This window comes from Eucyclogobius newberryi, unplaced genomic scaffold (assembly GCF_026437365.1).
Source record: "Eucyclogobius newberryi isolate DKJ021-1_F unplaced genomic scaffold, fEucNew1.0.hap1 SCAF_20, whole genome shotgun sequence".
NCBI classification, from domain to species: Eukaryota; Metazoa; Chordata; class Actinopteri; order Gobiiformes; family Gobiidae; genus Eucyclogobius; species Eucyclogobius newberryi.
In genome coordinates, this window is record NW_027315835.1 from 9,483,490 (window position 1) to 9,627,668 (window position 144,179).

Here is a 144,179-nt window from a genome sequence, read left to right on the forward strand (position 1 = left end):
CACACTCGCTTCTCCTTCTTTAAACTTCGGATTGAAACCGGTATTACTCAATTACATAAATTTCGGCCGATACCGATACGGGGCCGATGTATCAGTGAAACCCACGTTGACAAAACTCAGCCATCTTTGACTATTGACCCCACAAACATTTACTATTTTATGTGCAATAACTCAAAATTCCGTCTCCAATCCCCAATCTCCTTGGTTCCATTGCTCTTCTACGATAGATTGATTTCGCTGGTGTAAAACCTAATCCTGGTAATGACCTTCTCCAAAAACTAATAGGTTAATCCATTAGAGCAAAATAGCAAGAGCAGAGCTGGCTTCCTGTCACGCACACAGTTAACTCTCTTGTCTTGTTTAATCAGGTGAACTGTCTGGGTTGATCAATAAGTCCAGCGTTGGTAAAGAACGACTCCACCTCCTTCCACACTGCTACTCGTGGTGTTGTACTCACTGCTATTGTTTCATTTGGACCGTCCGTGAACTCTTATAATACTCATCACTACAAAACGACCTTATTACCTGCGCGTTTCAGATAATTTCTCCCCTTTTAAATGAAATAGTAACTAGTGATGAGATTTTTTAAAAACCATACAAATGATGGAAGAATATCTTTGCTCGCCCTTCTTCCCAACATTGTGTGGCGCATAACAAATGTTTTAGAAAGTGATAAACGTTAGAATACCGTTAAATTTTTCGTACAATTCACTGTTTTCACAATTTTGCCATATTTTGATGCCGGATTGACCTCTTTTTTACACAACAAGAAGCTATGTGCTCATTCAATACACACTGGAAAACTCTTGAATAATATTGACTTCCTGTTTACGAGGTCACCTTCTTTGTGCACTCAAAAAACACATCTTAAAATCCAGACCGGTTTTTAAGTCCATAAACCAGCACGGGACTAGTTCTGTGCTCAAATTGTATTCACAAAAACACATGTCTCTGTCAGCGTAGCGTCCACGTTGCCTAAGGGCTTCATTTATTTGTCTTTTCATTGTTCATTTTCTCCAACGCTTCATACTTAATTAAAAACGGAGGTGTGTTTTTTTAAATATAGAGATCATTTCAAGTTTAAACATGTGAATCCCAAGGTGACCAAAAGCAAATAAACGTAATTTTCCTCTTTCTAAGCCTTTTCTATCAACGCGGGCCACACATTCCAAGGCAAAACTGTACAGAGCCATAATTGTTTTGCATAGTGAGTGATGACCTCATTGCGTGCATTCAAACAGCGTATGCATATAACACATGTATAAATCTGACGGCGTGACTATGAGAAATTACTGCTGTTGTGAGCTTTCATCTTTCCCGTGCGTTTTGGGCTCTTCCTGTAGAAACCGGGCCGAGGGAATCAATTCCACTGACCCCAATCTGAAAGCATGACTTGAATTAATATGTTGTACGGGGATTGTGTGCGTGGCTGTGAAGCAGATGAATTGACAGTGACACAATTGAAATGACTTGAGGTGTTTTTTTAAATTTCAGTTTTACGATGTGTTCATGATAAATAGGTTTGAGCATCAGATTTCACTGACTTCTACTTTGATTAAACCTGATCTTGGTGCTGTTTTTAGTCCTGGTCATGGACAAGTTTATTTCGGGGTCACAAGTGTGAATTAGATTAAAGGTGCCATATCGTGCAAAATCGACTTTTCAGAGCTTTTAACCTTCTTATAGTGCTATTTGTGCCTCATATATGTGCCCAAAGTGTTTTTTTGATTGATTCCCAGAGTTTTTAGCTAGAGAACACTATATCCTTTCCTCGGATCTGCAAATGGACGGGGGCTACCCACAAGGGCGCGTCATAATCACGGACCAGGAAAAATAGCATGATATGGGACCTTTAAGTCTAAATAGGGATGTTTCGGTATAAAACTTTAGTGTTTAGTGTCACGATTTAACTATTATGTCACTGTTCTTGACTAAACTTTCTGAAGGCAAAATACAGTTGAAGCTAAATTTGACAAAACAGCCAGATAAAAAATAAGTTATTTTCATTTAGGTCTATTTTTTGGATGATAGATTGAACAAAAAAGACTTCTAAAATATGACTATTGTATAATTTTTGGGTTCTTACGATTATATTGTGACCTTTCTTAACGTAATAACCTTGACATTGCTAGTCCCAAATCGAGCCCATTGTAGACGTAATGGTCCGGTTCTAGTCCTTATTTTGCCCTGATCTGTTCTAGGTTTGGATATGAGTTTAGTCCCATTTTTGGTGCGGTACTGTACAAGTGTGAACGCACCCTAATATTACAATTCAAACCAAACCAGGATTAAACAGGAACTTTGGAATAAACCAAACATTCTGACACAATATGAAGTTTTAAGTGTCAAATGGAAAGCACGACAAGATACATATTAAAGCACAGGGCATGTTTGGCATAATATTCTGTTAAGGATTTTGTTTTTTACATACTGCCTCTTGCTAAGTGCATGTGCAGTATATAACTGACTGAGGGTGTGCTCCCAATTAAATTTGGATGTAGAGGGAATGTCCATGGTGTTTGTGCAAGTGTGAATGCACCACTAAGTAAATCTGACTTAGTCTTAACTTATTTGGTGTATTTGAACCACCATCTGAAAAGGACCAAACAATAGTTGCTTTATATAGGCCGCATGAAGGGAAGTAATGCTCCTACTGTCACGCAGCAGTCAGTTCAGCACCGCATCTAGTGGACAGCTCCTTTCATGTTGAAGCTCTCCCTCTCCTTCTATTTATTCGGATGTTTCTTGCTAGATTTGATGTTTTCCACTTAGTCCTTAGACACTTGGAAAAGAAGAGCCAGACCAAGACTGCTTCCTTGAACTTGTACAACCAAAATATTTACTCCCAAAATAACAGCTGCACTGTTATTCTAGACATCAAGGACATATATGTGTAAGTTGTTTTAAAGACGACTGTGAAACAAAATAAAAACAAACAATACAGTATCAAGAATCAAGTTGGTTATTTACTTGTTGCATTAAAATGGAACTGACAAAAATGCTGTGCTGCTCTTATAAAATAAACTTTAAAGAGTTCCAAATTACTATTGCTATTACCAGATGTACAATGATGTTCATTTCTAAATCAGTCTACTACTACTACTGCTACTACTGCTACTACTGCTACTACTACTACTACTACTACTACTACTGCTACTGCTACTGCCTTCTACTTTCTGCAACTACTTGGACTGTTACTACTATTTGGACTACTACTGCTTTCTGCTACTACTTGGACTGCTACTACCTGGACTATTGCTACTACTATTTGGGCTACTAGTACTACTACTTCTACTACTATTACTATTACTGTATATGTTAGAAGTTACCAATACAACTTGATACAACTTGATAATATACTACTACTTCTTACTATCTTGTTACTTAGTGATAGCACTGTATCCAGGCTATAGCTTTTATGTGTCTGAACGTCTTTCAATATGTGTCTTCTGTTTATAAGGGGCATTTTATTTACTCATTACTGTTCTCTCCCACGTCACGGCGCCTCTCTCGTGTGTGTCATGTGGATAATTGGGTGCGGGCCTTCTCTTCCTCCCCACTGTTGAAGCAAATGTCAGTCAGAATTAACATAGTCATTTATAGAGCTCTGCAGCCGTGTGCAGCGCTGCCTGCCTGACCCGGCTCTCCTGCACCCAGCCACCCCTTTCAAAGAGGGTTATCTGCACCGTTATGAAAAATGACTTCCCAAAAAACCTGACGTGACACATTATCTCAATATTAAGGAGGTTTGAGCTTATAATAGCTGGGGTTTATTAATCAAGCATTGAAAGGCTCAGAGGCTGTCAAGTGACATTAAATGCCACTGTCAATCTCCAAAGTCACTCGCTGACTTCAAAGGACGGATCACCTGAGATAGAGCGACTGTATGGAAATGCTCTTCTCCCATTGGGACTAATAAACATTTATAGAAGTTGTATAAGGAAACTATAGAAGATATGCAGATGACGTAGCAGTATTCGGAGTAGCAGTAAGTCTGCCTGATATTTAGTTGTAATATGAGTAAACATATTTCAATATATTTGAAATTTGTTCCTTTGTTGTCATGAAACGTACATGAACCAGCAGAGGGCGCAGTGATGGGAGAAACGATAGAGGAAGTGCAGTTGAGAGAATTTCAGCACCAAGACATGAAGAGGAGATGTCCAGTGATGGTAGGAACTTTAAACTTTAGCTTTAAAAACATGGAGCAGCTGAATGGATTACACCACGCTGATGATTCCAGTGAGGAGCGTGAGTTTGAGCTCTGGAGAAAGAGACAGAATGAAAGTTAAAGCAACTGGCTCACTATTCCAAACTACAAACATACATGATATTGGAAGCTGTTTTTTAAAGGAGCTGTAGCCTGCGCTCTTACAACTTTCATCATAACTGAACCTAGGTGGCCAGATTCTTAACCTGCAGATAAAGGACACAAGTGTTTTTCCCTCTCAGTTTATGGACAGCCCTCATATTCAGCTCCTTCTCCTCCAGGATTGCAGTCTCACTGAGCTGCAGAGGCTGCACCAGCTCTGATTCATGATTGAGGCTTTAGGTAGTGAACGTTTGGATCAGAAAGATGACACAGGTTTAATCACACTGGATTTCATCTTTGAAACTGGCAACACAAATTAAGATTAAGCCACATAGTGAAGCTTAATCTGCTTTGTAATTGCCCATCATGCCATATATTTATCAGTCTTGCAATTAAGAATATATCAATATTGAAATTGTTATCAGCAATATTTGATTAGAATATGTTTCACCGTCTGGAGAAACTCTCTCTACTCCAGATGAACAGTTCTTCATCTGCCAAACAGTTCTTCATCTGCCGAAACAATTCTTCATCTGCCGAACAGTTCTTCATCTGCCGAACAGTTCTTCATCTGCCGAACAGTTCTTCATCTGCCGAACAGTTCTTCATCTGCCGAACAGTTCTTCATCTGCCGAACAGTTCTTCATCTGCCGAACAGTTCTTCATCTGCCGAACAGTTCTTCATCTGCCGAACAGTTCTTCATCTGCCGAACAGTTCTTCATCTGCCGAACAGTTCTTCATCTGCCTCGAGGAACTGTTTCTCCTCCTGGAAGTAGGATCTCTCTTTCACTGTGAGACTCCTCAAGGTTTCCACAGGAGACATTGGCACATTTGCAAATTTCCTACGAACATTGTTTGATCTGCTTTTCACTGTCCTTCGAGGCTTTTGTGATTTTTGAGAATTACAAAAATAAATTGAATTGAACTGAAGGTTTCAAAGAACCCAGTGCAAAGTTGCTATAATCAGGTTAATCCACGCTTATGTTCTGGTTCCTGCTGAATTTTGGACGTGTAAGCGAGTGATTGCAAAGTGGGTGATGGAATAAATATAGTGCATTACAGTCATCTAAACGAGATGAGATAAAAGCGTGCCCAACTTCAAATCATTCACATCAAGAAGAAGAAAAAAGGTTTCATGCAAATGATAAAAGCCAGATGTAATGACCACGTTCACATGTAAAATTGAATAGTGACACCAACGTTGGTGAAAGAAATTAATAAGCTTGTCCCCATCCGGTTTTCATCAATATGTTGTAATCTGTGAAGCTCCTCTGTGTTTTTAAAGTCCTTATACCCTCATACTGCTTACCCATTAGTGATAGCTACAGTTTTGAGCTTCATACAAACTACTTACTTTTTTATTTTGATTTTTTATTGAAAGAATAAACACAGATCAATCAATACTTGTGTGTAAATAAAGATACAGTCCAGTAACATTGTCAAAAATGAAAAAAAAGAGAAAGGAGGAAAAAAAAGAGAGAAAAAAACAAATAAATAAAAAAAAGACAAGAAAGTGCGGAGTGGGCGGAGCCAGAGAAAATACAAAGTGTGTATTGTTTGAGATGACCGTTTTTAGAATAATGCATCCAAATGAAAGTAAAATACAAGGTTAGAGCACCTGATCCACAATGTGAGTCCCATTTCGTCCAGTTAATGTTGAATTTGTCCATTTCCAATCAAACTACTTACTTTTTCAACGTCAGCCATAGCACCCTCTTCTGGCGTTTCATTAAAAAAAATGTACAATTTATATTACAATGGTTATAAGCTTCATTCCAAACGCTTATATTTTCAGATAATAAATAAATAATACATCACTTTATTCCACCTTTTTCATGTTTAACTGCTGATGCTTGTATGAACGGAACAAGGTCATTTCCCACTGTCCATTGTAAAATTCACTAAATGCCAACGGAGCGCTACATTGAGTTATACAACGAGCTGCTGCTGCTGCTGCTGCTAATCTGATTCTGACGTTATCTCATCTGAGCTGGTGCCACAAAAGACTGCTCCCTGACGGTGGGCTCCGATAATCCAGTCCAAACGTGGCGGATGTAACAGGTACTGGTCGCACTGAGAGTGAGTGAGGCAAGAGCTTAACGTTATATATTTATTACACTGCATATTTCACCGAATAATTACACATATGTTATTGGTTTCCTCCAGCAGATGAATGCCAGAGGATCTAAAAATGTCCAAATGTGTAAAAGAAATGTATTGTGTTATTGACTTTCTTCTGTTCTAAAGGATTTTTGTTCAGGTTGATGCCTTTGAGTTTAATGTCTTTTTTGTAGAGCCAAAAATCACAACAACAGTCGCCTCGCCAGACTTTAGAAAATTGTTGATTTAACCAACAGAAAGTTCAATCAAACAATGAAAGACAAAGGGATAAACCAACGTACACAGGAAACAAGCAAAAGGATAAACATTTCAGAGCATCCATTGTCTTGAAATGCTCTGATTCTGCAGAGGAAAAACTACTAAAACCCACTGAAACAAGAGTCATCTCAAGGAGAACCACATAGTTAGGGTTTATCTCAAGAACCAGAACTAAATCAATACTAAACTAGAACTAAACAGGGCTTAAACCAGGCCAGTGTCAAGGACTGACACTCATTTGCAGTTAGAATTCACTCCACTTACAAAAACATAAATGAGAACATTTCTCGTAAATTAAATTATTTCTAAAACAAACATTGAAAGTGCAACATCAAATAAAACAACATTTAAGTTAATGTGCCGTTTTGTAATTGGCCATTGAAAATATAATGTGGCTTCAAATGAAAACATTGACACCAGTGTAAAAATAGCAGTGTTTATGCAGTGAGGCAGAGCAGAGCACAGAGAAGACACGTGTAATCCCCAGCTCCATAACTATAAAAAGAATCAATGCATTAATCAGCATTTTATTATTAGACCTTCTGCATTCCAAATGAAGCCGTTTTCTTTTATTCTCTGGTACGATGGTATCAAGTATCCTCACATTCCAGGCATTTCTTCACTCATTGCTTGAAAATCTAACTTTTTTATTAATGTATTGCAGTGTATTTGGTGTATATAGTGCTTTTTACGGGCTCATGGCACTCGGAGCGCTTTACTGCGAGTGCGAAGTGTCTTATCTGAGGACACAACTGCGTTTCCTCCAGCCTCTCCAGCCTCCTCACTGTGGCCCCTGGTGTCTCCACATCCAAGTACCGGCACTAACCAGGCTCTGTCCTGCTTAGCCTCCGAGAGCTGACGAGATCGGACATTGGAAAGCAGGTTACGGCCAACTTTCAAGTGAGATTTCTACCCTGACGACTGCAATATTAGGAGGTTGTAGAAGCAGCAATGGGAGAGTTGGTGTTATAACCTTTAAAAAACATCCGTAATTAACTTTAAATGTGTTTTATGTAACTTGGCTCCGTCACCTGCTTGTCGCTAGAGGGCTTTTCGCACTGTATTCCCTGGTTCTTTTTTTAGTTTCTGTCCTTATTTAATTATCTTTTGCAGTGGGAATGGGAGTAGGAACTGGACCGGGGGAACACTTTGAGGGCTTTTATAGTTCCTGTTCTGCGTCATTTCCAGTCTGTATAACACTGACTTTGATGGGAACAGGTTTTTTATTCATTCTTAAACTTTGGCAAACTGTATTAATCCTCAAGTGGAATGTCTTGGATGTAGTAGAGCGTAACATTTGATTCTTAATTAGTCAGTAGTAACTATTCAACTCTGTGTTTTATTAAATTGTGTTTTATTGTGAAGTGTTGTGGTTTAGATTTGTGCAGTTTTAGTTTACAGAGTTCAATAGAAGTAGAGTGAAGGATTTTTCTTTTGTTTTGTTCCCCTAATCTCACCTAATTAAATACTTTAAGCTTCCACAACAAACTTTCTGAGTGAACTTGGTGGTTCCCAAGAGATTATAGGGATTTACACATTATTATTGCTACATTGTGGCATTAAACTTCTCTGTCTTATCTATCTTGTATTTATTCAATTGAAGATTTGTATGCCTGGAAAAAGCTCCTTAAAACGCCGCTCCACAGATCTTGCACGTAAAAAGGCGTAGTGTCATCCCCTGATTGTTTCCATGGGGACTGATACAATTTTTAATTAACATTTCATCGCAAAATTGTGGTTCTAATCATTTAATGTGACAATATTTAGAGATAAAATTGCAGTACTAACAGCATTCGAAGTGACTTGCATTCAGAACCTCTAAATCTAGTTATATTGTAATGTTTGTGGGGTACTTTTAGTTCTACACTCGACTGAGCTACTGTTTGTGTATTTACTTTACACATATGACTTCCTCCTACGCCTGGTAATCATCAGATGTTCATTAAACCATTCGTATGTGTTACCCATGGACTTTTCTAATTGAATTCCCGTTAAACACTGGAGCGGGAACATCCCCGGGGAGGAGGACTTACGTGACATGTCCGTCAAACCGCTGCAGAATACAGAGCGCGGCGGCTTCACAAAGGCGCGCGATAGAGACGAGTCCAAATCCTCAATGAGCGCCGGCGATAAGATGAGCGTTTGCGGTTAATTTGCGACGAAATTAATCCGTTTTGACTTTGAATCGCTGTCCAACTCTTCCCCCCCATTGTTCAAAGGCCACGAGCACGCCTATCTCACACGCCCAGATATTTGCAGGTCAGCTGTGGGGAAGGCGACTTTCAAGTTGTCGGATCGCGAGAAAGAACGGATCTTTGTTCTGTCGTGGTAGAAGTTCAAATTTCTCAATACGGCTATGGAAAAGTGTCATTTGACCTGCTCGGTAATAACGCACATCATTAATGACTTCCCTTTTTGAAAAGACCTGCTGTTTGTCTGAATACTGAGAAGAATAAGTGTTTCGTCAATTTGAGGTTTCTGCTTTTAAATTATAACATACGAGGCAAGAATTTTGAAAAGTAGTGTATGTTTTGGAAAATGTGGACAGAATTGAAAAGGATTTAGCCATATTATGTTTTATTACAATGTGTTTTGTGTCATTATTAAGTTAACAGATCTTATTCGAGCGTGACACAATGTGACGGAGCCAGTTCGTCTTTAACTGGTGTCGGCGCTTATTTGCTGAGCAGCCGCGCGGGCATGAAGGGCCGCGCGGCTGCTCAGCAAATAAGCACTTTCCAACACACACTCATACATTACCCGCTCCCCGCGTTTCCCTCTGTTTCATTCATTCGCATCAGACGCTACACACGCATCTTTCCCCGCACTCCTCCGTCACTAATCCGCCAAGGGTGCACACTTGCGCGCGTTAGGTTAAGTCTAAGCATACACACGTCAATTGTTTCCTGTTTTGTCACGAAGCCGCGCTCCACCGATGCGTCGCGTTGGGTCGAAACCGAGCCAGGACTTCCTGGAAGTTTAAATGGAGCTGTTCGCGCCGTGGTGCTGACCATGTGACACCGGGTATTCTATGTGTTTATATTGCTTTATTTTGAACATGTGTATATAATTAATGATGTATTATGTTGTAGGAAGAGGCCACAACAGTTTATTGTCAGTTTATTTGGGATTGGAATTATCTAGTTAATTTGCTCAGTGGGAGGGGCAAGTGAGGAATAAAGGTGAGCCGCTCTTGGCTGGGGAGGAGTCTGTCTCCAACAACAGAGAAGGTAACAGTGTGCGCAGAGAGAGTAAAAGAGAGAGAGTGAAAAGAGAGAATGAGTTAAAGTTGAACTCATAGTTGGAACTCTGTAAATATATGTTTTTGAATGTTTGGACCTTTTTGCTCACTGTATATATTTTTGCACTGTTGCACTATTTTTGCACTTCGGTTTTGGCACAATAAATCCACCTGAGCACTTGAAATCTGACTTCGCCATTGTTTTGAGGGAGAGCCCCGCTACACACAAGCTTAGTACCGTATTTTAAGTCACACCGGAGTATAAGTCGCACCAGCCAAAAAAATTTGGGGGAAATTTGTTTGATAAAATCCAAAACCAAGAACAGACATTTATTGAAATCCAATTTAAAATAATAACAGATGAGAGAACATGGTGAATAGGTGTACGTATGCTAACGCTAACACCATGACGCACAGACAGAACTGTGGTAAGTGTCTGGTATGTTAACGTAACATATTAACAGTTATTCAGATAACTATAGCATAAAGAACATGCTAACAAGTTTACCAAAGCATCAGTTTTACCCCAAATCACTAAATCCATTGAATTCTTCTTCCTCTGTGTCACTTCTAAACAACTCCACAAACTCCAGAGGAAGAGGAAGTGTAGATTCTTCTTCTGCGTCGCTTAGAGCCTAGAGCGCCCTCTTGTGGTTGTCAGTGTGAAAATAACGAATCACATCAATCGTACCCTGGCCAAACTATGAAAAAAGGTGTGACTTATAATCCGGAAAATACAGTATCTGCACTAAGTAAGTAGCGTTTCACCTTATACTTTTATAAGACTTTGAACTTTGAGACCTTATTAGCTTCTTTAGGATTCCTTGTGAACATTATACACCAGGTTAAACTCCACCATTCTGATCTGTCCAACTCAAATTTGAACTGTAAAGAAGATTCTGCAAATGATAAACAATTGTAACCCAAACCATGGAAATACAGCTTAGTTTGATTAACATGATTAAGAAAGTGCAGCTTCAAAAGAACAATGTCATTTAATTTGCTCCACACAATGAATGAACATTTCAGGAAGTGTCTTATGAGCCCGTGTTTATGATACTTTAAGGTGAACTTAAAGTATTATCTATTCACGCGGTATTGACCAATTATCACACAAACTCCCTGTGCATAAATGCATTCATAATAGTGACCAAATGCAACCACAAAAAATATATAAATCAACTATAAAGGATGAGGCTCTGTAAGTTACACTGTGAAATTACAACGATCAATAGCGTTAATGGCGATATCAAGCGTCATAAATGATACCATCGTATAATCCGTGAACACAGGAAAACCCGGGTGATGAAGGAGGCTGTGGATCCATTAGATATTATCTGAGCTTAACACTCATCAATTCTGCCTCTCCATCAATGCACAATGAAGTAGAAATATAGCCAGACATATTCAAACGTTCTTAGCAGAGGTGGAGAAGTAATGGTGACGGAATCAAAGGTGGTTTTGATTGATTTGTTATTCCGACCGTGTTTGTCGACTTCATTGATGACATTTTTTGCCTGCACCCGATGTGACCCGTTTTTGTTTGTCTCGTTTTGATCTTTAGAGCCACGAGTAAAGCGTACGGAGCTTTTTTCACTGGTTCTTCCTGTTCCAACACCTTTTGACTGGATCCGACAACGAATTGTAATATTCTGTTTTCTAACCGTTTGAAGAAAGGGGGAAGAATAATCAGTAGTTCACCTAGTTTTATTCTTGCTTTCACTAGATTCATGAACTTTCTGAATGGAGAAAATAGCATGTGACATCAAAAGCGACACATATTTAAAGCTAATAACCGTGCTGTGGTATATCTTTTTTAATTGTTTTGTAAATGAACAGAGCCTTGGTTTTCCTTGTCTTTGGGAATACTCAACATATATTTCTACAATAGTTTGCTTCAATTTTAAACCCAAATAAACGTCAGGAAACGACTCACTCACGCTCTCCAAATCAGCACCTGCTTTAATACTATTTTTTGGACACATGCAGCGCTCCTTATTACTTTTTATGCCATGGATAAGGACATATAAGCACTGCTCTCTCCTTTATCTTATTATCTCTCTTTCTCTCCCTCTTTTTCTCTCTTTTACGGTATAGCGTGCAACACATACTTTGAAGACGTTCAACTACAGTAGGTGGCGGTAATGTAACACTTGTATACCAACTGCCATAAAACACCAAAGAAGAAGAAGAAGAAAAATATACTTTGCCTTTAAAACCATGGATTATATATTGCAATTGTTGTTTTGGAGATATTTGGAGATTTATAACATTGACTAGAGGTGGGCAATAATACAAAAAACGTGGATAATATTGTGAATGTTTTGAAGATATGCAACAGTTGAACGCTGTACGAGGATAGTGTCTGACCCTTTCCACGCCCTCCACTCAGAGTATGACCTTTTACCCTTAGGGACGCGTTACAGGGTCCCTCAGCCTAGGAACAGAAGCATTGCCAGTTGTGTTTGGCTGTGATTGTATGATTTGTATGATGTGGGTTTTAACTGAAAGCACTGCAGCACGAGTCCAGGACGAATTTCCCCAAGAAGACAATAAACTGTGTTGTATTGTAAGTAGTAAAACGTGCTATAACGAGAGCTCATACAGAGTGATGTTGTATAAGTTCAAATAAAGGTAAAACATCACTTTTGTCATTCATTTTACAGACATTTCACATTTGTCTGATAATCAAACCTGAACTAAAATACATGTTTTACACCAGGCATGTCCAAACTAGGGCCCGGGGGCCAAATGCGGCCCTCAGACACATTTTTGTTGGCCCTCCAGCGTCCTGCTATATTGGCCCAAACAACAAAAAGTAGTACTTTTTACTGTGAAATTGGGAAAATGCAGATATATTGATGTTATACAAACCTAATATTAATGTTCTAGGTCTAATTAAAGGTGTGGAGGCTCATCGCAATTACGTCCAATGCAAAATTTCGAATGATTCAGTTTGTCATTCAACAAATTCGACATTGTCAAGTTGTTTGTGGCCCTCTGCCCCGTTTAAGTTTCAAAATGCGGCCCTTGGTGAAAAAAGTTTGGCCACCCCTGTTTTACACAGTTCTGTTGGATTGACTTAATAAATCTGTATAAATCGTTCAGGACATTCCAAAAAACATTTAAAACACCACCCACCTTTATTGTGTAATCACTTTTCACTATGAGGTAGGTAGGGGTGTCCTTGCCCCAAGTGGAGGAGTTCAAGTATCTCGGGGTCTTGTTCACGAGTGAGGGAAGGATGGAGCGTGAGATCGACAGGCGGATCGGTGCAGCGGCTGCAGTGATGCAGTCGCTGCATCGGACCGTTGTGGTGAAGAGGGAGCTGAGCCGAAAGGCAAAGCTCTCTATTTACCGGTCGGTCTACGTTCCTACCCTCACCTATGGTCATGAGCTTTGGGTAGTGACCGAAAGAACAAGATCGCGGATACAAGCGGTCGAAATGAGTTTCCTCCGCCGGGTGGCTGGGCGCTCCCTTAGAGATAAGGTGAGGAGCTCGGCCACACGGGGGGAGCTCGGAGTAGAGCCGCTGCTCCTCCACGTCGAGAGGAGCCAGCTGAGGTGGCTCGGGCATCTGTTCCGGATGCCTCCTGGGCGCCTCCCTCGGGAGGTGTTTCAGGCATGTCCCACCGGGAAGAGGCCCCGGGGAAGACCCAGGACACGCTGGAGAGACTATGTCTCTCGGCTGGCCTGGGAACGCCTCGGGATCCCCCCGGAGGAGTTAGAGGAAGTGTCTGGGGAGAAGGAAGTCTGGGAGTCCCTGCTCAGACTGCTGCCCCCGCGACCCGGCCCCGGATAAAGCGGCAGAAGATGGATGGATGGATGGATGGATGGTAGGTATAATGTCCTTTATTGTTCACTGTGGGAGGTAGAAGTCTTAAAACGTTGCACTCACTCATATGTTTCCATAAACTAAATGATATTTGAATATGCCGTTACACATTATCCCATAAATCATCCTTTTGTGACTGCCTGTCATGTTAGACCGAATTGATGTACAGCTTGTTGAAAGTGTGTTTTATAACTTCTGCAGACATGGCAACAAAGTTAACAACCAATCTGCCGGAGCCCGTTCAAGGCCAGGGCCCAGTTTGTCACAAGATGTCGTTGTGTTCAGGTGAGAGCCAAGACAGTAAAGAGGCGTGACCTCCGAACACGCCGCTGGCATTTACTACATCTGTCACGTTTTACCACCGCGCTCTCATTTCTCACTCTTTAAACTTTAATTGCCGCGCTGAAGGCAAAAACGACCAAAATCGGATTGTTCAGCGTAAAGCTCTGTGCAAAAACGTATAAATGTGACGTTTCTGACGAGCAAAGTTCTCATTTTGAACACATCCAGGAGCAGTACATATGATAAAAGACTGAAATATGAACTGCTAAACATATTCAATAGATATCAGAAAAGTCTTAGCTATAGCGTTAACATGTTTTAATTAGTTTGCAAATGGAGCTCAACAGTGACATCTCCCATATGTTTCTGATTTATTTTCAATTTTAATTATTTCATTCGTCCTGTAAACATGCTCTTGTACCTTTGCTTTGGTATCTCATGTTTTAGAACTTAAAATACAATAACTGGCCTACAAAAAGCACACATTACTTCATATGTCAGTCAGGTTTTTCCCAGGAATTGAGATAGAGCACCGTCTACTGGCAGCAGAGGGAATTACATATTGGATATAGACAAACCTAGCTTTCCCCCGACACGCTAATGCTGGCTATTTTTATGATCGTGATTTGACGGCAGAAATGCTGAGTCTGACGTGATTTATGAACTTAAACGTGGAGAGGACTTACTAAACAAGATTCAAGTGTAAATGAGGTTAAATGTAACAACAGGTATGTTTTTGATGACGTGATGAAAAGCTCTAAACAGTGAATTTTGCGTAATTTGCATACTTTAAAACTTTGAAAGATTGATACGTGGTAACTAAATGCCATAAGACCTATTCTTTTATTTAAAATCTGTTTCTGAGTCTACATACATTGCCAAGTTATTAAAACATTTTACAGAATTATACGTTTTAGAGCCACGTTATGGTCATTAGTTATATCCCAAACTGGTTAACCTCAGTCGTGCAAGACTATGGGAAAAATGAAGGGGAAATGTACTTACTTTACTACATTTCTAGCTAATAATGACCATTTAATTGTTATTTAAATGTGTTTGCGAGTTCTGCGCATTGGAGGCGCGGTGTGGTGTCAACATTTAGGATCGATTAAAACATGGTAAAATGTCCTGATTTCATTTAATGTGTTATTTCAATACATTTTAGTTTTGATGAACATATTGCTGCCTGTCATTCATTATATGTAAGACCACTTCTCTCAAATGTCCTTGTATCATTCAGAGCAAACTCTACAACACTTCTTTCCACTTATTTGCACAATTAGTTTGTAGATTTTACGTCTAGTTGTTTAAATAAGCGATCTATAGCTGCACTACAGGGAAAACACTGCTTTTAGTAGCGCAAATTAGCTGTGGCAATGAAACTATATGCTTAATTTGAATCGTTTGGACATCTTAAGTACAGCTTGATGGTTTGCAAAGGAGTGTTGACGTAGATGGGCTCTTTTTGATTGACATTTCATTATATCTGCTTTAAAATCACATTTGACTTGCATACTATCCTTTGCGGCTTGAAAATATATTTGTTCAAGTGATGTTTTTTACCCAATCTACAAGGCTAAAGTGTGTACATATTTCTGCCAAGAGAAATTTCATTAGTCCGCCCTGTCAAAACACTCCTTTGCTCAAATGAACCTGACGGTACTTTTTCCTCCTAAACCAAGGCCGTGTTGAAATGAGTGGTCTTCTGGTTCTGACCCCAGCACCCATTGTCTTGAAGGCAGCGCTGACATTCAAAGAGAAGGTTAAAAAGACCAAAAAACAGAATAATTAATTACAATTTTAAACACTTTCAGGAAATTGGCCAGAAGAATGAATAGCCTTTACACTGGCTAAAAGACCTCAGATGACAAAGAAGGGAATTTGTATGCTAATGAAAAATATGAAGGTCTTTAAATATAACATCCTGAATTAATTTTCTTCCTACACTGTTTTCTATGGAATAATAGAAAGGACATTTCTAAGGCGGGCCCCCATTTCTGTGTAGAGCCTGGATGACCTCCAGGTCCAACGTTAAAGGCAGTAGCAAGTAAGCGTATCCTCTGCCCAGTGCTTTCTGTTGCTTTGAGAAATTGCCTTAAATGTAAATGCATATCAACGAATGCAATCAAGGTTATTGAGGATTTTTGCTTATTAAACAGATGATTAAACAGATTTGTTTTATTTGATCAGAACAGGAAATCTATTGATAAAATCCAAAACCAAGAACAGACATTTCATCTTGAAAAGGAATTTAAAATAATAACAGATTAGAGAACATGGTGAATAGGTGTACATATGCTAACGCTAACACCTTCAGCTACATGACGCACAGACAGAACTGTGGTAAGTGTCTGGTATGTTAACGTAACATATTAACAGTTATTCAGATAACTATAGCATAAAGAACATGCTAACAAGTTTACCAAAGCATCAGTTTTACCCCAAATCACTAAATCCATTGAATTCTTCTTCCTCTGTGTCACTTCTAAACAACTCCACAAACTCCAGAGGTAGAGGAAGTGCAGATTCTTCTTCTGCGTCACTTAGAGCCTCGAGCGCCCTCTTGAGGTTGTCAGTGTTAAAATAACAAACAAAATAATGTGTTCATAATATCACATATAACTCGCTCCGGAGCATACTTCACACCCAATGAAAAACTATGAAAAAAGATGCAACTTATAGTACGGAAAATATGGTACAGCAAACAACATCAACATTACCTGGATCACATGAAGGGTTGGCTGCTGCAATAGTACGTGTAGCACCATGTATTCATTTGAGAAACTATAATAACGTCAGTAAAACCAACCAAAACGCAACTGCTAATAGCGTCAATACAGAAATGGCGTAGAACACACATTACAGAGCTAGGAAGAATAAAGAAACGCAATTCTGCTGTGGTTCAGACAATATTCCAAAGCATGTCCTGCATTTATCAGTGAGCTCCTCGTGCTCGGACTGTCGGCGCCCGGCTCTGCTCAGGTGCAGGAGACCACAAGTGGATAAAAGGAGGCAAGACTGCGTAAATAAACAACCAGCATTGCACAGAGCGGAATCAATGAGTGCGTTGCTTTTCATGTTGCCGTGCACTTCCAATCGTTCATGAGGTGATGACGTCCCCTTGCACTTGTCTACTGCAGGTTAACTCACAACTGTCAATTTGTTCAGCAGTGAGAGTGAACTCAAAGAATCACATTTCTATATTTATATTCAATCTAGATCAGATCAGTTTAAAGATCGTAGGCCGACTCTGAAGACGTTGTCAAAGTAAATTCATCTTTGCATCTCTGCTATTTTCTCTTGCCTTTTTAATTGTCCATCAGGGATACAAAGCTATTGAACTGCTTTGAACCGGCTTCCTTAACTCCATCCTCTGCACCCTCCTCTCTCCTAACTCCATATCCTCTTTGACTACATCCAGAAATCGACACTTTGCTCTTAGAAACGAGTCGGTGTAATCCTGCGTTCGTCCAGGAGGGGTCCATGGAAGGAAAGGGTAGTTTTCAGGACAATGTTTTTAAAATCGAGACGTTTTGACTGCCATTCAGAGGTTATTTTCAATCTGAAGGTGGCTGGTCAGAGAATCTTGATGAGTTCTGCCCTATAACCTGAAGCTGCTCTGACTTTTCCCCCTGATGGAGTTGGTTTGGTCTCTGCTGTTCTCTCTGATTTGCATCTGACCGCTTTGATCTCTGCCATGATCTCACAAACATTGCCTCCTTCACATCTCTTTCAAACCAACCCTTTTCCCTGCAAAGAAAACAGTTTAGAAAACAAACAAATTACCTTCCAATTTGAATATGATCTTGCCTCCCAAGAAGGAGATCATGGGTTCGATTCCTGGACCAGACCAACATCACATGATTTCTCTGGGTGGAGTCTGCATGTCCTCCCCGTGTTACCGTGGGTTCTCTCCGGGTTCTCCGGCTTCCTCCCACCGTCCAAAGACATGCATGTGTTAGGTAAGATTGATGACTCTAAATTGGCCCTAGTGAATGAATGTGAGAGTGAAGTGTCTGTAATGTCTATGTCTATTTCTATGTCTCTGTGTTGGCCCTGCGACAAGTTGGCCACTGTCCAGGGTGTACCCCGCCTAAGGCCCGAAGTCACTGGGATAGGCTCCAGTCACCCGCGACCCCAAAAGGGAACAAGCGGTAGAAAATGGATGGATGGACTTCTTCTTCTTATTCAGTCAGTCAGTTGCTGCACCAATCTTTAGATCCCGTTACATATTTATACAGATCTGATGTAATTCAGTCTCGTTTCTACCCAAGACACGTTTTTTCTTCCTACAGCGCGCGCTAACCTCTCTTGGCGAGTGGTAGCACTGCAACTTCAGTTTGTTTGACAAAACTCAAATGAGCCAGAACGATGACACCATGAGCCACTGGGGCCGATTTTCTCCTGAAGAGCACAAAGACCAATACGTGAGAACACGCCCTACGATTCGGAGACGAGTCCCTGCCCACTGCCCGTGAAAGGTTGTCCCTGCAGCATTGATGGATGGGTCAAATGCGGACGACAAAGAGCTTGTGACTCACTCTTAACCTTCTTGATGGGAGACAAGAGTTGTTTACCCTATTTCAAAAAATGATTCCTCTTTTGCGCATACAATCCTGCTTCAAAACGGCCAACAATCATTCCTTGCCCTGAAGTACGTCTGTCACTCCCAAAGACGACGTCAGAGACCCATCTCCAGGCCACGTCTCCGTCTCTGCGTCTCTAATTGTCGACGTCACACCTTTGCCTTCAAAAGCAGGTCTTATTATAATGGGACAGCTATGAGTCATCCTTTTGAAATTGCCTGTCGCTCTGGCTGAAGTCTGCCGAGACAATGAACAAAGACGGGGTGATTAACATTAAACAGCTTTCTGCTTCACAACTATCTAGACTTGAAGTGCAAACTAACGGCCGCATGCTGTGCTCAAAGGCATCGCACACGAGCGGAAGATATGGAACTCCAGATTTGAGATGTTGAAACGCAGTAAAAGTCAAATGCATTTACTATTCGACGTTGGTTTTGCAGAACACTGAATAGCCATAGTTTCATAATACTTATTTATTTGCATGCATTTTTCTTATTTTATTTGTTTTAATAAGATGTATAATAACTTATTGGCCCTGCGACAAGTTGGCCACTGTCCAGGGTGTACCCCGCCCAAGGCCCAAAGTCACTGGGATAAGCTCCAGTCACCCGCGACCCCAAAAGGGAACAAGCGGTAGAAAATGAATGAATGAATGAATGAATGAATGAAGATATATAATACGACAAAATATAGATATGTTCCCATTCTTCATCAGTTTTACAGTTTCTTTCCTTTTCCCCATTTATTTATTTTTGATTTACCTTGTAGAATTGCACACTGTATTCTTTTGAGATGATTCCCCTGGAGAGGTCTGATTTTTATGCTTTGATAAAAAAAAATGTAATCAGATACATAGTAATATAGAGTCACAGTTATGAGTCACAGCCATTTTCAGACCAATAGCTTGAACAAAAACGTTTCAATTGTTCATTGTGATGGCAACTGTCCCAACTTGAAACTCATTTGCATATAGTATGAGAGGATGAATACCACAAAGGTTTTGATAAGCTTTCCAATTGTTGCAGAGATTGTTGGAACTCCCTTCTTGCATATATGAATCTAATGTTACAGAGATGGAGTAGCAGCGTGTGGTATTGTTTGAAGAGCTGTCAGTCAGACCTACATGCCACGCTCATGTCAGAACAGTAAGGTGCTCCATACTCCAGAGTCGCCCCTCCTCTTACACAGCTAAACCTCATCTGATTTCGGCGCTTCAACAGGATGCTGGAGTTTCTCACACAGGATTTGGAACATCTTTCAAACAGTGTGTCATTGTCACACAAAATAACACCTCAATATCTTTTTTAAAGGCTCTAATTGCTCTGTGCATGTGGGGTTTGGGTTTAGGCTTTGGCTGGTTTTATGTACATTGAGTCTCAGTCTCTTGTCGTGCTTTTCACCTTTCACGTATTGTATCATCTACACGTCATGCAGATTCACTTGGTTTCGTGCAACGAAACCAAGTGCATTACGATATGGTCCGTGTAACAGGGCGCATTATTGTAAGCACTTTAAGGCTACGGTCATATTGCAGGTCAAATCAGATTTTCTTGGCCCATATGAGACCTGAATCCTATTTTCTCGGGACAGTGTGAACAGCAGATTATTTACAAATCAGACCCAGGCCACTTTCGTATGTGGTAATACATCCAAAATCTATCCGTACTTTTAGAATGCCACTTCAAACTAAACGCTCAGATCCCGTTCAAATCGACCTAAACGTCATCAATAGGTAACATTTCCGAGATAAACATCACAGTCAAAGTGGAAAGGGCGCCAGAAAACCGATGAAGCAGAGAGAAATGGCAGACAAAGGAGACAAAGGAGACAAAAACTGTCTGAAATCAGTGTACACTCAGCATAAGTTGAATTATAAATTGAAGCAAACATTTTCAGCAGTATACAGTGAGATCTACAAAAAACATTACAATGAATTAATGAATATCTTGTAATGGGCTGCAGAGAATAGATTTTCACCATATTACTACAATTCGTTCAATTACCGTACAATTTCAATAACGTTTGATAGAATAACAACTGTTTTCAAATGCAAAATATCATTCAAATGGACGGGTGGAAGTAGCCAATAGCTTATTGTTGTGATTTTTCTGTGTACAGTACGAACAGTTCACATTTCTTGGTTCATTTTCACAACACAAAAGCTTCAAATAGACAAATGCATTCACCCTAAGCCGGGATCTTGATCAATCTTGGAATAAGTTGTTCCCTATTTGAATTTCCAATGTGAAATGTGTGCAGTATTTGTCACAGGAACTGAATTTCTCCCAGGTGAAATATGTATTTTGTTTTTCCCCCTCTGGCATAGCCTTGTGAGAAAACAAACCCGCATCTTGATAAAACTAGTTGTCCGTTTCTGCAGGTTGGGAGAAGGTAAAATATTCCAAAAATGTCATCTCTGGACATGTTGGCTGAATGTTCAAGGCTAAATAAATATAGCAATATGTATATTTTTACGTGACCACAGATGGTACAACTTGTTATTTTGAGCCATATTTGACAAACATCTACATGCATTACTTCACTTATTATAGTAATTATATGATAATAATTATATGTGGTAATAGGTAAATGGTCACTATTTATACAGCGCTTTTCCTAATCCACGGCACTCAAATGGTGCAAGTAACGAGTCTAGATCAATATTAATGTTTCTGTATCGATTTAAGACCAAATATACACACTCCAAACACAAGAGGGCAGTGCAAAAACAACAGACAGCCTTAAATTCAAGCTTCTCAAACCAGTACCTTCAGAATGAAAATGACTTCTGGATGGCAGTCAAAATGTTTAAAATGTTAAATTTACTACCTTTTTGTACCGTGGACCACTACTGGACAAATGAGGGATTACACAGGCTTGTTAAAGATCAAGGTAAAAGTCTTATCTTACACTTTTTTAGTTGGTTAAAATGTCCACCATATTTGAAAATGAGTGAGTAGAATGTGAGAAGAATATGTGTCACCTCTTTAACTTGCATAAGCATTTAAAATTATGATTATTTCTCCAATAATCCCAAAACAGAATCAATTATATATTTCTATTCTATACAACATAAATCCAAGAACAACATTAACACAAAAGCACCGACAAATACTGTTTGTTCAATTCCATTTCTTCACAGTTTCATCAGTATTTCCTTGTATTTTTTGTAACTGAATAACGCTTAAACTTGACTCCACAGAAACACATCACGAGCCGAGACGCACCTTTTTTATACTACACTTCCAAACATCCACAAGTTGCTCAAGTCATTGCGTGCCAAACTTTATCCATCAGTGCTCTTTCCGCTGCTCGGGACACCGCTATCTCATCTTTTCAGTTGTTTGTCGTAGTCGGCCCACGTTGGATGCACACGCGCCGGCTCCATCTATCTCACTGCGACTGCTGTGTATTCTAAACGGTGACCGAGGACGAGCTGGGAGACTGATGGCTGCTTCTGCTTCCCCCTCTACGCATCGCGGATATCGTGCGTCGCCCTTTTTGTAGTGTCTAGTTTGAATGGTAAATGCATTTGTATAGGGACAATGCATATTTATGAACGCTGAAGCATGTGAAAAAGGGAGATTTTAACAATAAATTACTATCCAGCTTAGGACCAAGATGATAGAGTTGAAAGAGTTGATGAACAGAATGGAGACACTTGTTGGAAAGAACTGACATTTGTAATATGAATTTACTTGTACTGTATTTTACTATAAGTCGCACCGGAGTATAAGTCGCACCAGCCAAAAAATGCATAATAGAGAAGAAAAAAACATATATAAGTTGCACTGGAGTGTGAAATGCAGTGACAAGTATATTTGTATAAATATAAGTATCGCACCCCTTTTCACAGTTTTGGCCCGGGGTGCGACTTATAGTCCGGAAAATACAGTAATAATGATTCAACTTGTTGTGAAATATTATGCAAAATCAACGTTAATGAACAATTTTGCTTCTGTATTGCAGAGTTGTATTTTGATTGGTTCATGCACATTTGAGTAATCCTGTATTGTCCAGCATCAGGCTTGATAAGGAAATTTCTTCACCTGTCCCCGCCCACAACTCTGTACTTTTACTTTATAAAAACAATTCAGACTTTCATATAGTCATAGTACATGGGGTTAAAATGTCCCTCGACCATTTAACACTAATAACATTTAAAACAAGTGAATTAAATCTGCTGTTTGCGATGGTGAAATATATGAAGAGACGGGAACTATCGGTTCTGCAGTTTGGAACAGGAAGTCAATGGACCCGTTTCTATAGATACAGCTGGCATCCCAGGGAACGCCCACTAATGGACCAATGTGGGGGAAGCAATCCATTCATTTTAATGCAGAAGAGCTGTTCTGTCACACGATGCGCAACATCTACAGCAAACACAGATTTCAGGAGTTGCATTATGCCAACTACATACACAAAAACATGGAAAACAGCCCGAATTTGTATATATCCAAGATTGCTAATGGCAGCTGCGGCTAAATGCTACCGGGATGCTCCATAAAGACTAAATTGTGACTCGACTTGAATTGGTTGTGCTTAAAATACACATAATATGCCTGGAAACAAATTGTGTTTCTCACTGAATTAATGAGTTTTCATCCACACCAGAGCAAGGCCCTGACTGTATCTATTATTGAGCTGTTTTAGCGTCATCAATATCACAATGAACAACCCTGTAAAACGATGTTATGACGTCGGAGGTGGACGCAAAAGCAGAATTGCAGCTAAGTGATAAGGTTGGATTTTTACAGGGTAAGATGGTAAAGAGGCTGAGGATTTGGAAGCTGGAGAAGGTTATAGTGTGGCTGAGCAGGCAGGCACTGGAACTGCAGTAAGGGCTGGAGTTGGAGCAGGTTTGTTGGGCTGGCGGGGAGATCTGAGATAACAAGGTCAAAATGCAAAAAAAAAAAACAGTTCAAAATCGTTGAAAAAGGCCTGATGAATGTTCTCGCTAAAGTAGACTGTTGATCTGGCAAAGAAGGGAAGAAAAACCCAGGCTTAAATACAGCAGTAGACGAGTGGATGAGATGCAAGGGTGGCGAGCCAACCAGGACACTGGAGAAGCCAAGTCCACAGCAGCATCACACAGGAGAAAGGGCGGAGTGGACACAGAGTGGACACAGAGTGGACACAGAGTGGACACAGAGTGGACACAGAGTGGATACGGGGAACTTGGCATCGTAACAAAGCATGCTATATGTGTGTCATCATTTGATACTAAATGCCTGGGATTTTTTTTTTTTTAAATTACCAGCAGCCATTTTGCAAGGCTTAAAGGGACACTACGTAACTTTTCTGAGACCTGTTTGTCTCCATGGAGATGTCATTGTATTGCCTTGCTTGAATGTTCCACAGTATGCAATTGAACTAAAATGTCTTGTGTTCGTTCAATTACGGATGTTGTTAATGCCAAAATTAAAAACATTGAAAAATCCATTCTTTCTGTGAGCGAGGTCACCGCCGCTCCACAGATCTGATGTGGCCTTGCAGCATCACCATAAAACCAGAAAGTGACATACAGCATCTTTAAATACATTTTCTCCATGTTTCTGTTTCAAAATTCAGGTATTGTTGTGACGCCGGAGGATTTTTATGTATTTGGTCCAGGACTGACGCGTTTCCATAGCGACTGTAGAGCCAGAACCACTCGGGAGGAGAGCGAGTGGCTCATCTAGCAAGACTATTAATCCAGGCAGATGAGGAGCACCCGGATCTACAGGTCGACCTGCACCTGTCGACCCCGACTAGAGACCTGAGCGTGACAACTCGCCACAACGGAGCACAGAGCAGATGGAGAGGTTTTAAGACCGTAGAATACATATATATATATATATATATATATATATATATATATATATATATATATATATATATATATATATAGAAGGATGACACGCTGGCTTTAAGATTATTTGTCAACTCTTTTACGTGTTTGTTGAAAGGAAAGAGAGCTCATCATCAATCCAGACTTGAATTCATTAACATTTTTACAATTAATTATAAAGACAATCCTCTTGAATATTTTTGGAATGGCTCGTGAGGACGGGTGGATTCTCGCCGCCTCCAGTCGTTTCTTCCTCCTCTGTGTTGACAGCTCCATAGATCAGGCCCAGAGTGACACAACCGTCTGTTTAGTATTCTGCCCGGGCCCCCAGCGCTGACTCAAACATGACAAATGGATACAGTGGGAGTGGATATGTTCAGGTGTTGTTACCAAAATAGTGGAACGACGTAATAGGACTTGAGAAGCAACTGCTTATCTTAATTCAGTCACACAGTACAATACTTACTTTAGGGGTGAGAGTGGCTTAGGTGGTAAAGAAGGGGTCTTATAAAGCAATCACACACATAACATCACAAAATATGACATTATATAAACGGCTCTGTCAGAAAAAACATAAACAAGTCTCAATCACCACAGTTCACCAACATATTTGTCTTGGATTTATTAAGTGACACTATAGCAGTCATCTCCAAACTAGATAAAACAAAGATACGGCTTCCTGCTAAGTTGGTCCAAACAACAAAAAATAGGACTTTTTACTGTAAAATTGGAAAGATTCAAGCATTTTGATGTTATACCAACCTAATTTTAATGTTCCAAGTCTTATAAATGGTGTGAAGGCATCAAAACCATGTCAAATGCAAAATTTTGAATGATTCACTTCGATATTGTCAGGTTGTTTGTGGCCCCTGCTCAAAATGTGGCCCTCGGTGAAAAAAGTTGGGACACCCCTGCACTATAAGCTTCCAATTTCAGATCTTTTTGTAGAGTGTTCCAAGACCAAAAGTGGAGAGTATGAGAAAAGCTGATTTTCCCAGCTCTGTAAGATATCGAGGCTCTTTGAAATATAGTTGGAATGAGCAGCGAAGCCGGTAACTACTAGAGCTAACAGTGAGGAGGTCATTGAGCTACTTCTGGAGTTCCCCCAGAATAGCTTTGTGAGTGTCTGTACACAGAGTTTATGTAGTGTTTGAGGGCGCATGCATATATAAAGTATTGCCATAGTCCATTACAGAGAGAAAGCTTACTTCAACAAGCACTTTTTCTTAGCACTGAAAGAAAAAAACTAGATTTGTGTCAAAAATAAAGGCCAATCTTTAGTTTTATGATCATTGTTGTGATATGGGTTTTAAATGTGAGACAATTAGCAATTCTTATATCCAAGTATTTATATCCGTGAACCATAGATAATCTTTAAAATGAGCTTATGAAAATATGAGGGTTTTTGGGGCGTTTAATGTGAGGTTTAGACTCTAGAGACATCTTAAAGGAATGGAATGCTAATTGTAGCTTTTGTATGGCCTCCACAATGGATGAGCCTTGACAGTGATGTACTGTATCTTCTGCATATAGATGTCATTTGGCCTTTGATCATTTATGAAGATGGCAAACGCTTCAATCGACTCGTATCAATGCATACTGGAGTTGTATCCTTGGGCAAGACACCTCATCCATCTTGCCCAGTTGTGATTGTCATGAGCAAGTGTTTGGTGCTGGTCGGAAACGCCATCGGCAAAGATTAGCATTTATGTCAAGGTGGAGCAGCAGTGGTTGGCGCACTACAGAGTTCGCGCAGAGAATATGTCATATGATCAAAAGTATTTTATGTGTTGTGAAAGGTGTGGCAAATTCCAAGGTATATTGTTTTTTGATGTTTTATCCAATTGTTAAACATGTTTTTCATCGATCGCGAACAGGAAAAACCCAGAAGTGTCGATGTTAAACGCTTTGGGATGAGATCAAGTTGTCGTTGCAGTTTGAAGATTAAAAGTTCAAAACAAGAACATTTATGTTTATATTTTATCACGTTCCGTCTAAAATATTATTCAATTGCACATTTTGGGGAAACATTAACTTATATACAACATAGTCAATATTATTCATGGCATTGTGTCTGGTTCAGTAAATTTGACAACGTTTCACTTTCTTCTTCTTTCTTCTTCTTTCTTCTTCTTTCTTGGCTCAAAGTTTGCTCCGGAAACCTGTAAAATAGTGAATTATCCAATGAAATATATTTGATAATCTGTTAATTCACTTCGATGTAAGGGAAACATGAAGGCACACCAGTATTCCCTGGCAAACTGGTTGAAAATCAAGGATCACAATGAACAATACTTGTAAAAACCCAATGCCAGGACCTGTACATTCTGAATAATGTATCTTCTTTCCCTCCTCTATCCTCCATCCATCCTGTTTGCAGTGTTCTAGCGTTCCCGTGAAACTTCTCAATATGATATTTAACATGTGTCACCCGCCCTGTAATGCCAGTCCAATTTTGTTAGAAGGACAGCCCTAGACCACTGCTGTACGGCGGCTGAATCCACTGATCAAATCTGACAGAATGATGTGATAAGCCAGAGATTTCAGCGATCGCTTGGCAAACTTCTGATTTTTGCAATTATAGTGGTTTTCTCCCGACAGGAAATGACTAGATTGGGGCTGTTTGTTGTGCGGATAGAGAGTCCTGAGCTAAAGGCGTGTGGCAGTGGAGCAGAGTGCGCGATGCTCTGGACAACATAAATATATTCTATGTCCCGTCTGGTATGTGACAGCCAGAGTGGAGTGGGAGAGAAAAGAAGGCTGGGATCCAAGTTTTACAATCCGGACACAGTATGAATATAACTAGTTAGACAAGACTATTGGTGTAAGACTATAAACGTTTGTAAAAAAAAAAAAAGACTCTCCGCAATGACTCCGTCTCCCGTTGATTGAGAATGTTGCATCTAAACTTAATACAATAAACTGCAAATACAAATGTAAAAATAGCATGTGTTTATGGTTTCTTTCACATGATGTTATTATTGGAAAGTACAAAACTGATATGTAAATGAGAGTATTCAGCGTGTGCAAACGTGTGCATGTTTCTGCTCATTGAGTGCTTATGAGAGTATTATATGATTTATAAGTTGCTCCGGAGTAAAAGTATAAGTATAAGTACCAGCAGAAAAAAGCATAATAGAGAAAGAAAAAAACACAAGTCGCACTGGAGTATAAGTCACATTTTTGGGGGAAATTAATTTGATAAAATCCAAGACCAAGAACAGACATTTCATCTTGAAATGCAATTTAAAATAATAACAGATGAGAGAACATGGTGAATAGGTGTACGTATGCTAACGCTAACACCTTCAGCTACATGAGGCACAGACAGAACTGTGGTAAGTGTCTGGTATGTTAATGTAACATATGAACAGTTATTCAGAGAACTATAGCATAAAGAACATGCTAACAAGTTTACCAAAGCATCAGTTTTACCCCAAATCACTAAATCCATTGAATTCTTCTTCTTCTGTGTCACTTAGAGTCTAGAGGGCCCTCTTGCGGTTGCTAGTGTGAAAATAACAAATAATATCACATATAAGTCGCTCCGGAGTATAAGGCAAAAATCATGAAAAAAGGAGCGATTTATAATCCGGAAAATATGATATAATACAGTTCTGAGCGCCGATTGTGAACTTAAAGGCACCACTCCCCACAGATGCACATCAGGAGTCAGATCTGCGCACACCTGTTGCATCGGGGCAGCGCAGACACCGCCCATCATCCTGGACCCTTATGCAAGGTGCTTGGACCCTGCGGTCTCTGCTTTAGGACATTAAAGGGCGCGGGACAGGTGCATGAAAACCCAGAGTGCAGAGTTTTAGCTCTCATAGTTAAATGCCCCGTTTTGGACATTCATTCTCTGGAATAAGCAAAAACTGTGTTTTAGTGTTTGTCAATTGCGTCCGGCTTTTGCTCTTCTTTTAGCGAGATTACCTGTGCAAATCAGTAAATGCTTGATAAATGAGGCACCAAGTTACAAGGACACAAGGTTAAAACTGAATTCTCTTGTAGCTCAAATATGCAGGAACTAATTAGATTACAACTTTGAGTGAACTCATGATGAGGAAACACTGTTGTAACGAGGGTAAAAGATCATTCAAATTGATTCGGCGTAATATATTTTCTTTAATGATTATTAAGATTATAATGTATGTTCAAAGACATATATTACTAATGATGCTAATGAACAATACTCAAGAGGATTAATGGGAAGAAAACATGAAACATTATTACATTTTATAAATACTAAATAGTCATAATTAAAAGCACTTATTATGCTTTTTAGTATTAGTTGGTAGAGACTAAAGTGTAACTAAAAGTAATAGTTCTCATGTTCAAACTGCTGTGGGATCTATTGGTTACAGGATAATTACAGGATAATAAGTGCAGGTAATGGCGGTACGGTCCGTGCTATAGATTACAATGACTAGGCAACATCAGTGGATTCATAATAACACACACACATACCCCTGTCTGTTTTCTTCACTGCAGAGTCGGAAAATAAGTTGTCTTTTCATTGAAAACATTTTCAACTCCGACGCAAATTTATCAGAACGTCTTAGAATACTACTTGGATAAATGTCAGGAGACGCACTTGCCGGTACACTCTGCTCCTCACTTTTGCGCCGCCTGTCTTGTTCCTTTATTCTCAAACACTCTCCGTCCCTGTAGACAAAGTGTGGTCCTGACACGCGGAATTAAGTTAGAAAAATGACACGGAGCCAAATGTCTGGTGAGCGACAGGACCAGGAGCGCCGCTAATGAAGGTCCCGCGAGTGAGCGAAGCGTTCTCGCCGAGCTCGGTGGAGACATGAATATACAAACGCCCTCCGTGATCCAGCGTGCATTTAGCAGAGCGTAACCGGGGAACAGCTTTTGTTTGCCATCGGGGCTGCAGGAGGCTAAATGTGTTGTGGATGCTCGTGTGAACTTTGCTAATGGGCCGCTAGTGTCTGAGCTGTGATCACGTGACTTGGCAGCTGGACTTTTCTAACACATTTCTAACACATTTATTGTAAGATAGGATTATCCACGTAAGGATTGCAATTGCATAACTTAAAGCGACGCGATTTTCCCTTCAAACCAGAAGTATGTAAATGTGTCTTAAAGCGTCCCTAGCGCCCACAAACCCTTTCACACATAGTAATATTCACAAGCATTAATTTTCAGGTGTGTGCACAGCTTTAGGTGTTTTTAAAGGTGCAAAGTGACTCTCGGGTAGGTCACCAAAGTGTGGCCAATTAGAGCGCTGCTTTTCGCGTGACTAAAATATTTTATCATTAGCCGCCGACAGCGCACAGTGGTCTCATTTTGTGCTGCTTTTACAACATACTCTTTGGGGGGATAAAATAGATGAACAATTATGATTAGTATTAGCCTTGCAATGATGTAAAGTAATGGGGCAAGAAAGCAGAAGCGGGGGTGAAATAATATTGAGTTTATTGCATGTTTGAAGTATGATGATATTGCTAAAGGAAAAAAAAACACGATTGATGCCACTGATAAAATAACTGATAAGCAGGATAATCCAGATAATTCCAATAAAGCCTTTTCTGCAATGAATAGAAGAAGTTAGTAAATGATAATGAGTCATACTTTGTGTTATTTGATCATCTACAGCCCAGCTTTTTAATATACAAAAGGTGAGTGCAGTAATTACCATCACAGGCCTAGTGTATTGCCTATAACCATGTTATTAACGGCAGAAAGAGCTGCTTGAAAATGAAACAAACTTGCAACACCAAAATAGAGTAAAAAGTAAGTAAGTAAGTACATTTTATTTGTATAGCACCTTTCACAGACAGAGTCACAAAGTGCTTCACAAAACACAGAATAAAACAACAATATACAGTAAAATCAGTCCCTAAAACAAATGCATTTAAAAGGCTTGACTAAATAAAAAGGTTTTAAGCTGACCTTTACAAGCAATAACTGAGTCCTGTGACCGTAGGGAGAGCGGAAGATCGTTCCAGAGTCTGGGGGCAACTGCCTGGAAGGATCTGTCTCCTCTGGTCCAAAAACGGGTGCGAGGAACCAACAACGGTTTCTGATCCAAGGACCTTAGTGAGCGAGAAGGAGTGTACGGTTTAATCAGATCGCTAATGTACAGAGGGTCCTGACCATTTAAAGCTCTAAAAGTCAGAAAAAGGGATATTTCTGCGCTTTTGTGGTTGTTTTGACAGTCTGTTTCCTTATTCACCAATTCTAGAACCCTTATCATGACATTTACAAGTAAATTTTTGCTCATTTCTGATTGACTGTCATGATATTTTTGTATATCTGAACAACAACAAAAAGTATAATCAGATATTTGTTTTCCAATATTGCCCACCCTTCTAACATTCGGGTTTTTTGCCGAAAGATTTCTCAGTGACCTCACATTCGTCGTGTGGGTGGCCAAACGCCAGCTGGAACCACATCCCCACAATCAAGTAAACGGCTGTTTCTCTTGTCTTGAGCCGAGAATGCATTTTTACCCAGATTTCCCACAGATTTTCAGTCATCTCTAGTTGAAGGTTGGTCGCAGCTGCTTCAGTCAGTAGTGTTGAGCTGTTGAGACTGGACTTGCATCTGAATTGCAGTCGCCGTCATTAAAACATGTTTGAATTATGAAGGCGATTTTGGCCATGTTCAGCAGACTTTTTCCTGACCCTTCTGCACACACTTAGCCCAGTGGCCAATTAAAAGCAGCAGAGGAGACACTGGGAACAGCATCTGGGCTCAAACATTCTATTTCTTCTTTTTAGAAGAGAGAGATGCACAAACAATGCCAACAGCAAGGCATATACTGCAGTGATATTTCTGCCCAAACACCAAATAATGGGGAAAATAATACAGCTACTGCTACTTTTTCCTCACACTTTGAACCCTGCGGCCAAACGGTGCGTCTAATTTCTAGATTTTTAACGGCCACCGGGGTAACTCTAACATTTGACACACTGTAGAAGAAGACATCAGAGGAGAGTAGAAGCTCTGTCCAGGGGAACGTCGTTGTTGTTGTTGTATTTTAAGCTCCGAAATGCAGTGTGTTTTATTACAATCAGACTCGTATTCAAAGAGAAATGAGTCTAATGAGGAAGTGAATATAGACGTGGCTGAACGCAAAGACACACATGCGATATACGGAGGTCTGTAGTTTAGAACCAGCCTCCTCCTCCTCTTTTCCTCTGTATCTGACGTCCTCATCTGTTTAGCCACAGCTCCAAATAATACAGGTTTGTCCAGCTTCTTCACCTCTGTCGCCACTTTTAATGTCCATTTTAGAGAATCTCGAGTGAGTTAGCGTCGCAGCTAGCCTAGCGCCACAACTCTGGACTGTTTTTGGTCGGCAAGTGATCACAAGATGCTGTTCAACCAATGAAAAGTCCGTAAACACAGACCCAGCTGCACTCGCACGTCAGACGAAGTGAGTTTCAGACCTGTATCGGCCGAGCAAAAGTCACTTAGGCCACAGTTATTTTATTACTTGGTTTACGGATCCGCCGCACTTAGATTATTGATTTCTACAATATAAATATATATTTTTTTTATAAAGTACCGCTGACATCGAAAAATAGCATTAAATAAAATATAAAAAGCGGAATTAATTCAAAATATAAGAGCGCAATTTTTCGTCAAAATCCTGCGGGAGTCACTTATTTTGGAAAGCATTGTTGTGACGGAGCGGCGCCACGCAGGCCCCCGGCTACGCGCAAATACACATTTTAAACTCGTTTACCACATTTTCTCCAGCGCGTTTTGCCGTGACTAAGGGTGCACACTTAGAAGCGTCAATTCTATCAATGCAAAATACGCTAAATCTACTGTTACTCTCCCCTCTCCTCCCCCCATCCTCCCGTGGTGCGTTTTGGGCAAACCCGGAAGAAAAAATCTTTTGAAATTGAATATCTAATACAAAATAATATATATTTCGCCCGCCTGTTCAATATATTTCATTTAAAAATCCGTAAACCAAGTAATAAAATAACTGCGGCCTTACGTACAAGTCATGACAGAAGATGTTCTATAAACTGAATAAATTTCTTCATATACGCTTTAAACGCACATTTAAGACCACAGAACTACTACTTGCCAATATCCTGCCAGTTATATATAGATGTAGCTTTAATAATGTTTACGCGGTAACTGGACATGTGCCAGGATGTGACAATAAACCAATTTGACTGCAACAATTATCTTTTTTCTACACTTTTATGGTGAGACACAATTCATCGTGAAAAATCCACATGCCATGATGAGACTATCGCCTCGGCACGAGCCGTTTCTTTTTTCTAACAACAGCATTCTAATCCATGTAATTCACTGTGAAATCTGATTTGTGGCGACAATACAGAAGTGCGATAAGGCAGATTGGGGCTGACACTCGGAGCACAACACCGGAATTAATTATTGACGCTGCGAGGAAATAATAAAGTTCATGTTGATTTAATTTTCTATTTATGGTCCATGGTAATAGTTTCTCTATTTTCTACACGAGGGATGAAAAGGAGGCTCATTAACTCCAAAAAAAAAACACTGAAAACCAAAGATAAAGCATGTTAGCCCCTGTTTTAAAGACTGGTGTCATCTTGCTTGCTATTTAGTTTTAATTAGTGCAGATACTAAGAGTGGGGCGGGACACAATCTCCACAAGACGAGATGAGATTGGGTCCATGAGAACGACTCAATGAGATTTTGACATATTGATAAATCGATTTTTAAGCACAGTTCACCATTTTGGCCTCTCAATTTTGGTTTTATTTTAATAACTCACGGCGTATAAGTCAGTTTTTTGTGCATTTTCTCGTGGCACAACTAATGCCACTACAATCTATATGCTGCCACAACTAGTAACTACTACTACTACAACTACTACTTCAACTACAACTACAACTACTTCAACTACAACTACTACTGCAACTACTACTTCAACTACTGCAACTACTACCACTACAATACAATTACTACTAAAACTACCACTTCAATTACTACAACTACTACTACAACTACTACTGCAACTACTACTTCACCTACTACAACTACTACTTCAATTACTACAACTACTACTTCAACTACTACTACAACTACTTCAACTACTACAACAACTACTACTTCAATTACTACAACTACTACGTCAACTACTACAACTACTTTAACCACTACTACAACTACTACAACAACTGCAACTACTGCAATTACTACAACTACTACTACAACTACAATAGCAAAAACATCAACTACTACAACTACAACTATACTAAAACTACTACAACAATTGCAAAAACAGCAACTTCTACAATTGCAACAATTACAACTACTGCAACTACTACAACTACTACTACAATAGAAAAAACAACAACAACCACAATAGCAAATACAACAAGTACAACTATAACAACTACAACTACTACAACAACTACTAAAACGACTCATCATATGGCCCCCCTTTAGAATAATGAAAATGTACTAATATATACTGCATATTTGATTGTTCAACCCTGAGCCTCCTGAGTACAATACTACATTATCATAGTATATTTTAGCGACTGATGATTACCCGCTCGCTAGACTTCTACAGGAGACACACGTACCCAGAGCAGTGTGTGTGACAGCTATGCGACTCCTTTCTTCTCATTAATGTCTAAATTGTGTGGCTGATGAGGTGAGGCTGTGGGGGCCTTGGCAGGGGCCCGCTCCCCCAGGACGGTGAAGTGTTAGTTGGGCAGATGGTGGAGGAAAGCAGCTGTGACTAAGGGACAGACCGAAGAGCCCAAGAGTGAGTCAAACCAACAAGAAGAAGAGGAGACGAGACACTGCTCTGGAAATGTACGTCAGATCAGCGGCTGAAGTGCCACTTTCCCCGCGTTACTTCATTCAGGTTCATATTGTAAAAACTGTTACAAGAAATAACTCGTAAATGACATGTTTTCACTTGTTATTAGGTGCTATAGTGCAGTCAAAATATTGAGAAAAATGTATGCCTTTATGATCAAATTATGCATACATTGTGTTTACCTGATTGTACTTTTTTTCATTTGGAAGCTTCTGTAAATATTGACACGCTGCTACATTTTTCAATTAGCATTAGTACATTTGTATGACCCTTCTATTTGCCCTTTGTTGCTAATAATTGTTTTATTCATTTGAACTACTGTATAGTATTTGTGTTTTCTCCCATTAAGAGAAATACAATTTGTCCAACGTAAGCTGAGGCACAAATTTGTACTTTTTTAATTGCCCATTTGGCTTTTTGTCCCTGTGAATAATAAATTACACATTGTTTAATAAGTAAAAAGGGACAATCTTTGGTATAGATTGTAATTTAGTAATCAGTTTTACAGGCTATTTTTGTATTTTCAGTAACAAGCGTTTTGTGTTTGCACATCTTGGATCTTAATAAATCTGTATATGATGTATTTCTGACAAAAACTTTTTTTTTTTTTCACGTTATAAATAGTGCTTTATTGAACCTTGAAATCATATGAACTTCTTTTGAATGCTTTGACTTTCCGCTGAGTGCACCCTCCAATCTAAAACCCTTTTGGGCGACTATCAAGCAAAAATGAATTACCAATTACTTGAATATAATCCACATACTTTAGTTGTCACGAGTTGATAAAAGATTTTGATTAAACTTTAGCCTTGATAACAGTTTTCTAAGTGGCACTTGAACACCAAACACGTGAAAAACTTCATGTTGGTATGAAAAGCAATGCGTTTTGAAGTAATATTGGTCGGCTCTGTGCACAGAACTCCGCCTTTAGTTCCTCAATCACTCATCCTTTCTTTTCCCCTATGTTCAGACCTTCAGAGACTTTCCAGTCAAATCCAATCCAAAAAAGTCCTTCTGAAACATTCCTTAACAGGCTTCTTCTGATTACTCAAGAACCAAACGTACAGTACAGTCAAGGCAAACCCTGGTACCTCTCCCTCCTTCCTTTCCTTTCCTTCCCCCTTTTCTCTCCCGCTCTCGCTTCATCCCGGTTGATGTGGTGTTTGGCAGACGCGATGCATAAGAATGAGCAGTTAGCAGCCTCCGCGGTCCAAACTGTGTGGCCTAGCTTGAGAAATGGGCTGGCGTTTACAGATAGGCAGGCGCAGACTGATGGAGTCACTCGAAAGGGGGGCATTTTCATGGCTTTTCTCGGGGCTAGATCACGCTGTATCCTGAAGGGGCAGGGTAACTGACGGACTGCGGGCATCGGGCGGCGGAGTCAGGACGGGGGACTTCTGTAGAGGCACATATTAGCGTTCGCCAAGATGTCCACGGTGCCATGTAATTGGGTTATCGGCTGGCCTGGCTGCATTGTCATTCCACTTGGAGACGAGATGATTTGGAATAAATAAATGACTGGGAATGTTGGGTGGTTTGACATGAATTTAACACAACCCGTTGAGAATAAAAACTTTGACAGGAATTGAATGTTGAATTTTTTAGCTTTAGCCCAAGTTATCCCCGTTACTACATACATTGATGCATAAAGCTTTGTTTCGTTTGTGCAAGTTTCAGTAGGATAAGATATTTGATCATTTCACAATAGAGCAGAATAAACACATTTTCAAAGACACCTATGATGGAAATTTGAGTTTTTTGAGCTTTTAACCATGTTCTAACATTGTTCCCTCTTCAAAAACACACGTGGTGTAGCATTTAGCTTCATTCACACTACTTTGATGAATCCTCTCCCCTCCGAGCATCACAAACACTCAATATCTCAGTAACTGACTTTTTCTCGATCTGTGATGTGGCTTTGAGAATTTTCTCTTTGTTTTAAAATCCCAAAAATCATCTCCAGACTCGTTCTGCGAATTTCTCCCGTCTAATCACGATCAGTACAACTGCGTCACGAGACCAAGAAGTGAGAGGCCAGCTTTAAATGCGTTGAAAAATATTTATCTTAAACTGTGTGTAATTTCTTGTGCAGCCAGTAGATGACGCCAAATCTCAGTTGATCCCAGGGGAAACAGAAGTGATCCAAATGTAATTTTTTCAGTTATTAGAAATAGAAAATAACTAAAAGGTACTCAGGAGCATGTTTAAGGGCTAATAACAATACACATAATGCATCATATTTGTCCATCATTATCTATCAAACAACAGGTTTTTCAAGTCTCAAGTGTCTATTTATAAAAAAGTTTTAATAACTCATAAATAACACTGACATATTCACATGTATTTATTATGGTTTGGTTTCATCCTCATGTAGACTTTGTTTGGTCCTGATCTTGTCCTGGTTTAGTTCTGGTCTAGTCCAGGTTTAGCTGCAGGTTTGTGCCAGTTTTCAGCACCAATTTGGATGTAGTGTGTGTGTAAATGTGAACCTACTCATAAGCTCCACCATTCACCAACTGATACCATTGAGTTGAATAATGACACCCATGACCTAATGCACACCTCATCATATAATATAATACATTCATGGGTTTTAGCACTGGATAACCTCTCTTTTTCATGCACTTTTCACTTGGGACTGATGTAGAATGTTCTCTGAATCTTTGTACTACAGGGGCATTTATTGCACCCAAATTTGTATAATGTATGATACAATTCCTAAAACTATTAAGCAGGTGTTTATTTCTACTGCCTGTGCTGTTGACAAGTTTAGAAAAAGCAAATATTCTCAAGGTTTACAATTAGTAGAGTATAGCACAATATGCCCTTTGAAATCCAAGAATCATCTTAAGTGGCGTTCTTGTTTTGGGGACGAGCAGATGTCTCCGGAACATATATTTGAAGTTCTTTGGTAATCTTTTTTCCAATGACAGCAGCAGGAGTTGTTCCCTTCGAAAAAACAGCCGTTATTAATTAAGTGTTCTCTCCAAATGTAAGGCGCAAGCAGAAAAAGAAAAGGAAAACAGAGTCGAAGTGTCATTAAGGGGATAGCGAAGGTTAGATCCTCAGTCTCATTAGATCGGATCAGTTCTTGCCTCTAAACCGTGACTGGCATAACGCCGACGAGAATAGAAAACAGCAACTTGATCTTGAATCTAAATCCTGTACATGCAAGGCCAGTTTCTGTTCAATGATTTTATACAACTACACAAAAAAAGAAAATTAGGTAATTAACCTTTCTAATGGAGGGTTCGCCTCCTCCACGTCTCCATAGAGATGTTGCTACTTTACTTAGAATACCATGGCATTAAACTTATTTGACACTACCAGGCCACGTATGAATGTTTCACTATGTATTGTATTAGTTCAAACCTCTATGCACATCGAGGCAGGTCACTTGAGCTGGACAACAGTGGGATTACTGCTTCTTTCAATCTCAAAAGGACCAAACAAACAGGTTTTCTTGGGTCAACTCTCGAAGAAAATGTCCTTTGCTCAAAGCCAAACGATCCGATTTGGCTTATAGGCGGGAGTCCAGTGACGATTCTGTTCAACAGTGTGCAACAAGGCGTCTCGAGCGCGCTCCCGAACAAGGAAACAGAGGTGCACGTGGTTCTTAACGAAGGGCACAGTGAACATCAGGGGAAGATGGCCGTGGGCACGTTCAAAAGGAAACACACAGTCAATAATCACCAGTCCTCGTCTTGTTCCACACAGTGACCGAACACCTCCCACCTCCTTTGCAACGGAATAATGTCCGACCAGGAAGTAAAACTACAAACTTCACCAAAATAGTATCGTGTTTAGTTTGGTCTATTTGCCATTTATAGTTTAACACTTGCCTGAGCAGCCATTCCCAACATGTTTTGACAGACTACTTTACAAAACCTGAGGGTCTGGGATCCAACCCAGTCGCGCCAATTTCCAATGGGAGTGATTGACAGGCGGATTAACCAATCAGACAAACGCATTGTCCGTTCGTGTCTAAACAAACATGGTGGATTACGAGGAAAGGATGAAGATAACACAGATTGAGAAACGTTGCCGACTTCTGCTGAGTCAACAAGCGACGCACTAAACTCTGTAAATCTGAGGTAAATGAAGTTATATATTTTGTTCTGAATGTTCCGAAAATATTTGAGAGAAACGTGACACGAAGTCTTCTGCATTTGAGAGAAACGTGACACAAAGTCTTCTTCATTTGAGAGACACGTGACACAAAGTCTTCTGCATTTGAGAGACACGTGACACAACGTCTTCTGCATTTGAGAGACACGTGACACAAAGTCTTCTGCATGTGAGAGACACGTGACACAAAGTCTTCTGCATTTGAGAGACACGTGACACAAAGTCTTCTGCATTTGAGAGACACGTGACGCGGGTCAGGCAAGTTTAACACCAGAATTGAAAAACAACCATAAACACAGGTCAAAGTGACAAAACAAAAAAACAAAACCTAAGAAACATTTAGAGACACTGAAATACCAAAGCACAAAAAGGAAACTTTTGAGTCGGTAAAACGAACGGTCCAACCTGCCACAGATTTTTATCCGCCTTCGCCAAACCTGAAACGACAACCGATCCTTCTGCAGTTTATTTCCCCTCCACTGTGCTGCATGTGCCTGTTGTGTTTATGTGCTTATATCCTGAGAATGGTGGGCTGAATCTCATTTACAGTCCAAAGGGTCACTTATTGACTGCAGCTCCCCCCGCAGACAGAATGGAGGCTTAACAAGATTACTGTTATATATAGCCGCGGTAATAGGAGTCACTCTGGAGATTCGGCCGTCTCTGATTTGTGCGTTCTTCCTCTTCCTCCAAACCGGGGTTTCAGCCCAAATGCATCCTGGGTACAGTCTTGATGCATTACGGCTGCAACGGATCAATCAGTTTACCTCCTCTCTCCCCTCCATCGCGCTGTCCTCATGCTTTCCCTCCTTTCCTTTCTCTCGCCCCTCTCTCCCTTCTCATGCACGTATCTCACCCCATTCTCTCTCGCACCCCCCAATCTCCCCTCTTTCCCCCTTGTCTACTCACTCTCTCTCGCTCCTCATACCTTAATCTCCACCTTTTCTCTCCTTCTCTCTCTCCTATGTCTTCACCTTCCTCGCTCATCTCATCTCCACCCATTGTCTCTCTCCTCCTTCCCATGTCTCCCACATCTTTCCCTTCTCGTTCACATTTTACCCCCTTGTTGCCCTTTCTCTTCCCTTTTCTCCTTTTGGCTCTTATACATTCCTTTCTCTACCCCTTTTCCCTCAACCCCCTTTTCCCCTTGCTCTCCCGCCCTTCTCCCCCAAGTTTACCCTCTCTCCCCTTTCCTCAACTCTCCTTTCTCTCTCTATTTTCTGCTTCTATCCTCAATTTCCCTACCTTCTCTCAGCCTTTCCCCATCTCTCTTTTTTACCCTTCTCTCCTCCTCTCCCTTCTCAGACATCTCACCTCTTTCTCCCTCCCTTCTTTTCTCTCTCTTATCATCTCCTACCTTTCCTCCCACTCTCCCTTTCCCCCCTCTATCTTCCCTCTCTACCACTCTAGCAACGCAACATTTTTGTTGTACTTTTAATGCATTGCGTATGTGATTCGGAAAAACAAATGATTAATAAACTGTGGAAATAGTGTCGTGTTCCTCTTTCTAATTCAGTTCCAGAATATACTTAGAAGATGTATACCGTATATCTTTCTGACTTAGGGTTTCAACTACTGCACTACTACAATATCCAGTCTCGAGTCCCAGCTTACTATCTTTTAAACCCAATGTGACCTCTTCCCGTGCTCCACTCGTCACTTTAGGTTAAGCCAGAGCACCTAAGGACTGGAGGAGGTGTTAGAATGGGCTGCATACGGCAAAACCTGTCCGTCCCACACTGGTTTTGATTAATGGAGCTCTCTGCGCCTGTGAGTGACGAATTATCAAAAGGCGCGATGGCTCGTTCATCACTGTCAAGCCGAGCCGCTGCTGTGGCGTCTTCGGTCCACAGTCCAACACACAGCGAGCTCGGCCCCTCGCGTCCACCTGGTGCTGCCCATCCGGAGCAGGAACCGAAAGATAACAGGAAAGTACCCGGAGGGAGGAGCGGAAGAGTTTAGGACGACTCCCGTAGTGCTGCTTGAGTGATGAAGCAGCATACATGTTGGAAAATGGCAGCACTCGCTTCTGTTAAAGGTTAATAAGTCTGTCTATCTGATTCTCTGTTCTGGGTGGAATGCTTTCTAGTCGTTGTATTAGCCTCCTCTTTTGTGATGACATGAGCCTTAAGAGTCCAATAGCTTAGGGTCGTATATGTGTTTTAGTCAAGAGAAAGAACAAAATCGTTACATGAAATCTAATGTTTTATCAATTAATCTATGTTCCTACTCTCATCTATGATCATGAGATTTGTATCTTTGTAACTGAAAGGACAAGATAGTGTTACAAGTGTTTAAAAGCTGGGCGCTCCCTCAGAGATGGGATGAGGAGCTCAGTCACTCGAGAGGAGCTTGTAGTAGAGCTGCTGCTCCTCCGCGTGGTGAGGAGCCAGCTGAGGTGGCCAGCGTACGCGTCCGGGTGCTCTGGATTAGCTGAAGCAAGTGTCTGGGGTGAGGGAAGTCTGGGAGTTTGTGCTCAGACAATAAGCTGATGAAGATGGATAAATGGGATAATGTACCACCGGAAACATTTAACCAAAATCATTATTATTTCTTTATTTGGAGGAGAATGAATGTTAATGAACACGAATGATATAGATGCTGTAAACACGCCGGTTCTCATGGACTAATTTATTTTTCATTTGTTTGTACCACAGTCGAAGCTCAACTATACCTCTCAATGCCAATATTTGTATTACATCATAATCCCGGCATGCACCTGGCCCCTGAAGCCTTTAAATTAAATACTCACTATGAGGTGTTGAGCTCCAGTTGGTCGTAGACTAAAATGAACTCTGCAGTTAAACCAGCACCTGTTTGTGTGTGTGTGTGTGTGCCGGTCTGACTGGTGAAAAACCAGAGGACGGAGGTTGAGAGACCCTCTGCAGGGATAAGCAACCTCTGGCACCCGAGTCGGGACCATATGCTGGGTGTCAGACTAGGAGCAGCTTAGCGTCACGCTGAGTGTTAATGATTATAATTAGATCGACGGAGCAGCCACTTCCCTGTAGAGTTCCCCCCCAAGAACATCTGCGAAATTGTGCAGAAACTCTTGGTGTCGACATGTGTTAAAAACGATAAAGTGGATGTTTGGACACAGCTGAGGTGAACTAACAACATTTACAATTTGGTCAGTGTGTTTTGAGATTTTCTTTTTTCCAAATCCAGATGTTATATCGGCATTGGTTAATTTAAATTGTTCTGATAGTGTTGGGGTTTCCAATATTTTCAGGTTTGCACCCGCCATGCAAACATCATGGGACTAGGGCTGTGAGGAAATTAGCAAATTAATTTGCAGATAGACAAGGGAGCCAGAACCACTCAGGAGGAGAGTCGGTGGATGAAGAACTGTTCATCTGGAGTACAGATGTTCCTCCAGGTAGTTGAGGAGCATCCTTATCAACAATGTCATAACTGTAGCACTCGAGTGCTACGGTTATCATATTGTTGATGTGAAAAGTAGTCAGAAGCAGAGGATAGTGCTCAAGCTGCCATACTTCCAACCGGCACAGTTGCTCCTGGGGCAGCGGAGCTGGAAAACTGAGGGTTTTATTTCCTGGTCTTAAATGAAGAGACTGTCGGCCTCTTTAGCTGTGCATATGACTGAAAGGATTTTCTTTGCACTCTTCTTTTTCATGTCTTAAACTGTTTTGTGATTTCTGTAATTTCTTTGTGATTTGAATGCATTTATTTCCTGTCGTGTGAAGCACTTTGAATTGTCTTGTGTATGAAATGTGCTCTACAAATAAACTTGCCTTGCCTTTAACATGGATGTTTCCATAACACAGGAGCTTGGCAGCTAAATGCTCTACCTACTACTGTGCTTTTAGAGACTCTTGGGACCACCAGAAGTCCAGTATTTTGAGAGTGAAGAGCTCTGTTTTGATCATATAAGGTTCTATAGCATCTTTTGAGGTAGGGTGGGGCCATGTCATTTATGACTTTCATGAATCAACTAATTGTGACTAGTTGACAACTAAAAAAATATTGTTTTATCATTTGGATCATCATTATCTGCACTATACAGACTCTTAAATACATGCAAAAAGACATCAGCATTATTAAATCAAAATGATCGAAAAAGAATAAGCTATTTCCGATTTCCATCAATAACACCCTTTATTTCTAAATATTTGTCATCTAGCCTTCATTAATAATATTTTAAATCATTATCTTGTTTGACTTCGATAATTGCTGACTAGTCGACTATTAAAATAATCATTAGTTGCAGCCCCACTTGCGACCCCCGCTATCACATGTTATGGACATTTGTAATAATTAAGTGGGATTTTTCAAATATTCTGGCTTGTTTGGCACAAATTTTAATACAACCCTAATTAACTCAGCCTCAACATTTGTCATATGTTACCACTCTATTTTTCACGTAATTATCAAACCTTGTAGCTTGAAAAACAACCCACTGTGCCAACTCGAGCATTATCTTTGAGTATTTCTCTTGCAGTTGTAGAAGGTAGACATTGTTTGCAGAGAAAAGCTGTTAGACTAGTATTGAATCCAAGACTCGCAGAAATTTGCATTTGTCTCCGGTATTGGCCTTTACACAAGAAGTTTAAAATGTCAGCCTTGTTACTGAGCAGTGACTGGTGATGTTCTGGATAACAACCACTAGTGATGAATGCAGACCACAGACAACGTACGAATGTGAAAGTACTTCAACATAACAACAAAACGCAAACATTTTACTAGTACTGAAGTCATTATTGTGCTTGGTTATTTACACCGGCTCATAATCTGAACTACATTTGTGTAAAAGTATTGCTGAATCCATTATTTTTTACAGTTTTCACCGTGGTATAAATCTAAAAAAAGTATGTGAGAGGATTAGGGCACAGTCAAAGAGTATTTTATCAATACTCATTCCATTTAATAAACACAATAGACAAGAACGTGAAACCTGCCTAAAACGTACAACGTGCAGAACATTTGGAGTTTAGCATAAAACTGTGGATTTGTTATTGCTCTGAATGTTACAAGCGATGGTTTTAAACTTGTTTATCGCCAAGTTGCAGGTCAGTTTGGTCGAGACGTGTAATTTAATACAAGCAAGATATTTACTGTATTTTCCGGACTATAAGTCGCACTGGAGTATAAGTCGCACCAGCCAAAAAAGGCATAATAGAGAAGAAAAATGCGGTTGCAAGTGTGAAAATAACAAATAATATCACATATAAGTCGCTCTGGAGTATAGGCATAAATAAATAAGTATGAATATAAGTCGCATCCCGGCCAAAACTGTGAAAAAAGGTGCAACTTATAGTCCAGAAAATACGGTAATAATGTAAAGCAACATCATGTGGCAGGTGGACACTCGAAACACACAGAGGTTTTGCGTATTGCACCTTTAAACCTGGGGTACCTGACCTTTTTTGGGAATTTGATAAAGTTGTCTTTTCCTCCACATTGTATCTCATAAAAGCAGGACTTACAAAATACTTCATCCCTCATTGTACTGTATACTGGTTTGTACTGTATACTGGTTTGTACTGTATACTGGTTTGTACTGTATACTGGTTTGTGCTGTATACTGGTTTGTACTGTATACTGGTTTGTGCTGTATACTGGTTTGTGCTGTATACTGGTTTGTACTGTATACTGGTTTGTGCTGTATACTGGTTTGTACTGTATACTGGTTTGTACTGTATACTGGTTTGTGCTGTATACTGGTTTGTACTGTATACTGGTTTGTGCTGTATACTGGTTTGTACTGTATACTGGTTTGTGCTGTATACTGGTTTGTACTGTATACTGGTTTGTGCTGTATACTGGTTTGTACTGTATACTGGTTTGTGCTGTATACTGGTTTGTACTGTATACTGGTTTGTGCTGTATACTGGTTTGTACTGTATACTGGTTTGTACTGTATACTGGTTTGTGCTGTATACTGGTTTGTACTGTATACTGGTTTGTGCTGTATACTGGTTTGTACTGTATACTGGTTTGTACTGTATACTGGTTTGTACTGTATACTGGTTTGTACTGTATACTGGTTTGTGCTGTATACTGGTTTGTACTGTATACTGGTTTGTGCTGTATACTGGTTTGTGCTGTATACTGGTTTGTACTGTATACTGGTTTGTACTGTATACTGGTTTGTACTGTATACTGGTTTGTGCTGTATACTGGTTTGTGCTGTATACTGGTTTGTACTGTATACTGGTTTGTGCTGTATACTGGTTTGTACTGTATACTGGTTTGTGCTGTATACTGGTTTGTGCTGTATACTGGTTTGTGCTGTATACTGGTTTGTGCTGTATACTGGTTTGTACTGTATACTGGTTTGTGCTGTATACTGGTTTGTACTGTATCATGGTTTGTGCTGTATACTGGTTTGTACTGTATACTGGTTTGTGCTGTATACTGGTTTGTACTGTATACTGGTTTGTGCTGTATACTGGTTTGTACTGTATACTGGTTTGTACTGTATACTGGTTTGCGCTGTATACTGGTTTGTGCTGTATACTGGTTTGTACTGTATACTGGTTTGTGCTGTATACTGGTTTGTACTGTATACTGGTTTGTGCTGTATACTGGTTTGTACTGTATACTGGTTTGTACTGTATACTGGTTTGTGCTGTATACTGGTTTGTACTGTATACTGGTTTGTGCTGTATACTGGTTTGTACTGTATACTGGTTTGTGCTGTATACTGGTTTGTACTGTATACTGGTTTGTACTGTATACTGGTTTGTGCTGTATACTGGTTTGTACTGTATACTGGTTTGTGCTGTATACTGGTTTGTACTGTATACTGGTTTGTACAGTATACTTGTTTCTGAACCTCTGTTTTTTCATACCTTGACAGTTTCGGCTGCACTCTGCCACCTTCCTCAAACGTGTCACTGGTGTTTAGTTTAGTTTATTAAGATCCCCATTAGCTCCTGCAAACCAGTTGCTATTCTTCCTGGGGTCTCCTCAAATTCATTACATACATTTCTTTATATACCCCACACACACACTCACACCTCTAATCAAACGCACACATACCTCACACACATACACACACACGAAAGCCCAAGGTATTATATATATCTACCTACATACATACAGCATATACATATATATAAATACACTCACAGATACATATACATACACATACATATACATACAGAGTGAAAAAGAAAACAGCGGTAAATAGCTCATTCACTAAAACAAAACAAGAAAAATAACAATTATATAATATTATTATTTGTTATACAACCACTATCATTCCCATAATTAGTAATCAAATTTTAACTCCATCCCTGAAGCGCATTATTGTGTAAAAAGGAAAAGCTTTAACTTATTTTGAAATAACTTTTTGTTATTGTGACAGAAGAAGCTGTAATCTGCCCTCTGATTGGCTGTGGTTGAGTGGTCCCGCCCCCCGTCGTTCTAAACCTGTGCATGCACCTAAAACGAATGCATGTGGTGTGTATTAGTAACAGTGTTTCAAACCTTTCGAAAGAGCTAATGCTGTTTCTCAAAATCTGTGGATAATATGACATGCAATATGAAGAAAATTGCAATCAGGCCAAAGTTCATGCTACATCCAAAATAGTCTAAATCCACTGTCTTTTTTAACGCTATACATTTTACAGTGCATCTCTTCCCTTCATCTCCTAATCCCATTTCGTCTTGTCCTCTCCACGAAATCCCCTCTGTACTTTTTGGCCCCTTTATTTATGTTCGCTCTCGCCACAATCTTCTTTTGATTTTTCTATTTCCTGTAATCTCCGAGTGAGTGTCAGAGCCGGCCATCACGCCGCGACGCCCGCTGACATATGACACGACGCGGAGAGAATAGTCAATAAAGCCTCTCTAATTGAGTGCCACTGGCTTGCTGTTTATTGACAAAATAAGACCGGGGAATTAAGGTGTGTCTCCTGTGTCTCTCCTATCGGGTGCTCCTGGGTCTCGGGCTCCTGCTGCCTCCAGACAGCTGTCCACTGGCCATCCATCACCGGCTCAGTGTGCGCCGTCTGAGTCTATGTCAAAGTGTAGTAGCTGTAAACAAGAGATTTACTGAAAACGCCAAGAGGAGCAGTGCAGAGATGTAGATGTAGAATATGGCATGTTTAGGTACCGGCTATTTATTCGAGATTGTAGTTTTTCTTTGGAACTTGGAGGGTTTTTTGTCATCTTAAAGGGCCTTTTGTGTCTTTAAGTTCTGGAAAAGAGACTGAATTGTAAAAAAAAAACATTGAAAAACAGTAGTAGAGCAGAATCTCAAACTTATCCACATTCGTTACATCCAATTTATTCACCGTGATGAGTTCATAAGCACTTTTTACAACTTTTAGAGGCAAGAGCAGAGTTTTGCTGTCGTGCATTTCCTTGTTCTTGAATTTAAAGAATATGTATATAAAAAAAACTCTTCTAATTAGATGCAGACAACATACGGCGGTCTCATTTTGACCCCCAAGAGCTGCTTTTATAATAAATCTGTCCTGGAACAAAACTACAATCACTTTCAATGGATGAGAAGCATAAAGAAGCGACTGACAGGGATAGATCCAGACGTTACCCTAAACATAACCATAGACAGTGGTTTCTCTGTTCAACATCAGAGTGAGAGAAGGGACTCATAACACAACATGCTTTTTATGAGGAAATTCAACAAAAATGTCAGTTTAACAAAACAATAATAATTTAAAGTTAAAGGTGCGGGTAACATTTTATTGACACTTTTAATAGCCTTAATAAAGCATGAACAAAGACCTAATTCCTAATGAACAACTAGTTTACAGTTAATAGTTTAAAGTTTCTGAATTAGTAACTACTTAATCAATATTCTAACTCCTAACCATTTAAATCACTGAATCATTTTTAATAAAGCATCATTCTTAATAAACTACTTGTTCATTATGATTTATGTCTTTATTATGGCTAATTAAGGTAAAGTTGTTATAGTTATACATTCCAGGATGTAAATGTTAAGCTGTGCATTTGACTATATTTAAATTCATTGTATTTTATTCTGTATTGTGATTTTAAAGTACATTTTATTTTATATCAGTTGCACCTTTTTTCATAGTTTTGGTCGGCATGCGACTTATACTTAAATTTATACTTATATACTTATATACTTATACTCCGTAGCGACTTATATGTGATATTATTTGTTATTTTCACACTTGCAACTGCATTTCATTCTCCAGTGCATCTTATACATGTTTTTTTCTTCTCTATTATGCACTTTTTGGCTGGTGCGACTTTTTAACCTGCAGACTTTCAGAGCCCCCTTACGGAGACCCCCCTCTTCCATATCGTGGGGCCTGGACGACCTCAGAAGCACCACGCCGGAGGATTAGCCAAGTGCGTCTTTTAGTCGGGAGTTCCAAACGCTGCGGCGCACTCAAAACAACTCGTAATCCTACAGCAACAGAAATGCAGAAGTCACAGTGGCACACCATTAAAACAGGATCCCTCCTCGCACAGCCGCACTCACTGTAATTAATTAGCGGTCATGCCTCTTAACGGCATCTCTCCGACATCTCTCCAAAATCTCCGATAAGAATCCAGCATCATTAGAGCCCAGCCTCGCTCCGAGTCCGAGCGCAAACAAAACCTCCCAATGTTTTTTTCATTTGTGGCACGCTTTCATCACCCAGTCGGCTCTCTTCGCCAAATTAGCGACAGTCGCGCGCTAACGGCTTTGTGGAAACCCAGGGTACTGTGTTAAGCATTTACCAACTGGCTTTTTAAAGAGTAAACAACATTTTAAACTTTGTTTTTTCTGGGAACATTGGCGTTAGTTATACATTCTCATGAAAGAAGCTGTTATGGAGAAGTCACATGTCCGCGCCCGAGGGAAAAGAACATGATATGATTTTCTTTTTGTCGTAAAAGAGACATCGAAATCAACATAGGATCTTTATTTTGATACATCGTGTCCAACAGTTTTACATTTTTCATTAAAGCCCACATATTGAATGGATTAGAAAAGGCCTAGAAACTACTTTTCACTGGCCATTCTTGATTATGGGGAAGTTTAGGCATTAACTGTAGATTTTGTACATGTATTTATTGTATTAACCCTTATTTTACCAGGTATGTTCCCATTGACCTCTTTTTCGAGGGTGGCCTAAAGTTGACGAAGACTTTAATGAGCTTTTATCATCGTTACAACAGTGTTTCCTCATCATTAGTTTGCTCAAGAGTTCTATTTTGATTCATAAATGTTTAAGAAATCCATTTTTTTTCCTGCACACTGGCTTGAAAGCTCCTGTTTTCACCTACCCTCTATCCCCGCCCACATCCCTGCATTTATTTGCATTGAAAAATAAATGATGAAGACACATGTAATGTTAGGTATAGCCACTTTTCAACAATAAAAACATGCCAATGACAATCTGCTGCTTAATACATTACAATGTCACTGTGATGTAGAGGCGGGGCTTATCAGTTCTGCAGTTTTGAACAGGAAGTCAATGTTCCCGCTTCTATTACTAAGCCAATTTAGATCAAAATTGCGGTTTGCAATAAAGAAAATTAAACTAAATTGACTTAATGACTTAAAATTGACTTAATTTATAGTTAAAGTGCCTGAAAAAAGACATCATGTTTCTCCTTTAAAGCATTTCTGTATGTCACAGGAATCTTGACTGTATTTTACTTTGTTTTCCTGTTGGCTTCTCTAGTTTGTGTGAAGGCCAGTGCTTTAAGTGGGCCGGGACGCATACTGTGTACTGTGTACCGGTTCTCTCAGCACGTGCTCCCCGGGGCTTTAACGGCACTGGGAACTCGGAGCTGACAAATGTGCGTCTGAACCTCTAAACTTTCCTCACACACAGCGCCATCTCCTGTTCTCTTCACTGATTGGCTGCTTGGACTGTCTGTCAGCACAATTGTCTCCTGTTAAATCCTGTTTCACAAGTCCCACTTCACTCGCGCTGTCATTGGTTAGTTTTTTTTTTTGCGCCTGTGTTTGATTAAGCACCTGTAGAAAGTAGAAAGACCGAGCATGTGCCTCGGATCGTGCGATTGATAAAAGTTACCGTATTTTCCGGACTATAAGTCGCACTGGAGTATAAGTCGCATTTTTTGGGGACATTTATTTGCTCAAATCCAAGACCAAGAACAGACATTTCATCTTGAAATGCAATTTAAAATAATAACAGATGAGAGAACATGGTGAATAGGTGTACGTATGCTAACGCTAACACCTTCAGCTACATGAGGCACAGACAGAACTGTGGTAAGTGTCTGGTATGTTAACGTAACATATTAACAGTTATTCAGATAACTATAGCATAAAGAACATGCTAAAAAGTTTACCAAAGCATCAGTTTTACCCCAAATCACTAAATCCATTGAATTCTTCTTCCTCTGTGTCACTTCTAAACAACTCCACAAACTCCAGAGGTAGAGGAAGTGCAGATTCTTCTTCTGCGTCGCTTAGAGCCCAGAGCGCCCTCTTGTGGTTGTCAGTGTGAAAATAATCAACATGTGAAATGCGGTTGCCAGTGTGAAAATAACGAATAATATCACGTATAAGTTGCTCTGGAGTATAAGTCGCACCCCGGGCAAAACTATGAAAAAAAGGTTTATTTTTTAACACTTTATATAAAATGCTGGACACGGAGATGAAGCGGACTCCTGGCTGAACTGAGGACACTGAGGACACGCAGAGGACATATGAACATAGTTAAGTCTTCGCTAACGTGAGGCTAATGACAGCAGTTTGTAAACACAGGACACGTAAAACATCGACTGAGCTTATTCTTCGTAAAACCTCTTTGTTCTGCAGCTTAACCGCGTGAGCTGAGATTCACAGGACTGAGCCAAAGCCTGAGTAATGTGTCTCCTATTCACTCATTATATTTACATGGATATGGATGGATGCGCAGTTCGGCCACGTCAGTGTTTGTCCTGAGGTGCTGTTTATTAGAGCAGAGGTGGTTAGATACATTGTGTTTATGTGCGGTAGTGTAATGCTCACTGTGATGCACTAAATTAACACATTTTCCACGTCATTTTCGGACAATTGCAGCTCAATTTGTTTCATAAAACATCATTTCTCAGGTATTGACCAGTTAAAAAAATGTCATGAATAAATGAGTTGACAAATATTTAAATAATTGACTAATTGCAATTTATTTCATGTAATTCTTGCTGCTGTGCTGTATATGTTGAAGATAAATAATTGTATTTTCGAAAGCACCAGTGAGTTCTTACCTACTGCAACACAAAGTTTATAATTAGCACGTAAAAAAAGAACACATTTGCAGATGACTAAATGGGAAAAGGAGGTACAGTACAATCTTTTGTGGTATTTTTGTGGTATTTTCTTTTAACAGAACCATTTTAAAACTTATGAAAACACCAGGGATGCGACTTTGCTCTTTCAGCTTGTTCCGCCCGCAGAGCCAGCGCTTTATTCAGACATTGTCACAGTTATAAAAAGACCGGAGAAAAAAAACCTCTCGAGGGATTTCCAAAATGGGACCAGTCCAGGGCAGTACAGGTTGGACTTACATGGGGGAGTGACTTTTGAGAATATTAGCCGAACAATTTAATTCAGAGCCTTTTGCCCGAGTCGCAAATGAGCACCCAAGCAGCCAAAAGCCGGGCGTTCGGCTGCCAAGCAAAACTAATTACAGGACGAGTTTGGCCGACACGTTTCAAATGATTTATGGAATTTGAGCGTGACAATAAAACTTGGAGACTCGGGTGGTGGGTTGGACCAGGCAGTGCCAACCTAATCTGCTCTTTTAGTGAGTACCCAGGGCCGGAAAATCGACCCGAGAAGAGGTCCATTGGGCATTTCAACAGGTGAACAGTTTGCAACACGTGTTTCCAGAGTTAATTGGGAATGAAAATTGAAATTTGAATGGGAAAAAATTGGATGACTTCCACCTTGAGTAATACTGGTAGAAGTAGAAAGAGTAGTATTAATTCAGGCCTGGTTTTTCATCATTCTGGAACCCATGGACTTGTTATGTAGCTTTCTGATATTTTAGTTTGAAATCTACAGTTTTTTAACCTGTTTTTTTTCTGCTTTTTTTTCTACTGTTCTTGTACTTTACTGTTGCAATTTCCCCATCGCAGGAACTGAAAGATCTTACTGGTATTGGTAGTAGTTTGTGGGAATTTGTGTACGTTTTATGTTATATATAATATATTTCCTGTTTATCTAAGTATTGATCCAAGTGTTATTTAAAAAAGAGACAAAGGAGAGAGGAAAAAAGGAAAAAAGCAAAACCTATTCATTAAAATGGATTCTTCTGAAGACAGAAATGTTTTTTTTAGTAATTAAAATTTTAAAATGAGTATTAATTGGATATAAATGGTAATATGTATCGTAAAGCAATGTAAATAAGGAGAAAAGGAGAAGAAAGCATGACTTATTTATTAAAAACCCTTTTTTTTAAAGACAGGATTGTAAAATAATGATGATTAAAAAGTCTTATTGGGTAAAAACCTGTTGTAAAGTGTCTTGAAGGCTTCATGTGTGCAATTGGTGCTTTCAGCTGGAACAAAGCATGCATTAGTGAGACTCTGGGACACTGTTGAGAAAGCGTAGGTCTCGTATTAAATCACTGCAGGTGGAAGATATGGATTAACGTATAATTCAAAAGGAACAGCCATTTGTATTCGCCGGGCCAGGTTTCTACTCTGCAACTTACAACAGACACTTCAGTTTTGGAGGAAATATAGGCGGAAAAAACATGGAAATGCTTAGTTACAGTTCAAACCCATTCTTTGCCTTTTCTTGTTCCATGTTGTTGGAGAAAACACACAAACATAAACAATTAAAGGTGCATTGTATAACTTATCTGGTGGGAGGTAAGCACGGACATGTTATTTCTTTAATTACTTTAATCATGTATTTTGTCTTGCAGTTATTTAATTACCGTTTTAAAATTAATTTTCAATGTTTTTTTTATTGCTTTATTGGCGCCTCAACTCAGATCTGACTTGTAACTTGGCTTGGTTTCGTCACCCGCACGTCTCCATGGAGATAGAGAAGTCAAATGCCAACGTTACATAGTGCATCTCAATCAGTATGTACTTAAAATACCGTATTTTCCGGACTATAAGTCGCATCTTTTTTCATAGTTTTGGCCGGGGTGCGACTTATACTTATATACTTATACTCCGGAGCGACTTATATGTGATTTTATTTGTTATTTTCACACTTGCAACCGCATTTCATACTCCAGTGCGACTTGTATACGTTTTTTTCTTTTCTATGCATTTTTTGGCTGGTGCGACTTAAAGTCCGGAAAATACGGTACACCGATTTGTCTTGAAAACCAACAATGTTATCATCGATGGGTAACTAGCGTGATTCTGCATTTTAAATATATGGATTTAAGAGTTTTCTTGCATCAAATTATGAATAAAAGAGAACAAAAAGCAAGAAGTAGTCGTGAGGAAAAAGCGTGTCGCGACAAAAAGCAATTACCTGTGAACTCAAACTTGAACAGCTTAAGAACCAGCTTTATTCTTTACAAAGAACAGTATTTCCTCTTGCAAACACATTCAAAATAATGCATTAATAGCTAAAGCCTACATTCAAACAAACAGCTTTGTAATTGTTCTTTTGCCATGTTTGGCCTTGGACTCAATCACACCAACTCACTCCTCGACAACCTTGTAACCTGCACACTTGTCCGACCAATTCAAATGCTATTCGTTCAGCCACTGCAGGCTTGTTTCCACTCCATTTTCGGGACAATGGGTCAGAGTCGAGTTGCAGATTAACTGTGCAAATAAACAAGAAAACGGCAAAACTATAGCTGGAGGTTGAGGCGAATCGATAGGGTCAAACGAGGAGGGAGGGGAGTGAAGAGGAAGCACGGAGAGGTGGTAATCAAGTGAGCTATCAGAGAGTGTGCTCTCGCTCGCGCTCTCTGGAGGAAATGAATGTTTAGGAGCGCAGCGAGGGCCCCCACTGGTTTACAGGACAATTTCTCCAGTGCCATACAATCATTCTTTCAAGACGGCAAGTAAATAAAAAGGAAGCAGTCTTGAACATAGGAAGCAATGAGAAAAACAGTCATCGCTCACGAGAGGAAAAGTCAAGATGGAGCAAGAAGATCTATACGTCCCACAGTTGGGTTATATTTTTTATAATACGTAAAAATAAGGATTCAATCTGTAAAAGTATAGATTTAAAGTGGGACTGAACATCTAAACTGAGCCCCTGCCGGCAGGTGACGCAAAAAAAAACCGACTTGAACACCAACTCAGGTCGAAATTTCAAAAATCCTGGAAATGCTCAAGTGTTGCATTTTTGTATATTCTATGTAATGACAAGGATTATCTAAGTGTTGTCTGTAAATGTAGTTTGTTGTTGTTGTTGTTGTTGTGACATGAATCTTTTTCAAGCTGATCATGAACTGTTACATATTTGGAATTATGTATTTATCTCAGAGTTCTCAGACCTGTGGCGTGTGATAAAGGATCTAACGCCGGATTTATGTTCAAAATGAGGCGGCTTCGGCACATGCTTTGAATGGTTTAGTTGCAAAGATATCTGAAGAACGCAGCGCAGGCTCATGTGAGTTCACCACAGAACACTCATCTACTGTAATTATATAACAGAAAAACCTCCAGACCTCTACAACGTCTGAGAAAAATAGACTTCTTGTAGATTCTTTCCACAGACTGGCACGTTCCCTGGACGGGCGCCCGCAGTGCTCCCCGTGTAACTACTTGTGACAATAATGTTCAAAATGACTAATAGTTTAAAGTTTTCTGGGGAAAAATCAACATTTACATTCCGGGAACAACTTCCGCAAACTAATTCCGACAAGAGATAGTGAGATGTTAAGTTTTACTCCCAAAGCAACAGAAATCCCATAACCTTGAAAAAGAAAATCTCCACAAGCTTTGCCTCTAAACATATAATTAATTTCAATGACAGTCTAATTATGAAATCTGTGTTCCTGAAGGACAATTGTATTCTTCTCATCTGGGAAAACAACTCCAGTTGGTCCCAAAGCAATGACAGCCAGGACGCGCTGCTTAAAGGAGCAAAAACATCATTATTCTCCCAACTTTGTACTTAAATTAAACGGATATTTCAAAGCCTTTTCATGGGTACAACTCCCCAGAGACAGGGACTTCAATAGGAGCGTTGCATCTTGGGGGATTTGACATGCAAGCCTGTCTGTTGGAGCCTTTTAATGTCCTCAATCACTTTCATTCTGCGCGAGGCGATCGACTGCTGCGATTGAATAAGTCCAAATTTAGCCGGCGTTACGATTGAGAGTCTATCTTAAACTCGTATCGGTGTCTGTGTCGAAGCTTGGCAGAGGACAGACGGGCAGCGGGGCCAGACGCTATCGAGAAGTTTGACATCCTAGAGGGGGTTACCTGGAGGTGTACTGTCCTGGAAACATTTTGGAGACTCAAGGTCCTTGTAGCTGCAGACTGTGCAGACCGAAGTGTGCCAGGCTAGCTTTACACGGCGCACACAGCTGCCTGTCGAGTACATTGCATATTTCTTCTACTGCCCTCGTTTACAAAGTTTGTGTCTTGAAAGTGTGACAGTTTGAGTGATTGTGTTTCAAAACGTGGTCAAGGTTAAGATGCCTCTTTTCATTTGCTGTGATGTTCTTGTGCAACTTCAACCACTATTTCTTTTTAAAATGTATTTCATATTTTTTCAAACCGGATAAGTCTAACTATGACTTAGAAACTTATTTACAGGGAAATGCTAGACCCAGTGTGGAGTGTGGAGTTTTTTGTGTGAAAAAAGCAGATTACCCAGAGTAAACTTTCACAGACACAGGCAGAACATACAAACTCCACACAGAATATACTTTACATTGTATTGCATTGCTTGGAATAATCACACAACATGACAACATAAACTTATCCATGCATTTATTCAGTGAGCTTGGGATTGTGTCATCTCGCCTCATGGAATTTTCACGTAGCCTGATGGTAAAGCAATGGAAGTATTACGATGCTAGATCAGATAATATTCTCCTTTATTGTCCTTTGACGGGGCCTTTAACACACAAACAACATCACCAACAAGACCATTTTTATACTAAACTTAGCTTCAACTCAAAAGTATTCTGAAACTACAGCGTGATAAATGCATTTAATGGAGTTGGAGATGTTCATCGCTAACTGAGGTTCAGGAGCGGGACCACGCCTCAACCTCTACTCCACTAGTAAACACGCCCCACTCTCTAACCACACCTCTAATTACCCAGAAGCCCTATTTATAAGGCCTATTCACAGCCTATCTTGTCGTCTCTGCTCTCTCGACCCCGCCCTCCCGCCCCATGTCTCTATCATCTCCACCTTAACACATCACCATCTATGGAGGGGGGGTTCTGAATGGGCTGGGCTGATTACCCGAGACAGAGCCCCCATCCTGAGTCTCTCCCCAGCCAACTCTCGTGCTCGATCGTCGCTACATCGAGGCTCAATTGTCGCGCCATCGTCGATCTCCACCGTCGAGCTCCATTGTCGACCTCCATCGTCGACCTCCATCGTCGAGCTCCATCGCCGAGCTCCATCGCCGAGCTCCATCGTCGAGCTCCACCGTCGAGCTCCACCGTCGAGCTCCACCGTCGATCTCCACCGTCGATCTCCACCGTCGAGCTCCATCGCCGAGCTCCATCGTCGAGCTCCACCGTCGAGCTCCACCGTCGATCTCCACCGTCGATCTCCACCGCCGAGCTCCATCGTCGAGCTCCATCGTCGAGCTCCACCGTCGAGCTCCATCGCCGAGCTCCATCGTCGAGCTCCATTGTCGAGCTCCATCGTCGATCTCCACCGTCGAGCTCCATCGTCGTTATTATCAATACATATTCTTTCATATTCCGTCGTGGCGTGGTCCCTGCTAGTGAACCAGGAGTAATGTTTATCAGTTCTACTACACCTGATATCAGACTACCATGTGTTTTGTTAACGTAAAAAATAGTGTTCTGGCGAATGTGGATGTAAAATATGGCAGATTTTTTTTTTATGTTAAATCCCGAGCTGTTTCGTTTGAAAAAGCCCCTCAACGTTCGAGTGACAGAAGCAGGCCTTTCATTGCTTATTTGCACATTTTAGTTTGTGGAACTAGTGCCACTGTCAAATTTAAATGTTGTGGCATAAAGTTGTCTCTCAATTGTTTCCTTTCACGACATGTCCATTCTTGTGCCATTCATCCACAACATCACCTCACGTTGCAGCATGATGATGCACATTTCCCGGAAGCTGAAAACATCCCAGTTCTTGCACGGTCATGTTTGGGACGCTCATGATCCACGTCTACAACACCGTGCTCCAGTTACTGCCAATATCCAGATACATGAGATACAGACTGGATTTCGGCCCCCACCAGACCCTCCCAATAAAGCAAAAACCCAACATTTCAGAGTGGCCAGCCTAAGGCACACCTGTGCAATATTTTTGATATGCCACACTGAGAGGTCGGATGGATTATTATTGACATTAATCCCTCAGATCTTGACAGATTTGTGAACAATATTGGAGAAAATTGGTCTTTGTATAGAACATTTTTCATAACCTTGAATTCAGCTCATGTAAAATGGGAGCAAAAAAAAAAAGTGCTGCGTTTATATTTTTGTTCGGTGTAATTTCCTCAACAGATGGACTCAAGAACAGCTTATTTAAGGAGAGAAAAGCAATAAATTCAACTGTGTATAATCCCAAAGTCTGTACTAGTTTGTGTTCTCGTTGTTTGCAGTGTTTTCGTAGTTAATCTTCTGTTCTACAGCTGCTTTTATTTATTTGGATGTCTGGTACAAACTAAATATTACGATATAGACAAGTTGAAGACCTTGACTACATCTGTTATTAGACATTATAGATGTTTTTTGAGCAGATTTCCTCACTCTCCATTTACATATTAAGTTAGATAACGTTTAATCCCATACTGTGGCACATTCCACGCAATAACATCCCATTGACTTACAAATGTTCTTCTAAATGGCTCGGTCTTCGTGCAACATTTTCAACTTTTCCCGCACCACTGAAGTGAAACTTACTGTCAAACTTCAGCTGTGTTCCCCTCCAATGAGCCTGGCTTTAATAATTTTGGGTTTATCCTTTGGGCTGGTCTGCTCCTCTCTCAGGGGGGCACTGATGTCCTCTAAATCGGTTACCGTCCTTTTGTAATCTGACCCAGGCCGGCAGCGCCATTATTGCACCAGCCATCCCAGATCCGCTCCTAATGCAATTGGCAAAGCTTTCCACTCTCACACTTTCCCCATTTTGACTTAATAAACGGTATCTCATTGTTTTTAGGGCACAAACTGAATTTTAGTCTAATTTGATTCATGTCGTCGCTCTGGGATTTAGCCGGAATAAGGCCTGTTTACGTACCATTCCTCATTTTTCGTGTAATTCTGTAAATGCAACAAACACATTATTTTGAGCTTGGGTTTGTATTGATTTTGTAAGTGGTGTCATATGACTAGACCCTGAGCCTTGAAAGAAAACAGTTGGCTTTATTGTAATTTGTGTGTATAGGCTGAAGAGAATACAACAGCAGCTATGAACATTCAAGTGTTTTCTACCGTAACGTTGTCATTATAAAACTAGACAATCATGTTTATGGAATGATTTATGTGTTTAAGGATCATGGCACGCTTAAAGTCATCACTGTAGCAGCAGCATCTGAAACAGTAGGAGAGAGGGACAACTTGTGAACGGAGATGAACAGAAATATAGGATGCTGTTGATGGGGAAAGTTGAAAGAATCATGCTCGATCTGACATATCGTATATAAGTCGCACTGGAGTATAAGTCGCACCAGCCAAAATATGCATGATAGAGAAGAAAAAACATATATAAGTCGCACTGGAGTATAAGTCGCACCAGCCAAAAACTGCATGATAGAGAAGAAAAAACATATATAAGTCGCACTGGAGTATAAGTCGCACCAGCCAAAAAATGCATAATAGAGAAGAAAAAACATATATAAGTTTCACTGGAGTATGAAATGCGGTTGCAAGAGTGAAAATAACAAATAATATCACGTATAAGTCGCTCCGGAGTACAAGTATATAAGTATAAATATAAGTATAAGTCGCACCCCGGCCAAAACTATGAAAAAAGGTGCGACTTATAGTCCTGAAAATATGGTACTTGCTGTTTCCATAACATAGTAGCTTGGTAGCTGAACGTTCTATACCTCCTACTGCAAAGTCCAATAGTACTAACATCTTTAACAGAGTATTATTTAACTTCTCTTCTTTAGTAGATTCGTTTTGTTGTTTCAGATGAGTATTTTTGACTTGTTTTGACAGTAACTCCAGTCAGAGATCCATAATCATCTGTTATACGGTCTGATAAAGAAGAGACAACTAAATTTGCTTTGAGAGGCTGTTTACGCCAAAGCGAGTATTTCACAAATCTACAAAGTTTTCACGTTATGTCGCTGGTCTCTCCTCTACACAACAATGAGCTACGTATTCACTGAATCCTTTTGAAAACGCTGGAACGACGGTCTCTTCTGGGACGGGAGGCCATTCTGAGCTCGTAAATACAGGGTGGGACGAGAGTGCAGCTCCGATTTGTGCAGTGATTTGTCCGCGGGCCGCGTCAAACTGACCCACAGTCATAAATACTCATCTTTTGAACTTGACATGCTCATATTTAGTCAAGAAACAGGTAGAGGTCGTCAACAGGAGATTTATATTGCGGTTACGGTGCATGGAGCGCACGTTTTTTTGACAAATGCGCAAGGGGCTATTTCAGCTTTTCGCATCTCGTACGTGTTTGCATTTTCCTGACCGGTGTTGGGTGTGAACGGCGGGCTGGAGTTCGGGTTGTTTATTTCCATGACCGGGAGACAATTGTCTGGGATCGTCAGTTGTTTCTCATCCAACACGGTCTCTGATTGGATAACAGTTCCTGACTTTATGGCTCTCATCCAACAAAATGTATATTAAAATGTCAATATCAAATGTATTCTTTACTTTTTTGTGTATATTCTGTATACAGTGTTCCAGACCTATAGATGATGGTGAATATTACAATTTTTGCACTTCAAACAACGCCTCAAGTTTGTCCAGAGTACCGTATTTTCCGGACTATAAGTCGCATCAAAGTATAAGTCGCACCCGCCAAAAAATGCATAATATGAGATAAAATGAAATAATATCACATATAAGTCGCTCCAGGGTATAAGCATAAGTAAATAAGTATAAATATGAGTATAAGTTGCACCCCAGCCAAAACTATGAAAAAAGGTGCGACTTATAGTCCGGAAAATACGGTAATTGCTATTTCCACATAATTACAGTAAACGACATGGACGACGATGGCCACTTCCTCCACCTCGCCCAAAGTTTAGCCGTTTGTAACGAAAACTTTCAGAACTTATGTACACATGTCATCTCCCCTATCATCCTACGTGTTATACCTGCGATCTTTGCCACGACTCTTCCCCATCTCCTAATGCTTAGCTTCCCACCGCCGCCGCCGTTGCCGGTTGTTTGGTGGCGACCCGCGAGGTTGCGCCGCGGCTGGTGCTCGGAGCCCGGCGCCAAAGTGATTTCGACAGGCACATTAAAATGCAAATTCTTGGCTCGCGCGCTCCTTGCCATTTTGTCACTTCCTTTCTCCTTGTTTGGCATGTTGAGGGGAGAGGAATTAGAGCGCTGGCCCTGGGGTTGAATATTCAAATGGCCACCTGATTTCCCCACAGACGCGCCGCAGCCATGTACAGATTTACATAGTAGTTCCGTTTCCCCCATTTACAGCCCATCAACGCGAGATGACCCAACTATCAACTGACTTCACGGAGAACTCCAAACTTTGACTGTGGAGCGAGACTGGCACTAAACCTGCATTAAAACTAAGTCATGCGGTATTTACATTTTGAAGAGGTAAAATCAGACTAAACTTACGTACTTACTATACTGTTCTGTCTTGGTTTCATTTAGCAATATGAGGCAGTGGCTTTAAGGGAAGGTTTTGAGTTTAGTTTTCAGTTAGTTGTTTAGCCGTGTGTAATAAAATAATATGGGACAATTTGACAACTTGAATGACTGAACATTAATCCTTGGGGGGTCAGTGTGCATGGAGAAGAGTAATTGGGATTTTATGAGTTAACAAACTAAATAAGATATGATAATATAACCTTTGTTTGTCCCACAATGGGGAAATTCCAGTGTTGCAACACAGATTAGGTACAGAAACAGATTAGGCACAGAAGTTTAAAATATAACAAAAAACAGATAACTTGTTTAACTCTTATGTAAAAATGCATTAAAAAACTCTAATAAAAAATGTATTAGAAAAACTCTTATAGAAAATTATTAAAAAACCTAATACATTTTTTAAAATTAAAAACGTATCAAAAAAATCGTATTAAAACATTTATTAAAAACGTATAGAAAAAACTAGTAAAAAAAGTCATTTAAAAAAACCTCTTATTTAAAAAAATAATAAAAAAAACTTGTATAAAACATGTATTAAAAAAACTTTACAACACAATAATGATAATGATATTGGCACATATTGGTGTGTAAAATGTTGACCTGACGCTACATATATTCGAGACAATATTTCTGAAAGGAGTTTTACATAAACATACCACAAACCAATAACAAGCGTGTTTGTACATAAGCGAATGGTTGAACTCATTGAAGGTCGGTTGTTGGGTGAAGTAAGTTTTCTTCTATCATTGCACTTCGCTAAATATAAAAAGTCTGGGCGTCACAAGGCTACAGAGTCGTCATCATTAGAATATCCAGCTCATTACTTCCGCCGTTTGCAGAGGTCAGTGAGTTTGGGAAGAACTACAGGGCTTTCTGTTTGACTCACCAAATTAACACTAAATATAATCATACAGCATTACGGATAAATGAACATGCCGAGATAATGGCCGTAATCAAGACCATAATGAACTGGGCCAGATGACAGTAGCCCTTAGTTCAATGAGAGAAATGCATGTGCGATATTATTATTGTATCATACTAAAGCAGAGGGTGTCCAAACTGTGGCACAGGGGCCAAATGCGACCCTCCAGACCAATTTTTGTTGAGCCTTAGGACATAATATGGCACAACAGTTGTAAGTTATTATTTAATCTCAATAAAAACACATTGTATTGTGGGAAAGATCTAAAATGAATGTCCCGAGCCGTATTAAAGTGCATTTGTACATTTGTTCTGTTAAGGTCTGATGTCCAAGAAAGAAAATATTGACCCCTGTCCTAAAGCGACGAGGAGTACAACAATGACAGTGATTGTGTAGTTTGTTGTAAAGCAGAGGTGTGGTCAGAGTGTCATCGAGATGGCCAAGAGGGGGCGCTGCAGGGTGGGATCAGGACCGGCCCAAGTCTGTAAAGTTGAATGCACAATTATTGGAATCAATATTTTAACTCTTTATTTCCTAGTACATGTAATTTTTCAATTGATTCCATAACCTTTTTATTATTTGGAACTTAAATGAATGGATAAGGAAAGTTCCATAGGTTTTTTACTCTGTATTTAATTGTCCACTAAGTATAAATTTTATCTCATATTACTTTTATCTCCGTTTAGGGCAGCTTTTGTAATGAATAGTTGTTGATTATTTATACAGCACAGACTAAATCAAGGCCAAACATCCAAGCATAATTCAAGCATATTCTTTTGTTTTAAGGGTATGTATTGTTCAAATATGAATACCATTTATATTTTGACTCTGACGGTGTAATAAACTTTACAGTGCACTTTAACGTTTGGGGTGGAGGGTCTGACTTGGAGATGCAGAATGTTCCACACTATGGCATTAAACGTCTTAATCTCCATGGAGACGAGCAGGTTGCGACACCAGGCCAAGTACAGGCCATATCTGTGGAGGGGGGTCTCGTTTGCAGTAAGAATGCATGTTTTTTGAAGGTATTATTTAGTAATGCAATACAAATATAAGCAAAATAGACCATAATGTGAAATATTTCTGGCCAAGCATCTCCATGGAGACCAACAGGTGGCGAACACCAAATAAGGAACATACATAGTCCATATTTTAATCTTTACTACCGAAATAATACTAAAAAAACACAACGAATTCTTCTTTCTCCAAAACGTTCTGTTCAAAATTGCGCAGTGAAAGTAATTACCTCGTCTACGTTTACAGTTAATTTCTAGTGAGATCCCAAATGAAGGCGTCTCTTAATTGAACACCAGTGTGTCATGTGAAGCAGTACAAATTTCCTATCACTTCGGAGTCAATGTAGTGAAGCCGAGATTGTGATCTGTGCTTTGTTTCTGCGGAAATCATTGGCGACGAGGTGACTGGAGCCAGACAAATGGAGATTTGATGATGCAAGTAATTAAGGTGATTAAGCAGTTATGCCATTATATCCCCACAGAATCTTGATTGCGAACTTCAAATCTTTACTTTTAGTCGTAGGGTATAATATGCCATTTGTAGATAGATCGTTGAAGAAAAGCACTTGGACCTGGATCTGGACCTGGACCTGGATCTGGACCTGGACCTGGACCAAGACCAGTGACTTGTATCTTGTATTGTACTTGTTCTGTGTTGTGTATTCCCCTGTATAAATAAATAAATACATAAATAAAATTACTTAATTAGTCTCTGCATTCGAAATATCAAGCAATGGTCATATGTTAGAGAAATGCAAATAAAAGTTCTTTAATGAGTTACTTTTGACTTATAATTCCTTGGCCTCTATTCACCTAATTATTCATGTGATAAGGACAGTGCATATTAATGTACATCTGTGTTATTGTATAAATATGTCAGACTACAGCTAATATGCAAATCCCCCACGTACTTATAAACTATAACATAAGTAGATAATTATTATGTATTTTGTTCATTGTAAGCCTCAATATTGATCTTAAACTTTGTATTAGAAACAGGTCCATTGACTTCCAGATAAACCCCGCCTCTTCATGGAGACAGTTCACTGTAACACGCAGCAGACTGTCATTTACATGTTTTTTTATTTCAAAATGTGGCTACGTGACATTTCAGACCCCGACATGTGTCAGCCGGAGTCCACATTTTTCAAATAATCATGTAAGTGCAGGGATGTGGGCGGGGATAGGGGTCAGGTGAAAACAGGAATGTTCTGAGCACTAAAGTCTCCGTTGCAGGATAGTACAAGTACAAGGTTACAGGATTATGCAGGAATTAATCAAAAATCCAACTTTGAGAAAACATGATTGTAAACACTGTTGTAACAAGGTTAAAAACTCACTAAAGTTGATTTGGCATAATATGTCCCCTGTTTGCTGTTTATCAGTTTAATTAGCTCTATATGTTTCACAGTAAAACACAGGTACACATGGCGATAGACTATAATTTTTTATGATATTTGTCATTGAATGTGCAATCTTACTTGGTACAATGAGCGTTTTATAAGCAGAGTATCAATTAATGTATCCTACATCAAAAATACTGTGCAGAGCATTTATAAAAGTATTGTTTAATAAGCTTATAAAATCTTAAGGCAAATAATTCCACGGTTACAAGCTGTTTGTTTCTGCGTGTTTTTTCTGACTATTGTAAATCTACCTTTTGAGTCATGCCTATTATAATACTAAAAATGTCTATTCTGGTTGAAGTACATGTTTTGAAGTAAGACACAGCCCAGTTTTTAGCCCCGAGCCAATGGGGGAACCTTGGTTTGATATGAAAAGTTAATTTGCAAAAACAGATCAGTGGCTTACAATACACTCTCACCGTGTTTACAAAAAACAAATCTATTTGAGTGCAATAACAATATTATTCCTTTCTTTCTTGATCAAATCCCTTCAACTCTACAGTTATAAACAATATGTGTAGACGATGGACTTTAAAAGATAAAAAAAAATAATTCAAAGCGTAGGTACCTGTTTTCATGTTTTTTATTAGGGCTACAACTATCACCTCCAAATACCCGTATTTTCCGGCCTATAAGTCGGACCATTTTTCATAGTTTTGGCCGGGGTGCAACTTATACTTATATATTTATTCTTATATACTTATACTTATACTCCAGTGCGACTTATATGTGATATTATTTGTTATTTTCACTCTTGCAACCGCATTTCATACTCCAATGCAACTTATATATGTTTTTTTCTTCTCTATTTTGCATTTTTTGGCTGGTGCGACTTATACTCCAGTGCGACTTATATCAAATCAAATCAAATCAATTTATTTTTGTAAGGCCCAAAATCACAACAACAGTTGCCTCTGAGGGCCACAGGGAGAAATGAATCAACAATGTCTGTGGTGGCGATGAAGTCAGACAATGTCTGTGGTGGCGAGGGACGATGTCCCAGGGTCCTCTGTCCTTAGACTCTCCTTCTCGGCCAGGAAAAACTACAAAAAAAACCTCTTTGGGAAAAAAGCGTAGAAACCTGGAGGAGTTCCAGTGAAGGAGAGATCCGACTCTCACAGACGGACACGAGGGAGACTGGAGCTGGACCCACTCTTCAGGCAGATGAGGGACCGACTGAGGCGAACTGGACCCACTCTTCAGGCAGATGAGGGACCGTCTGAGGCAAACTGGACCCACTCTTCAGGCAGATGAGGGACCGTCTGAGTCGAGCTGGACCCACTCTTCAGGCAGATGAGGGACCGACTGAGGCGAACTGGACTCACTCTTCAGGCAGATGAGGGACCGACTGAGGCGAACTGGACCCACTCTTCAGGCAGATGAGGGACCGACTGAGGCGAACTGGACCCACTCTTCAGGCAGATGAGGGACCGACTGAGTCGAGCTGGACCCACTCTTCAGGCAGATGAGGGACCGACTGAGGCAAACTGGACCCACTCTTCAGGCAGATGAGGGACCGACTGAGGCGAACTGGACCCACTCTTCAGGCAGATGAGGGACCGTCTGAGTCGAGCTGGACCCACTCCTCAGGCAGATGAGGGACCATCGGGGGCGAGCTGGACCCACTCCTCAGGCAGATGAGGGACCGTCTGAGTCGAGCTGGACCCACTCCTCAGGCAGATGAGGGACCATCGGGGGCGAGCTGGACCCACTCCTCAGGCAGATGAGGGACCGTCCACACAGGGCAGGGACCACTTCACCAGGGGAGGGGCATCTGGGTCCACAGGTCCTCAGGAGTGAAAGAAAGAAAAAGAAGACGGTGAACAGTTTGCAAGTGGAATCAAAAAATAAATATTGTTTGATAGCATAAGTAGTCAGAAGAAGAGGATAGTGCTCAAGCTGTCATGCTTCCCCCAGCATAATTACTCCTAGGGCAGCGTAGCTAAAGCTGTGGGTTTATGTTTCTGTTCCTAACTACTCTGACCATAAGCGATTTCGAAGAGGAACGTTTTAAGCCTGGACTTAAATGAAGAGACTGTGTCAGCATATTTAACATGGGTCGGGAGCTGATTCCATAACACAGGAGCTTGGTAGCTAAACGCTCTACCTCCTACAGTACTTTTAGAGACTCTTGGCACCACCAGAAGGCCGGCATTCTGAGAGCGAAGAGCTCTGTTTGGATGATATGGTTCTATAGCATCTTTGAGGTAGGATGGGGCCATGTCATTTATGGCTTTGTAGGTCAAGAGTAGAATTTTGAATTTGATTCTAAACTCGACGGGGAGCCAGAGAAGAGACTTCAGCACCGGTGTAATGTGCTCTCTTCTTTTTGTTCCTGTTAGTAATCTTGCTGCTGCATTTTGAACCAGTTGAAAGCTTTTTATGGAGCTTTTAGGACACGCTGCAAGCAGGGAGTTACAGTAGTCTAATCTAGTCGTTACAAATGCATGGATAAGTTTTCGGCATCACTTTTAGGCAGGATTCTTCTGATTTTGGCTATGTTGCGCAAATGGAAATAGGCTGTTTTACAAGCTTGATTTATATGAGCTTTAAATGAGAGCTCCTGGTCAAATAAGACTCCAAGGTTTCTTACAGTAGAACTGGAGGCTACACTGACATTGTCCAGTGTGACTATCTGCTCAGATAGAGCATCTCGTAGATGCTTAGGGTCAAGCACAATGACCTCGGTTTTTTCAGGGTTAAGAAGCAGGTAGTTAAGTGTCATCCAGGTTTTTATCTCCTTCACACAAGTACTAAGTCTGTCTACTTGATTGCTCTGATCAGGTTTCATTGATAAATACAGCTGAGTGTCATCTGCATAGCAGTGGAAGTTAATGCCATGCTTTCTGATAATGTTGCCTAATGGCAGCATATAAAGAGTAAACAGAATTGGACCGAGTACCGAACCCTGTGGCACACCGTAAATTAGAGCGAGGTGAGGAGCTCTGGTTTACATTAACAAATTGGTACCTATCAGATAAATAGGATTTAAACCAGCTGAGGGCTGTTCCTCCAACACCTACATCACATTCTAACCTCTGCAGTAGAATGTTGTGGTCAATGGTGTCAAACGCTGCGCTGAGGTCCAACAGAACCAGGATTGAGACCAGTCCATCGTCAGCGGCTAATAACAAATCATTTGTGACTTTAACTAGTGCAGTTTCAGTGCTGTGGTGGGCTCTGAACCCTGACTGGAAAACTTCAAATAAGTTATTGTCCTGCAGGTGGCGACAAAGCTGTTTTACTACAACTTTTTCAAGGATTTTAGAGACAAAGGGAATATTTGAAATAGGTCTGTAGTTTACCAATAGGTCGGGATCTAGATTAGGCTTTTTCAGAAGAGGTTTAATGATTGCATGTTTGAAGGACTGTGGAACATAGCCACTTTCGAGTGAAGTATTTATTATATTAAGAATAGGGTCTATAATTAGGGGGAGAATGTCTTTGAGGAGTCTGCTTGGAATGGGGTCTAGGACACAAGCTGAGCTTTTAGAGGACATAATGGCTGAAGTTATCTCTGCTTGATCAACAGCTGTGAACCTTTCTAGGTTTACAGGTGGATTTATATGGGACGTTAGATTTACAGCTTGGGCTAGTTCAGGGCTAATAGCGGGGGTAATTTCATCTAATTTATCTCTGATTGTTTTTATTTTATTGTTAAAAAATAGGAGGAAATCATCAGAGCTGAGTGTAGCTGGGATTGAGGGCTCTACTGCACTGTGACAGTTTGTTAGCCTAGCTACAGTGCTGAAAAGGAATTTAGTGTTACTTTTGTTGACTTCTATTAGATTTGAATAATATCTGGTTTGGGCCTTACGCAGAGCCTGCTTATAGGACAGCAGGCAACTTTTCCATGCTTTTAGGGATTCTTCGGTGTGAGAGCGACGAAATAATCCCTCTAACTTTCTAACTCTTTGTTTATGTGAACGCAGTTCTTGGTTGTACCATGGGGAGGCGCGCTTTGGCCTAATGACCTTCTGTTTTAACGGCGCTACAACGTCAAGAGCAGACTTCAGAGAATTCATGGTCAAGTCGACACATTGATCACTTAAACTGGGACTAAAGCTGTTCTCAGCAGGATCACATGACATGTCACTGAATATTGGCTCTATTATTTCTTTGAATTTTGAGATAGATTTTTCAGATATTATCCTTTTCATTATAACTTTATTTTGTGGGACTGGATGATCTTTAAGAATAAACTGAAAGGTAATTAGGAAATGATCTGACAATATAGGGTTTTGTGGGAGGACAATGAGGTCACTAATCTCTGTTCCATACGTTAGGACAAGATCCAGAGTGTTCTTGTGAGTGTGAGTCGGTTTATTTACATTCTGAGTGAAACCAATGCTGTCTAACAAGGCGCTGAAGGCATTACTGAGAGCTTCATCACTCATGTTCACGTGGATATTAAAGTCTCCAGCTATAACTATTTTATCCCAGGCTAACACTAAGTTTGATATAAAGTCAGAAAACTCTGTTAAAAACTCTGAGTAGGGACCAGGAGGTCGGTAGATAACTATGAACAAAACTCCTTTTTGGTTTTTCATATTTGGACATGTGATCGACAGCATAAGGCTTTCAAATGAGTGAAATGCATTGTTAGTTTTAGGGCTCATGAGTAGGCTTGAGTGTGAGATCACTGCCACACCACCACCTCGGCCTGTGCTCCTGGCGGTCTGAAAGTTAACATGGGTGGGTGGGGTGGACTCATTTAGTCTGACGTAGTCGTCTTGTTGAAGCCACGTTTCAGTTAGAGCTAGAAGATCTATGTTATTGTCACTAATTAATTCATTGACTAAGAGCGATTTGGAGGAAATTGCTCTAATGTTTAGCAGTCCACATTTTACGTGTTTATTCATTTGTATATTTGTGTCATTTGTGATTGTTATTTCCCTTAAGTTATTTGGTCTGACGCCTGAAATATTTTTTCTGAGATGTGACTTTTTGGCATTATTTGTACGAGGGACACGAGGGACACACACAGTCTCTATCTGTCTTGAATCTGAACACTTCACATGTAACAGAACGGGCGAGAGTTCAGCGACAGAGGAGCGTCTTAAACTGCTGCTCTGTGCCCGGGGCTCATCCCTAGATGGTCACTTAACTCGACTAAGACTATCGGTCAAATTCCGAACTAATAGGGATGTACCCTCCGAAGTCGGATGGATGCCATCCCTGCGTATGAGCCCAGGCTTTCCCCAAAACGCACTCCAGTTATCAATAAAGACTACGTTGTTTTGAGGGCACCATCTAGATAACCAGCTGTTGAATGCTGAAAGACGGCTGTACAATTCAGCATTGATCCGATTGGGCAGGGGACCAGAAAATATTACAGTGTCTGACATCGACTTCGTTAGTGATATTATTTGTTATTTTCACACTTGCAACCGCATTTCATACTCCAGTGCAACTTATATATGTTTTGTTCTTCTCTATTTTGCATTTTTTTTGGCTGATGCGACTTATACTCCAGTGCGACTTATATGTGATATTATTTGTTATTTTCACACTTGCAACCGCATTATATGTGATATTATTTGTTATTTTCACACTTGCAACCGCATTTCATACTCCAATGCAACTTATACATGTTTTTTTCTTCTCTATTATGCATTTTTTGGCTGGTGCGACTTATACTCCAGTGCGACTTATACTCCAAAAAATACAGGTATATGCATTTTACCATGTCACTTCACCTTCCCCACACCCTGCATACATCAACATACACCACACACTCGAGTCCAATCCTAAATAAAGATTGCAGGAAGCTCGTGTCTCCACAGCCAAGCGTCTTCATTAAAGCGGTCTCCATCAGCGCTGCTCCTCTGCTCGCTGGCACACGGAGTCAGAGGCAGCATGGCTAATTACCCAGAGAAGGTGAGCGGGGGACCAGCGGACCACAGCAGCCACCTGTCCGCTGGAACCGCTCCAAATGACAGACACCCACGGGCGCTGCGCTTTGGCGTCGCTCGGGCTGCGGCTCCGCATTCCGCTCTGTTGCCCCGCTCCGAACCTCAGCGTTGCAGCGTCAACCCGGGGAGCAACTGTTGTCTTTACTAATTTACCCGAAATAGCCCAGTGCCTCCGGCCCCTGCGAAGCCGGCGCCAGTGCCGGGGAAGAGCATCTGTTTCAGGGGTGTAAGCGTGTGTGCTGAGCTGGACCCGGCACGGAGGAACACGAGCCAAACATGTAGGACGTGTTACTGTGGGACTGTGGACTCTGAGCAAACACTGGGGGTAGTCGCTCTAAGGCAGTATAGAATCATCAAATTGTGTCAAATAATATACAAAATATTAGATTAATGCATTTTTTAGACAGCGTTTTAACCCCCAATGCTTTAATTAAATCACTTTTTTGGCCTGTAGGCTTTGGACAGGACAGTGTAGAGAGAAATGGGGAAGGACATTGCAGCAAACTGTTCTTGCTTTTGCTGTGATGTCCTGTGGTCTTAAAGGTGCTGTGCCTGATTTGTGTTGCCTTTAAAAGCATGAAAATAAAAAAATAGTACATTTTAAGTGTTGACCTTACTTATCTAATGCATTTTGAGCATCCTACATAGTCACCGCGAGGAGTTTGTTGGCGCCTTTCACAACTCTCAGAGGCCAGAGCGGGGTTTTGCCATCAGAGTAAAGCTAACAAACATTAGCATGCTCATGGCTCACTTCCTGCTTGAAGAGAATAACGCGCTAGATGCAGAACACTCAGATTTTGTTTTATTACGTGAAGTAAATTTGGTACAGCAACTTTAATATGATCTTTTACAGTGTTATTCTCCGCAAGCAAGAAGTGAGCCGTTAGCATGCTAATGTTTGAGCATTGACTCCTCTTGTTGTGACCTTAATACGATGACACAGGAAGTATAATGTCGTGCTGCGGAACATTCCAGGCCTGAAAACACACACACAATGCATCTGTTAAAAGCTTTTTCTAATAATTTCAGTGATGAAATTACCACCACACAGCTTTTTTTTTTTTTTTTCAATAGCTGCCATTGATTTTTATCTTCATAGACTGCTTTATTCTTCAGAGCAGCAACAGATCCAGAACTTTTACCCCTGCCTCTGTTTTACGAACATTGTTTTCAGTACAGAAAGCAGAAAGTACAGCTCTGCCAGAAAGTCTGAATGAAAACAAACATTTTGACTTGAGAAAATAATTTTTTTGCAGTTCAATAACGCAATCTGTTTTTTGTGCTTGGACTAGAACATGAACAATATGAGAAAATAACAATCACAAAAGATACCTTAAGGCAAAAGGTGTTCTGTAGCTTTTGAGCAACCTTGAATCGACATTAGGCTTCACTGCAATGGGTTCACAGCTCTTTACGGAGCCAAAATCATATGTTTTTGGGGTTTATTTGTCTTTCAATCCCAAGGCAGACCATTTCTGAATCTTTCAAATAACAACACAAAAACCTTTCTAAATCATACATAATTTGTAGCAGCAGCACTTAGATAAGATTTGTCTCTAAAATAAGCTTGATAAGGCTGAGCCAAATCTTTCATCCCATGGGACAAATAACGCATTGCGCAACGTCTTCATTTTTGGGCCTCCATATGCTTCTGTATTAAACAGACCGTGCAGGAGAAAATCTACATTGTCTTCTACATGTTGATGTCGTTACGTCAGCGCCACTGGCCTGGCCACCGCTCATGCCGTTTTGCATCATGGTGTGGCTTCATTTAAATTTGACTTACGCTATGCATTCTGGGAGGGAAACACGGCCAGCAGCGTCATCACAACAAACATAGGGGCGCCCTTGTCCCCCGCATGTTCCCCCCGCTCGCCTTCGCTACCAAAATAAAGGATAACGGCGCACAAAAGGTCGATTGAAATATCTTAAAATCGAGATTGATCAAGACGTTTTTCGTCATTGACTGTTGAAGCCTGACCCCTGGCGGTCACTCCGAGTCAAAAAATAGCAAAATTTGGATCTCAAAGTAAAGAAAATAAGAATTTACCTACCGACCGACCCACTTGAAAAATTTTGGGTCGGGTTACAGCAAACAGACAATTTATTTGGGGCAGCCTAACGTTCAATTTGCTTCAATTTGCACACAATTACAGGCTGAGAAATAGATTTTCAAAGTTAGGGGCCCCCAAGCAATTTCAGGGGTCCACAAGCGCGCGCGGCATTGCGGCGTAAATGTGTTGTTTTAAACCTGGTTATTAGCATGTAAAACAATTTAAAGTACTTATATCTGTTATTTGATATGAAGAGCACAAATACTGAATCATATAAACCAGAGATCATGATCTTTAAAACTGTTAAATTCAATATAATAATGTTTCTTATATACAAAATAAATGGAGATCTTGTGGAATATATGAAATCACGTCCTACAAAATAAACTGCTAACATAATATGTTAGTAGTTTATTTTGTAGGACGTGATTCCATATATTCATTCATATATACATTGGCCCGAAAATTTGACCGGGCATTTCTGAGGACACTTGAACGCAACACAAACGCAGCGGCCAATCAGATGCCCGCTTTCATTGATATTACATCACGGGGTCTCCGTGATGTAATATCTTCTCATTGGCCGAGCGGTCTGCTCGGCCAATGACAAGCGAGAAGACGTGCGAAGTGGGCATGTCTGTCAAAACGAAACTTAAGCTATGAAAATGCCCCGAATATGGCCAAATTACTAGTTAAATCTTGATTTTTTTCGAGGAGGGGCACGGCGGCCCCCCTCCTATTTCAAACCGCGGGCCCGCCGGAGATTCAACTGCTTGCGGGCTCCGGGCCCCCGTCTATTTCGCAGCCTGAATTAACTGCTATATCTTAATAAATCTTGAACGGAATCCTACATTTTCTTCACTTTCACCCGAAGCCAAGGTCTATCTTAAATCTGTAGAAATGTTATTGATTTAGTTAAAGTTTCATTGCTCTATAATGAAACATACACAATTGTTAGTGAATGAATTATGTAAATGGTACAGAAAGTAAATGCCGTTGTCTGAATAAAAAGAAAGAAATCAGTATAACTTTGCTATGTGGGATTTATTTTATCATTGCGTCTCAAAAACGGTTAATAATTTAATTTGTATGAGCTTGTAAAGATACCTTGTGTGCCGGCAGCCAGTCTGTTTTCTGTATTTTTGTTCATCCCCGCCAGATTAATCCTGAAGGGCACCGAGCTGAAAACGAGGTCTGAAAACGAGCCAAAAACGCCTTGAAAGGTTTTATTTTTTCAACGCGGCTGTTACGGAGCTACATCGGAGTGCTGCTTTATTGTTTTGCTGTAAAATCTAATTGTATCATGTGAGCTCGGGTCTCGGATGAAACGTAAGTGCGCCGGAACGAGATTACTCCATCATTATGTGTGAGGCGCGCGGATCATTCCAGTTTGGGTCGGAGAGAGCGAAAACGCCGGCGCTTTGGAGAAACAGAAGGATCGTTCAGAGAGGGTGTTGTGCAAACTTGGAAAGACAATTTATATTTACACTGACACGGCCTGGCTGCATTGTGTTAAAAAGATTGGCTCTTGTAGTAACTAAATATTTATCAGATTGGTAAAGAAGTGTTGTCAGTTACCTATACACTGAACATTACTTGGCTAAAATGAGCTCAAATATGCTACTGGATTCATTTTCATTGATGCAAACAGGAAGTTTCAGATTTGGAAGTGTCTTTTTGGGTTGATTTGGGTTGTTTTGTGTTTTTTTGACCAGACAGGAAAGTCCTACTTAGATAATGATGCTCTTTTTTAAGGCAAAATTATAAACTTCCACAGACTTCTCACCACTCTGAGCACAAATCGCCTTCTTCCTCTTCTCTAAAAGCTCTCTGATGTGCTAATTCCTGAGTCTTTTTTTACAGATCAGAAATGTAACGTGGAAAGTCATAACATTGTGGTCAAACGTGATTTTTTAATTGAAAAAGCAGTGGTTAAGATGCCTTTGATATGGGAGATCTTTCTGGACGATTCCTTTGCAGTAAATTAATCCACATTTTGGCCTCTCTTTGGTTTAGTCTATGTTTTGGACTGTTGTTACAAAAAGTGCAGGTTCGGTTTAGACCTGGATTACAGACTTAATTTACTTGGAAGCAGGTACTTAGTGTGAACATTTTGGGAACTGCTCAATTAAAGTATTTGGAACGATGAGATGAAACGGAAATTCCCCACGCAGTCTCACATCTTGCCATGCCCGGAGGTGTTCTGTTTCATTTAGCAATAAAATGTTAACAACTTTATTATTTTACATAACTTTACATAATATTGTTTTTTAACATCCAATATGTTTTCAAAGATAACTTAGTTTGAAGGGTAAATGTTATGTGATCACAGAAATGAAAGTATTCAATCAGATTTTGTGCTTATACGGAGCAGAGAGCCATTAAAACCCAATGTTGAATTTATCCAATGACAGTGAATCACTCGAAATTTTGCATTTGACATGATTTGATGCGCCTCAACACCTTTAAAAAGACTTGGAACATTAATATTAGGTTGGTATACTGCAGAAAGAGCTCCTTTTTGTTGGACCAACAGCAGGAAGCCACAGGGCCAATAAAATTGGTCTGAGTGCCGCATTTGGCCCCCAGGCCGTAGTTTGGACATGCCTGATCTAAAACAACCGGGCCGCAAAGCATGTATTGACACTTGGATGGAACAGAATGAAGGAACTGTGAAGGATTACACATGAGAATGCCCGACAGGTACGACACGTGTCAATAAACTCGACTGGTGAAGGAGTGAGTGAGGCTAAAGTGTAATAACGGTGTTGGCGTGTGTTCGTACGGTCTGCGCGGGGTAGGATTAGAGCATAATGAGACAACATGAGGAAAACATGTCCAATATGTGTACTCGAGTGGTTGTATCGATCAAATAATGTGATGGGGAAGTGTTGTGTCACTTTCATCAGACTCACACAAATGTTATTTATGCATTCAACCCTTTTGTGTGGGTTAAAAACATTTTTTTTTTAACCCATAAAACAACAAAAACAAACATAAAACAAACAAACACCCACAAAAATTCAAATATGAAACGGACTCGCACTGTGCGTGTTGTGGACCTGACATGACACAAAGTGGGACAGAACAAAAGCTTTTACACATATACTTAATTAAAATGCACAGTTTAAATGATTTCTATTAGTATAACTCCATCGCGACACATGAACAAACATTGCCGAGCAGAACAGCGCCCCGTACCGGTCCGACAGCGGAGGCTTATTGGACGCAGGCTGGTTTTGGGAGAGTGAGTGCGAAAGCGGCATCTGTCGACAACAGCGAGCCCCCGGTGGAACAGAGGGTCCGCCTCCGCCGGGCTCCGCTGTATAACGCACAGCAACGAGAAGGTCACACTCCAAAGCCCCTCCCAAAACGGGCCGGCGTCCAATAACGCTGCAGGAGGGAGGAGGAATCTGGCTGACAGCGCTGAACCCAATCACACAAACATTATTAACATGCAGAGTGTCCGGGGAGCGCCAGACGACCAGAGAGACACACAAATGACAGAGAAATGGAGATGAAGGCATGTAATAGCACTGGGAGGTAAAGTGAGCCGTGTGCGCCGAATGGGTTTAAGTAATGGCACAATTGGGAATAAAGCAAGATGATAACAACTGGTGAGTTGATTCAAGGCCCATTGTGTCGGAGAGAAAGAATAAAGTAAGATAAACCAGTGCCATGGCATTGAAACATGCAGTATGTTGATACGGATAATTAAATTCCTTTAAATTTCTTTTTACGGTTGTCTTATTGTAATGCTGGCAGAGTGGTTAGCCCTTCTGCCCATTATACCAAAAATAGTCTTTGTTGGACCTTCTGTTTTGTGTTCTTTCTCTTTTTTCTCTTCTTTTTTGTTGCGCATGTTTCAGTAATCTTTCATGTTTACTCCGGCCTGCATCTCTTTCCATACTTCCTTGTCTTTTTATAATTCATTTAAAAGATCTTCACAAAACGGTATTTGATCATTTCAGTTCTCAAATTGCGTCAACCAGTGTAGGGAAGTGTTTTTAGCTCAAACAACTTAGTTTAAGCGCGTAAGCAGATGCAGGCCTGTTGCCATCTGGTGGTGGTTTTTGTAACTACAACTGAGAGGGTTCCAGAGGCATTATTTCAACACATAAAGTTTTACTCAAGAATACACCATGGTCACGTGTACACATTAGTTTAAGAAGAAGATTCATTAATTGTGAACTTTATGAAGTGTTTTTCCCCACTATTTTATTGGAAGTTAGTTGCTTGAAAAGGTAGTTATGGCCAAGTCAATTTTAATAACAGAATGCTTTGTCTACTGTAGGGGAAAGTGTCACAACATTTTCAGCGGTTATAAACTGTTTATATTTTGCAGTGTCATTGAAAAAGTTTGAACAGTATATACAATTCCTTTCACCCCTGTAGCAACACCCAGGAAAGCTTTTCTTTCCAATTTTAACAAACTTCAGAAATTCTTTCTCTAAATGAGTTTCTCAGCCTATATAAAACCCAATTTACTTGTGTGCAGATTTGTTCAAAATGTGCAATCCTCCAGCAAATACAATATATCATCTTCTGCTCTGAGTGCGTTCGCCTGCGAAGAAAAAAGCAGCCATTGATTTCATCTGGTGAGCAATGAAGAGGTGCACTGTGGGTACGTCTCCGCAGAGCCAATCAATTAGTTTATTAGAAGTTATGGTATTTTTCTACATTTCAGGTGTTGATGTTGTATTGAATAGTTAAAATTCATTGAAATGTGTTTAAAAATGTCACAATAATACAACTTGTGTTAATGTGTACCGTATTTTCTGGATTATAAATTGCACCTTTTTACATAGTTTTGACCGGGGTGCGATTGATACTCCGGAGCAACTTATATGTGATATCATTCGTTATTTTCACACAGGCAACTGCATTTCACATGTTGATTTTTTTTCACTCTGACAACCACAAGAGGGCGCTCTAGGCTCTAAGCGACGCAGAAGAAGAATCTGCACTTCCTCTACCTCCGGAGTTTGTGGAGTTGTTTAGAAGTGACACAGAGGAAGAAGAATTCAATGGATTTAGTGATTTGGGGTAAAACTGATGCTTTGGTAAACTTGTTAGCATGTTCTTTATGCTATAGTTATCTGAATAACTGTTCATATGTTACGTTAACATACCAGACACTTACCACAGTTCTGTCTGTGCATCATGTAGCTGAAGGTGTTAGCGTTAGCATACGTACACCTATTCACCATGGTCTCTCATCTGTTATTATTTTAAATTGCTTTTCAAGATGAAATGTCTGATCTTGGTCTTGGATTTTATCAAATAAATGTTCCCAAAAAATGAGACTTATACTCCAGTGCGACTTATATATGTTTTTTCTTTCTCTATTTGCAGTTTTTGGTGACTCCGGAGCGACTAATAATCCGGAAAATACAGTATTTGTTCAAAAAAGTCCAACTGCAGTAACAAAGATGGCATCGTAACTGTCTTAAATGCTAAACGCTCTGTTTTTGATGATAAATTGATAAAACAACTTTGATAAAACTAGATGAGACTTTAGTGAACAGTAATGCGTGTACGTCAAACCCACTCCGACATCAGCCTATGATGCCTCTGTAGTTACATAATGTCTGCGTATACAAACCCATAGGCTGCATATAACACACAATGACAAATGGAGATGCGAGAAAGCAATATCCGCAGATGTCTTTACGCCTGCTCCCCTGTCGCGTCAGCCCCTCGACCAGGGAAAAGACCCCCACAAAACACACATTTGATCCGGTGTGTTAGTTTTACCAGAAAAGAACAAAATTACATCTCTGCAACCGTCAAACCAGCCACGAAAATAGAAAAAAAATCAAGTCCATAACTGCTATCATTTTAACCTCAGAATTTTAAAATGTTTGGTTAAAAAAAAAGACAAAAATATGGGCTGAGCAGTTGGCATTTATGCGAGGATAAATGGACTGGCAAATGGGGGATTGGAACTAAAAGAACATTGGGAAATATTCAATAAACAGGACTGATTGTGATGATTGCTGAGAATAAAAATGATGCTAAATGTATCCTGAAACGTGTAACTGAATATCAACTGACCTGTAATATTGTTTGATCTAAAGTAGTTCATGAAATTGACATTATATGTGTTAAAATGTTTGCGATATGGTAGAAGAATTCACTGTGAAACGTTAGTCAATATATTAATTATAGTGCATTTAACGAAGTGATGACCTTTCAACAGGTTTTTGTAAGTTGTGGACCACTCAACAGGTCACACTTTATTGTCTAAAATTGAAAAGTTTATTCAATTAAAAGTAAAAAGGTTTGAGTTGAAAAAAAAATAAAAAATCTAATAAAGAAGGCGATAAAGAGGCAAGAACTAGTTTTACAAAAGAAACTCAAAACTCCCTCGCTGAAACGCTCTTGATAACTTGTATTAGTCAAATCAAATTAAGTGATTTTTTTCCCACCCAAATATTCTATTAAGTGTTTACATTGCAGTGTTCAAACTAGTAATCTAATTTATCTTGGAGAATTTACTTTTCTCCAACAGTTTTTAAGTATTCCTAATAAGCAAATAATGATGATTTTCAAACTCATTTTCAACAAGACAAAGTACATCCAACTAGTTCCTGGCTCTCACTAAGATACTACAATTCATGAATTTTCAGCCGCGTTCACGGCTTTAGAACACCATTTTTCAGACGCCAAAGCGAGGCAGGGGTGGACTGCAAATGTTCAGTAAATCCTCGCAAAGCTTCCAGTTCTTTCTTCAGGGTTTGCGATCAATACAATACTTTATTATTTGATGCTGACTTCTCATAGCGGTTTGATTTTGTCATAAAGTCCTGCTTTTACAACACACACTAAGGGAAGAAAACACAATTTACCAGTTTAAAAGCGCCAACGTTGGTACCGTACCTTTTAATGTGGGCCAAATCGTGATTGCTCGAAAACGGGGCGGAGCATCGCCAAAAAACTGCACCTCTTACGGGTGTTCTTGCTCCCGAGAGGTTAATATTGATCAAGCGACAGGTGCAGGCGGAATAATGAGTTTTTAAGAAGCATTTTTAATTGGGATGTGTCTTCACCACAGGCAGAACTATACACCCCATGTAAAACAGTTCATATTTTAACAACTTAAACATCACGTGTTCTTAATTAAAAGCGTTTAATTCAGGTCACATTTTCTTGCACTTCATTACTTCATTATCTCACGTTTTAACAGGTTCCAGAACATTTCTTGCTCTGACAACTGTTAAAATATTCATATCTGCCTATCCTTACACATTGCGCCGCTCGTTGTTTTTTGATTTGGGAAGAATAAAAAGGATTTAACTTTTGGATAGACTTTGAGCATTTATTACAGCGGTGTGGTAATTGTGAGGCACTTTCATTCGTCGTAAAAAAGGGGGTTAAAGATGCCCGCAGGTCGTGGTAGATGAATTCCCACAACTACCGGCTTAGAAATGGTAATTATGCTTCAAATTCACATCATGTGCTAATGGGCGACTTTGTTAGCGCAGCGGAGTAAATTAAAGCGGTGAATCTTGCACCTGATTGCACCAGTCCACGAGTGCTCAAGCAACAGACGAGTTCATCCAATCAGAAACGTCGTTGGATGAGAACCACGTGGAAACAACTGCTGGACGAGAACCACGTGGACACAACTGCTGGACCGCGTGGACACAACTGCTGGACGAGAACCGCGTGGATACAACTGCTGGACGAGAACCGCGTGGACACAACTGCTGGACCGCGTGGACACAACTGCTGGACGAGAACCGCGTGGATACAACTGCTGGACGAGAACCGCGTGGACACAACTGCTGGACGAGAACAGCGTGGACACAACTGCTGGACGAGAACAGCGTGGACACAACTGCTGGACGAGAACCGCGTGGACACAACTGCTGGACGAGAACCGCGTGGACACAACTGCTGGACGAGAACAGCGTGGACACAACTGCTGGACGAGAACCGCGTGGACACAACTGCTGGACGAGAACCGCGTGGACACAACTGCTGGACGAGAACCGCGTGGACACAACTGCTGGACGAGAACCGCGTGGACACAACTGCTGGACGAGAACCGCGTGGACACAACTGCTGGACGAGAACAGCGTGGACACAACTGCTGGACGAGAACCGCGTGGACACAACTGCTGGACGAGAACCGCGTGGACACAACTGCTGGACGAGAACAGCGTGGACACAACTGCTGGACGAGAACAGCGTGGACACAACTGCTGGACCGCGTGGACACAACTGCTGGACGAGAACCGCGTGGACACAACTGCTGGACGAGAACCGTGTGGAAACAACTGCTGGACGAGAACCACGTGGAAACAACTGCTGGATGAGAACCGTGTGGACACAACTGCCTGTGACTCCTCCAGTGGGTTGTGTCTCAGTGTTTGACATTGGTGTGTAATACCCTTTCTCTGCTGTATATTGTATATACAGACTAGGTCCGTCGGTAAAGATACAAAGGTGGAGGCGGCGACGAAAGAGTCGTTGTAAAAGAAACATACGCTCAGCACAGACGTGTGCAGTTTGCAGAAAGCGAGCAGATATGGGAACTAATCAATCTAAAAGTGATGTGTCCATCCCGGAGACGCCTGTCGTGCTGCAATGTCAAATAAATTATGGGAAGGAGTGTCTGGAATGCCTGCCAATGTGGTCAGATCAATTTGGATTTGGCTAGGGTTTTTTATTTTTATTTTTAATTTAGTTAATTTTATTGTATTTCTGTTTCTGTCATTTCTTTGCGATTTTAATGCATTTTTCCTGCTGTGTGAAGCACTTTGAATTGCCTTGTGTATGAAATGTGCTCTACAAATAAACTTGCCTTGCCTATTTCATATTTTTATTTCAATTTTTCACTTTGCATGTATCATTTATATTTCTTACAATTGTATTCATTGTTTCTAGGTGGGAGGGGCTCACAGTTCATCCTGGTATAGTTTCTTCTCTCATGGTTCAAAGTCTGGTGCAATCTTTCTTTGGAAACTTGCTCTATCCTATGTTTGAGAGTTAATTTTCTTCTGTGGCCGTGAGCTGTTCTCATTATGTAAGATGTTGGATTCAAAACAGCAAAAAAAAATCCATACAGTACAAAAGGAGCGCATCACCGTTAGCGCTGTGGCTCTGCAGGTAGGTGTGCAGTTTGACCTTGTGTGATTTCTACTAAGAACAATATTCTTGCCTTTCCGTCTCCGCTCAAAGCCAACAAACCAAACCAAATAAATCGGATGTAATCCAAGGCTCTCCCCGAAACGGGATCACAGTTTCAGGGTCAGTGGGAGACATAAGAAATACACAGTGTATCACTAGCTTTCTGTGAGATTAGCCTCGGTCGGCTCCCTTCAGTTTTCACCAGACGAGAATTAACAGAGGCTGTGTTTGGCATTGAAAGAAACAAAACAACTGTAAAGAATTTAAAATATTTCTTTGGCTGATAACCAAAACTTAATTTCCATTGTCAGGATGAGTCCTTGCAAGTCAACAAGCAAAGTAAAGCTAGACAGGATTTGTATGTCTAGTATTGTTGATGCATAAAGACAGTAAATACAGTTAGTGAATTTGTATGAGAGGTTTTTCTGTCTTTTGCTGCAGAACATTTTGCATCTAATGAGAATGGACTGCAAATTTAAGTGCCAAAATATCACTATATTCTTTATATTTGATCATTTACGACCAGCTCTTCTTGCAGTCTTTTTAAATATTTTTTTTAATCAGTATACTCAATAGTCCAACTGGTCAGCCTCTGTCATGCTCTGAGTGAGTGACCAATCACGGTGTCGTGTGAACTGTCAGATGGCTTTAGTTACCTCTGAAGGGCAACTAAGCCCCATCAAGGACCACAACTTGAGAATACAGTGTCAATTCTTCTGATTGAAGGGATGAGAAGTAGAAGACGGGTGAGGAATGGAGCGGATGAAGTAAATAAAGCAGGAACAGTAAGAGCATGGGTGAGGTGTGGTCCTTCTCCCGACTTTAAGTGCATATAAATGATATTTTTTAAATTATTATACTTCTATACCTACTTTGTGTTGCAACACTGGATTTTCCCCATTGTGGGACAAATAAAGGCTTATCTTATATGACAGATTCTCATGTATTTGTAAAAGTTTTAGGCAAAATGTTTTGTAAAATCTAACATGTAACTAAATTTATCTTCATATAAAGCATTGATGAATTATACAAACAAAATAGTGACTTGAAAGGTTGGTGGTTGCCAAGTGGCTCACATTACCATATGTTTGTGTTGCTATTGCTCAGAAATATTGGATTGAAATCAATGGAGAACTACTACAAATCAGCTTTGGCACTCGCATCCCGCTGGACTTCAGAACTATGGATGCCATGGACACTTGAATGGATACCTTTGAAACATACTTCTGGCAGCAGGGAAAAAGGCCATTACAAGTTAATGAATGACACAAACTCAAACGACAATCAAGAACTGGACCGACATAATGATTGACATTGAAAAATTGAGAAAATTACTAAATTTCGCACACTTTGGACCAATTGGGACATTTACAGTAGACTTTATGATGATAAACGTTTGCATATCTCTGTGTCCTGTTCTGTGTTATGTGATCTACGGTATGTATGTTATTTAAACTGAAAAAGAAAATGGTGAGGCTACCCCAAATAAATTGTCTGTTTGCTGTAACCCGAGTCCACATTTTTTAAGTGGGTCGGTCGGTAGGCAAATTCTTATTTTTTTTAATTTGAAGGCAAAAAAAAGATCAAAATTTTGTCATTTTTTGAGTCGGAGTGACCACCAGGGGTCAGGCTTCAACAGTCAATGACGGAAAACGTCTCTATCAACCCGATTGGGAGACTAAATCTCACGATTTTAAGATATTTCAATCGACCTTTTGTACGCCGCTATCCTTTATGTTGGTAGCAAAGGCGAGCGGGGGGAACACGGGCGACGCCTTGTTTGTTGTGATGACGCTGCTGGAGGTGTTTCAATCCCAGAATGCATTTGCGTAAGTCAAATTTCACAACCTGACAGAGGGTGACATTACTATGGACATGTCAGTGGCGCCGACAAGGGCAAACCAACTTGTAAAAGTCAATATGACGACTCCTACCCGCGGTCTGTTTCATTTTAGACGCATGTGCGCAGTGTGTTATCAGTCCTTTGAGGTGAAAGACAGGTTTACCAGCGTGATAAAAATATTCAACACGGTGGTTCAGGAAAGATCGGTCGGTGAGTCGGCGAAATAATTGAAAAATAAAAGTTTTTGACGTTTTTTCAACAAAATGCTGATATTATTTTTACAGTCGGCTAGTTTCATAGCGGGTCGGTCGGGTTACGGCAAACAGACATATTATTTTGCCTAGCCTGATTTCAAATGTTTTTTGCAGTGGCACACACCAATCCCTGTCTTGAAATTCATATGCCACAAGTGACCACAAGGACAAACGCTTTCAAACGTTTCACTTTTCACTGCTCAATCTTGGGACTGGGGTGTTCTGCCGTCATACCTTGGCTCTCTCATCATCCCGGACGTGAGACGATCCTCCTCAGTCCACAATCTACCTAGGCGCGCGTGTTGGCCATGTTTGAAATTCCTCCTCGCTCCTCTAGCCATCTGAATTTGAAGACGTCTCCACGGAGATGATTGACGACTCTAAAACGCCGCTCGGGAGAGACGGCTGCGGGCGCACAGATGAGATCGCAAATCTCATCTTTGCCATTCTTTTTCCCTCTCTCCCATCTGAAACGTATACCGCCAAACAGGTGCTGCCCACGCAGACACGACTGCGCAGTTTTATGCCTTCATCTTCATGGCGGCGGGCGAAGATATTGTGAGAGAAGAAAGTACTAAAGTTCCAGGGTAAAATGACAAACGGTGAAGAAGTTCCTCTGTTTGCTTGCAAAAATCATCAGTTACTTTTTTTTTTTGGTGTAATTTGCGATCCGGGACTGTGAAAGCAGATGTTAATGCGAGCCATCGTGGGAGCGTGAAAATCAGGGAAAAGGGCCAATAGCGTTTTGTGTCGATGGCGCCGGCAACAGGGACACGCACACAAACTCGTCAGGTGGTAAATGAATATTGAAGGGATTCTGGGACAGTAGAATTCTTTCATGTGACGTTATAACGCTCTCAGGTGTTTAACATTGAGCTGGAGGGCAGGATTCTATGGTATAATTTGCCTTTAGCTGTTGAAATGCGGACGTTTCGACCTGGTTTAGGAGTCAGATTGCTCTAATTATTGGGCCTTTTTACATGAAACCAAATTGGACGTATTGTCAGTCACTAAAAATAGTATTTGAAGCCATTATTTAAACACACCAGCACAATTGTTGTCAGTTGACTCATGCCACGAGAATAATATGGCATGTAAGTAACCCTTGTGGAGCCAATCCCAAAAAAAGTCTAAAGCTTAATTAAATGAATTCACAATTTTTAGAGAATGCATTGATTTAGGAACTTTCTAAAAAAGCATTGGCACTTTAGTTTTTGATATTACTAAAGGAAAAGCTTTTGGGTGAAAAAGATTAGGGAATTGGAATGTATTACTCTTGAATATGCATCTGGTCCAAAAAAAATCCATCCATCCATATTCTTCTGCTTATCCGGGGCCAGGTCGTGGGAGCAGCAGTCTAAGCAGGGACTTCCACACTTCCCTCTCCCAGACACTTCTTCCAACTCCTTCGGGGGGATCCCGAGGCGTTCCCAGGCAGCGGCTCTACTCCGAGCTCCCCCCGTGTGGCCGAGCTCCTCACCCTATCTCTAAGGGAGTCCCCAGCCACCCGACGGAGGAAACTCATTTCGACCGCTTGTATCCACGATCTTGTCCTTTCGGTCATTACCCAAAGCTCATGACCACAGGTGAGGGCAGGACGGTAGATTGACCGGTAAATCGACAGCTTTGTCTTTCGACTCAGCTCCTTCCGCAGTTAAAATTAAACTTGAAATGATTCTTCTGCGACTAACAAACTATTAAAACATTGTTCGTTGTTGAAAGTAATTCTGTGCATAAATTACCATTGCAACCACTTCTAGCAAACTATTAACTTAAGCAACAATTAAATTAAGCATCAAGTAACATCATCCATTTGTTCAAACGCATCTAAAAATAAGCTCTTGGCCTTCTCTGCTCCAACAGCCAGTTCCAGCTTGGTGTCTGCGCTTAGTGAGCTGGCAGAGTGGGTGGTCAGTACATATGGGGCAGTGACCTTCCAGCGCTGCTCAAAGGCCATTTGACCTGGAGCAAGAGAGCGGGGGAGAAAGAGAGTGACAACGGGGAAGGAGAAGGAGGTGGAGAAGCGATAAGGCGGAGAGAGGGAGAGAAAGGAAGAGAGGGAGAAGGGGAGAGAGAAGAAAGAGGAGGGGAAGGAGTGAAGAGAAAAAGAGGGGAGAAATGAGAGGAAAGAGAGAGAGGAGAGATGGAGATAGGCAGAGCAAGGAGAGAGACAGAGTGAGGCCGAGAGGAGAAGAGGGCAAAGAGATAGAGAGAAACAAGATAGAGTGATAAAGGGAGCAGAGAGGGAGAGAGACAGAGGGGGGATAAGAGAGGGGGAGAGAGAGCAGGAAGGAGTGAAGAGAAAAAGAGGGGAGAAATGAGAGGAAAGAGCGAGAGAAAGGTAGAGAGGGAGAAGGGGAGAGAGCAGAAAGAGGAGGAGAGAGAAAGAGATAGAATAAGAGCAGGAGAGGGAGAGCAGATATAAGTGGAGAGTGAAGAGAAAAAGAGCGAAGAGAGGAGAGGAAAGGGAGAGAGGAGAGATGGAGATAGGCAGAGCTAGGAGAGAGACAGAGTGAGGAGAAGAGGGCAAGAGATAGAGAGAAACAAGATAGAGTGATAAAGAGAGCAGAGAGGGAGAGAGACAGAGGGGGATAAGAAAGCAGATAGAAGAGAGGGGGAGAGAGAGCAGATAGAAGAGAGGAAGGAGTGAAGAGAAAAAGAGGGGAGAAATGAGAGGAAAGAGCGAGAGCAAGGAAGAGAGTGAGAAGGGGAGCAAGCAGAAAGAGGAGGAGAGAGAAAGAGATAGAATAAAAGCAGGAGAGAGAGCAGATATAAGCGGAGGGGGAGTGAAGAGAAAAAGAGCGAAGAGAGGAGAGGAAAGAGAGAGGAGAGATAGAGATAGGCAGAGCAAGGAGAGAGACAGAGTGAGGACGAGAGGAGAAGAGGGCAAAGAGATAGAGAGAAACAAGATAGAGTGATAAAGAGAGAAGAGAGGGAGAGAGACAGAGGGGGGATAAGAGAGGGGGAGAGCAGGAAGGAGTGAAGAGAAAAAGAGGGGAGAAATGAGAGGAAAGAGCGAGAGAAAGGTAGAGAGCGAGAAGGGAAGAGAGAGAAAGAGGTCAAAAAAGAGCAGGAGAGGGAGAGCAGATAGAGTGAAGATAAAAATAGCGGAGAGAAGAGAGGAAAGAAAGAGAGGGGAGATGGAGATAGGCAGAGCAAGAAGAGAGACGAAGTGAGGCCGAGAGGAGAAGAGAGCAAAGGGATAGAGAGAAACAAGATAGAGTGATAAAGAGAGCAGAGAGGGAGAGAGACAGAGGGCGGGTAAGAGAGGAGGAGAGAGAGCAGATAGAAGAGAGGAGGGAGTGAAGAAAAATGAGGGGAGGTAGAGGAGAGGAAAGAGAGAGAGGAGAGCTGGAGATAGGCAGAGAAAGGGAGAGTAAAGAGATGGAGAGAGAAACAGATAGAATGATAAAGAGAGGGAGAAGATGGAGAGAGATAGAGAGGGAATGAGAGACATAATGAGAGAAAGTGAAGAGAGGAAAAGAGAGCAGAAATGGAGAGGCTGATACCTTTCTCATTTGATCAAACTGTCATAATTCATAATTCGTCATTTTAAAAAGCAAATAATAATCACAAATGTTCAGCCTTTCAAAAATGGACAAAAAAATAGCTTTTGTTTGGGCCATTTTTGTTGCCGTTGCACTGATGGAAGCTGCCATTTTGGATTGAGGATTATTTGTCAGAACAATGTAGTTTAGTGGCACAGGGATAGGAACTGTTCACCGTGCAGCAAAGAGGTTCCACGTTTGATTCCCGGGTTTCCACTGGCTGCTCTCGGCCACGATTCCTTAACTTGTACGATCCTCCGAATGGAACCCTGGCATGTGGAATGGAACCCTGACATGTCAAATGGAACCCTGGCATGTGGAATGGAACCCTGACATGTCGAATGGAACCCTGGCATGTGGAATGGAACCCTGGCATGTCGAATGGAACCCTGACATGTCGAACGGAACCCTGACATGTCGAATGGAACCCTGACATGTCAAACGGAACCCTGACATGTTGAACGGAACCCTGACATGTTGAATGGAACACCAAAGAAGAAGAAGAAGAAGAAGAAGAAGAGCTAGTCTCCGGTCTGGAGAGACGGGAGATGGCGGAGGAGAGTGGATCGGTGGTCGAAGACGTTCTGGACGGCGTGGAGGAGCAGCCTTTTCTGGCTGCACGTGCCCGGAAACGTAAAAAGTCCCTTAGCTCGTCCGAGGGTTCTGGGAATGAGCAGCAGGATGAGGCTGAAGCTATTGATATCCGGAGTGAGAGCAGAGACTGTAAGGTGATCATAAAGCTTGCACAGGATAGTGCATCCTTTAAGGAGTGGAATTCAGTGGCATTGTCAAAGAGCCTAACTGTAGCTGTGGGAGTGATCAAGAGTGCGAGTGTCCTTAGAGATGGCTCGCTGCTGGTCGTGTGCAAGGACGCGGCTCAGCAACGGAAGGCGATTGGAACTACACGTCTGGGTGGAAAGGACATTCTTGTGTCTGATGCTGAAAGAAACACGGTCAGAGGAGTTATCGTAGGTGTCCCTACGGCGACGTCTGTGGATGAAGTTAAGGAGAATTTGACTGGAGCTAAGGTGGTGGACGCTAGGCGGTTGAAGGTGACCCGGTCTGGGGTAAGATGTGACAGCTTGTCGGTAATGGTAACACTTGAAGGGAGGTGCCTGCCTAGTAAGGTGTTCATTGGGTTCATGTGCCATGACGTTAGGCCATATGTTCCACCGCCCCTGCGTTGCTTTAAGTGCCAGCGCTTTGGGCATATTGCAGCGGTCTGTAGAGGGAGGCAAAGATGTGGTAAATGTGCAGGAGATCACGAGTATGGGAAGTGTGACGTGGGAGCAAAACTGAAGTGCTGTAACTGTGGGGAAGAACATAGCTCTGCCTACGGGGGATGCAGGTTTAGCAAAAGAGCTGCAAAAGAGGTGCATAAAATAAAGGTCTCTCAAGGTGTATCCTATGCAGATGCAGTCAAGAAAGTTTCAAGTAACGAGTTTAGAGTAAATACAGAGAGAGGAGCCAGTGCTGCTCCCAGCCAGGGCGAAATGAGAAAGGCCAGCGTGGCTCCCAAGAAGTGTGAAGGTTTCAAGAGTGGAGGTCCCAAGTGTGCAGGTTCCAGAATTAATGAGAATACCCTGGTTGTGGATAGAGAGGATTTTGTACTCTTTATGGTGGATGTTGTAAACTGTGCTGCTCAGGCTCAAAGCAGAACTGAAAGGATCAGGATCATTGCTAAAGCTGCAGGGAGATTCCTTGGAACAAAGGAGCTTGATTGGGCAGATATAGAAAACAGGCTAAAGGCGCTAAATGGGAGTCGGAGTGATGGGGGTCTGCTTTTGGGGAGTCAGGGTGATCAGAGTGACGAGATGGGGGTGGGGGTGGTCTCCTGTCCTCGTCCAGTCTCGTAGACGCACGGCTACCAAGCAGCGACATCAGTGGACATATTAAAGCCTATAGAATGAAGCCTGAAGAATAAAGCTGTACGGTGGAAGCACCGAACGTCAAAGAAGGAGAGGAAGATGAAGAAGAGTCTCCCTGGAATAAAGCCGGTTGGTCTCTGAAACAACAACAACTATTCTAGTCACAAAGACATATCATGACCTCATGGGCTTTGTAACACCAAAGCAATGGAAGGAGTACTTTTACGGACTACGACTGCATTACCGCCAGACTTAGGTAATGCAACAATTGGATGCCAACCGCCATAAAACAACAACAACAACAACATGTCGAATGGAACCCTGACATGTCGAATGGAACTCGGACATGGAACTCGGACATGTCGAACGGAACCCTGACATGTCGAATGGAACTCGGACATGTCGAATGGAACCCTGACATGTCGAGCGGAACCCTGACATGTCGAACGGAACCCTGATATGTCGAACGGAACCCTGACATGTCGAATGGAACGCGGACATGTCGGCCGGAACCCTGACATGTCGACCGGAACCCTGACATGTCGAATGGAACCCTGACATGTCGAACGGAACCCTGACATGTCGAACGGAACCCTGACATGTCGAACGGAACCCTAGCATGTCGAACGGAACTTGGACATGTCGAATGGAACTCGGACATGTCGAACGGAACCCTGACATGTCGAACGGAACTCGGACATGTCGAATGGAACTCGGACATGTCAAATGGAACCCTAACGTGTCGAACGGAACCCTGACATGTCGAACGGAACCCTGACATGTCGAACGGAACTCGGACATGTCGAACGGAACTCGGACATGTCGAACGGAACCCTGACATGTCGAACGGAACCCTGACATGTCGAACGGAACCCTGACATGTCGAATGGAACCCTGACATGTCGAATGGAACTCGGACATGGAACTCGGACATGTCGAATGGAACTCGGACATGTCTAATGGAACCCTGACATGTCGAACGGAACCCTGACATGTCGAATGGAACCCTGACATGTCGAATGGAACTCGGACATGGAACTCGGACATGTCGAATGGAACCCTGACATGTCGAATGGAACTCGAACATGTCAAATGGAACTCGGACATGTCGAACGGAACCCTGACATGTCGAATGGAACCCTGACATGTCGAATGGAACTCGGACATGGAACTCGGACATGTCGAACGGAACCCTGACATGTCGATTGGAACCCTGACATGTCGAACGGAACCCTGACATGTCGAACGGAACCCTGACATGTCGAACGGAACCCTGACATGTCGACCGGAACCCTGACATGTCGAAACGGAACCCTGACATGTCGAACGGAACCCGGACATGTCGAACGGAACTCGGACATGTCGAACGGAACTCGGACATGTCGAATGGAACCCTGACATGTCAAATGGAACCCTGACATGTCGAACGAAACCCTAGCATGTCGAACGGAACTTGGACATGTCGAATGGAACTCGGACATGTCGAACGGAACCCTGACATATCGAACGGAACCCTGACATGTCAAATGGAACCCTGACATGTCGAACGGAACCCTGACATGTCGAACGGAACCCTGACATGTCGAACGGAACCCTGACCTGTCGAACGGAACTCGGACATGTCGAATGGAACTCGGACATGTCGAATGGAACCCTGACATGTCGAACGGAACCCTGACATGTCGAACGGAACCCTGACATGTCGAACGGAACCCTGACATGTCGAACGGAACCCTAGCATGTCGAACGGAACTTGGACATGTCGAATGGAACTCGGACATGTCGAACGGAACCCTGACATGTCGAACGGAACCCTGACATGTCGAATGGAACTCGGACATGTCGAATGGAACTCGGACATGTCGAACGGAACCCTAACATGTCGAACAGAACCCTGACATGTCGAACGGAACCCTGACATGTCGAACGGAACCCTGACATGTCAAATGGAACCCTGACATGTCGAATGGAACCCTGACATGTCGACCAGAACCCTGACATGTCGAATGGAACCCTGACATGTCGAACGGAACCCTGACATGTTGACCAGAACCCTGACATGTCGAATGGAACCCTGACATGTCGAACGGAACCCTGACATGTCGAATGGAACCCTGACATGTCGAACAGAACTCGGACATGTCGAACGGAACCCTGTAATGTCGAATGGAACCCTGACATGTCGAATGGAACCCTGACACGTACAACGGAACTCGGACATGTCGGATCGTCCATGCGGCAAGTTAAACCGATTGTTTGCGGCGCTATTTTTGATCCACAAGGTTAACAGAATTCAAATACGCACAATAATTCAGCCTAAAGCGTGAACACTAACTGTGACCTTTCGCTGCTCTGTAGCGTTCAGCGCGGTAACTCTTCGGTGTAATAAAAAACACAACCCTTTATGTAATTGTACATCTCAATTGCTCAATAAATAACCTTTTTCTCTTCTGTGCAATGCGGTTCAGAGACGGAACAAGCAAACCTCTACAGGCGATGCTCCTTCAAGTTCCTAACAATGCGAGTTCTCACACAATGGTTCCTATTCTTCTCACACACCGCTCCGCTTTAACATATTGGCATTTGCGAGTCGCGCGGCGGTAATTGTCAACCACATGGCGCTTCCTCGTTTGTTTCTGTGACATTTTGCCTTTGCTTGATTGTGTATTTAACAGGGGGGAATGGAAGGTGAAATTAATTGGAATGAGGCCCTAATCTGTCGGCTTAAAATGTCACCCTTGTGTTGCGATGGCGGCGGCGACAAAGGTGTCAGCGGCAGGATAAACAGGAGAAATACTGTGAAAAAAGTAAATATCATGTGCACAAGGATAATAGTACTGTATATGGAGCTCAACACATCCCAAGGTAAAATTCCCAGGTTTAAATTTCCGGGGAAAAAAGGATAATTGAAAGTTTTTATGTTTGCTACGTGGCAACAAGTATATGAAACCTATATTTGTATTTATAATATATTTCTGAAAATGGATGGTCTGCAAAGTTAGAAATGTATTCTTAAGTACAGAGTAATGTACAAACTCTCTAATGTTTGGTCTATAAATCATGCTAAATCCAGCTGGAGATGAGTCCCCCCGGATGGGCCTGGATTTCCCCAGTGGTGCTGCAGAATATGTCAATTGCTGAGGACAAATTTACCCACGGGAGTGATAAAATACACCTTATACTGTTGTGTGGGTCCAGAAGTGAGAAGTTGATTTGAGTAATGTTCAGTTTTCTCCTTGGAGTTATTTTTAAATGCTGCACACAAAGTTTGGCTTGACTGGAACATCTTCGGACTTAGGGATGAAATAGGGATGCACGTTTAAATTTTAATTTTTACCCCCGATTGTTCGAGCCCTTCATGGTATTCTGATTTGATCTTCCAAATTCAACAACTATAACAAAAAGTCTTTAGAAGGTTGTATATCTGACAAGGACTAAGTTGACTAGATTGTCAAAAGACACATTATGCAAAATGCCTTTATTTGAGCTTTTAACCGTGTTATAACATTATTCCTTCATCAAATAAATACCCAGAGTTGTATTTCGCTTCATTTACACTTTTTTCATGAATAATTTTTACGAGATTGTCTTCTCTGCTCCTTGTCTGAGCCTACATTTCCGAGATTTGTGACATTAGAGCTTCTGAGGTCTTCTATGCTGTATTTTTAATCCATAAATCATCGCCAGAATCGTTTTTCTGTAGTATATCTGTCATCAAATTGCCTTAATTACATGTGTGTGTGTTTTTTACATTATAAATCACGCCGCTGTTTTCAGTAGATTAAGAGGTAGTCAAGACCATGTTTGAAAGCCAATACAATACAAATAACACGTGTCACAAATACAAATAAATAAAATGAATAAAGCGATTGCTTCACAGATCTGCCAAGTCTAATTGCCTTTTATTTACTAAATCTATTTTAATCTGACTTCTGTTTCCCAAACTTTTCAAACCTAATTTGTGCTATTAAAGTTGCACAGTCTCAAGTAAACAACACTGACCTCACTGAACACCTACACCTAATGAAGAGGAGATGTTTACTTCACATTGGTTATAAAGCATTTCTTTTAATGCGTATCTCTGAGCCTCATGTTCCCTGTGCAGAGCTAAAATAACATTCACACTCTGCTCCATTATTGCTCCGTGAGTCATGTCCACTTCCATCTAGAACCGCACTTCAGAAATAATGGCTTTCGTTTCCTATTGCACACGCCGACTTTAGACCGACGTTTGACGCTCTATTCAAATGTATGTTCGGCTCCTTTCAAGAGAGATGCACCATGATACCATCGTATTTGAAACACATTATAGGAACTATAGGGACAAGAGTGACCCCCTCTGACCCTCTTTACCACAGTAGTCACATTTGTATTATATTAAGCTCTTAGGCAAGGCAAGGCAAGGCAAGTTTATTTGTAGAGCACATTTCATACACAAGGCAATTCAAAGTGCTTCACAGCAGGAAAAATGCATTCAAATCACAAAGAAATTACAGAAACAGAAATACAATAAAATTAACTAAATAAAAAATTATCAATCCAACTGATTTTCTAAACTAATAAAATCACAAACAAAAGAGAAGAGTGCAAAGAAAAAATCCTTTCAGTCATATGCGCAGCTAAACAAAACTGTTTTTAGCTTAGATTTGAACATTGTCAGAGTAGAAGCCTGTCTCACATCTTCAGGAAGACTGTTCCAGATTTTAGCTGCATAAAACTGAAACGCAGATTCCCCATGTTTTGTCCTGACTCTGGGCACCAGCAGGAGGCCAATCCCTGAGGTCCTCAGAGTCCGAGATGGTTCATATGGCACTAACATATCTAAGATGTACTTTGGTGCTAGGCCATGGAGAGACTTGTACACAAGCAGAGCTGCTTTAAAGTCTATTCTCTGAGCCACAGGGAGCCAGTGCAGAGACCTAGCACCAAGATAAGACACATTTTTAGTTATTGTAATAAACCTTTTACAGAGGGAAATAGCAAAAAATGTACTTGAACTTTATAATATTATGTACTTTAATCATTCTAGTCACTTTTAGCAGTTAAAAGGAATAATACTGTTACTGTAGCGTTTGTCCAAGGCTAGACTCTGCGGTTTATGGACTCCTTCTGTGCCACTGTCTCCGATCTTGTGTCACTCGCCCACTCTCTTTGTCAGCCGGAGAGGAGAAAGTGAGATAGTCCGGACCTGGTGTTAAACTCAAATGTAGGTTGGCCAGCTGTCCCACAATCCTTCACTTTATCTTATATCCATGTGTTGTTACGAAACTGGCAGATGGCACATTCGCCGCGGCTGATTTCCTGATTAGTTTCCTCATTGTACCACGAGCGACACTGGTTTGTAAAAGGTGCATTATTCTAGTGGAGGGTACGCCACCTGCTCGTCTCCATGGAGATGTTACTTCCCTGTCTGGAATGTTCCACAGAATTGCATTAAACGTTCGGTTACTTGCATTGCAAACGCTTCAAACATCAAGGCAATAAAGAGTTTTACATGAATAGTTTGATGGCAAAGGAAGTGCCTGGATCTGGACTCCAACCGGAAATCCTCTTGTTCAGGGGTAAAGGCGTAGTCAATTTTCAAGTTATTTAAAGTGAATATGACAGGCCTGATCATAGGTATGCTTAGGATTTCACTAAAAACGTTGCCCATTTTCAATTTGTGTGACATTTGTAGTTTTACTTCCTAGTAACCATAATGTAAACAAGGGTTAAGATCCATATAAATCACACAATAGTTATGATTTTGCAAGTAATAATTCTTGATGACACATTTATTTTGTTAACTGATTATTTAAACTATCAGAAATATCTGTCAGTTGCATGTAAATTGTCTCATTTTTGATGGAATGTGGCTTATTGATGACTGTTTTTATTGATATAATGTGCTCTACATGATTACCACTGTTTCGAAAACACAAATTATGATGTGTTTCTACTGTTCATTAGCACACTTGCGTTAATGATACTTTCTTGAGACGATTTATGTCTTGTATCTTTACCTGATACACCGTGGCCTTCAAGTGCCCCCAAAGATAGAAATCAAGAGGGGAGGGATCTGGGGATGTGGGAGGCCTTTCCACAGGACCACGCAGACCAATCCTATGTATGTATGTATATGTATGTATGTATGGAAACTTATGGCCCACTCTGAAGAACTCAGCTCTTCTTTTTGTCATCTTCAACTTCATTAATTAATCAATTCATTCATTTTCTACCGCTTTTTCCCGTTAGGGGTCGCGGATGACTGGAGCCCCCTTTGGGCCTTGATCTTCAACTCATTTTAATGTATTTTTTTGACAAACTGCCGCTTCACTAATGTAAAACAATGATAAATATTTACCACTGGTTCTATCCCATCAAACCAAGTGATTATCAGAAAAACATGACATGAAATTAACTCAAAATACTCTCATCTCATCTTACCCATTGTTTCTCTAAATGTTATTTGTTAATCTGTGACACACGTGGAGTTAATTATTTTAGTTGACATTTTAATTTACAATACTGATCTAAAACGACTCGATAAAAGAAACGTACATCACTGTTAACATCATCGCAACAAAATGCCCACTGACGGCCCAATTATCACTTTTCATTTGCACCAAAATGGCTACACGGTGCTGCTGAATCCTGTTTTTATTCTTTTAAATCTGTCATGAATGGGTCATAAAAACGCCACTTGGTTATATTTGTTACACATAATAGCAATTCTTTATCATACAAGCATTTTATTAAAGAACTAAAAAAAACACTATGTACATTTGCTCATCGGGAAGGCAGCAATGTGTCAAAGATTACCACAAACAAATCAATAGAAAAGATTCCTTCTCACATTTTTGTATCTAATTCCTTCTTTGAGTTTGTCTTTCTCACACTTTGTACAGAGCAGCTTGAATAATTTGATTGAATAAATAGTCTTGAGAAAAATAAGCAACATATGATTAATCCTTTTTCGTAAATGAGGGTGAAGGTTGGGTTTCTGCTTCCTGATCACCATGGCAACACGCAAAGATGAGATGACCCCATCCAGATTAGATTCTGTACGAAAAAAAGAAAAAGAACAGCATTAAAACAATTACCATCGACAAGTATAATTAACAGCAAACAGCATTATTTTAATTTGAGAACAAAAGAAAATATGTAAATCACTGAAATGCCAAGCGCAAAATAGAAAAAAAGTGAATTTGCGTCATGGCCAATTCGTTGTTAAAGCACAATGTGATTTTTGCTTGAATAGGTGATAAAAAGGTGCCAGTTTGACAGTTGCAAGTTTGTCATTTTTACCACAATTAATATTATTACGTTGGTCTCAGAATTCCACAACACTAACTACTCAAAAAGATGTATCAGAGTTTAAATGCCAACATAGCGACAGGAGTATGATTTCCTACTGAAAGTTAGTTGAAATATTGCTCAATGACTAATATTAAAGCTGTAATGGGGGTTCCTGCTCGGGCTGGCGGGGAGCTCGGGATAGAGCCGTCAGAGGTGAACCGACTTAGACCCTTGACACGCTGGAGTGGCCTCGGAACTCTTTGGGATCACTTAAGGAAAGCCGGTGGGGTGAATAAAGTCTGGGAGCACCTGCTTTTGACGGCTCCTTCTGTCTCCCAGATATGTGTGTAAGGAAATGGATGGAAACTGATGGATTTGCAACCAAAATATTGATATATCGTGATGCTACATTTGGTGATGCTGTATCGATATCGAGGGCTGCTGTATCGATTTATCGCATTCTTCATCAGAATCAGAAAGGGTTTATTCCCATTGTCAATGAACAGAATTCACAAACATAGGAACTTGTCTCGGTGATTCGGTGCAACATGAAACAAAGATCAATGAATACGTCAAAAAGAGAAACAATTTGGGATGAAAATAACAATAAGTTCTAAGATTAAAAAAAAATAAGAATTAAAAAAAAATAGGCTTGATATGTACACAGTTGAGTTTACATATGTAGTGCAGAAAGTGAACAGCGCAGCGAGTGATTAATTATGGTTAAAGTGACAGTGTTCTTGGTATAATTTGTGATTCCGCTACAATTTTGTCGCTCGTTTAAAGAACGGAAACTTGTTTACGCGAAACTTTTGACATCTCGACCGTTTGGACGATTAAAATGGGTGTATTTTGTTTTTTCGCTCAGGTCGTGGTTCAACAAAGAAAAATGTTGTTGACGTATCGTAGAATCTCACAGGCGATACATCGATCATCGCATGCATCGCAAAATCTTGATTATTATCATATCACGAGCCGTGCATCGCGGCGAATCGTGAGCAACCCTGTGATGCCCGCCCCTATTCGTAGGCGGGCGGCCATTCTCTCGGGACCTACAACTCGAGATTTTCGCAGTGGACGGAAGGACGAGGAGCGAAACGTCTACGCTCTTACAAACTTTCGTCCAGTTGACTTATTCACCGTTTTGCTCTGTATTTAACATAATCGCAATCACATCTTTTTGCTTTTCACATTATTGGTTGACGGGCAGGTAGAAGACGAACACTCACAGACAAAAAAGCGCAGACACATGCCGCACATGGCGACCACGCTGGAGATCTGCAGCGCTCGTCCGCACTCGGCGCTCATCAGACAGTCCCTGGTCTTCAGGCAGCACTTTGGACAGCCCCCGCTCTTACTCTCCTCCTTCTCCTTCGATTTCTTGGGCTGAGACTGAACCGTGTCGGGGTATTCCTCATCCGAAGGCCTCTTGTCCCACTCCTCTCCCGCGCCTTTACCCATGATGCTTTGCTGAGCCGGTGTGAAGACGGGCGGACGTGTTTGATGTACGTTTGCTGTGGAGTAAAAAGAGACGGGTTTGTTGTTTTTTTTGTTTGTTTCTTGCACTTGACTCATTATGTTACGACACCCACTCAGTTCTGCTGCACATACTGTATTGTTTGTGGTAATGGCTGCTGTAATGTGAGGTTTTTATGGAGACTTAGGTGCTCTTGATGTATATTAGTCATTAATCATGTTTATGTATAAGCCCACGCTGTGTATATATTACACAGAACAAATGAGGTGGGGAAGTTGTGCAAACTGTACAATTACTCAAGAACGGTAAAAGTTCAGGCTATATCAGTGGCTGCAGTCACTGGCGAACTTTGAAAACAGTTTTGGCCTTGAGGTGTTTTTGTTTGCGTTCACGACAATATAGAATTTTATGTCATAGTTTCATATAGAAGGTAGGGACCGCTATAACTTTATACTTTACAGTTTATGGTAATTGAAAGAAATATCCCAACGGGCCACTGCGAGTCCAGAGCTGGAACAGTGGACATCTGGATGTGTTTCAAGTAGGGCTGTCATCATTTGCAGGTATACATAGGCTGACTTTGCATATAGCCTGTGTCCAGAAGCAGCAAAGAAAGGTAGAATATCACAAACACACTGAAGGTGCAATCTCCAGTTTCCTGTCCTCTCAGCTTTGATGAAGTTTCTCAGAATATCAATCATGTCCATGCACTGCAGCCAAAGCTGTGCTGGCCTCATGTGCATTGCTTCCTTCTTGTTGTTGAGTGCCCTCTGGATTTTCTCCAAAACCTCAGTAACAAAGTTACTCCATCGGCATATTAGAGGACATGACTTGGTCATATAACTCACTTGCAAAACTCAAGTCAGTTGTTACTGTTTCTTGGGTATTGGGAACTTCCTCATCTGGCTCAGTATCAGTGAAATGCATCATCTCAACTGGAGGTTGATCTACTGTGTCTTTGGTTGTATTTGTCATAGCATGCATGGTGTTTCTGCCTATGCAAATTAGGACATATTCAATGCGTGTGGAGCTCATGTGCATATTCAAATTCATTTCAAAAGAAACTTCTAATACAAAATGTTTTACTTTCATTGTGTAAAGTTTTATCGTGGTATAAGTAAAGGAAAAAATAGGCCAATTTGGGAGTATTTTGAGCAGATTCGATATGTGTATAGCTCATTTGCATATCAGAATGTATTTTTAAAGAAACTTGTAATACAAAAAAAATTACTTTTCTTGGGTACTTTCATTGTGTAAAGTTTATTTTTGATAGGAGTAAAGGAAGAAAATAGCCTCACTGGGGTGTATTGTTGCCTCGCCTTATTGACACATCTCGGATTGATGAGAATTTAACCTATTTCCTCAACTAGGATTTCTTAGGACTTTTAGTAGGTTGCTCTGCACACCTCATAGAGATTATTTATGCAAAAATATATATAAGTTGCTTTGCCTGGACTAGGAAGTGACCTCCACATCTGTTTTGATGTGGGCGTGGTGTGAAAGATCGACAGTTTCAGACGCTTTATGCCATCGCCGATATAAATGTCTTCTTGTGTCCGAAGGGGTCTTGAAGAAGAGGGGGAGGGATTAAGTGGACTGTGCTATTCATGTGAGAATCTGTGGTCACACAACGCATCAGCCCTGGGAAACCTCATCGGCCGATAACGTTATGCATAATGAAATAAACACTCTTGTGAATAGTTTTTAATTCATTTGCTTGATAATCTGTGTAATGAGTTGTAAGAGTTTTTTTCTGATTCTTTATTATCATACTTCTGTGCCTAATCCTTTCTTTTTGTACCTAATCTGTGTTGGAATGTTGTCCCCATTGCGGGACAAATAAAGGTTATCTTATCTTATCTTATTGTTTAGAATCCAAATAAAGAATACATCAGGAAAACCAGTATTTTGTCCTGAGGGCTATTACTCTCCTCAAACGGCCCCGACACGATCTGCTGACACTTCCTGATGAATCGTCCGACAGTGTCAAGAAATTAAGCAATTCATGCACCAATGTATATATTTCTAGAGAAACAGCTCACACATAAACATAATCTGTGCTTTCCAAAATGGCAGACAAAACGTTGATGCTATTTTTAATCTCTGTACTTTAAGGAATGCTTTTAACCTCCCGGACTACATTCTTCAAGCGCCTTTCCCTGCACCGAGCGCCTGACGAGCTTATACAACAAATATCAACTTACCGCACTGTATATAACCGTGACAATTAGGCCAAACGAATGCGTTCTCTTGGTAAACACAATCCATAACATTGACAATAGATTTTTTCTCCCTATGAGTAAGAGTGCATCATTAACACTAAGCTTAAATCCCTTATGAAGGCTTTATTGAGTGAAGTCACATTGATTTGACAGATGTGCTATTCTTCCAGGCTGATGATCATTGCTCCTGCCGCGAGAAGCGCTCTGCCTCTTAAGTGTCGGGTACGATGGCTCCCCGTAGACATTACGCCGTATTAAGTGATAACCCTGATGGTAAAATAACATCCTATCCAGCGGCTCCCCATTTATTACCACTGACAGTAAATTAGATTGGTGGCATTGCGGAGGGCACGATGGCAATTCGGAGTGCGCACCTTTTCAAGCTTTCCCAATCGGCAATGGGGTTTTAATCAGACGCCACTAAGCGTTTGAAAGCTTTTGAGGAAGGAGCAGAGCGAAGAGAAGTTTATCTATGAGCACAACGGATAAGAAGTAGAAAATCTTAAACAGAAAAATACATCTAATTGTCAAGGTGTCGTCTGGTAGTTCTGTGCCACATTGGTTAAGATAAATTTTATTGGCGAACTCTATTGACATGGAATTGTCTTTCGCCCGTTGCTACAAACTTGATGGGTTGGTAACAGCTGACACCTCCTTGATGAGTCATGATTTTTCAGTGTTAATGCTAACAGCTATGGGAGAAAATACAGCTCTGGAGTCCCGGACTAGCCGAGATGCTAAGTGATCGATAGCATGAGCCTCGGACGCCATAACTACTAATTCATATTTCTATGGAGAAGCAGACTAAACTTATCATGGATGTATTACATATTAAGCATTGACTATTCTAACCAATTACATATGCAAATTTATATAAAATGTGATCAAGAAATGCATTGCTATGTGTAATCTAGATGTATATGGCTTTCAGTTTTCTGTTATAGGCGCCATTTTGAGGACTTTGAACCATTGTGGTAAATTATGCACTTTACGGGTAGTTGCCAGCAGAAGAAGTTTAATTTTAAATGTAATGCTATAAACCCCACATGCCACAATGTATTCATATTTAGTTGTAAATGATTAATTGCCATGCCAAGGGTACCAATTTACCACAAACCTGAAACCCATGGATTCAATCTCACAATCTCACTCTTTTCCTGCATTCTACATATGTTTCTGTTGTATATTGAGTAACAAATCATATTTTTCATATTTTTATTTATATGGGCCTGGACAAACCTCACTCTATAAACCAAGGAGTAAATAAGAGTGATCCTGTAATCTCTAGGTAACATAATAACCTCAAAAAAGTACGAGGAAACAGCAGGAATGAAGAATAATACAAATATTTTCAAATTATGGCTTTTTACAGTCGATAAATAAAATCATCAGTGTGCAAACTAAATTTAGACATGCATGTCAACAATAACATTCTTAATTAAAAAGTTCTAAAGTTAGAATGTTTGCTCTTTATCTCCACATGAAACCAAACCTGTCAGTATATTTAATCAAAACTGTGAATGTTGTAACAAGTGGCACATTTCAACTTTAACTAAGAGTAAAGTAATAATGTTCTTACCTTGTTGTGTGAAGTGTAGAGACTGGAAGGGAAACGTCATGTGTCCTGCCCCAAAACAAGTCAGCGGGCGCGGCATCTGGTTTAACAGGTTTGGGAGAGGGACGACTCATGTAACCGGCCTTATTCACAACAAACAATGATTTAGAATCGGGGGCAGGGTGAAGCGTTAAACACGGTATATGAGCTTGGTATTTGGTACTTACACATTTTTGTCATGTGTCTGCCTCAAAAAAACTAAAGAAAAGTTGTGTAATTCTATCAATTCTTTTCAACTTATTGTCTTAATGTAGAAAGTTCATGCGTGCAGGAATGAGGAAGCTAGTTTAATATGCAAAAACAAACGGTAGTTACTTGTGTTAGCTGCTTTTTAACATCTAATTAAAATTGTATGGTCAATTTATGCTATTGAAAATGTGTGTTAGGATTATTGTAAGAAGAAACAAATAAAATAAAACATGATTCGCAATAATTAATGCCATAACTGGGAAAAAATTTGGTTACTTATTTATTTATTGTTTACCTCTATGTGAGACCAGTTTTTTATTTCAAACTTTTCGAATAATAAAGTTATTTTTGATATTTAATTTGTTTATTTTTTTTATTTAATTAAAAAAAAAAAAAAACGTTTATTTTCAGTTTAGCTTTAAAACCTGTTACCACCCACCTGTCCGCCGGCGAGCATTTTCTATATCTCAAATATTCTCTTACATCATCACTTTTATTTCCGTGGTCAATACCAGCAAGCCATACATCATTTTAAAGCTTATTTTCTCAACAAAACGAATATGTCATTGATTTACATTGAATAATATGCCCCAATAAGCAATTGCCAATAGTTTGTGAGAAAGTCTCAACTTTTACAAACGCATGTCCTACCTGTTTGCTGTTTATGACGGACGAAACGGCTTTAATTCTGTACATCCATGTGCTCAGTCTGTCCGTAAGGAACCATTGAAAAACAATATCCACTTGTATTTTTCCTGAAGTTTTCCGATTTCGAGATATTGTCAAGTAAACAAACTTTTCTTCGTTTCTTGCCGGACGAGAATGCGCTTGTCCGGCGCATTTCTCCGTCCATAACAAATGACCTGTTTGACCTATAAAATAATGTTGGATATCCTTCTTTTCTTCAGACTGTTACCTACAGAATGAGACCATCCACAATTTTTTCTGTCCACGGGTTTGTTTGCTACAGCCTCCGCAAAAAAAAATGCGCCGCTTGCGACGCACATGGATTAGTCTGTTTACATCTAAATAGCGCCGCGTGTGAATGACGTAGCTGAGTTTGATTGACATATTATTCTAGCCAATGAGAATAGCTTTAGAAAGAGGGGCGGGACAAAGGCCTTATTGACACAGAATCTTCTGTATTCTCGTGCGTACGGCTCCGGGAAGGCTGTAAAGAGACAGATTTCTCGGCAGGATTTTGCGCATAACGTTTTCTGATTTTATTAGCCTTTTGGACGTGCATTTTGTTAGATATATGTATTATTATACCAATAAAAAAATTAAATAAAAAAAATATATATATATATATTTTTTTTTTAACCTCTATATGGGAAATTCATGGGTAAACTCATATTTACACATTTTCACATATATTTTTTTTAGCAGTTATAATTGCTATTAGTGGCCTACAAAACATCAAAATGTATGTTTTATGATCATAGAGGAGCTAAAATTGTAATAAAACAGTTTGGCACAGTTGGCACATATTTGGATCACTTGTTCCGAATATACTTTTTGATACAAAAAGGTCAACAGCACCAAAATGCCTGTTCCTAGAGATCTGAAACTTTACACAGTTGTTGTCAACAAGATAAACATCATGTACAGTGAACAGCATATGCACACAATGAAGTATGTCATGCTTAGGACCATTACAAATTAACAATATTCAGGCGAGACTAAAAAAGGATGTTTTGTTTATGTTTGGGCCTCTGTAGTGTAAGTTCTGAAGCCCTGACAGTGTTCATGTGCACATCTGCAGAAACTAGAAGGCCTAAGCTTTCTAATGATGCATCACACTTGCATGTGGAACATAAGATCCTCTTTTAATAAGCAATGCCATTTGGGTATGTCCAACCATTTTGCACAGGGCGAAAATAGGTGGATGGTAACAGGTTAATTGAAATGACTTGATTTCAATTCTTAACTTCTCACAATTATATATTTTCTTCTTAATATTATATTCTGACTTAAAAAATAATGGTTATGGATTAGCCAAATAATACTGACAAATCTCTTATAAATGAGTTGTTGTTCTTGATCAAAGTAGAAAATACACTGGTTTGTCATCAACATATCATTATAATCTGATTTAGTTAATGCCCAACGTCTCCTTATCATTTTTATTCGTATTTGAATCTTTCCTGTACTAAGTGACAGCTTCAAACAAAACAGAAGTTCGCAAAGTCTAATTTATTGTTATAATTTATTCTGGCGCAGCACTTGTATGACACGAAGCAATCCCACCTTTATCACAGCACCAATCAAGTTCCATTAAACAAATAATTACAAAACACAATTCATTAATTTGACACATGGCCCACTCCAAAACGAAGAGTAATGAAACAGAGAAGCATCAATTAAAATCTCTTGATCATTTTAAAGGGTTGATTTAAGATATGCAGGATTTATTTCTTCATTTTCGTTCATTTGTAAATATGTCAAACCTTTACACTTTGTTCATTTCTTTGTTACATAAACGACTGAAAAACGATTTGTTCAGATTCTGCATTTATATTTCACAAATAAAATGTCTCTGTTGTTGAAATTGAAAGATATGTCATTTTATAAGTTGTTCATTGGGTTTTTTCTACTTTTTTTTTTTTTTTTTTAACTTACTTCCTGCTAAAAAAAGTTAGAGCATTTTTTGGGCACCAGATTATGGAAATGCCTCACCTTATGATTCAGCTGGAACATTTGCTATCCACAATAGAGTGCGATACGTCAGAGGTGTGCAGCTAAGTCAATAAAAGTACACTACAAGAGTAAATATACGTTGCCTTTTCAATATCTGTAAAGTGCAAAGCAATACTGCACATAGCAAAGTAGAGTTTTGGCTGAACTTTGACCCATGACTTCGCACAAGTTTTCAAACTATGCGCCAAATGTGAGATGTTGCAGTGTCAAAATTGTGGGTTTGTAGTGGTGTTGTCATGATATCACATTTTAGTGTTAGGCTGCCCCAAATAAATTGTCTGTTTGCTGTAACCCGACTCAACATTTTTCCAGTGGGTCGGTCGGTAAATTCTTATTTTTTTAACTTTGAAGCCAAAAAAAAAGATTCAAATTTTGTCATTTTTTGACTCGGAGTGACCGCCAGGGGTCAGGCTTCAACAGTCAATGACAGAAAACGTCTCTATCAACCCGATCGGGAGACTAAATCTCCCGATTTTAAGATATTTCAATCGAACTTTTGTACGTCGTTATCCTTTATTTTGGTAGCAAAGGCGATCGGGGGGAACAAGGGCGCCGCCATCTTTGCTGTGATGACGCTACTGGGCGTGTTGCAATCCCAGAATGCAATGCGCGAGGCAAATTTAAATCAACCACACCATGATACAGAGAGACGTGTAAGGTGGCCAGGCCAGTGGCGCCGACAGAGAGAAGTCAACAGGTTCTAAGCATTATAGGTTCTTTCTTGCATTGTCTGTTTTGTTACAGACGCACATGGGGAACGAAAATTAGCACGCACTTGCGTCATAATTGTCACCTGGGAAAAAGTTAGATTAACTAGCGCTTTAAGATTAAGCAATAGTGTACTTTAGGAAATACCGGGTCGGTGATTTGGTGAAATATAAGAAAAATAAAAGAATGACTTTTTTTTAACGAAATACTGATATTCGTGTTTGAGTCGGCTGGTTATATATTGGGTCGGCTGGGTTACGGCAAACAGACAAACAGAGATATAATTTTGCTCAGCCTTACGATGATGTGGGGGGAAAACGTCACGATTTAATAATTGTTCCCGATTGTGAAATATTTAATTGTCTTTCATTCCTGTGGTTGAAATGTTTCTGTTCCTCAAGTTTGTGACTGGCTTTACAAACATGTACTTTCTGAAAGACAAAGTCAAGTTACATTTGACAAGAACAGCCAGATAAAGTAAAGTTCTTTACATTTAAGTCTTTTTTTTGGATGATAGATTGAACAAAAAATACTTTAATTTTGCTTATTTTTATTATTTGTTGGTTCTTACGACCTGAATAATCACATCATTAGTTTGTCGTAAGCTATAACATCAAAAGTGCTACTTTAGAAAAAAGGAAATGAACCAGGAATTGCAAATAAATGGTAAATTAACTGTGTTGTTAGAGAACAGCTGAAAGTTTATGTGTATAATTTGTCAGTTTCCAAAAGTATTTAGTGAACTTAATTTAGTCTGAGGTCACTATTTGTTGCCCAATTTTCCTCAAACACTAGATTTTATTTTAATGAACACAATAACCAAAGGAATTATAAGAAACATTATGAAAAATGTTAGGTTTTTTTGTTGTTATCTGAAAGCTGTAATCTCCAAAGTGAAAGAAAAATGTGGTAAATCTTAAATTTACCACATTTTGAATATTGTGAACCTGCAATAGTCATAATAGTCACATTTATATTAACCTTTATTTAACCAGGTAAAACCCATTAAGATTGAAACCTCTTTTTCAAGGCGCGACCTGAGGCAAAGTTAAAAAGCAGCGGCACAAAAATCATAAAAAACCTTTACAACCAACCACAAAACAACTCAAATAGACTTATAAATTAAAGTCATGCAGTGGGTGAAGCTCTCAGCACTATAAGAGGACCACTCAGATCACTGATGCGTGAGTCTGACACAATCTAACAAATCTTAAACAGGATTTCAATACAGGTAAAAGTATGATAAAAACAAAATAAAAAAAATGTTGGAGGTATAGGAAGGAGCCAAGCCTAAAATATCTACAAAAAAACAATAACAAAGTTGTTAAATAATGTATTGATTGCGGCTTTTGAAGAAAAACGTGTATTCTGATTGACAAGATGGCGTCCGAATCTTGCGCACGAGCCTGAAAACCGTGGCATCCTTCGGCTTCCCTCTTTTACAGTTTGTAAATCGGGAAACACTGCATTAAAGTGCAGTGCGCATGACGGGTTTTCATGAGTTTCAAATTTTTCGACATTATCCGTTGTTTTTAGGCCATTTGTGAACTTAAATGATAGTTTTACCGCAATCAAGTCGCTGTTTGAGGAGAAACGTTGAAAAAAAATCTGTAAAAAATGACAGGAAGTGACATTGCACAACTTTTTTGACCCTCTAAACATGAATTCAACAAAATAAAGGTGCTCTCATATATTGTTATCCGTCAAATAAAAATACATTGTGGCACAGTGGTTGCTGGGTAATTTCCTTATGTGACGTTATCAATTCCAAACAGAAAGTAAGATTATAAACCTAAATATTGATATATATCTTAACTGTATTTTAGTTCAATGTTGTTTACCTGCTTTTCCCGACACTTCTTGCATGCGTACAATGTGACTTATTGATAGAAAAGCTTATTACGCACAGTTTGTTTTTCTGTTACGTTTCCAGCTCTGCAGATACTATTCTTGAACTGTCACTTCACTCTTGCAAACACGTATCTTTTACACAATAAAAAGCTCTTTCATCACATCCTGAAATTGCCTGATCCAGCCTTGGCTTGAGACGGAGCCCAATAAACGCTGTAATGCTATTCCTGTAAAAGCCCGACAAACGCAATTAACTTGGATTGGCCTCAGTTCAATGTTGTGTGTTGCCATATTGTTGTCACACTTGTACCACGGAATTATCAGCTGCAACGTGAGATTTCCAAGTTAATTGAAGAAGATAGCTTTTTATTCTTGACGGAAATTGGTATTCTATTGTTATTCTGCTATTACGGGAAAAAGTATTGTTAATGGACTGTCAGTAGAACGCTGTTTAACTTTATTACATTTGTAAAACGTTTGTATCGTAGGGGAGAACACCCGACTTGTCATGGCATTTATTAAATTAAATTGCAAGTGTTTTTATGGTTTAAAGTAAAAAAAAAGTAAGTAACTTTTTTAAATTTAAAATAATCTGTTTCCTCATATGTTGAATTTCAAATACCGTATGTTCCGGACTGTTTATTTATTTAAGGACATAGCATTTACATTGGACAAACCAGATGCAATGTTTTAAGTGTATGTAGCAGAATATGCTAATAATATACTATAAGTCGCACCAGCCAAAAATGTATAATAGAGAAGGAAAAAACATATATAAGTCGTACTGGAGTATGAAATGCGGTTGCAAGTGTGAAAATAACAAATAATATCACATATAAGTCGCTCCGGAGTATAAGTATTAATATAAGTAAAAGTCGCACCCCAGCAAAAACTATGAAAAAAGGTGCAACTTATAGTCCGGAAAATACGGTACTACCAAATTTGTAACGCTGACATTTTCACCCTGAATTTTTTTTTCTTTAATTAATTCCAGGCACCGGTTTTTGCAGTGCAGTACATTTCCAGTTAAAAATGGGGGGAAAAAATTATAAAATCAAAATATCCTTTCAAATATTCAATGCACAGATTTTCAAGCCTTCAAATTCAACAGTTAAAAACAAAGACGCCAGGATTCACTCGTACTCGGGATCAATTGCTAATAATGCGTGATCATTTAACTTGGAATTTTACATTTTACAATTCAGTCTGTTAAATTTGGGCTCTTGAAAATATCAAAGATGTTTTTCAATGTTATTTTCAAACTGAGAAAAACACAATGAAAATTCACACTGCAACATTAAGCGACTTCAATTCAAAATAGAAAAAAAGATCAAACATGATTTTTCAGTGTTAAAACATTTTAAGTGATACATTTTGCATTTAAAATTCCAAATCTGACAACTTTTTTATTGCACTTTATTGCGCAGCGCTAGTTTGAAGACTACACTAGACTACAGATTTTATTAGATATATATTTTATGAATGAAGGTTGCATTGTCAGCCACGGTGATGTTTGTAGATGTCAAGGTTGTGCTAATGTAAATAAAATATATCTTTATGTTGCTGCATGCGGCTGGAGAGCAGGGATCAATAGCACCTGTCAAATGGCTCTTCTCATCACGGACCACTTCTTCTCACCTGCCCCTCAGCGCCGACGGCATCACCATGACGACAAGCATGGGCCAAACTCCCAGACCTTATGAACGGGTGATGCAAAAGAACAGATGGAATAAGTCACAAATGGATAATAAAGGCTTGTCGCTCAAAAACAAAATAAAACTTTAAATACATGTTTTCTGAAATATTTTTTTTATATTTATGTGTGATGCTGTTTAACTTAAAGTACAGCATAAAAATATATAAATGGAGAGAAATAAATGAATTCATACATGTATTTTAAGTTGTTATAAGATTTTGTGATTGTTGAAATTTGACGGAGCGAAATGAAAAAACAAAACAAAACAAAACCAGTGAGCACAAAATAATGCACTTAATAAAGTAAAGTCAATTTTGACCCAGTGCATAAATTGAAAAAACAAAAAAACAGCTCTTCTACTTCAGTCTTCTTTACAGGGGATATTTTTACTAACTGAGAGCAGAGAACTGTACTTTCTACTCCACTACATTTTGGAACTGGAATGAAAAGTACTTTAATTGTATTCTTATTTTTAGTATGTTCAGGGTGACATTCTGCGTAAAAGGTTTTGAGTTTATGCCCCAGCTTTGAGCAAACATAAAATATATAAAATGAAATAGAAAATTATTTGAATTCAGCACAAATCTTTTACAAAATCATCACATTTAATGTTTAAAAGGTTCTCCAAATCTGTGTTAGGCACTCACAAAGTACTTTTGTTTGTGCTACTTTTACTTATTTGCACACATATCTGTACTTTTATTTAAACAAAAAAAATAGCCCTTGTAAAGCGCTGTTGGCAGCAAGTTGTGAGCAGTTCTTTGACACTGCTGACAATACTTTGTTTTGTGAAAGCTGCGAAACCCATCTATAAACTCATCACAGTGAATAATAAAGAGATATTTGCAATATGTTAAGTGAGGTGCAAACAGAAAAAAAACAGAAAAACGTGTTTCTATAAAAAATAAAAAACAAGTTCATATTTTTAAAGTTTTCAATTAAGTAGTTTTTGGTTTGTTTTTAGCCCAAAATGCCACCTTACACCTCATATCAATTCTTACCCCTTGACATGCAGTGGATCAAATATTTTGTACCGTATTTTCCGGATTATAAGTCGCACCTTTTTTCATAGTTTTGGCCAGGGTGTGATCTAAACTATGGAGCGACTTATAAGTGATATTATTCGTTATTTTCACAGTAACAACCACAAGAGGGCGCTCTAGGCTCTAAGCGACGCAGAAGAAGAATCTGCACTTCCTCTTCCTCTGGAGTTTGTGGAGTTTGTGACACAGAGGAAGAAGAATTCAATGGATTTAGTGATTTGGGGTAAAACTGATGCTTTGCTAAACTTGTTAGCATGTTCTTTATGCTATAGTTATCTGAATAACTGTTAATATGTTACGTTAACATACCAGACACTTACCACAGTTCTGTCTGTGCCTCATGTAGCTGAAGGTGTTAGCGTTAGCATACGTACACCTATTCACCATGTTCTCTAATCTGTTATTATTTTAAATTACATTTCAAGATTAAATGTCTGTTCTTGGTCTTGGATTTCACCAAATACATTTCCCCCCAAAAATGCGACTTATATAAGTTTTTTTCTTCTCTACATTTTTTGACCGGTGCGACTTATAATCCGAAAAATACGGTAATACATTTGACCTGCTTCACACATATTTCCTCTGTACTTGGCATAGTTCCAAACATCTTTCAAACTTTATAAGCCTTTAATATCTTACCTTTTTGTAACAGTGTCCAGGGACTGCACAGTTCTCATTGACCCGTGCACGTGCCGTTTGCTATTGACCGTCTGTAGCTGTGGTCGGACAGAGATATGGGCTCAGTGACTGTTGAATGGCTGTCAAGCATGTAGATTTGACCTTGATCATCCCAAAGGGGAGAAGTCGCTCATAAATCCCAGCTATTACCACGTCCCCGGGCGCTGGATTGATGCGGCCGTAACGCTGCAGTGGAATACGGCCCTGTGTGTTTGTTTTGGGGCCTCGGTGGGAGAGGGAAAATCAGCACAGCAGGAGTGAAAGGGAAAGGATTAAGTCGAGCGCGCATTCATTTGTCTCTGCTTTTCAAAATGCAAAGAGATAAATGTTCACATCTGGTTTAATGGCTGGTCTTGGTGGAATTGTTGAGGTAATGTGGCGCTGTTTGTCGTGCTGGTTGTCATGGGCCATAGACACAGGAAACATGTACACAGTGCATCTGGAAACTATTCACTTTTCCCACATTTTGTTCTGTTACAGCCGTATTCCACAATGGATTCAAAATTTGCTTTAAAATTCTACGAACAATACTCCATAATGGTAACGTGAATGAAGGTTGTTTGAATTCTTAAAAAAAAAAAAACCTTATAATTACAGCAATTGCTGAGACTAAGAGTAAAAATATTAATTTCCACACTAACTTTTTTCCTCAACTTGGAAAACATTTGCAATTATATGAGTTCCTTAATTAAATACCATGCACTGGATCTAATTAGACATTTTGACCATGTTTCATCTTTTATTGCATCTTTACATTTCAATAAATATGACGGAAAAATGTTAATTGTTAGTTTTATGGGTTAAGTTGTTTCTAAGAAAAGTACTATAGATACATAGCATAAAGATACATCTCATGGCTGATTAAATAAAAGATGTAAAGTGGCAGTGAAGGGAAAGGTTTTGTCTCATTATTATTATTTGTAAAAAAAAACAAAAAAATGGTATTTATATTTTTTCCTCATCTATAGGCGACAAAAAGTAGTCCATTCTGAAAATAACATAAAGAACTCAGTTTGTGGTGTTGCTCCCACTCGTCCCCCGCAGCCGTCCCAACATTGATGTGCAAAATCCTCCTTCATCTGATCTGCTCGAGGCGGCACCAAACCAGCAGAATTGACATGTGGCCCTGTGCAATTTGAGTATTTGTTTTATTTAGAGACAAATCTGTCGATGTTTTTGTCCTCCTTCGGGCTAATCAATATTCAGGATTACGCCGTCCATTGTTTGTAGACCAGCTTTAGCGCTAATTAAGGCCTAATATAGTCTGAGTTTAAGTCTTGGAGAACCAAATACTGGTGGAACTTGGTGAGAATTTATTTATTTATTTATTTTAAACCACTGTCCTAAGCAGTAAATCAGCAAACGGCATTTATTCATTTTGTAATACAGATTTTCAATTGACTGTAATCAATGAAAGGGTTTATTATACGGTGCATATTACATCACACCACTTTTAACATACTTTAAACTTTGAATCCAAGTGAACATAAGTTTGCCCTGACTTGTATTGACCCCGCGCAATCCCTGAAAGATATTATGTCCATTTTCTTTACTTTTCCCGTTGTAGATAAAAATAAACCCTTTGAGTCCACTGCATTGTACTTGCGTATTTCAAATTAAATGGCCCACTGAAGCCAAACAGACACCTGCAATAACATAATGAAAACCTCTATAGCCTCCGTGTCACTCAACATAAAAGGGCCAATTCATGGGGAGCAATTATTTTGATAGCACCCCCCCTCGCCCTTCATGTGGCCCATACAATATGGACAAAACGCTGCAGTGTTCGAATGAGCTTTGTGTTATGAGATTAGATTATTTTCGTCTGCGCAATCGTCAATACTGTGGTTTCTGAAAATGTCTTTAGTCCATTAACACTTGTTAGTTAGAGGTTTGTTTCTTTCACTTCTGGAAAATCTGGAGTTCAAAGTTAATTAAAAGGGATATTTTATAAGACAAAACGTTAATCCATGCTAAAATGGAGTTGTACTTTGAGTGATTCATGCACATTTTCCATTTGAGGTTTGAAAATTTCAGCTCTCTTCTTCACACTTTTGTAGATTTCTTATTTTGAAAGGTTTTTGTGTGGGTCATACACAATTTGGCTCATCAGATTTTCTACTGCAAAAGATTCATTTCAACAGGAAGTCGCTAAGCCATCTCTCAATATGGCAAAAACTGTGATAAACTTGGTCAGAGCGACCCATTCACTCACTCTCACTTCTGCATTGACTTCCACCAAACGTATTGTATTGAAAAAGTCAGTCTGACTTTTGGTTCTGAATCCAAATGCAAATTCAAAAGTGCTGGAGATACTCAAATCAATTTCTCTCTAATCTCTATTGAAACATTTCTCATGAACAAATATTATGCGTAACCATAGTAAGAAAGGTTTCCAAAAGTGGTCCAGAGGGAAAAGGTTTCTAAACATGTATTATATTAAAAACCTGCTCCATCGCCTGCACTACTCTCACGTTGTAGCAGGATATACAGTAGTAATTGCAGTAGCAGTACCGGTAGTTGCCGTAGAAGTAGTTGCTGTAGCAGTAGTCGTTGCAGTTCCAGTAGTTAACGTAGCAGTAGCAGTAGTTGCAGTAGCAGTTGCAGTAGTTGCAGTAGCAGTTATAGTAGCAGTTGCAGTAGCAGTTGCACTAGCAGTTCCAGTAGTTAATGTAGCAGTAGCAGTAGTTGCAGTAGCAGTTGCAGTAGTTGCAGTAGCAGTTATAGTAGCAGTTGCAGTAGCAGTTGCACTAGCAGTTCCAGTAGTTAATGTAGCAGTTGCAGTAGCAGTTGCAGTAGTTACAATAGCAGTTACAGTAGCAGCAGTTGCAGCAGTTAGAGTAGCAGTTGCAGAAGTTATAGTAGCAGTTGCAGTAGCAGTTGCTTGCAGTAGTAGTTACAGTTGCAGTAGTAGTCACAGTTGCTGTAGTAGTTACAGTTACGTAGAAGTTGCAGTAGTTACAGTAGCAATTGCAGTAACAGTAGCAGTTCTTGTTGCTGTAGCAGTAGCAGTAGCAGCTGCAGTAGCAGTAGCAGTAGCAGCTGCAGTGGCAGTGGTGGAAAAAGATCTGATGGCTTATAATGTCCTGCTGACAATTAGACTTAAAAGTGCTGCACTTGAAACATGAAAAACAGTTCTGTTAATTAACAGTAGTTAATTTGAAAGTGTTTGCAGCAGTTCTAAATATTCACTGTGATGAGTTTAAAAGCACTTTTCACAACGTTCTGAGGTCAGAGCACATTTCTCCTGATACACAAAAATATCAAGATAGTAATTTATGTCATTATTGCCACCCCAATAAAGGAGGACTCAATGTAAAAACTTTATCTTTATAAAAATGTAAACCAATTTGAGTCAGTACTGAATTTGCATCAAACTCTTACTACGGCAACGTATGTGGACAAACTACTTCTAATATGCTATCAATATTGTTAACTCACTAAACATGTTGAATATAAGTAAATAATAAGCCAAATGTTCGTGAAAATACATCAGCTAGCGAGTTTTGCTGTCACGGTAAAGCTAACAAACATTAGCATGCTAACCCCAGATTTCCTGCTTTACGGAGAAGAAAACGCTCTATAATTGGATGCATAGGAAGTGATGCTTTTACACTATATTTACACTGGGACAAGACAGACTTTACTTTATTACATGCAAAAAAAATCAGGTGCAGGTCCTTTAAGTAAAAGTATAAAGTACATCTGATAAATACTCAAAGTACTAGTAACTTTGTAATGCAATTTTAGATCCATATTTTGTAGAAAACTTCATTGATTAAGCAGTTTAAAGCTTAATCAGGTTGTTTTTAACCACAATCTGCATATTCTCTGTCAATCAGAGCAGGATCCAGTTTCGTTTTGCGTGTTTGTAGGTGTAGACGTGTGACAGAGGTGAGACAGGACATGTACTCCAAACTCCAGTACAAATACATATACATGTACAAAAAGTGCAATAAGGTGAGTATTTTTAATTGGTTACTTCCCATCTCTGAGTAGTAATAGTAGTAGTAGGCCTGGTGGCTAGTAGTTGCACTCGTAGTAGTAGTAGTTTTAGTTGCAGTGTGAGTTGAACTAGTTGCAGTGTTCGGCGAGTATTTTAAATGTCACTCCAAAACGAAATAGTAAACAGCGTGGAAGAAAAATAATGATTATGAATGTATTATTGTCAACAGAGAATATATTGTCACGGAAAATGAAGGTAGTTGAGCCTTATTAACGTGGACAAACCCACAAAAGCAGAGGTTGGTGTGTGTTAATTGTTCCTGCTTGTATGAAAAGTATTATTAGTCCTGACACTGGCACAGGGTTTTCACACATTTTATCCACCTCTGACGTGTGTACCTTTTGTGCGAGAACAAAGGTCCCTTGAAAGAAACTGAAATGAATTATGAGGTGATTTCTATGATCTCGTCAACAGGCGTATGTGCTGTTTTATTTCCAAATCATTACTACATCAATGTATCTGAAAAAGCTCTTGAGGAGCGGTGCAAATCAGAGACCAGTTCCACAATGTTTGCCTTGCAGTTATTTTTAAGACGATATGATGCGATACAATGCGAAATAAAGCAATGTGACCAACAAGAAGGACAAAAATGGTCTCTCAGATTAGACTAATAATTCCCCAAACACAAATGCACTTTACTATCAGCTCTTTTAATCAATCTTTTTCTGCACATAAATTAATCTTCACAATTTATTTTAGATTTTGGTGGCGCAGATGTTTTTAAATACCCCTTTTTGTGATCAGCAGTGTCCGCTATAAAGCAGTGATTTGTTTCTTTGTGTAACTGTTCTTTTGTATTGCACATTTGAGGATATGAAACGTGCAATTTCATTGAATAGAAGATCATTTAATTAATCTATTGATCGATTAAGCAAATTGACACACACACACACACACACACACACAGCAAAAATCAGTATGACTTTATTTATTCCCGAGGGGAAATTTAAACACATAAAGTAGTTAAAATACAAGAATAAATGTATTAACTCAAACAAAAGTCTCAGATTGTGTCAGGACACATTGGAGGAGTGTAATAGCCCTCAGGACAAAAGCAAAGCATGTTCAAAGCAGTATTCACATTTGAAAGATGTTTGAGGGTTTAAACTACAGGGCCAGTAAGTTTTATTAAAATAGATACGCATAAAACATGTATAAAGTCGAAACAATGAGGATAATGACTTAATCTGATAAATGTGGTGTTTTCTCAGACATTATTGCACAAGAAGAAAACCAACTAACACTGTTAATTATAAATCTATGTTCATCCAATGTTCGAAAAGGATTGGGTGAAAGAGGATACATCGTTTTAATGCTTCTATTTGCTCATTATTTGGTCAAAAATATCTACCATAATTGAATAAATCTGTGTTTTCTGTGGATGTTATAAGGATGTTCAAATGCATTTTCCAATCTATATGCCTTCCCGTATATCAAGAACAAAAAAATATGGTCAGTCTGTGGGAAGTATATAAAAATGGCAAAACAGATAAAAAATGGTCGATGTCGCTGCGTAAACCAGGGCACGTCAAGTTTTTTGATTTGGATTGACGTGTCAGAGGCCGTATTTTAACGCCGGGTCGTTTTCCTGAGCATCCTGCCCTGAAGCCGAGTGCCTCTCAATCACATACGTCACACAAAGATTTTTATGGTGGCAGGCTGTTCTAATACATCGTACTTGGGCCGAGCTAGTTCTGACCAAGTCTAACTGAAGATTGGCTCTGCATCTGCGGTCGCTCACTCTCCACAGATCTGGCCAATCAAGTGAGTATATTTTGCTAAATTACTTGATGACAGCGATGGAATTTCATTTTCGTCTGTACTAAAAGGAAACTTTTGACATATTTGAAAATGGGTGTGTTTCATATTACGTGTGCAGATAGCGGTTTAACAATGAAAAAATGGGCATATTCCCATAGGGCTGGGGCAGTAACCGCAGTATTGCAATAAATAAAACCGCAAAGGGGCTCAAGTAGTCATGTTTTCACCTGCCTTAAGAAAACGTTCATCGCGTTCTTCCATCAGACTAAGCTTGAGTCTTGAGTAGACGGGAGTTTTGCCTTTGCTACAATAAAGAAAGGTCCAGAGTTGCCCTTTTATCCACCCGAAAATACAAAGTCTGCGCGTTGTGTGTAAATCCACGTCACAGTCTGTTGTCCTTGTTGAAGCCAAAACGGACATGATAAACACTTTGCTGTAATCACCCTTCTCCTCAGTCCAGGGAAACTCGTAAACCGCATGTGGAATTCTGAAGCAGTACGGCATTTCTGGCCAGGCCTTAAACTGGTTTGCCTAATACTTAACACCTAATACCTAATACCTAATACCTAACACCTAATACCTAACACCTAATACCTAACACCTAATACCTAACTCCTAATACCTAACACCTAATACCTAATACCTAACTCCTAATACCTAATACCTAACACCTAATACCTAATACCTAACTCCTAATACCTAATACCTAACACCTAATACCTAACACCTAATACCTAACACCTAACACCTAATACCTAACACCTAATACCTAACACCTAATACCTAATACCTAATACCTAATACCTAACACCTAATACCTAACACCTAATACCTAATACCTAACTCCTAATACCTAATACCTAACACCTAATACCTAACACCTAATACCTAACACCTAATACCTAACACCTAATACCTAACACCTAATACCTAACTCCTAATACCTAATACCTAACACCTAATACCTAACACCTAATACCTAACACCTAATAACTAATACCTTTAACCTAATACCTAACACCTAATACCTAACACCTAATACCTAACACCTAATACCTAATACCTAATACCTAATACCTAACACCTAATACCTAATACCTAATAACTAATACCTAACAACTAATACCTAATAACTAATACCTAATAACTAATACCTAATAACTAATACCTAACACCTAATACCTAACACCTAATAACTAATAACTAATACCTAATAACTAATACCTAACAACTAATACCTAACACCTAATACCTAATAACTAATACCTAATAACTAATACCTAATAACTAATACCTAACACCTAATACCTAACACCTAATAACTAATAACTAATACCTAATAACTAATACCTAACACCTAATACCTAATACTTAATACCTAATAACTAATACCTAACACCTAATACCTAATACCTAATACCTAATAACTAATACCCAACACCTAATACCTAACACCTAATAACTAATACCTAACACCTAATACCTAATAACTAATACCTAATACCTAATAACTAATACCTAACACCTAATACCTAATACCTAATACCTAATAACTAATACCTAACACCTAATACCTAACACCTAATAACTAATACCTAATAACTAATAACTAATACCTAATAACTAATACCTAACACCTAATACCTAATAACTAATGCCTAATACCTAATACCTAATACTTAATACCTAATACTTAACACCTAATACCTAATACTTAACACCTAATACCTAATACTTAACACCTAATACCTAATGTCAGATCAGGACCTCTCAGGGAAACCCTGAGACAAACCCTTGCGTTGGTTTCACATTTTAAGTACCATAGTTTTATATTGGATCAAGGGCTCTCTATTAAAGCTCACTTACAAAACCTGGTTTAAAAATTCAAGATAAAGCTAGGTTTTTACTATCGTAATAAAGCTTTTTTCACCCTTGAAGCCTGCAAATGTCTGGTAATGGCCACTTTTATGCCTCTGTTGGATTATGGCGATGCCCTATACATAAATGCATCTGCCAAATGTCTGAAATGGTTGGGTACTGTGTACCAACCATTCACAACAGGCTGTGGGAGGCTCACCCACCACTGTGAACTCTATGCCAGGACTGGAGGGCCTTCTTTGGGTGCAGGAGGTTCACACATGGGATACTTTTAGTGTATATTTGGCTGTGCACCTTCCTACTTGTGTGCCCTAGTTTGTAGGGTGGAGGGTCTTTATGCCCTGCTCTCACGTGATCTGTTTGGTTTGTCTGGCCCTCGTGTGAGGGCCGACTAGGGGAAGCGAGCTTTCTCCTAAGCTGCTCCAGCAGCTTGGAACTCTTTTCAGACGGAGTTGAGAGTGTGTGAAATGGTCTCAATCAGAGGTTTTTGTTTGATTCTAAAAGACAAAGAGAGTGAATCTTTTAAAAAATGTCTGTCTCTAAATGTCTTTTAAATGTGTAATGTTTTACAATATGGTGTCCAGTTGTATCTTTACCTTGCCCGAGGTCACCCTTGAAAAAGAGGTTTCAATCTCAGTGGGTTCTTACCTGGTAAATGAAGGTTAACAAATAACTGTGGCATGTTAAAATCAAGTGAGAAGATGCAGCCAAAAAGAATCCGCGTAAAGTTCAGCCAAAATGAAAATACTACCCACTACTACATCCTTCTCCACTGATAAACATGTACTGAAAGCATAAACACGCGATGTGCATCAGTGCCGGGTATGTGGAAAACAAAAGTAAAAACCAACACGAGAATCAGCTGAGAGCTGGCGCCAGGCGCTTTTCTAGATGTTGTTTTTGCATAATATTGGCCATTAGTGTACACACACAGACTGCCATATGCCTTCTGTTATTTTTGTGTCACTATAATTCAAGTACAACCTCTATTTACATGCATTATTATGGGCCCCACAAAGCAAATACCGCGGTACTGAGGCATGCAAAGTTACTGCAAGGGAAATTGTTTAATCGTGACAGCCCCTATATTCATATAACAGTGTTTCGTATGAAATTGTTACCTTGTGTGCACATTTACATACATATGAAGTAAAAAAAGCACCAGCATTTTGTATAACTTTTAAAAATGAAATAAGAGTCGTTCACACCAGTCTCCCCAAATCCTTTTTCCTCCATAAAATGGATATAGCCAGGTCTGGGTGTCATTTGCGGATTCTCCTGACTGAATTATGACTCTTGTGAATCTCAAGGTGATGGAGAAGATGGTGCTCTGACAGGCTGTACAGTCCCAGGGTCATGTTTTTCCTGGGGCACATAAATCACACGAAGCCTTTCTCGTACATCTGTTGCTATATTTTTGGCTATCTTGACCGCATGAAAGCCAAGATTTATGCTTTGACGCTGGGCCTATAGCAGAAAATTCAATTAAATGGAAGAACATAAATTCACCATGAATGAATAAGTGTCGCTCTGCAGCATAGGCATTCTTTGTCCATATGAGATGAAATATAAGGAGGATTGTTTACATAATGCCTGTAAATCACAAACATTTAATTATAACAATTCACAGTTGGAGGTTAATTGAGGTAAATGTAATCTGCATACATTAGATACTGAGATTCTCAAATGTGCAAATGTGAGTTATTAAATGGATGGAGTATTTAATGGGGTGCACACATTATCCAGAAACTTGGCAGTGCTATTGCTTTAAGGACCCTCCACTTAATGTGATTGTGTCCTCGGGCAAGACACTCTTTCCTTGCAATTCCAATCATAAATACTCGTTGTCATCAGAATGTTCAAAATTACAGAATAGAGACGACTGGAGAACTTACATCAAGTACATGAATCCAAAGCTGACATCTAAATACTAATGGTTCTAAGACTTTGTAACAAAAAATAAGGAACAGTTTTGAATTTTCATAATAGAAATGTTAGTTAATTTTGCACGTCTGTAGAAAAGGATGAAAAAAAGATCCTTAAAACCTGTATTTTCTAGCCTCAAAATTGTATGCTTCACAAAAAGTATAATTTGTGAATTTTGAACAGTAAAAATTAAACCTTGATCAAAAAGTGCTAAGCGCAATCTCCTGTTAAATTAAGAAATTGTGTTAAATACAATGTATAAATGTCTTTAAACCATGGTCTGATATCACTGTCTTGTACAGTTTATACTTTTGCCTCCTGTTGCCTGCATTACGGACTTTAGAATGTTTTATAGCAATGCAAAGTGCTTAATTTGTCATTGTATATCATCATATATACACAGAAGTTGTTCAAAAAATGCCCGTTAGAGCCAAGAATTGAACCCAGGACCATCTAGCTGCAAGGCAAGAACGCTAACTCCTCTGCCACTCGTCATCCACAAGCCACCGTCGCCGTTCGAAACACACGACCGGCGTATTGCAGATACTAAGTTCCTCGAAACCGCAAAGCAACAGCTGAATTTATTTTGGAAAATGGAATTAATTCGCATTGAGGAGGGCCATTAGTTTTTCATTGTGTAGCGAGAGACAAGAAAACGCCATTATTGAGCGCTGTAAGATTAATGACGCGTGCTGCAGATGCAACCGCGGGATCAGATTCAGAAGGAAATACAGCGGCCAACACAAGATTTATGGCTGTAAACATGGATCAGGAAGGATGCAGGATTGTTGCCGGATTAGATTTTGAGACCAGAGTTTTTCAGTCTGAAAAAAATGAATATGCCTGAAGATTTGGGGGAAAGTGAAGCGGGAGTCAATTTAGCGCTATATGCTATTTATTTAGCGTATGTTATTGTCTACATTTAACAAGTCAAGAGGAGACTGCAAGACCAGGATTGCCTTGCTGGAGGATAAAGCTAGCGTGCGTACGCAAAGAAAACCCACCATGACAACTAAAGACAAGTGCAAGAGTTCAACTAAATAAAGCCTAAAATATCTAACTGCTATTAAGGGGAAAAGACCAAGCTAGGTTGCTATAGAAGCGCACAAAGCCCACAACTAGCTCTGCGTTCACTGACATCGCGTCCTTGGGCTAGACACTTACGTACATAATGTGTACATCTAAGCTGAAGAAAAGGGCTAATGGGTTTAAAGGACACATATTACGTCAAATTGACCTTTTGGACCTTTTAACCATGTTATATTGTTGTCCCATTTTTGCTCGATAGTTTCATTAATCCTGTTTACAAGGTCATCTCTCCTGAGCACTCAGTTATCGTTCCGTTTGTATGTTCTTCAGATTGTTGTGAAAAGTAATTAAGATGCTTGGGAGGCGATAAGAAGCAAGGAATATGTTTGGACCAGTGGAAATTATTTAAAATGAACTACTGTATATATTACCGGAGTATAAATCGCTTCGAAGTATAAGTTGCACCAATCAAAAAATGCATAATAGAGAAGAAAAAGCATATATAAGTTGCACTGGAGTATAAGTCGCACCAGTCAAAAAATGCACAATAGAGAAGAAAAAATATATATAAGTCGCATTTTTTGGTGGAAATTTATTTGATAAAATCCAAGACAATGCAATATAAAATAATAACAGATGAGAGAACATGGTGAATAGGTGTACGTATGCTAACGCTAACACCTTCAGCTACATGGGGCACAGACAGAACTGTGGTAAGTGTCTGGTATGTTAACGTAACATATTAGCAGTTATTCAGATAACTATAGCATAAAGAACATGCTAACAAGTTTACCAAAGCATCAGTTTTACCCCAAATCACTAAATCCACTGAACTCCACCAACTCCGGAGGTAGAGGAAGTGCTGATTCTTCTTCTATGTTGCTTAGAGCCTAGAGCGCCCTCTTGTAAAATGCGGTTGCCAGTGTTAAAATAACGAATAATATCACGTATAAGTGGCTCCGGCGTATAAGTCGCACCCAGGCCAAAACAATGTAAAAAGGTGCGACTTATAATCGGGAAAATACGGTTGTTCCGTTTTAAGATAAGATAAGATAAGATAAGATATTCCTTTATTGTCCCACATGGGGAAATTTCATTGGTGCAACGCAGGTAGATACAGAGGTAGATCCAGAAGAACAGATCACTTATAGGAAGTCTGAAAAACACTTTCAGTAGAAGATCTCCTATAAATAAATAAAAACTCCCATAGACAAATAAATAAATAAATACCATTGCATGTGACAGTAATTGCACATGAATATGTGTCACGACAGCACATAGATTGCACATGAATTTCACAGTAATTGCACATACGACAGAATTGCACATCAGTATTAGGTTAGGTCAGTATTGCGACGGGATAACGTGATGATCTCCGGGTAAGACGACTGTTCTCCGCAGTTTCATGAGTTCCTCCTTTGTGTAAACGCGGTACGGCGCCGGCCGGGGGGCGGGGCCGGAGCCGGGGGACTCAGAGCCAAGACACATCGCAACGACACGACGAAAACACTCAATCCAGCCGAATAAAGTCAAAACAAGTTAATTTAAAGCGATTCCAGTGCGTGTCCCGATCGTTCGTGAAGTTCCTCTTTCATATAAACGTGTATATAAACGTGTACCGACGACACGCCGTACTTTAGCGCGGCCGGAGGGCGCGGGGGGGGGGCTGGTGGGCTCGCTCGGAGCTAGCTCACGTCACAACAACACAACGAACGCAACGAAAAACGCTCAAATCCAGCCGAAAAAAGTCAAAAACACTTGAATTAAAAAACTATTCCAGCGCAGTAAAATAGAAAAAATATACTAACTATATTTACAAAATATAGGAGATAAAGCACAATAAGTGTGAGAAAGAAGAGAGAGCGTTTACACCGGGCTGCCAGCTGTACCAGCGCCTTATGACGTAATTTCACATTTCTAAGACGGTTACAATCAGGTACAGCACCTTAAGTCCATAAACCATCACCAAACTCATCACGCTGACACACATTTTTTCATACACTTCTCTACTTGGGGCATATTATATAGCCAGCATCAAGTGCAGTGGCCTAGATACTGCCCATAAATTTCTTTTTGGCTCATGGTAAAACTCCTAACCTTTACGACTCCAGTCCATTAGTCTGGCTCTCTACCTGTCTCCATCTCCAGAATAAGGTCTTCCTGGTGACTTTTGTGAACCGATACTTAAACCTTGAAAGATCTGCTCCGCACTCCCAATTTAGAGTTGACCTTTCGGAGCGGGCGGTGCCGAGACGCTATACCTCCGCAGATGAAATCCGCCAAGGGAAAGGGGCAATCAGTCTGAGCGAGCCGGAGCTATGGCCACTTGTCAACACATCTGGCGAAGCAGCGCTCCCCATCCCGGACGGCAGAGGCGACGCCAGCTGTTTCGCCGCTACGGACGTGATTTGCCTCGGCCCGGAGACGTATTTATAGACTTCTTCCTCCAAATGTGCCACATGTAAATTAAGCAGCGGCATAAATAATACACCGTGTGCGCGTACGGGGTGGAATAATTGGATGCAGGTACAAAATACGGACTTCCTGTCTTGACTTTTTCATGTTTTTTTCTTTATCGTTTAGCTTCCAATGTAGGTCGTTTGCAGCTATGGACAGATGGGCCCTCTTTAATTTACCTAAACTTAACTTTAGTTTGCTTCCATATACTGTATACATTCTGAAATAATGCACTTTTTAGACAAAATACTCACACAGGAAAAACATGTCAAATAAAGAGTGTTTGTAGTAGTAGTAGTAGTTCTAGCACTGTTTTGTGTAGATTGTTACTGCTGGTGATTAGATATGACCTCGTAATAAAAATGTATATCTAATGTGATTCAGGACAATAATACACCAGTTACTATTTGAAAAGAACATTTTTGTTTTGCTTGTGCCACAAATCCATACGAGAACTTTAGAAACTCTAGATTGACCTTGTTGTTTTTGTCATATTTTTTTTGTTCCCACTGAGATTCTTTTTACATAATTTTTCTGGTAGGGGAAACGAGAGCACCCAGAGGAGTAACCTACACAGACACGGGGAGTAACCTACAGAGACACGGAGAGTAACCTACACAGACACGGGGAGTAACCTACACAGACACGGGGAGTTACCTACAGAGACACGGGGAGTAACCTACACAGACACGGGGCGTAACCTACACAGACATGAGGAGTAACCTACACAGACACGGGGAGTAACCTACACAGACACGGGGAGTAACCTACACAGACACGGGGAGTAACCTACACAGACACGGGGAGTTACCTACAGAGACACGGAGAGTAACCTACACAGACACGGGGAGTTACCTACAGAGACACGGGGAGTAACCTACACAGACACGGGGAGTAACCTACACAGACACGGGGCGTAACCTACACAGACATGAGGAGTAACCTACACAGACACGGGGAGTAACCTACAGAGACATGAGGAGTAACCTAGAGAGACACGGGGAGTAACCTACACAGACACGGGGAGTAACCTACACAAACACGGGGAGTAACCTACACAGACACGGGGCGTAACCTACAGAGACACGAGGAGTAACCTACACAGACACGAGGAGTAACCTACAGAGACATGAGGAGTAACCTACACAGACACGGGGAGTAACCTACACAGACACGAGGAGTAACCTACACAGACACGGGGAGTAACCTACACAGACACGGGGAGTTACCTACAGAGACACGGGGAGTAACCTACACAGACACGGGGCGTAACCTACACAGACACGGGGCGTAACCTACACAGACATGAGGAGTAACCTACACAGACACGGGGAGTAACCTACAGAGACATGAGGAGTAACCTAGAGAGACACGGGGAGTAACCTACACAGACACGGGGAGTAACCTACACAAACACGGGGAGTAACCTACACAGACACGGGGCGTAACCTACAGAGACACGAGGAGTAACCTACACAGACACGAGGAGTAACCTACAGAGACATGAGGAGTAACCTACACAGACACGGGGAGTAACCTACACAGACACGAGGAGTAACCTACACAGACACGGGGAGTAACCTACAGAGCAGAGACATGAGGAGTAACCTACACAGACACGGGGCGTAACCTACACAGACACGGGGAGTAACCTACACAGACACGGGGCGTAACCTACAGAGACACGGGGAGTAACCTACACCGACACGAGGAGTAACCTACACAGACACGGGGAGTAACCTACACAGACACGGGGAGTAACCTACACAGACACGGGGCGTAACCTACAGAGACACGGGGAGTAACCTACACCGACACGAGGAGTAACCTACACAGACACGGGGAGTAACCTACAGAGACACGAGGAGTAACCTACACAGACACGAGGAGTAACCTACAGAGACACGAGGAGTAACCTACACAGACACGGGGAGTAACCTACAGAGACATGAGGAGTAACCTACAGAGACACGAGGAGTAACCTACAGAGACACGAGGAGTAACCTACACAGACACGAGGAGTAACCTACACAGACACGGGGAGTAACCTACAGAGACACGAGGAGTAACCTACACAGACACGGGGCGTAACCTACACAGACACGGGGAGTAACCTACACAGACACGGGGCGTAACCTACAGAGACACGGGGAGTAACCTACACCGACACGAGGAGTAACCTACACAGACACGGGGAGTAACCTACAGAGACACGAGGAGTAACCTACACAGACACGAGGAGTAACCTACAGAGACACGAGGAGTAACCTACACAGACACGGGGAGTAACCTACAGAGACATGAGGAGTAACCTACAGAGACACGAGGAGTAACCTACACAGACACGAGGAGTAACCTACACAGACACGGGGAGTAACCTACAGAGACACGGGGAGTAACCTACAGAGACACGAGGAGTAACCTACACAGAGACACGGGGAGTAACCTACAGAGACACGAGGAGTAACCTACACAGACACGAGGAGTAACCTACACAGACACGGGGAGTAACCTACAGAGACACGAGGAGTAACCTACACAGACACGGGGAGTAACCTACAGAGACACGGGGAGTAACCTACAGAGACACGAGGAGTAACCTACACAGACACGAGGAGTAACCTACACAGACACGGGGAGTAACCTACAGAGACACGGGGAGTAACCTACAGAGACACGAGGAGTAACCTACACAGACACGGGGAGTAACCTACAGAGACACGAGGAGTAACCTACAGAGACACGAGGAGTAACCTACAGAGACACATTCAAACGCCACACAGAAAGGCCCCACGATAAATTGGCCCCGGGACCTTCTTGCTGTGATGCAGCAGCACTAACTGTAGATATAGATAGTTATTACACATTGGCAAATGTAATTAACATATGAACCAGACTGTTGCAGGAACAAGAACCTGAAAGACATTCATCTGGTGAAATGATTTAGGAAGTTGAACCTGAACAATGTTTTCTTTCCCTCTCTCTCTCTGTCTCTTTCTCTCACCTCTCTCGCTCTCTTACTTCTCTCACCCCTCTTGCTCTCTTACCCCTCTCGCTCTCTCGCTCTCTTACTTCTCTCACCCCTCTTGCTCTCTTACCCCTCTCGCTCTCTCGCTCTCTTACTTCTCTCACCTCTCTTGCTCTCTCGCTCTCTCGCTCTCTTACTTCTCTTACTTCTCTCACCCCTCTTGCTCTCTTACCTCTCTCGCTCTCTTACTTCTCTCACCCCTCTTGCTCTCTTACCTCTCTCGCTCTCTTACTTCTCTCACCCCTCTTGCTCTCTTACCCCTCTCGCTCTCTCGTTCTCTTACTTCTCTCACCCCTCTTGCTCTCTTACCCCTCTCGCTCTCTCGTTCTCTTACTTCTCTCACCTCTCTCGCTCTCTTACCTCTCTCGCTCTCTCGCTCTCTTACTTCTCTCACCCCTCTTGCTCTCTTACCTCTCTCACCTCTCTCGCTCTCTTACTTCTCTCACCTCTCTTGCTCTCTTACCTCTCTCGCTCTCTCGTTCTCTTACTTCTCTCACCCCTCTTGCTCTCTTACCTCTCTCGCTCTCTCACTCTATTACTTCTCTCACCTCTCTTGCTCTCTTACCTCTCTCGCTCTCTTACCTCTCTCGCTCTCTCGCTCTCTTACTTCTCTCACCTCTCTTGCTCTCTTACCTCTCTCGCTCTCTCGTTCTCTTACTTCTCTCACCCCTCTTGCTCTCTCACCTCTCTCGCTCTCTTACTTCTCTCACCTCTCTCGCTCTCTTACCTCTCTCGCTCTCTCGCTCTCTTACTTCTCTCACCTCTCTCGCTCTCTTACCTCTCTCGCTCTCTCGCTCTCTTACTTCTCTCACCCCTCTTGCTCTCTTACCTCTCTCGCTCTCTCGCTCTCTTACTTCTCTCACCCCTCTTGCTCTCTCACCTCTCTCGCTCTCTTACTTCTCTCACCTCTCTCGCTCTCTTACCTCTCTCGCTCTCTCGCTCTCTTACTTCTCTCACCTCTCTTGCTCTCTTACCTCTCTCGCTCTCTCGTTCTCTTACTTCTCTCACCCCTCTTGCTCTCTTACCTCTCTCGCTCTCTTACCTCTCTCGCTCTCTCGCTCTCTTACTTCTCTCACCTCTCTTGCTCTCTTACCTCTCTCGCTCTCTCGCTCTCTTACTTCTCTCACCCCTCTTGCTCTCTTACCTCTCTCGCTCTCTCGTTCTCTTACTTCTCTCACCCCTCTTGCTCTCTTACCTCTATCGCTCTCTTACTTCTCTCACCCCTCTTGCTCTCTCACCTCTCTCGCTCTCTTACTTCTCTCACCCCTCTTGCTCTCTTACCTCTCTCGCTCTCTCACTCTATTACTTCTCTCACCTCTCTTGCTCTCTCACCTCTCTCGCTCTCTTACTTCTCTCACCTCTCTTGCTCTCTTACCTCTCTCGCTCTCTTACCTCTCTCGCTCTCTCGCTCTCTTACTTCTCTCACCTCTCTTGCTCTCTTACCTCTCTCGCTCTCTCGTTCTCTTACTTCTCTCACCCCTCTTGCTCTCTCACCTCTCTCGCTCTCTTACTTCTCTCACCTCTCTCGCTCTCTTACCTCTCTCGCTCTCTCGCTCTCTTACTTCTCTCACCTCTCTTGCTCTCTTACCTCTCTCGCTCTCTCGTTCTCTTACTTCTCTCACCCCTCTTGCTCTCTCACCTCTCTCGCTCTCTTACTTCTCTCACCTCTCTCGCTCTCTTACCTCTCTCACCTCTCTCGCTCTCTTACTTCTCTCACCTCTCTCGCTCTCTTACCTCTCTCGCTCTCTCGCTCTCTTACTTCTCTCACCTCTCTTGCTCTCTTACCTCTCTCGCTCTCTCGTTCTCTTACTTCTCTCACCCCTCTTGCTCTCTTACCTCTCTCGCTCTCTTACCTCTCTCGCTCTCTCGCTCTCTTACTTCTCTCACCTCTCTTGCTCTCTTACCTCTCTCGCTCTCTCGCTCTCTTACTTCTCTCACCCCTCTTGCTATCTTACCCCTCTCGCTCTCTCGTTCTCTTACTTCTCTCACCCCTCTTGCTCTCTTACCTCTCTCGCTCTCTCGTTCTCTTACTTCTCTCACCCCTCTTGCTCTCTTACCTCTCTCGCTCTCTTACTTCTCTCACCCCTCTTTCTCTCTCACCTCTCTCGCTCTCTTACTTCTCTCACCCCTCTTGCTCTCTTACCTCTCTCGCTCTCTTACTTCTCTCACCCCTCTTGCTCTCTTACCTCTCTCGCTCTCTTACTTCTCTCACCCCTCTTTCTCTCTCACCTCTCTCGCTCTCTTACTTCTCTCACCCCTCTTGCTCTCTTACCTCTCTCGCTCTCTTACTTCTCTCACCCCTCTTGCTCTCTTACCTCTCTCGCTCTCTTACTTCTCTCACCTCTCTTGCTCTCTCACCCCTCTCGCTCTCTTGCTCTCATACTTCTCTCACCTCTCTTGCTCTCTCACCCCTCTCGCTCTCTTGCTCTCATACTTCTCTCACCTCTCTTGCTCTCTTACTTCTCTCACCTCTCTTGCTCTCTCACCCCTCTCGCTCTCTTGCTCTCATACTTCTCTCACCTCTCTTGCTCTCTTACTTCTCTCACCTCTCTTGCTCTCTCACCCCTCTCGCTCTCTTGCTCTCTTACTTCTCTCAGCTCTTTCGCTCTCTAGGGCGCAGCTGAGCCAGACATAGAGGAAGGCAGACACAATTAAGGCTAATTAATTAAGGTTAAGGTAACATTTTATTGTCCCCATAGGGAAATTTGTCCTCTGCATTCGACCCATTTGCAGCACCCGGGGACCCCTCTCCAGATCTTTGTGCTAGACTTGATCAGGAGTATCTTTGCTAAGGGACCGTGGGGATCGTGGGGACCGTGGGGACAGCACTAATTCACGGAAAAATCCCCAACCCGCCCCACAATTAAATAATGATTTGTTGCGGGTCAAAAGAGAGCCCACGCTTCACTAGTACAGTGGTTCTCAAGCCTTTTTGTCCTTTAGTAAGTGCAGGCTCATGATTACCCCCCATGTCATGTATCTCTGTTTCTTTAGTCATTATAAATCAAAATAAGTAGTATATTGCCAATTTTAAATGTTCTTGTTTAAATGATACAGATGTCTAGTATTATCCTGCATAAACGTAATTAAGGATGTAAAATGTACGACTTATTTTATTACATTATTATATTGAAATACAATTAAATTAGACACAATCAATCTGAAATCTGACTCCATACCACAGGTTGGGAAACACAGGACTAGTACTCAGCAGTGGTTCTTGTGGTGGCAGTAAATTCTACTTCTTAAACTTTGCATTCAACATTGCAATTTGTTATCACAGTAACAGTACATTAACACCAGAAAGCCAACTTCTTCCGCTTCACCGGTTCAAATATATGACTTCTGTTTCCATTGTCTCTGCTCGAGCAGCGCTCCGAAATCTGGGCAGAGCCGGGCAGGACTTCTTACTTAAGCAGAGACTAATTTATGCCGGTGATAAAAAATGGATCAAATAAAAGCAGGGAGTCGCCCCCAGGCCCGGCTTTGGCAGAAAGAGGTGTGAGGACTGAACACGATCATTCAGACTGATTTACAAACACTCTGACAGGGGCAGTCCACAGAGATCTACAGCCAAATTCACTCTCCATATGAGGAACACTTCACGTATTATCAAGACAATGCGTGAGTTTTGGTGTGTGTTTGCTTTTCCCCCTTTTTGTCAAACTGCCACATTCACAAAAATCTTTAAAACGTCAGAGTTCATCATCAATACTCAAGAAACAGAGTATTTAAAGGTCTGCTATGTAAGGTCCGCCGTGGAGACGAGCAGGAGAGGCGACCACACTCAACAGTCATCGGAAAGGTTATATAGTGCTCTTTTACGGTCTTTTACTTATTTATTTTCAAGGGAAGACTTACATCCTACATAACATTGTACTCAAGTCGAAACCACGTACTTGTCTACTTGATGCTATTATTGTGTTGTCATGTTTGATACTATGGCCTTGTTAGTGTTACAGTATTTGCGTGGGATCCAGAATACCGTATTTCCGGGATTATAAATTGCACTTTTTTACACAGTTTTGGCCAGGGTGCGACTTATACTCCGGAGCAATCAATCAATCAATCAATCAATCAACCTTTATTTATAGAGCCCTTTAGAACACTTAAAGTGACCAAAGTGCTTCACAATAAAATCAAGGCAATACAAAACATAAAACTGAATAAAAAACAAACTGTACAAAATAAAGTGTTACTACATTAGAGTATTAAAAGCCTGTCTGAATAAATATGTTTTTAGCCTGGATTTAAAAAGGTTCAAATCTGTGATGGTGCGCATGTCGGGGGGCAGTTTTATGTGATATTATTCTTTATTTCCACACTGGCAACCGCATTTCACATGACAACCACAAGAGGGCGCTCTAGGCTCTAAGCGACGCAGAAGAAGAATTTGCACCTCCTCTACCTCCGGAGTTTGCAGAGTTGTTTATAAGTGACACCGAGGTTGTGATGCAGCCTGAGTAACAAGTGCAGTAATGTTTATTTTTGGCTGGTGAAACTTGGAGTGACTTATAGTCCGGAAAATACAACACCACAATGTTTTTTGGTCCCTGTGATATTTTTTAAATATTTTTTTCTTGTTCGTTTTGTTGTAGACGGGGCCATTCGTGTCCCCTATCACCCTTATCTGAATTCAGCTAGTTTAAGGACTGACCTGAATTAAAATACAGTGAGCTTTCATTCTGGATGTTCCAAGCAATTACAATAGAGACAGATACCGGTAAGTTACCTTTTTTTTTTTTTACTTTTCTTTGAAATAACATCTATTAAAACACTACAAGACCAAATGTATACTGTTGTTTTAAGATGTGCACAATTGGACTATAATGTTTGTCTTGTTGGTAAAGTTTCTGACCAGAAAGTGTCAAGAGTGTTAACATAATTATCTATTTTGTGCTACCATTGAAGCTCGGCTAGACACTTTGTAGAACAGTCCTGATTGGATTGAAGAATATAATATAATATTTATTTGGGGAATGTGTACCGTATTTTCCGTAAGTCCGTAAGTCGCATAGTAGGGAAGAAAAAAAAACGTATATTTGGGGAAATGTCTTTAATAAAATCCAAGACCTCTACTGGAATAAATGCATCATAAAACGTTTATTGGTTACATAACAATTAAATACTGCTGTGACAGGGAAAGTAATCTCCACGGAGACAAGCAGGTGGCACATTCCCCAGCCGAAAATTACACAGCGATGCTTTAAGTTACACCTAATCCATGTACCCTTCCACTACATGGCGGATGCTGCTTTTGCGCATATCGTCGTAACAGACTTTTCTGATGTAAAGCAGGTGAAATCCCGGTGTCTGTGCTCGGTGGCGTTCAGGTTCGTCTCCCTCTGCTCTCCCGCCGTAGCATCTGCTGTGGCCTCATTAATCAAGGCTGAGGTGAGCGGGGGGCTGCCACTTACGATAAAACCAGAGCGTCACATGAAACGCGTCCCGGAGACGAGCTAAACCGTTTTTGTTGTGCGTCTCTTCCATCCTCCCTCCAGGACGTACTTCTTGTTAGTTTTCCCCTTCTGGCCTGTCATACCGTTAGCTAGACGTGAGCCCATCTGCCATATGTTTGGGGATTTCAAACTGTGACCTGTAATGAAAAATATTATCTAAATATAAAGTTGTGAAATACTTGCTAAAAGCTGTGTATGAATGTGTGAATTGTCACATTTAAACTGTAACTAACGTGGCCAAGCTAACAATAGATTCACACATTGTACGATACAATGGCTGTTTTAAGACAAAATATTAAAGCTGATCAAGTTTTAGCAACTTTCAAACTGGATTTCTACATTTCTACAAGTTATTTTGTAACTTGATAACTAGTCATTATTCAAACTACAAATGCCTACTATATTTGTCTTATGCATGTCTAGTATGAGTGTGGTGAAATCAACTGCGTCTCTGCATTGTTGCAACTCGACAAAGGGCCCCCAATAAGCACATTGCATTGGGCCCCTGAAAAGCTAGTAACGGCCCTGGTACAGTATTTACAGATTGACTTGTTCCTTCAACCATGCTGGATCCCATGCGCTAAAAATAGCTTTAAAAACTCAACAATTTGTGCGTGTCCCAAAACTTTGGATCCAAGCTTCAGGGAGGGCACCTGGAGTCAAATCAAGCTGAATTTAACTTTAGATTCTGGTCTTAGCTCTTTTGTCCTTTTGACTTTTGCATAATGTTTGCCTATTATACAATACTTTGTTCCAACCTTACGCACTCGATGTCACAGGCAACAATTTAAATCGATCTTCAGAAAATGTACAATTTTGGGATATATATTCCCTCTGAAGTAAGCAGAAGGATTTCTATCTGTGTTAGTAATATACTGTTGGTTGAGGTGAGGTTTGTGCTGTTGAAGTGGGTCAAGCTGACATCTCACCACGGCTGGCCACCTCTGCAGCTCGGATCCTGTCAGAAACATGACAGAATATAGCCATGGCCCTTCTGTATTCTCTCGTAGTGTGGAGTGGCATGTGCCCATCACAGACCTGCTACAGACCCATCAAGTCTCAGACTACACACAGAGCAACTGCAGTGTGGAGGCCAAAAGAATCCCAAACCATTAATGGTAATGAGTGCACCTCAGTATCACACTGCGGGCGAGGCAGCGGCAAACACCGGATTCCATCCATTGAGAGCCCTTTAGGCTTTTCCCTCATATTCATGATATCATTACTTTTCACATGAACTTGTGGTCTCACTAGTGCAGTTTTCAAAACCTCTGCACAGTGAGCACAGCAGCAACAGCGCTCCAACACCTCACTCTCAGGCTCACATTGCATGCGGCTGCTGTCTTCTTGCGGTGGATGGTTCACTTAAGGACCGAAGCTCTGCGGTGCTGTTGCTGTACTGTTGCGGTGCTGTTGCTGTACTGTTGCGGTGCTGCTGCGGTGCTGTTGCTGTACTGTTGCGGTGCTGTTGCTGTACTGTTGCAGTGCTGTTGCAGTGTTGTTGCGGTGCTGTTGCAGTGCTGTTGCTGTACTGTTGCTGTACTGTTGCAGTGCTGTTGCAGTGTTGTTGCGGTGCTGTTGCTGTACTGTTGCTGTACTGTTGCAGTGTTGTTGCGGTGCTGTTGCTGTACTGTTGCTGTACTGTTGCAGTGCTGTTGCAGTGTTGTTGCGGTGCTGTTGCAGTGCTGTTGCTGTACTGTTGCTGTACTGTTGCAGTGCTGTTGCAGTGTTGTTGCGGTGCTGTTGCAGTGCTGTTGCTGTACTGTTGCTGTACTGTTGCAGTGCTGTTGCAGTGTTGTTGCGGTGCTGTTGCTGTACTGTTGCTGTACTGTTGCAGTGCTGTTGCAGTGTTGTTGCGGTGCTGTTGCTGTACTGTTGCGGTGCTGTTGCTGTACTGTTGCGGTGCTGTTGCTGTACTGTTGCTGTACTGTTGCGGTGCTGTTGCGGTGCTGTTGCTGTACTGTTGCTGTACTGTTGCAGTGCTGTTGCAGTGTTGTTGCGGTGCTGTTGCTGTACTGTTGCTGTACTGTTGCAGTGCTGTTGCAGTGCTGTTGCGGTGCTGTTGCAGTGCTGTTGCTGTACTGTTGCTGTACTGTTGCAGTGCTGTTGCAGTGCTGTTGCGGTGCTGTTGCGGTGCTGTTGCGGTGCTGTTGCGGTACTGTTGCTGTACTGTTGCAGTGCTGTTGCAGTGTTGTTGCGGTGCTGTTGCAGTGCTGTTGCTGTACTGTTGCTGTACTGTTGCAGTGCTGTTGCAGTGTTGTTGCGGTGCTGTTGCTGTACTGTTGCGGTGCTGTTGCGGTGCTGTTGCGGTGCTGTTGCTGTACTGTTGCTGTACTGTTGCAGTGCTGTTGCGGTGCTGTTGCGGTGCTGTTGCTGTACTGTTGCAGTGCTGTTGCAGTGTTGTTGCGGTGCTGTTACAGTGCTGTTGCTGTACTTTTGCTGTACTGTTGCTGTGCTGTTGCGGTGCTGTTGCTGTACTGTTGCTGTACTGTTGCTGTACTGTTGCAGTGCTGTTGCAGTGTTGTTGCGGTGCTGTTGCAGTGCTGTTGCTGTACTGTTGTTGTACTGTTGCGGTGCTGTTGCAGTGTTGTTGCTGTGCTGTTGCGGTGCTGTTGCTGTACTGTTGCTGTACTGTTGCAGTGCTGTTGTAGTGTTGTTGCGGTGCTGTTGCAGTGCTGTTGCTGTACTGTTGCTGTACTGTTGTTGTACTGTTGCGGTGCTGTTGCTGTACTGTTGCTGTACTGTTGCGGTGCTGTTGCTGTACTGTTGCTGTACTGTTGCGGTGCTGTTGCGGTGCTGTTGCTGTACTGTTGCGGTACTGTTGCGGTGCTGTTGCTGTACTGTTGCGGTGCTGTTGCGGTGCTGTTGCTGTACTGTTGCGGTGCTGTTGCTGTACTGTTGCGGTGCTGTTGCTGTACTGTTGCGGTGCTGTTGCTGTACTGTTGCGGTGCTGTTGCGGTGCTGTTGCTGTACTGTTGCGGTGCTGTTGCTGTACTGTTGCGGTGCTGTTGCTGTACTGTTGCGGTGCTGTTGCGGTGCTGTTGCTGTACTGTTGCGGTGCTGTTGCTGTACTGTTGCGGTGCTGTTGCTGTACTGTTGCGGTGCTGTTGCTGTACTGTTGCGGTGCTGTTGCGGTGCTGTTGCTGTACTGTTGCGGTGCTGTTGCTGTACTGTTGCGGTGCTGTTGCGGTGCTGTTGCTGTACTGTTGCAGTGCTGTTGCTGTACTGTTGCTTTACTGTTGCAGTGCTGTTGCGGTGCTGTTGCGGTGCTGTTGCTGTGCTGTTGCTGTACTGTTGCTGTACTGTTGCAGTGCTGTTGCTGTACTGTTGCGGTGCTGTTGCGGTGCTGTTGCGGTGCTGTTGCTGTGCTGTTGCTGTACTGTTGCTGTACTGTTGCGGTGCTGTTGCTATGCAATTACTGTACTGTTGCGGTGCTGTTGCGCACTTACGAGACGCACACGATACCTAATCATTATTACAGGGAAAAGGCTTGTGGTGGGCGGAATGGCTGCGGTCACCACACCAGAGCTGGACCGCATGCAATATGAGCTCGGGTCAGTGAGACAGGAAAAGAATTTCACCAGCTCTGGTGCGCTCTATTGTTTGACCGCTCCTCTCTGGAATTTGTCTTTTGCATTTGATCAATCCTTCAATGGCACTGGGGCAAGGGTTAGGGTCAGGAGCAGGGTCACCATCTTCAGATCTTGTACTATAGGCTTGATCAAGACTGTGACAAAGACCACACATTTGGTCATATGGTTGAAATTAGTGTCAAGGATCAAGCCTTTTATTTGCTATGGAAATCAAGTTTGAGCACAAACGTATGCTCTCTAATAAATAACTTTTAAGATTATATTACCGCTATGTGTATTGAGCAGATAATTTGATACAAAGTCAGGAAAGCTCTTGTTTACCTTGATTTAATGCATAAACTTTGGTTTTCCCTCAAGGCCCCAAACAACCCACTGTTCCATATTGATTAGTGGATGCCTTTTAGCGTTGGGAGCCACACTGAATAATGCATCCTCAACTTTTAAATTGAAATCAAAGCAGGAGAGATCCATACATATGCTACACACATGATGTGCAAACAATTATTTGGCTCATGTAAGCAATTTGTATTATTAAACGCCTGTGTTTATTTATCAAGCTGTCGGAACCAGGTTAAAATTTAATAAGCAAATAATTGGCGACAACAAAATACACACAGCAGCAGCCAGTGAGTGATGGCTTAATGAGGTATTCCTGACCACTGCCATTGATATATACTGGACTATATAAAGTACCACTTGGCTAATGGAAACACAGTGCCAATTAAAGCTCCAATCATGTACACCAAGATATTTGTTGTACAGTATATGTGCACTCATCCTTTAAAGGTGCGCTATGACTTTTTCTGGTTAGGGGTTTCTGCCTTACTTGTCTTGGAATGTTGGAATGTTTTACAGTATATCAGTCTAGTCTAGTGGCTGTGGCCAATTTAGTTTTGCCTTATTACAGATACTATATTGGGGGGAACGCTTGGGGGTCAAAATTAGACTGCTGCAAATTATTGTCCGAGAACCCTGAAGTGCACTGTTGTGATGCTAGTTGTTGTTAGCGTTATCGTGATGGAAAACACAGCTATGGCCTCTAAAAAGTGTAAAAAAGCGCTTATAAACTCATCATTGTGAATAATTAAGATGCTAGCCAGGTCAAAATTAGACTGCTGCAAAGTATTTTCCGAGAACCCGGAAGTGCGCTGTTGGGATGCTAGCTGTTGTTAGCGTTATCGTGATGGAAAACACAGCTATGGCCTCTAAAAAGTGTAAAAAGCGCTTATAAACTCATCATTGTGAATAATTTAGATGCTAGCCAGGTCAAAATTAGACTGCTGCAAAGTATTGTCCGAGAACCCGGAAGTGCGTTGTTGTGATGCTAGCTGTTGTTAGCGTTATCGTGATGGAAAACCATGCTATGGCCTCTTAAAAGAGTAAAAAGCGCTTATAAACTCATCATTGTGAATAATTTAGATGCTAGCGAGTGTGTTTGGAAAGTTTGTAATACATTTGGACTGCTGCAAACAGTTTAAAATCTTTTAAGAACGTAAAAAGCTTGTAAATATCCTTTAATTGTAAATGCACTGTAATCTGAGAGAAGTCACCTGCTCGTCTTCATGGAGATGCACATGTTCACTGGCATTTAGTGGAACATTCAAGACAAAGTTTAACATCCCCACCAGAAATGTCAGAGCGCACCTTCGATCGATATCGTCGACTGTTCAATACCAGCGTTTGTGTCTCTGCATTTGTGATATTTCGATTATTCAGCGTTAAAATCTTCGTTTAGTTTTCAATAGAGACTTGTCTTTTTGTGATCTGGTCGTAAACATCGAGTGAACGAAAGCAGGGTTTTGTTCCAGATGCCCTTTCAGATAATATACCACAATGTCTCCGTTATTAAGTTGAAACGGTCCCACGGTGTAGCCGCCCTGGTTATTACAGCAGAAATCCTCTTTAATGGACCTTGGAAATGAAATCTGATGTTTGTAATTAGAGCTTAGTTACACGCACGCAGAGAAAGAAAGCACAGCTGGTACCAAAACGAATCCCTCTACGCTCTGCTGTTTTTAATTTATTTGGGGGGGAAAAACATGCAAGTGGTTCAATTTATCAAGAAGAAGAGTGATGATTGTATTTGCTTGAGTGATTGAGTGGTTTTCTTCATTCCTCTTTAAATCCGATCCGATACAACAGATCTTAAAACTATACCCCACTCACAATTAACAAAAAATAAGCGGTGACGAGCTAGTCCCAGTCCAGGGTGTGCCCCGCCTAAGGCCCAAAGTCACTGGGATAGGGACCAGTCACCCGCTACCCGGAACGGGAACAAGAGGTGGAAAATGAATGAATGATTAAGTAAAAAATAAATCATGTTCTAATTATCTAAAGATCTAAATTTTTTGCTGTGGGTATCAGACCTTAATATTAATTTGACAGATGGAGACTGGAATAAAATATGTGAAAATAACAGCAAATTGACTAGAAATGTGGAAATTAAATCTGATTCCTTGATCCAAAACTACTGAATGATTCACGGATGTATGAAAAAACATAATTCACCCTTCAGCTCTTTGTTCTAAGTGACCCACAAATGACAGTAGTGTGTAACTCAGAGGAACCACATGTTTTTTTACAGAACTGGCGTATGAATGAATGAATGAATGAATGAATCCTTTCAGATGTCACACCGGCTTGTGTTTTTCAAAAAAGGACCTGGACTATTCATGATACTGATAATGGAATAACTGTAAGTATATTATGTGAATAACTGTGGTTTTCTTCAGAGCAAAAACATAACACAAAAGCCAATAACACTTACAACAACCACTGAACAAATATAAATGTTTTGCTATACAAAAGACATTGTATGTATGCATAACCCAGCGGTCGTGTGTTCATTTTCTAAGAACGGTTATTCACATGGGCTGTGGCGTGAGTAAAAGGAAAAAAAATACATGAGGTAGTCCAGGTCAGAGTCCAAACCAGCCGTCTCTTCCAGCGATTGGAGAAAATGAAGTTATATATTTTGTTCTGAATGTTCCGAAAATATTTTAGAGACACGTGACACAAAGTCTGCATTTGAGAGACACGTGACACAACGTCTTCTGCATTTGAGAGACACGTGACACAACGTCTTCTGCATTTGAGAGACACGTGACACAACGTCTTCTGCATTTGAGAGACACGTGACACAAAGTCTTCTGCATTTGAGAGACACGTGACACAACGTCTTCTGCATTTGAGAGACACGTGACACAAAGTCTTCTGCATTTGAGAGACACGTGACACAACGTCTTCTGCATTTGAGAGACACGTGACACAACGTCTTCTGCATTTGAGAGACACGTGACACAAAGTCTTCTGCATTTGAGAGACACGTGACACAACGTCTTCTGCATTGAGAGACACATGACAAAACGTCTTCTGCATTTGAGAGACACGTGACATAAAGTCTTCCACATTTGAGAGACACGTGACACAACGTCTTCTGCATTAGAGAGACACGTGACACAAAGTCTTCTGCATTAGAGAGACACGTGACACAACGTCTTCCGCATTTGAGAGACACGTGACACAACGTCTTCTGCATTAGAGACACGTGACACAACGTCTTCCGCATTTGAGAGACACGTGACACAAAGTCTTCTGCATTTGAGAGACAAGTGACACAACGTCTTCTGCATTTGAGAGACACGTGACACAACGTCTTCTGCATTTGAGAGACACGTGACACAAAGTCTTCTGCATTTGAGAGACACGTGACACAACGTCTTCTGCATTTGAGAGACACGTGACACAACGTCTTCTGCATTTGAGAGACACGTGACACAACGTCTTCTGCATTGAGAGACACGTGACACAACGTCTTCTGCATTTGAGAGACACGTGACACAACGTCTTCTGCATTTGAGAGACACGTGACACAAAGTCTTCTGCATTTGAGAGACACGTGACACAACGTCTTCTGCATTGAGAGACACGTGACACAACGTCTTCTGCATTTGAGAGACACGTGACACAACGTCTTCTGCATTTGAGAGACACGTGACATAAAGTCTTCCGCATTTGAGAGACACGTGACACAACGTCTTCTGCATTTGAGAGACACGTGACACAACGTCTTCTGCATTAGAGAGACACGTGACACAACGTCTTCCGCATTAGAGAGACACGTGACACAACGTCTTCCGCATTTGAGAGACACGTGACACGTCTTCTGCATTAGAGACACGTGACACAACGTCTTCTGCATTTGAGAGACACGTGACACAACGTCTTCTGCATTTGAGAGACACGTGACACAACGTCTTCTGCATTAGAGAGACACGTGACACAACTTCTTCTGCATTTGAGAGACACGTGACACAACGTCTTCTGCATTAGAGAGACACGTGACACAACGTCTTCTGCATTTGAGAGACACGTGACACAAAGTCTTCTGCATTTGAGAGACACGTGACACAACGTCTTCTGCATTTGAGAGACACGTGACACAAAGTCTTCTGCATTTGAGAGACACGTGACACAAAGTCTTCTGCATTTGAGAGAAACGTGACACAAAGTCTTCTGCATTTGAGAGACACGTGACACAACGTCTTCTGCATTTGAGAGACACATGACACAACGTCTTCTGCATTAGAGAGACACGTGACACAAAGTCTTCTGCATTTGAGAGACAAGTGACACAACGTCTTCTGCATTTGAGAGACACGTGACACAACGTCTTCTGCATTTGAGAGACACGTGACACAACGTCTTCTGCATTTGAGAGACACGTGACACAACGTCTTCTGCATTTGAGAGACACGTGACACAACGTCTTCTGCATTTGAGAGACACGTGACACAAAGTCTGCATTTGAGAGACACGTGACACAACGTCTTCTGCATTTGAGAGACACGTGACACAACGTCTTCTGCATTTGAGAGACACGTGACACAACGTCTTCTGCATTTGAGAGACACGTGACACAACGTCTTCTGCATTTGAGAGACACGTGACACAAAGTCTTCCGCTTTTGAGAGACACGTGACACAACGTCTTCTGCATTTGAGAGACAAGTGACACAACGTCTTCTGCATTTGAGAGACACGTGACACAACGTCTTCTGCATTTGAGAGACACGTGACACGTCTTCTGCATTAGAGAGACACGTGACACAAAGTCTTCTGCATTTGAGAGACACGTGACACAACGTCTTCTGCATTTGAGAGACACGTGACACAAAGTCTTCTGCATTTGAGAGACACGTGACACAACGTCTTCTGCATTTGAGAGACACGTGACACAACGTCTTCTGCATTTGAGAGACACGTGACATAAAGTCTTCCGCGTTTGAGAGACACGTGACACAACGTCTTCTGCATTTGAGAGACACGTGACACAAAGTCTTCCGCATTTGAGAGACACGTGACACAACGTCTTCTGCATTTGAGAGACACGTGACACAACGTCTTCTGCATTTGAGAGACACGTGACACAAAGTCTTCTGCATTTGAGAGACACGTGACACAACGTCTTCTGCATTTGAGACACACGTGACACAAAGTCTTCCGCGTTTGAGAGACACGTGACACAAATTAACGGCGGTGGTTGGACCGGTAAATGCTGGGGAAAAAAAATTGACACCCCCCAATGGTCCGATTCCAGACCGAGACGCATTCGAACAGAATGTGGGCGGGGCTGGCGGGTCAGGCAAGAGGTTCCCCAGAGCTGTGGTCCCACCCTCAACTTTAGGCTCATGTTGAATGCGCACTTTATAACTCACAGTTCGTCCAGTCAGGACTTAAGGAGCCTGTAGCTGATGTTGTCAGACTAGAAGGCTACATTTTAGTCTTAATACTTTGTAATTACTAGTCTATAACAGCTGTAAATAAGAGTTTCGTTATTATTATTAAGATTATAAGAGTTATTTAGGTATGATTGATGACTTTGAACTCTGTGTCAGCTTCTGTTTCATATGGCTGGACCCACAGAGATTAACCAGGTCTGCGATCATACTGTTAACGCAACCTACAGTATCTTATGTCTAACTATTCACTAATGAGTTTCATCATAATGTCATGAAATCAGATATGAAAACGAATCTAAACTTAAATATCTTCACAGCTTCACTATGCCTTAAGCCGCTTGACAAGTTATTATGACGTTACTAATTGCAAAACTACATCGGGTGCCAATTTCATTTTATGTCCAACCATTCGCTAATGAGAGTTTCATAAATAGTATACAGCGGGTCTATTGTAAATGCCTTTCACTTAAGGCCAACAGCTGACACCTCCACTCAGCAGCAGCGTGGCAGAGTTTACACTAGGTACTTGTGTATTTCTATGACTACAGAGAGTACAGTGGTGCACGGAGTTATCGCCTTAACCGTAAAAGTAGCAGCACGAGCATTTGGTCATTTAGTGGAGATTTTATGACATTGCTCCCATCTGTGTCACCAAGTGTTTTCATAATTAATATAGGAAGACAGGACACAGCGTGCATACTAAGAGCTGCATCCCCGGAATACCAATGTACCTTTATGCATTAAAAGTATTGTTCCATCCATCCATCTTCTGCCGCTTTATCCGGGGCCGGGTCGCGGGGGCAGCAGTCTGAGCAGAGACTCCCAGACTTCCTTCTCCCCAGACACGTCCTCCAACTCCTCCGGGGGGATCCCGAGGCGTTCCCAGGCCAGCCGAGAGACATAGTCCCTCCAGCGTGTCCTGGGTCTTCCCCGGGGCCTCTTCCCGGTGGGACATGCCCGGAACACGCCCAGGAGGCATCCGGAAGAGATGCCCGAGCCACCTCTCGACGTGGAGGAGCAGCGGCTCTACTCCGAGCTCCCCCTGTGTGGCCGAGCTCCCCACCTTATCTCTAAGGGAGCGCCCAGCCACACGGCGGAGGAAACTCATTTCGACCGCTTGTATCCGCGATCTTGTTCTTTCGGTCACTACCCAAAGCTCATGACCATAGGTGAGGGTAGGAACGTAGACCGACCGGTAAATAGAGAGCTTTGCCTTTCAGCTCAGCTCCCTCTTCACCACAACAGCATCACTGCGGCCGCTGCACAGTATTGTTATCAATGTTAAACACTTAATTTGACTTTGTAATAACAGCCATTGCTGCCCAATTGTAGTAGTGGTAGTGGTAGTGGTAGTGGTAGTATTAGTAGTATTAGTAGTAGTAGTAGTAGTAGTAGTAGTAGTAGTAGTAGTAGTAGTAGTAGTAGTAGTAGTAGTAGTAGTAGTAGTAGTAGTAGTCTGCGACTTTCCATACTGAGGCCCGTGCACTGGGAATGTGGTTTTTATATAAATGGACATGTGGTTATCATAAAAAATAAATACTTGCTTGCGTCTGTTTATGAATATGTGGTTGAGTGGATAGCACATATGCCTGCCATGTGGAGCGGGCTGTAGCATTGTGAGTTGGAATCTGGCTCTTGACAATTTGCTGCATGTCTTTCCCCAGTTGCAATACTGACTTAATCATGTGCAATACTATCATAATCACATGCAACAATGTCATATTCATGTGCATATAACCGCTGCAAATAAGAGCGTTTACTTTTGCAGCTATTATTATTATTTTTGTCTGATGTTATTTTATTTTTTCTTTCTATTTCTTATTAAGAATATGAGAGGTTTTGTCTGTAAGAGTTTTGCTTATAAGAGTTTTTTTCTTTTAAGAGTGTTTTTTAAAGCTTCCTATAAGTTATCTGTTCATTTACTCCTGTATCTACTGTGTTGCAACACCAAAATTTCCCCGTTGTGTGGACAAATAAAGGCTTAACTTATACTAATACTAATACTCATCTTATCCCCATTCCATGCTGCACTCTCCTGTAAAATAAAGCTTACGGGCTCAAACATCCTTAAAAGAAAAGAATATGTCAGTTTAATTTCAAACTCATTTCCATAGTTCACATTTGAGCACAAGGATTTTATTTCAACAATGAAGTTAGACGAATGCTGGGTTAAATTCATTACAATCCATGATAATAATTCATAACAATGCATTTTATTCATGTAGCTCTTTTTGGACATTCACATTATGCTTTACATTGCTTTAGTCACTCCTCACACGGTGGTGGTATGGCACTTACCGTCTGCGCCCTCAGCTCCTCTGACCATCACACACCAGATTCATACTCGGCGAGGTCGCTTAAAGTGCCTTGCCTCATATTCGGCCAAGCACACAACAGAAGTGCAGGACTAGAACCACCAACCTGCATGATATTGAACAAAACATGCACTAGAGGTTGCAATTGAACACACATTTGCCACGGAAAAACTCACAAAAATGTAGAATCCGTTCACACTGTTGTGTCGCAGTGTCCCGCCGCTCGCTTCTCCATTCTCACCTTTATTTCATCACAGAAATTGAAAGCTGCTTCTCCGAGTTAGAAATAAGAAGTCTGTTTCGCTCGGCTGGCCATAGAGCAACAGGCCACGCTTATTTAACAGCGCGCTATTTATTTATTTACTTCAACACTCTCTGCCGTGAAGAGGAACGTTGTTTTGTACGGAATGGACCAAAAAAAGTCACTTTTTTTAATGAAAGTGACAAATTGTGTTTTACTGTGTTCGTTTTTTGGGGACTGTATTTTGCAACTGGAACAACTGGTTTCATCTGCCTTTAGAACAGTTTCTTTTGTGGCGATTTTAACTGTTTTTTGAGAATAGTTAGAGCTACAGGCACATAATTGGATATATTTAAAAATGTAGTATGTCACCTATTTTTATTTAATTTAATTTAACTTATTTATGCTGATCCAAAGCAAATAATTCAGTAAAAAAATCAATGTATACATCAATTACACGTAATGTCATTTTTCAGGTTTTCTTCATTGTTTATTTGGCTGTAAAAAATGTTTTATTGTGCAATTTTCTACTAGCTGCATCTCCAAACATCAATCACTCACACACCATGTTTGTACAGGCAGCGAGGGTGAAGTGTCTTGCCCAAGGACACAGTGACAGTACACACGGATCGGAGCTGGAGTGAACAATACTGTCTGATGTTGATTCCACAAGTGCATGTTCCAATAAAGTAACAAATATGGAAGAAATGTATTGAAATTGAGGGTTTAAAGACACTGGTGAAAGTCTTAAAACGGAATAAAAGTACTTTTCTGAAATCCATTTTAGTCCATGGAGTTCACAAATGTTTTATACTTGAAAATCTGTCAACTCAACTAAACAGGCAAAAGCTGTTTTCGTGTTACAATCCCATTTCAGCAGCTTTAATGACAAGAATAAAAGGTGCCATAGACTTCGCAAAAAGCAAAATTGAAATGGAAACAGTTTCGCGAGGGACGTATTTATCTTTTTGCAATTTTTTCCATTCTTGTCATCATAGCAATGGAAGCTCTGACCGGGGCACAAGCAATCTCTATGTAAATCAGAGAA